General features: G+C 48.3%; 1 protein-coding gene across 2 annotated transcripts; it reads left to right on the forward strand.

Moving 5' to 3' along the window:
• The first annotated feature begins 14155 nt into the window (after positions 1-14155).
• On the forward strand, positions 14156-121682 carry KIRREL (kin of IRRE like (Drosophila)). 2 transcript variants are annotated; one of them, XM_011928480.1, is made up of 15 exons: positions 14156-14605; positions 97980-98129; positions 99866-100015; positions 106163-106320; positions 108304-108454; positions 109448-109553; positions 109699-109847; positions 110075-110202; positions 110928-111054; positions 111144-111244; positions 112786-112984; positions 114764-114871; positions 115047-115186; positions 115743-115820; positions 116069-121682. In XM_011928480.1, the coding sequence occupies exons 1-15, from the start codon at positions 14554-14556 to the stop codon at positions 116543-116545; spliced, it is 2274 nt and encodes a 757-aa protein (XP_011783870.1). In that variant the 5' UTR covers positions 14156-14553; the 3' UTR covers positions 116546-121682. The 2 variants fall into 2 exon arrangements, with proteins under 2 accessions (XP_011783870.1, XP_011783871.1); XM_011928481.1 differs by lacking the exons at positions 97980-98129; positions 99866-100015.
• Positions 121683-133029: the final 11347 nt, after the last annotated feature.

Here is a 133029-nt window from a genome sequence, read left to right on the forward strand (position 1 = left end):
TACTCGGGAGACTGAGGCAGGAGAATCGCTTGAACCTGGGAGGCAGAGGTAGCAGTGAGCGGAGATCGCCCTCCAGCCTGGGCGACAGTGAGACTCCGTCTCAAAAAACAAAAACAAAAACAAAACAAAACAAAAAAGTGCTGTGGACAGAAGTGAATCCAATTTTATGGGTCCTGAAGCTCACATTGGTTGGAGGCAGGGTCTCCCACAAAGGAAAAAAAGATAAAAGTATAAATGCAAAATTAGATACATACTTGAAAATTTATTTTTAAAATGAGAAGATGAATCATAACAAATTGCAAATTAAAGAGTTGGCAAATCAAAAATCATTTAAAATCCAGAAAAAATAACAGTAATTTATATTAATTAACTGCCTAGCACATTCATATAGTATTTTTTTACTTTTTCTGGCAGCATGCTCTTTGATTGATTCTTTATAATGATTTTGTCAGTTTTTTATAGAGAGAGCAGAAAGATAATTCAGTTTTCCTCCGGCATGGTTGATGAAAAAAATTTTTATTACTATTGATAGTATTTAAAAATATGTTTCAACTTTAAAATTTCGTGAGGCCGGGCGCCGTGGCTCGCACCTGTAATCTCAGCACTTTGGGAGGCCGAGGCAGGCAGTCATGAAGTTAGGAGTTCAAGTCCAGCCTGGCCATCATGGTGAAACCCCATCTCTATTAAAAATACAAAAAATTAGCCAGGCTTGGTGGCACACACCTGTAATCCCAGCTACTCGAGAGGCTGAGGCAGGAGAATCACTTGAACCCAGGAAGCAGAGGGTGCCGTGAGCCAAGATCACTCCACTGCACTCCAGCCTGGGTGGCAGAGCAAGACTCCATTTAGAGAAAAATAAATAAATAAATAAATAAAATTGCTCTTGGTAATACCATATATAGTTTTAGGATAGGCCAGAAATGGTGGTTCACACCTGTAACCCCAGAATTTTGGGAGGCTGAGGCAGGAGGATCACTTGAGCCCAGGAGTTTCAGGCTGCAGTGAACTGTGGTTGTGCTGCTGCACTCTATCCTGGATAGACTCCAGAGCAAGACTCTGTTTCTATTATGAAAAAAAGAAATTGGGGTTGTCAGATTTGAAAAAGAAAGCTATGCAAATTTTTTTCATAATAGAGCTGTAATATTTCAGGACAGTTCAGGCTTTCTTATGTAGTAACTAATCTTAAATACTTGTTATAAAGGATAATAGCCAGTTTGTCCTCAGTGGTCTATTATGAAGTTTATGAACTTTATTTTTATCAAATCACCAAGAAATTTAGAACTTTTTGCAATGTATTCCTATGAATTACTCTTCCTCATTAATTGAATTATTAAATAATCCAAGATCTTATTAGAAATCTATCTTTTCCTCTTACTGCAGTATCTCTTTGAGGATAATCTGAGTTTTATGTTACAATTCACTTCTTAATGTCAGAATAATTTCTATCTAACAATTTTATATAAAAATCAATGGGAAACACTTTTGTATGGTATGTTTATAATTGTATATCCCATCTTATTAAACATATTTCTGACAGGGAAAACTTCCATTTTGATAAAGCACCAGTCAGAACTCAACCCACTGTTTGCAATGTTACGTGTTTTGTGATCAGGAGAATTTTCCACGGACTGGCTTCTGGCTCCATACAGTTCAAATACTACTTCCAGGTTCAGGCGTTAGAGGACATGTTCTTGCCACCATGACCCTCAGGTTCTGAATCTATATATCATGATGATACCTGAAACTGTCAGCTCAATGGCTATAGGAATATTCCTAGAAGCCAATCCTATACCAGAAGTTAGCAACAACTAGACATGCAGGTGATCGTGGACCACATCACATACCCCTTTAATCAAACCGAAATGTAGGTTCTAAATTTCTTGGTGGTTTGATAAAAATAATGTTCATAAACTTCATGATAGACTGCTACATCTAAGACAAACTGGCTATTATCCTTTATAACAAGTATTTAAGATTAGTTACTACGTAAGAAAGCCTGAACTGTCCTGAAATCTTACAGCTCTATTATGAAAAAAATTTGCATAGCTTTCTTTTGCAGGCTGGGTGAAGTGGCTCAAGCCAGCATTTTGGGAGGCCGAGATGGGTGGATCACTTGAGGTCAGGAGTTCAAGACCAGCCTGGCAATCATGGTGAAACTCCATCTCTAGTAAAAAGATAAAAAGTAGCCAGGAATGGTGGCACATGCCTGTAATCCCAGCTACTTGGAGAATTGCTTGGAGAATCCCAGCTACAGGAGAATTGCTTGAACCCGGGAGGTGAAGGTTGTAGTGAGCCGAGATCGCGCCATTGCACTCCAAGAAAAACTTCAATGTATTTTCAACTCAATTTCCACTTAGGCAGACCCCCAAAACACCCATGGCTCCTTTACCACCTAATTTGAGGGGAGGTGGGGCAGAGAGAAAATTATAATGGAAAGAGACATCAGACTTAATGAATTGTAGTTACGATATCTTACGCTTGCATCTTCTATGCAGAACCACATGAACATACTGGCAGGGTGCCTCCCAGGGCCTTAGGAGGGCCCTGGACAAGTGAGCTTCATTACCTTTATGGTAAGTCTGCCTCCAGTTGTAGACTCCATAATTTCAGGGGCTATAGAAGGTCTCTCTAGTATTCCTCCAAAATGCCTCCTTATCAAGTATAAGGGGGTCTATAATTACACTGTCAGGAATGTATTCCCTTGGTTACAGCATAGTGCCAATGCTAGCTCTCTTTTAAAATATGCTTTGGGCCGGGTGCGGTGGCTCAAGCCTGTAATCCCAGCACTTTGGGAGGCCAAGATGGGCAGATCACGAGGTCAGGAGATCGAGACCATCCTGGCTAACACGGTGAAACCCCGTCTCTACTAAAAAATACAAAAAAAAAAAAAAAAAAAAACTAGCCGGGCGAAGTGGCAGGCGCCTGTAGTCCCAGCTACTCGGGAGGCTGAGGCAGGAGAATGGCATACACCCGGGAGGCGGAGCTTGCAGTGAGCTGAGATCTGGCCACTGCACTCCAGCCCGGGCAACAGAGCGAGACTCCGTCTCAAAAAAATAAAAAGAAAGAAAAAAATAAAATATGCTTTGGTAGGGGTATGAGAGGAGGCAGGATATGGAGTCCCTTACATTTTAGTATGAATGCATTCACCAGGGGAAGTTTAGAACTGTAGGAGAATTCTCATGGTTGTAGAATAAAGTATCAAGAAAGAGAGACAAAGGCAAACGTTCTTCGCTTCACATTTTGTGTGTGAAGTGGATGCGCTGTGTTCTACAGCCAAATTTGGGATTACAAGTGGCCTATGTGAGGAGATAGAGTGAAAGAGAACCCCTCTAGCATGCAGCATTATTTTTAGTCACTTTTCAATTATGAGCAATAATAGAAAATAATTATTAATAGTATTAATAGCAATTTCTCAACAAAATCACTTTGCTTGGTAAGTATTTTGGATTTTATTGAGTGCTTTAAGCCACATATTGGTGACTTAGTTCAGGCTGAATTGGAGAGACATAATTTTTCTAACTTCCTTTGACTTGCTTCCCCCGCTGCCCTTTGTCCCCCCTGCCCAACCTCAGCTTGTTAAGAGATCCTGACTCAGGGACCAGCCTAGCTGAACTCTCCCTACACCTACCCCATCCACCTTGGGAGATTTCCAGGCCACACTCTCCATGAGCTGAGCACTTGGTGATGTGTTTGTGAGAAGGAGAATCTCAGTCCACCTTGCTTCTCTCTCCATTTAGACTCTAAACAGAGGTAGTGGTAAAATCACCTGAGAAAATCCAGGAGCAGAGGAGTGGAGACTGAAGAGGAGAGCCCACGTTGAGGAGCGAGCGGCTGGCAGGTGAGTGTTTATCTCTCTCTGAGCTGACTCTGAGCTTTCTTTTCCCCATGTAAATGAAGCAAGGGAGGAGAAGGCCCCCAGAGTATAGACAGGGCCCAGGCTGCCTTTTTCATAGCAGCCATTCTCTGAAAAGCGTCTTCAAAAACTCCACTTTGATAACCCCAGTGCCTGAGCGAGTCACATCAGAACTCTCTGTGAAGAGGCAGGCTCTCAGCTGGCTGTGTGCAGTGTCTTTGAGAAGAGAATACAAACCCTGGGATATTGGATAGAAATTAGGCTGTCGAGCCGGGCGCGATGGCTCAAGCCTGTAATCCCAGCACTTTGGGAGGCCGAGACGGGCGGATCACGAGGTCAGGAGATCGAGACCATCCTGGCTAACACGGTGAAACCCCGTCTCTACTAAAAAATACAAAAAGCTAGCCGGGCGAGGTGGCGGGCGTCTGTAGTCCCAGCTACTCCGGAGGCTGAGGCAGGAGAATGGCGGGAACCCGGGAGGCGGAGCTTGCAGTGAGCTGAGATCCGGCCACTGCACTCCAGCCTGGGCGACAGAGCGAGACTCCGTCTCAAAAAAATAAAAATAAAAATAAAAAAATAATTAAAAAAAAGAAATTAGGCTGTCGAACACACAGCCCAAAGTCTCCAGGAATAGAAGAAACATGGTGGAGTTTGACAAACTGGGTGAGCATCCTGTGGTCACACTCGCATACTGTGTGCCTTTGGGCAAGCTGCTTAGCCTCTCTCTGCCACAATTCCCCTATACGGAAGTGGGAATGATAATTTCTATCTCGTCGTTATGAAGATTGAAAATAGTGCTCATAGCGTGTTCAGCATAGTGCCAGACATGCTGGAGATGCTCAAGGAGGACTGGGTTGGCAGGAGGGACAGATATTTGGTTGAAAAAATGTGCCCTGAGCTTCCTCCACATAAGAGGTACTGAGCAAACCCTCAGGGAGGAACTAAGATGTGTGGGGGAAGGTTTTCAAAGTTTGAGGAGGAAGCAAGCTATGTAAATACATGACTATAATAGTGAACAGGGGGCCCCCGGGAGTGGAGAGTCAGTGGCTTTGGAAAGAGAGAGCTAAAAGGCATGTCCTCATATCAGGCAGCTCAGGGAAAATGTGTCTGGGTTGGGCCTTGAAGGAGCAGTTTTGACCGGAGATTATGGTAGAAAAATACATCATGTAAAGGGGAAAGCATGAGCAAAGAAGTAAGGGGGTAAAAACCTGAAGACTTTAGAGAAGAACTAATAGGTTGGAGATTAGGATCCCTGTGACATACGTGAAGAAAGCTGGAAGGTAACAAAGCTGTCCAGGAAGCTAGAAGGTAAGTTAAGGCCAGAGAGTTTGTGTGCCTTGAATGTGCAGCTTAAATGTTCAGAATTCTCCAAAAAGCAAAGAGCCATTGCATGTTGTTGAGTACATATTTTGGAGAGACGGCTCCACTTTTCAGAGTAGCCAAGTACCCCCAGAGCAGGTGCCTGGTCCAGCCATCCTGTTTCATCAGAAGAACAAGGAATGTGGCCACCACTGAACAGGGAAATGAGGGAGGGCAGGCAGGCAGGGAGAAGTACTAGTGAGTTACACCGTTATAAATACACTTTAGGGCCGTGTGACTTGGCCATAAATCGCCGCACTGTGCTCAGGTGATGTCACCCAACGCTCAGCTGTATTTATAGCTTTGTTCACTGTTCCCTGGGATTTTTTTTCTTGGCACATTCGAGGTAATAAGTGTCTCCCACACACACACTCATCCTGAACAACAGAAGATAAACTTTTATGCCACTTCTGCTTGTCTTCTCCCAGCTCCTTGGAAGGATGATTTCCTGGACTTATCAAGTGCCTGCTTAGTTGAGAATATTCTCCTGCAGTTCAATTGCTAGCCCCCAGGCTTTGTACTCTGAAATGGAGCTCAGCCTCCTCTCTACTCCAGGAAATCCTTTGTGGAACTCAGAATCAGAAATATCTCCCTTTTTGCCAGGCACTCTGGTAACAACTGTGAACAACAACAGTACAGGCTCTACTTGCACAGGGCTTATGATCTAGCATGGGAAACAGACACTGAATACTTAGCTAGAAGGGAGATGAATGTTACTAGCGGAAATAGAAGGTTCTTGAAGGCAATAGCAAGGTGATCTAGCTGTCTGGAGGAATTAGAGAGGCTTCTATGGAGAAGCGGCATTTAGTGTGAGATCTGAGGGATGAGTAGGACTTAGCTTAGGGGGCGAGGTTGGGGTAGAGCCCTGGGAAGAAAAGAACATTGCAGGTAAGGGAACCCTATGTGCCAAGACCCCAAACAATGAGAGAAATATGACCAGTCCCTAAAACTTAGTGAAGCCTGGTAGAGTTGGAGTATAAAGGATAAGAAGGGGAGTGGAGAGCAGTGGGGTTGGGAGGGAAGGCAAACGTACTCCAGGCAGGCTCTAGGAACCAAGGGGAAGTTGCTGTATCTGATCCTAAGGGCAATGAGAGCCCTGGTGAGTTTTAAAGAGGGGAGTAATGTGGTCAAATTTGAGCTTGAGAAAAATTATTAGGCTTGGACTCATGCAGAAAGGCCTTGCTGGTGTTGAGGCAAGAGATAATACACATGGAGCAGGGTGGTGGCAATGAAGATGGACGCAAATAGGCCACTACCTGGGAAAGCCAATCCACAGGACTTGGAGACTGTTTGAATGTGAATGGGGATGGAGAGAGTATGTACTCACAGATGTCTGGTCTGAACAATAGGATGGAGGTTGGTGTCATTCTCGAAAGAGGACTGCTGAAGGAGTAGCCAGGGTTTGTTGTTGTTCTGTTTTGTTTTTTACTTGGGGGAAAACATTTTCCTCTGAATTTGCTTTCCTCTGGATCTATTCCCAAATCCTAGACTAGGGCTTTGCATGAGGAGGACCTATGGATGCGGGAAGCATTGAGGCTCACGGCTAAGGGCTAGTAGAAAAGGGGAAAGTGCCAATACCTGGAAGAGAGGACTTGGTACCAGGTCCTGTTTGCTGGCTGTGTCTTGGGGGCTGGAATAGAAGCACTGGAGAGATATTAAACCAACATTCTCCATCTGTCCTTTTAGGAAATGCCATTTGAGCCAGAAGCCAGACCCTGCCTGGCTGGTACCATGAGGCCTGTTCCCTGGCACAGAAGCCGGAAAGCCAGTGGAAGTAGAGAGGAGTTCCACTGTCCTGGAGCTTGGCTGTCGCAGGTAGGAAGGCACCAAGTCAGGTGAAAGGAGTGGGAGTCAGAAAATTGCTCCCCAACTCTGGACCTGGGGAAGAATCTTGGCTCTGGTTCCTTGAGAGGAAATGAGTCAAAAGTTTCCAGAAGTAGTTCTCAAACACAGAGAATTTACAGAATGCCCTAGGGGCCCTGATGGAACCCACTAAAAGGCATCCCCAGGGAATATCTCATAACTCAGTATTAGAGACAAATAATATTACAGTACCATGGGGGCATCAGAGTTAGCAGGAAACTGAGCCCAGAGAGGGGAGCCATCTAATCTAAAGCCACACTCAGACTCTGACTAAAGATCCTGAATCTCCATTTCTAGGAAACTTTTCTTGATGCCTGCAAGCTGAGTTGAGTGACTCCTGTTTTGCACTAAAAAACACAGGCATTTTTCTATCTGCACTTCCCAACTCTGTTGTAATTATCTGTCTGTCTTTCCCACTAGATGACCAGGTTTTGGACAACAAGGGGGTGCGCTTCATTCTTCTTTATATCCCAAGTGCTTCTCCCAGTCCCTGGCATAGAGTGAGCTTTTCATACATGTTTGTGGGATGAATAGATGAATGAATGGGTGAACGGACTAATTACTTAATTAATCTCAACCAAAACCCTTAGCAAACCCCTACCAGGGGGTTATACGGTTTGGAGTGACATTGTTAAGAGTTGTGCTTTAAGTTAACAGGCTCTCTTATAGTTAGGGTTAAGTAAGCTTAGCCCTTGTATTTCCACTCATATGAACCTTATTTAATTTCACTCTTCAACTGCCATGATGTTCAGTGTCCTTAATAGAACTTCAGGCCATAATCCTAGCTGCAAACTCAATCTCATTTCTAGCTTGGATGAAAACATAAAACATAACCCTCTAAACCAGTTGTGATACTAAATGGATCCAACGAGTGGGTGGTTTTAGATCTTCAAGGAAGTAGTGAGGAATGTTAAAGGCCAAGAAACTCTGGGCTTGGGGACAGAATCCAAGAAAACTAAAACCAAGAGCCAAAGGAAGATGAGAGACTTCTCCCTTTTCCTCAGTATCCCTTGCTTCCTGCTCACTCGATTCTCTGATTTCCAGACTCTTACAGAAGACTAGAGTCACATAATGGTCAGAGCCATTTAGGCATCAGGAGTGTCTTTGCTGATAAAAGCATTTGGAATGAGACTGGGGTACAGGGGTGGGAAAGATGGAGTTAGTGAGAAACATAGGTGAATCCTGGCCTGAGTGGCCTGGGTTCTAGTCCCAGGTCTACTGTGCCTTCCCTTGCAACCTTTGACAGACCATTTTGCCACCTCTAAGGGGAATGGACTTCATGCTGTCTCCAGTTGTGCAGCTTCCCATTTGAGTTATTAATTCATTATTACTGTCTCCGTTTTTTCCAAAAAGTCTATTTCCCATGCCCTCCCCCCCCGACACAGACCCACTCCCCATCTCAAGGCCTCTGCCTGAATTGCTGAACGCTAACACTCTTCTCCTTTTTTTCTGAACAGGTCTCCTCAACCAGGCTACTCAATGGAAGCAGAGATCTTCCAATCCCCGTGACTCAGGCAATGAGATATTCATTAAACCTAATAAGAGATAACTGGTTCATTTAGTACAAATTGCCTTCCCCCCAACACTTCCCCTGCCATACTGGAGCTGGCATATGAAGCAATGGAAAGGGAAGGGCTAAAAATGGGTGGTGTGGAATGGATCCCAGTCATTCGCAGGCAATGCTGATACACGGTAAATATATACATTGGGAGCCTATCTTTGCCAAGGTCATTCTTTCTAAGTCCCTGCCTCTGAGCAGCTTCAACCCATCTAAAACATTTCTCCCTGAATATTTTGGATACTTCTCAGTAGACAGACCTTTATGGTGGCTAGCATCTGGTCTTTCTCGTTCAATAGCAGCACTGCTTCCTAAGTGTCCTCTGACACCCATGCCCCATCCATGGAGCCTGACCTCCTTCGTGCACCACCTTGCCCTTCTGTAGGAGGCCTAAGATGGCCACTTAACCTCGCTGCTGTCCCCAGTGCCTAGTCTCTGTTGCGCGTCTTACTGGCATCATCATATCTTTTTTTTTTTTTTTTGAGACGGAGTCTTGCTCTGTCGCCAGGGCTGGAGTGCAATGGCCCCAGATCTCAGCTCACTGCAAGCTCCGCCTCCCGGGTTTATGCCATTCTCCTGGCTCAGCCTCCCGAGTAGCTGGGACTACAGGCGCCCGCCACCTCGCCCGGCTAGTTTTTTTGTATTTTTAGTAGAGACGGGGTTTCACCGTGTTAGCCAGGATGGTCTCGATCTCCTGACCTCATGATCCGCCCGTCTTGGCCTCCCAAAGTGCTGGGATTACAGGCTTGAGCCACCGCGCCCGGCCGGCATCCTCATATCTTAATGTATCAGGGATCTGGGCCTCCTTGGAGTATCTTCTTTGCTCTGCACAGATGTCAGAGAGGGTGAACAACTATCATTTCAACCGCTGAGATCCCTGTTCCTTGGCAAGATACCAAGCATAGGCGGCAAAACTGAGATGAGGAAACGCCAGTCCCCAGGCCCAGAATTCTTCTTCACTTTTGTTACAGGACCAGATATTCTTTACAGAGAGGCCAGGCTCAGGGCCCCCTGGCCGCTAAGGAGAGGTTTGGGGTACTTTGACTGATGCTGTCTTTCCTCTTGCCCCACTCTCCCCTCACAGTGACTTTTTCCACTGCCTTATGGCAGTCCCTTACCCCTGCCCTTTTTCTTGTACATCTCAAAAGCTGGGCATCTTAAGGAAAAGGAACACAAGAGAAATAAACTGGTATGGCAGCAGGAAATCTCAAGGCTGAATATCTGGAAGGATTTACGCAGTTACCTGGGCTGTGAGATACAAAAGTGGAGAAGGGATGAAGAGCCCCCTTTGCTGGGAGGACTTTTGAAGAAGGGGTACATCTCTCACTGTCACTTCTCTGGGCTATAGTCTGCAGCAGGGGAAGAGACAAGGTGACCTCTGGTGATCCCTTACCATTGGGACTTGAGGTTTCCTTTAGGGTCAGGATTATTTTCCAAGCTGAGAATAAGGATCTCACCCTTTCTCTCCTCTGTCTCTGGTAAGCAGCAGGGACACAATACTCCACCTCTCTAGGGGGAAAAAGGACAATTTATAGAATTGTTTTGCTGTTCTTAGCCCTCATTGAGACAAAGAATACATTTCTGTCTCTCAAGGTGGCTTCTCCTGCTGATGGTCATAAATTGCCTTCCTGCTCACTCCCTGACCTCTTGATCTTTGTGCTTTTGTGCTAAAAAATTATTAATATTTCTCTTAACTCCATATATAACCTTTGGCTGTTTCTCTCTTTTTTTCCAGGTGAAGTAGCATCCTTAGGGATTACTTCCTCCGCCTCCTCGCCTGCCTGCTTCTGTCGGGGGCAGGGCTCTGTGCATGAGGATGAAGACAAATCCACAGGAGGAAGATTCAAAAGATCTCTGTTTGGGAAAGCTCCAAAACCGAAAAATAATCACAGCTAGCATTTACTGAGCATATGCTGTATGCCTAGTATTGTTCTAAGGGCTGTATGGATATGAACTCAATCCTCACAACTACCTCATAACATAAGTACTATTATTATCCCTGTTTTCATATCGAAGAAACAAGAGCTAGAGAGGTTAGCCACATAAAATGTCTAAGGTCACAAAGAAAGGAAGGGGAAGAACCTAGATTTGAATCCCTGTCTGGTTTCAAGGCCCATGTGCTTTGCTGTCGACTACTCTGCCAGGTACCTCTCTGATAGGGAAAGGCTTACGCAGTTTTTGCTCTGCCCTCAGGGAGCTCCAGAATGGTGTGACATGCATATTCGTTGCCCCACAAGAATCCCCAAGTTTGATAGGGGAGGCAGATATCCTGTCCTAGGAAGATATGTCCAGTCTGATGGAAAAGACACAAGCTTTATCTTTGGATCATCTGACTGATACTAGGGACTCACTCCCAGCATGTCTACAGTTTGATGAGTTATGTTATTAGATTCTAAGAGACTCAGTTAATTTGACTAGACCAAATTGTGAGCATTAGTGTTAAAGAGATGAAGATGGAGCAAAGTTGGGGCAGCTTAACTGGGGTTGCCCCAGGAGGGGAGGGTGATACAAGATTGACAATAAGCAGAAGAAATGCTAGTGGAGATAAGAGGGCAGGACACTTGGGTGGTGTGCAGGCTTGCTGAAGACAATGTCTGGAAAGCAGGCGTTTGCTTAGTTTAGCAGCTCTCTACTTTGGCTGTCTACTAGAATCACCTGGGGCTATGTCTAAAAATACTGATACTTGAACTTCACCCCAGAACAATTAATCTTTAGGGATGAAGGAATGGCACTGGTGTTTTTAAAAAGCCCTCAGGGCAGGGCACGGTGGCTCATGCCTGTAACCCCAGCACTTTGGGAGGCCGAGGCGGGTGGATCACTTGAGGTCAGGAGTTCGAGACCAGCCTGGCCAAGATGGCAAAATGCTGTCTCTACTAAAAATGCAAAAACTAGCCAGGCATGGTGGCACACACCTGTAATCTCAGCTACTTGGGAGGCTGAGGCAGGAGAATCTCTTGAACCCGGGAGGCGGAGGTTACAGTGAGCTGAGATCATGCCATGGCACTCCAGCTCAGGTGACAGATCTAAACACCAACTCAAAAAGTTAAAAAATACTAATAATAAAATTAAAGGCCTTCAGGAGATGCTATGCACAACTGGTGTTGAGGACCACTAGCTGTGGATGAGGTCTATGGGGTCTTAAGCTCTGAGATCTGGGATGCTGGATGACTTATGTGGAAGAGGTTCTAGAGATGTGAGTTTGCTATGGACTGAGCTGGTGAGGATTTGGAATTAAAGGAAAGGGGGAGAGAAAAGGGAAGCTAAAGGACCAGAGGAGACAGGCCAGATTGTTGTTTTGGCTCTAAGTGAGCTAGATAAACTTGGCTCCTCTGTTTCTAGGGTTTCGAGGTAAAATAAAAGGTCCACAAAAATCCAAAAGCTCTGATAACTCAGTCCCTTCTCATAAAAAGAATAGCTATCAAGACAGATATCAGACGTGGAGATTAGGCAGGAAGCACTGAGCTAAGAATATTCCCTTCCCTCAATTAAAGACTTTTTTTTTTTTTAAATTAGTGCTCTCCTAGGCCAAGTGTGGTGGCTCACACCTGTAATTCCAGTACTTTGGGAGGCCAAGGCAGGTGAATCACTTGAGGTCAGCAGTTCAAGACCAGCCTGGTCAGTTCAAGACCAGCAGTTCAAGTCATTCTCGCCTTCCCCTCCATGCACTATTATGTAGAGTGGAAAGGAGAAAAGGCTGTCTCACTAACATGTCCAGAGCTCCCTACCTCAGGGTCTTTGCTTTTGCTGCTACCATCTGCCTGCTGCATTCTTCCCTCAGACGCCTGAGCAGCTGAACCCTCAGTTCCTTCAGGTCTGTGCCCAAATGTGGCTTTAGCAGAACAGCTTTCTTTGACTACCTGTAAGAACAGTAATTCCTCCTCTCTCCCTCTCCCTAATCTTTTATCCTGCTTTATTTGTCTCCCATAGCATTTACCATAACCTAGTGTATTTCATATTTTTTCTACTGCCTCTCACTTTCCTCTAGAATGGAACATTAATGAAGGACTTTGTTCTTTTTTTTTTTTCATTATTGTCTTCCCAAAGCCTAGAATGGTGACTGGAAAATATCAGTCTGGAACTGAAGAAATATCTGTGGAATGTATGATTAATGAATGAACAAATGAAAAGCCCTATGTGTCTGTGTGTTGGTATCTATCTGTGTACGTTTGGGATTGCAGTCCTATTTCTCTGGTCAAGGTATGGCTCTATTCTTAAACTGTGTTTGCCTGTGTTTTGGAACATATGAAGAATTCTCTAGGTCTGTGCATATGGGGCTTCTGCATATGAACTTGGGTTTTTCCTGCCTTTCTCTGTCCTCTGGTTTTGTGTAGATGTGATGTTAGGATCTGCGGAGGAAAGAGGAGCTGTGGCTGCTACACATCAACAGAGGGCACCAGAGAGCCATGCACCTACTGTCAGGGTCAGAAATTAAGAAATCTTGGCAGGGAGTGCTAGAGACCCAGGAGATCTGGGATCTGAGAGGAAAGAAGTGGAGACCTCTTTGGACCAACACATTGTCATAAAATTGTGCAATTCCTGCAACTTCTCTGTTCATTCCCAGGGTCCAGACCTCTAGGCGCCCCCAGCCACCCTGTGAGCAGAAGTATCTGGTCACGGATGAGAGGAGGAGCTGGTTGCCAAACTGGGCCCTTAAGAAAGTGGAGATCCCTCCTGAATGCTCTCACGATTCTCAGGAATTCCCTCCCTTCCTAGTTCCTCCATGTCCCTACCCCCAAAAGATCTCAAACTCCAGAGTGCTTAGAGATCCTCTGGTGGCTGTCTTCTCCTCTGGCTTGCATTCAGTGAGGTGAGACCAACCCTTGGCCCTTCAAAGCCATCCAGTTGGCTACCTTCTCCTTCGGGATGGGTGGAAGGCTAAGATGAACAAAGGAAGGAGTCAACTGTGCCTCTTCCAGGCCGTTAAGTCCTCCAACGCCTAGCCATGCTCGACCTTGACCAGGTGAAGCCAAGGCAGGTCAAAGAGGCAGCTCCCATTCACCAACTCGGGCTTTTGTAGGTGGGGAGAGGCATGCATGCCCCTCCCCACTCCAAGCATTCACTAGTCAATTGAGAATTCTTAATTTGGGGAATCTAGGGGTTAGGCTTTGGGTGTGGAATTTAAAAAGAAAGGTCTTTATGTTTATTTAACTCCCTGCCCCCCACCCCACTCCTAGATACACACACGGAAACACACACACACTCTCTCTCCTCCCCCCCCTCCCCCGCCCCACATCACATCCTCTGAGCTAAAGGCTGATGTCCCTCAGCCCATGTTCCTCCTCCACTGCTTAGTTCCATAGCCTGCGACCAAGATTGAGTCTATAAATGGGAGGGGGTGGTGTGGCCAGGGGTCCTGTTGTGTCTGCCCCAGAACCCACGACGGTCACGTTTTTCACCCCCTTTTGCCTTTGCCCTCAATTCCTTTCTCTCTTTGCTCTCCTTCCATCTCAGTTCCAGCGAAGGGTGTGCATGTGTGCCCGCGCGTTGGGGGTGGGGGGGCAGGGGGAGGGCTCGTGGAGGGAGGTGCCGTCGGAGGGAGAGTAGACGTCAGGCGGAGGGAGGGAGGGAGGGAGGCGGGCAGGGAGGCAGGGAGGGAGAGAGGGAAGGAAGAGAAGGGGAGAGAATGGGGGAGCAAAGACCGAAAGAGACCCAGAGAGATAAAGCTTGAGAGGAGAAATAATTAAAGGGGGAGGGCGACCAGGACGAGAAAAAGGACGGCGAGGAAAGAGAGATAAAGAGAATCGGAGGGCAGGGAAGTGAGTTTGTGCGCGTGAGTGTGCGCGCGCGCGTGTGTGTGCAGGGGCGGGCGCGGGCGGGCGGGGGGCGGGCTCCAGGGCTCCCCTCCTCCCCAGCCCGCTCCTCTGGCTCGCTCGCCAACTCCGGGCCCCAGCCGCGGGCGGGCGCACGGCGGGCGGACAGCATGCTGAGCCTCCTCGTCTGGATCCTCACTCTCTCCGATACTTTCTCCCAAGGTAAGGGCCCCCAGCCCGCGCCCGGACGCTCGGCTTCCCCCCGGGGCCAGGGCACTGCTCTCCCGCTAGGGGAGTGCTGGGGTGCCTGGCGGCCCGCGGCCAGTCCCTGGGTCCGGACGCCACGAGGCGGGGTCTCTGTCCGGGCTCAGAGCCCTGGGGGAGGGGGCGCGGAGTAACGGGGTCTGGGGAGAATGAGTTTGCCGTTGATTTGCCCAACTTGTTTTCTCTGGCTGCGCGGGAGAACCGAGCATTGGGGCCGCGAGGGCTGGAGGTCTCAGTGAAACGGGGAACCGAACGCTTTCCCTCGCAGCCCTACAGTCCCTCGTCCTCTGAGGCCGGGGTTCCGGACGCTTGAGTCCAGGCTAAGGGGAAGGCTGGAATTTCGAATTTCGGGCTAGGGGGTGAGCAAAAAGCTGAGTCCCACCTCCCGAAGATTCCCCCTACTCCAGCCCAGCCCCTCGGGGGTCTGAGTCTGAACCACGACTCCAGACTGCCTGGGGCTGCCCCCTCTAGAGGAAGGGAGGGGTGTCTCGGCGCCTCCAGTGGGGATTTGGAACCCCTGCCCGCGGAGGCTCTGGGTGGACAGTGGAGTTCCAAATACAGCTTCAGCCCCGCTTGATACAGTGGGGGGAACTCACGGGGGCGGGGGCGGAGGCGGTGGGGGGAGGGGGCTGACACTCTACTTGGGCTCAGGAAAGTGTTGCTGTCTGGGGCTTATTTGGAACTGGCAGGGGAGAGGCTGGGAGATGAGGGAGGTGGTTGAGAGAGATGAGGATGTCAGTGTATCCTGGGCAGGGCTGGGGTTGGGGGAGGGAAGAGGACTGAGGGAACCAAGGGTCCCGACCGCAGCAGGAACTGGGGTCTGTGGGAGTTGGTTCTTGCCTCCCAGATCTGACTCTAAGGAAGACTGAATCCTGTTGAACTCCTTCCCTCCCCAAAAATGGAGCTGACACACAGAAATTGACACACAAACACGGTAAAACATTCACAGACACTGAGACAGACTACTCACCTAGTGAGACAGAGACATCCCCACAAACATCCTCCACACTGAGACAGACACATATACACAAAGACACTGAGACATCTGAGGAAGATAGATTCCTCCCCCAGATCGGCACACATTCACGCATTCATCCTCCTGAATGTTACAAGTATACACAGTACATGTATGCAGGCGTTTACAAGGACAGGACACACGCTCGCACAGAAACCAACCCTCTAGCAAACAAAGAAACTTGAACAGACATTCATATGGGCAGACACCTATGGAGATGTACGGACTGCAGATGGAGGATGTGGTTTCTTTTAGGGGGTGTCTGGGAATGGATCTGGGTAGAACAGCCTCAGGCATTATTGCCTTGCTCTGTGTTCCCTTCCTGCATTTATAGGTGGGGTGCTATGCTGGACCTTTCCTCTCCTTGCCAGGTCTCTTCCCAGCTCTGAAGGCAAAGCCTGGCTGAGTTGGTGGGGGCAGGTCTTGATTCATCTCTCCCCACAGGGCACCCATGCCCGCCCCCTAGCACACACTATGATATAGGAAGGGCCACACATCTGTGGTGTGAGCCAAGAGTGGGAGGTGGTGCTAAGGGAAAGGAGGAGGCCTGGCCCTGGGGTTGGCAGGCCAGGCCAGCCACTTGGCAGAAAGTTGGGAAGATGACTTAAGTTGACTTTGTTCAGCCAGGCTGTTGGTGTCGGGGAGGAAGGGGGTGGGCCATGGTGGTGGTGGAGGGGGGTCATGTTGGTGGTGGAGGGGGCCCCTGGGTCAGTATTGGTCTATGTTGGGGGCAAGCTTATGTCTGCCCCTTTCTTACAGCCCTTACATGTCAGCAACGTCGATACAAATGAGTGTTAAGGAACAAAAGCAGCAGTTAGCAAACAGGAGAGACATGTGGATTGAATTGGGGACAGAAAGAAGTGTGTGGTGTGTGCCTTTCTCTCTTTGGAAAGAAGCGAGTGGCTAGGGAATGCTGAGCTCCCACTTCTCAGCTCCAGCAGGGGTGAAAGAAGTACCTGGTGAAAGTATCTGGGGTAGGGGGAGAGGATACCAGAGAAAAGAAAGAGAGAGACTAGACAGGAGGAGAGGGGAAATCACTAGTGAGTGTTGGGGGAAGCTTGGCAAGGGACTGGGGAGGAGGCAGAGAGGGAAGGAGAAGGGGTCTGGGGAGACTGGGACACACGTTGGGGTGGAGTGCTTGGCAGGACCCCCTTTCCTTAGCCTCCATCCTCAGAAAGGAGTTCTAGGTCAGGGACTGGGGCAGTGAGAGAAGAAACGAAGGGGGGCACTACAAGAGGGAGGAGGGATGATGGTGGGGAAATGGGGGTGGGGGAGTAGGTGTCAGCAGGAAGCCATAGAATTGAGGGGAGCAGAGAGGAGAGGGGAAGGGGAGATACAGCCTAGGCTGAGAAATAAAAATCGCATTTTAAAGAATTTCAATGGGCTTCATCAATCTTCATTTTTCACTAAATAATTTTCTGTATCTTATCTAAATGAAAACCATTATCCTTCCCCCCGTTTCCATCATGCGCCGGCTCCACAGACTGATTGCGCCGAAAATTGAAATATTTATTCATTTTCTGGGAGATTTTCTCGCTCCCTAGTCTCGGGGAGGAGAAATTGAAAAAGAAAGATTATAGCTAATCAGAGCAATGTGGGATGACAGGCCGGCTCGGGGCGGGAGCTGCCTCCAGAGGGGGGATGGATGTGGGGGCAGGAGAAAAATAAGCCCATCCAGCCCCCAGAGCTCCCCCTGGAACTCCTGCCACAGCTTTTGAGGGGAGTAAAGGGTAAAAGGAAGAGGCCCGAGGGCCTCCTAAATTCCCAGGATTCAACTCCCTGAGTACAGCTGAATCCTGGCAGAGAACAGCAGGTCTGGAGAGTAGCTGGACTCTCCCCTCCCGGTGCTACACATAGACACATATACACACTTCAGATGTTCCATTTCTGCCCAGAGCAGGGCACTGAGGTTGGGGAAGAGTCAGGGGAGACATGGCAGAAACCAGGACACTGGATTCCTCTCCTTGACCTTGACTGGACTCCACTTTCTGCCATCTACTTACTTAGACCCAAAGGGAGGGTGTGAACCAAGTACTCAGTGCCTCAGCCCTGGGCCCCAGAGCACCTGCTCAGGAGGAGGAGGAGGCAGCGGCACCCAGGCCTTCTTGCCTCCGCTCCTTCCCACAGCTGAGTGGTTGGTTGTTCTGGCTCTGCCTTTGGTGCTCCAGTGAGATGGGAGGAGGAAGCCCCACCTCTGCCCCCCTTACTCCTCTAGGACCTCTTTACATCCTTGCAGGGACTAAGTCTTAATTTCTTTTATCCTATAGTTTCTGGCACAGTGCTAAGCATGTGGTAAGTGCCCCTTAAATATCTGATCAATTGATTGATTTGATGAGCATGCTGCAGTGCTGGAAAGAGGCAGCATTCAATGGCGATTAAATCACAGACTCGCATCCAGCTCCCACCTCCACCATTTGGTAGTCGTAAGCTTGAACAAGTCATGTACCTTCTCTGTGCCTCAGCATGCTCTTCCAGAAGTGAGGATAGAAGTAATACCTCATAGGGTTGTGGTGGCACTTGAATATGGTAATCCATGTAAAGTACATGGAACTGTGTCTGGCACAGTGAGAAGTGCTCAGTAAATGCTTGCTATCTTGACTTTGAGGTGAGACATAGATAGATAGGCAACTGAATTGTCTGCGCTTCCTTTTCTTCTCCCTATGATTCTTTGTGTTGTGTTTGTGTGTGTGTGTGTGTTTTCTAGCCCCAGCTGCCCAGATTCTTGGTCCTGGGCTTCAGTAAGCACTTTCTTTGTATCTCTCATGGGAAGAACTGTGTTGTGGCAGACCCAGAAGGGGAAACTGAGCCCTTCCTTGGAGACCTCAGAAAAGATCTGGGGAAGGGATTTGAGGAGAGAGAGCAAAAGTGGAGGAGGATAGCATTTGAGTGAGAAGGAACCAGAGCTCTTGTGTGAAATGAGGAGGGACACTAGCCCCGAGGTGGCAGCATTTCAGAGTCTGGAAACAATATGGATCATTTATTGAACCCTGTGTTAACTACTTCTTATGCATTATCTAATTTAATCTATTCTACGGCCCACTGAGATTGGCTTTGTAAATTATCCCCATTTCACACATAAGAAACTGAGATTTGTTTATTTTTTTTTTAGATAGGGTCTTGCTCTGCCGCCCAGGCTAGGGTGCAGTGGTGTGATTATGGCTCACTGCAACCTCTTCCTAGGCTCAAGCTGTCCTCCTACCTCAGCCTCCTAAGTAGCTAGGACCATACACACCTGGCTAATATTTTTTTTTCTTTTGGAGAGATGGGTCTTGCTAGGTTGCACAAGCTAGTCTGAAACTCCAGGGCTCAAGCGCTCCTTCCACCTCGACCTCCCAAAGTGCTGGGATTATAGGTGTGAGCCACTGTACCTGGCCAAGAAACTGAGGTTTAGATACATTAAGTATATTATTGGTAGTTGTAGGAACCAGCTGATGCCATAGCCTGCACCCTTCTCCTTTGCCAGATTCTATATGCCAGCAGAGACTGATGCTGGGCTGGGACAGGGATTTTCCTGGTCTATAGCAGAATGAGAACTAGGAAGAAAAGGGAGTGAGTTTTTCATAAAGGTAAACTCATTCAAATTTGAAAAAACAATCCTTTATTCTGAGATTCTGCCCTACGTTTTTTGGTGTTAAATTGTTTTTCTTTGATGATATGATAAATCTAGTAAATGACTTTTTTCAAGGGCTTGGCGAATAAAAAGGTTTTGTTTCTAATATTAAACACAGCCTTACAGGTCCATGAACTACAAATTTGGAAATTACTCTTGTTCCATGCAAGGCTGACTCCTGGAGAGGCCCAGAGCCATACAGAGGCAAGAGAAGCACTGAGAAGGGGTCTAGGGGATAATCCTGAGACCAGGATCTCCCCAAGTGTCAGCTTCCAAATTTGGTCCTGGTAGGCTGCTAGGATTGGAGGCTAGGGTCTTAGATGGCTTGTTCTAACCCCCCTGGGGAGGTTGTCAACCCTCCTTCTTAGCCTGTGCCCTGGGGAACTGCCTGGCCTAGGGTGGTGAAAAGCGATTGTAGGAGGTCAACTCCATACCAAAGCATCAAAATTACCTTTTATTGAATTCCTACAGTGTGCTTTTCAGGTTAATGTTACTCCCATTTTACAGTTAAAGAAACCACAGTTGAGAGTTTAAGTAACTTGCTTAAGGGCATACCCGAGGTGTTAGATCCCAGATTCAACCCCTCTTTTGTCTCCCTACTAAGGGCCATGGGTGCCCAGAAGAGCCACACCCTGCCTCTCTTAGTGTTAAGGCAGCTGCGGAAGGACAGGAGGGAAGCCTAGGCCTTTTTTCCTCTCCTAGTGCCTCACTCAGCTCAGCCCCCTTCCCTAGTTCTTGGCCCAGAAATTCCAAGGCCACATCTATCTCCCTGCCTTGCTTTGATGATCATTTGTGAAGCAAAACTTAGATGTCGGGATACATGTTTCAATCAGTGGGGCTGGGACCAGTAAATAATGCCCCTTGTCAGAAGGAGGTTTGCAAAGCCTCAATCCTTTTCCTCCTGCCTTCAGAGTCTTTTATCTTTGTACCTGTGTATGGTGCTTGCCAATTTTAGCAACATTTTACATGTACCATTTGATAGAGAGATACAATCTCCTATGATGTAGGCAGGGTAGTTGTTTCTCCATTTAATAGATGAGAAAGCAGAGACCTAGAGAAGTTAAAGAAATTGCAAAGGGGTGGCAGTTGGTGTGGAGGGAAGAGATGGGGACAAATTCCTTAATCTCCCCAATTTCTGAGAGATGTTTCCATCTGAGGCTAGAGACATTTCTCTTCATATGTCCCGAGATGAGAAAGCTGTGCCCCTTCCCAACCTACCAGTTCCTGTCTGGTTTCTTCCCAGGGCCTCTGGATCAGTTTACTTGGCAATCTCCTGGAGCGTGCTTTGACCTGGAAAAGGATGGGGGTGTGGGGGTGGGTTGTCAGCAGTAGAGGAGAAAGAGGCTGTCATGTCCTTGATCCTCAAATGTGAAACCAGGGAGCAGGAAGAGGCAATTTCAGAAATCAGGAAAAATAACTGGGCTCTGTCAGAGTGGGGAAGAAAGCTGTTCACTTTTGTGAAGGGCAATTTTGTATTTTGCATATATTAGTAACTAATTTAATACTGACAATAATTGTTGAAGTTAGGTGTTATCCCCATTTTACAGATGAACAAACAGGGATCCAAAGAAGTTAAGCAGATTGTCCAAGATGATCCAGCTAGTAAGTGACACAGCCAGAACTAGAACCCAAGCAGGGAAGTTGGGGTGGGGGCTGATGATAACTCCTAGAAGGAAGACGGCACATCTACCTATTCTGCATTACTGCTGCATGCAAGGTGTGGATGCAGTCTCACTGCATGCGTATGCATATATATTCACACATGTCTTCATAGTGCAGCTATATATGCAACCACTTCTTATCCCCATCCCCGTACACATCTGGACAGATATCTCTCATCTGTACCCCAGCCCTTTCAGTCACCAGGGCACTAGTGTGCAACAGTAGTACATTTTTGTGAGTCATTTTTCGTCTAGCCATAGCAGCCCTCCTGTGTCTTTAAAGGCATTACTTTTTGCCTTGCCTTGCATGCTCTGCATCCTCTCTGATAGATGCACAAACTGTGAGATTATGAAAGTTGAGAAAGAAGCTTGGAGTTCCTCATTCTGTAACACTGGTCCCTCTCCATTTTGTAGCTCCAGCTCTTATATCTTCCCACGTCTGACTGTCAGACAATGCGAACCTGATTAAGTTCTTGGAGCATCCAGGATAAAAGCTGCTCTAGCTCCCAGACACCACTGAAGATGACACTTTTCTCTCTTCTTTCTATCCCACTTACTCTCCCTCTGTCAGCTGACTCCATGCTCCCAGCTTGTCCTTCCCTCCATGTTTAATTTATTCAGCCACTTTTATTAACCTCTGTTGTCTCCAGGGATTGCAGTCCTCATCCCTCTCTGCCCTCCTTGAGCCCATTTAGCAAAATAGGGATCGTATTGAAAAAATGAGCCTTGCAGCCTGCCAACCTTCTCAAGATTAAGGGTCTTAAATTCAGGAGTAGAAATCTCCAGAACTCTCTAGCAAATTCCATTAGTTTCTCAGGAGAGAGTGCTGCCGCTTTATTCCTTTTGTGGTCTGGCTCTGGAAGGTGATGAGAGACTCACCCAAAATGCTGTGGGTCTTGGGTTTTGAGGCAGGGAAGGGATAACAGGAACCCGAGTGTCTGGAGGTATACACTGTGCCCAGCAGGTTTATCCCAGGAGGCTGTCCCCTCCTAGGCCCACTTCGAAATCAACTAGGCCGTTGGATGCCTTTTATCTCTGCTCCTTCTTTCCTTCTGAGGCAGTCTGAGGAATATATCCTAACTGAAGGATGTGTGGAAAGAGGAAGGACTTTTGTTCCTTCATTCGGCGGAAGAGAATTGTGTGCTTACTGTGTGCCAGGTTCCAGTGTTGCAAAGTGAATAATGTACTAGATCTCTGCCCTTGAAGGTCTCACTTTGTGATTTCAGTGCAAATTACCTAATCTCAGTAGGCCTCAGTTTTCTCTTTCTCCAAGTGGGGAGAACTATTATTTTTTCAATCATAAGCTGTACATTATTATATGCAAAACATACTGGTAGACATTATGTGGACCAAAAAATACGACAGCAGGTGGTCCTTCCCTTTTAAGAAACTAAGATACACATACATAAAGACTGCTGGTGGTGCAAGGTGTGGAGTCATTGGTGCCATGATAGCAGTGTGCAGGTCAGATCTGGAGAGTCCAGAGAAGGGAGTTTGCTGTGGACTGAAGTGAGCAGGAAGGGCTCCATGGAGGAAGTGGGGCCCAAGGATGGACAGGACACGCATGTGGCAGGAAGAGAGAGAGCCTTACCAGATCGGCCAGATTTCCTGAACCAAGATGTTGTTGCTAGGATGTGTGGGGGACACTAAGGCTGTTTGGACTGAGGATGTGGGTTGGCTTGGGAGAAGTAGATGAGATGATCCAGAACGGTAGAATGGGGACAGACTGGAGGAGGCCTGGAAAAGCCAGGCTAAAGCCTTCTTAGAAAGAATGCCCTGTAAGAACTAGAGAGCCATGGATTTCTGTTTTTTAAGCAGACAAAGGGTGTGTTAAAAACAGGTATAATCCCCATCTCATTTCTCACCAAAGTCTCCCCTCCTCTTAAACACTTCCTCTACTGGAGATGCTATAGAAGCTATAGAAATTTGTAACCCCTCCAATTAAAAACATGAAAAAAAACAGATAACCAAGGTTTGGCCAGGCAGAAGTGAGCAGAAAACCTTAGAAAAACACCACTTCTGCCTTGGGAAGTCTCAGATCTGTGACTTGAGCTAGAGAGACTTTGGAAGGATGAGGAAATCTTTTTCTCTGAGAATCCTTCAGTATAAGATAAAGATGCCTGGAGGCAGAGTTCGATGGCAATAAACGCGAGGAAACCTCTGCAGTCTAACTCTGAGGCCAGGCTCTTTGTTACCTGTCCCCGCCAAGCTTGGGCCATATCTACACTGCCCAGAGTCAAGGGGACCCATCTGGTTCCATCAGAGGGCCCATCCTGGTTTAGTCCCTTCAGGGTCAATTCTGGGCCATTTCCACTGGTCTGTGGCCTTAGATACATGTGCATTTAGGAGCTGAGCCTAAAGATTCTTAAAACCTCTGCTAGGAAGTGAGCTCTGGTTTTTCAAATGGAGTCCTTTGAAGAGGGTCCCACCAGGGGGGTGAGCCCATGTGTTCAACTTACAAGCATTGTTTTTTTAAATGGCTGTGCTGGGCCTAGGCCTGGGAATGAAAAGGTAGGTAAGATTTAGTCCCTGTTCTTGAGGCACTCTCAGTATGGTGTGGGAGATGGATGTATAAACACATATTGACAATTTTATAAGATAAAGGTTGTGAGAGAGGTATGTGAAAAATGCTGAAGCCTAACTGTCCAGTGAGGGGGAGCGGAGCAGGGAGGGAGCAGGGGCGGGGAGGGGCCACAGATGTGAGGCTCAGGGGCTGCGGGGCCTCTGGAATGCGGTGCCAGGAGATATCCAGGCTCTGGACAATCCTCGATTGTACCCTCTGCTCCTTGTACCCCCTGCTCCGGATGGAAGGAGCCGAGGAATCCGAAGGAGTGAACCCTGGTCCCTCCCAAGGATTATGATTTCCAGGAACAAAGGCAGTTTATATAAAGCACACTTCCCCCAAATCGAATCTCCCAACCTCTTGTGTCCAGTTCCGTACTCTCCACCCCCCACTCCCACCCAATAGAGCTGATTTCTAAATTAACTTTGTCCTTGTAATCAGCTTAGCTGAGTTTTTTTTATTATTACTATTTTTCCTCCTCCTTCCTGAATTCTCCCAGGAACAGCCCGGGGCCCTGCTCGCTCCATTACCCAGCATTGTCAAGCCATGAGGTGCTTTTAACTGCTTCTTCCCATTCGATTCGCTTAACTGGGAGGTTATTAAAAGGAAAGGAGCAGAGATGGGCAGGCAGGGCAGAGGAAGAGAGAACACAGTAGAGAGAGAAGGCATTTCAAAGGAGCAGAAACCCAAGGCTAGGCAGGCTGGCAGAATGAAGCCTCTGAGAGAAGCTGAGGTTTTCATCTTGACTCCCGAGTCATCCAGAAGGACATTTCATCGAGACATTGGGACTCCTGGGTTTTAATCCAAAACCTTGAGGAACTGACTTGCTCCTCTTTGTCTCAGTCCTCCCCACTACTTCCCACTCTCCCTGGAAATCTACCAACTTGACACTGTGGGATGGGACAGGGGACTCCCAGAGGTCCCACACTCCCCTTGATGCCTGACCCTCCCACACACACACTCGTGGCTGGCTGTGCTGCCAGCGCCAGAACCCTCCAGCACTCACCCCCAGGGCAGCTACTTTGTGGTTGATGTTGGATCTCAGACTGACATGCCTATCACACAGCACACATCTGGGAAGTCTCCCTTCACCAGGCAGTGGGCGAAGTGAGAATGCAAGCTCATTTTAATGTCAGTTTGAGCCAAATATAATTAGAAAGGAAAATCTCTGACTTTGCAAAAAAAAAAAAAAAAAATCGAATGCATTTCAAAGCCAAGTTGAAATGACTTCTGGATTATCTGCACCGCTGCTGCTCTCCATTTATGCAGAAAATCGAGAGGGGAGCCTGTAAAACCTGTGCCTAAGGGATTTAGTTTGTGCACATTGCCTTTGGTTTCATGCCAGGGTCATGTTTTAAGACTGGCCTCTTTCAACACAACCTGGTTCCTGGAATTGGGAAGCACCTAGAGTGACCTCCTCACCAGGGGGCCTGTGGCAGAGTCAACCTATTTCCCAGAGGGGCTGCTCCTGTGTGATCATGACCAAGTCACTTACTTGGAGCCTCAGTTTTCTCATCTATAAAATGCAAATGATTACATTTGTCTTCTAGGGTTGTTGTGAGGATTGGATGAGAGAATCTATATTAAGGAACAGTACCTGGAATACAATAGGTACTCAATAAATTATAGTTGTTACTAATATTGTACAGCCCTTGCTTTTTACAGTTCGGTCCAAGGCAGATCTTGAGAAAACAGACAATAGAAATGAGAGATGAACAAAGAATAGGCCAAATACAGATCAGACTGTTAACTGGGCCAAGGAGGGTGACCAGTGATGTAGGTAATTCCTGAGCTCTGTTCTCTAGGGTTCAGTGCAGTGGGAACTTTGGGAGGCAGCACAGCGTAATGGAAAGCACTCTGGTTTAGAATTAGGTCTGTGTCTTAGATCTGGAAACTGAATGCCCTTTTGCCCTTTGCGAGTCTCAGTTTCCTTAACTGTAAAACAGAGTGATAGCACCCACTTTCCTCTTTTGTAAGCCCTGGAAAAGCACTCTCAGGACAGTGTACAGTAAGCTTAACCATCATTTTAAACCCTGTCTTTCAGCCAGGCACGGTGGCTCACACGTGTAATCCCAGCACTTTCGGAGGTCGAGACAGGCGGATCACTTTACGTCAGGTGTTTGAGACCAGCCTTGCCAACATGGTGAAACCCCGTCTCTATTAAGAACACAAGGCCGGGCGCAGTGGCTCAAGCTTGTAATCCCAGCACTTTGGGAGGCCGAGACGGGTGGATCACGAGGTCAGGAGATCGAGACCATCCTGACTAACACGGTGAAACCCCGTCTCTACTAAAAAAATACAAAAATCTAGCCGGGCGAGGTGGCGGGCGCCTGTAGTCCCAGCTACTCGGGAGGCTGAGGGCGGAGCTTGCAGTGAGCTGAGATCTGGCCACTGCACTCCAGTCCGGGTGACAGAGCGAGACTCCGCCTCAAAAAAAAAAAAAGAACACAAAAATTAGCCAGGCTACTTTTTGAGCCTGTAGTCCCAGCTACTCTGGAGGCTGAGGTGGGAGGATCACTTGAACCCAGGAGGCAGAGGTTGCAGTGAGTGGAGATGGCGTCACTGCACTCCAGCCTGGGCCACAGAGCAAGACTCTGTCTCAAAAATAAATAAATTAAATTTTTAAAAAACCCTTCCTTTCCAGGTTTCAACCCAGGATGTTAGAACAGTGATTCTCAAACTTTAACATGCTTACAAAACATCTGGGGATGTTGTTAAAATGCAGATTCTGACTCACAAAGTCTGGGGTCAGATGGAAGTTCTGTATTTGCACCAAGCTCTCGGGTGATGCTGATGCTGCTTGTCCTAGGACCACACCTTGAGGTGTTAGGGGATGCTTTCCATAGAGAAATAGATCTTCAATGTTCTAATGAGAAACACAAGAAAATAGAATTCATTTAACTGAATTCACTTTTCAGCCCGCTTAGTTGTATAACAGCCCTGATGGATCATTGATTCGGCAGCATTGATATGTTTGTTTTCAGGAAGCAGCTGGTGGGACAAGAGAGTGCACAGAGCTTGCCAGCACGCCCATCCTTAGCCCCAAGATTGACCTATCCAAGCTCCTCCCTGCCACCTCACAAGCTCCATGCCATCCCACCCCACCCTGCCAAGTCTTCACTCAGGCTGCCAGCTGCGGAGTTGAAAAGCAACCTGATAGTGTGCTGGTGGAAACTCATCCATACTGGAGCCAGTCATTTCCACTTTTTTTTTAAAGGAAAAAAATCCTCATAATTCATCTCTCAATGGGAGATGTGGGCGAAGGCATTTGGACAGAGCTTCTGGTCTGGGTCTTGACCCTGTGGGCTTTGGCTTAAAAACTGGGTCATGAGCAAGTTGTGTGATTTGGGAAGGAAGGTAGGTCATAGACTTAATTGGGCGCATAATTTCGGGGAGCAGTGGGGAACTGTCTCTGGGCAGGTCAGCATCTCACACTCATGTAGACCTCATAATTGTTCAACCCACATGATGAGCAAACTCACTCTCTCCTGTGTGCAGAACCCCAGGCTGTAGAGGGAGATCCACAGGCCAGAGGAGAGAGACTGCCTGCCTTCAGGGTTCCCCTGGTTCTGTGAGAGAAGCCTGGTCCTTATACATAGTGAATCCTGTCCACAGGGGGAAACAGGAACTCCCATTAATTTTTCTTCACCTTCTCCTCTCCCCCAGAAAATCAGCACACATTTAGCTATCTGCAAGTGTGAATGAGAACACAGGCAAAGTACGGATGGGGGTGAGATCAATAGATTGGGCTTCTTGGAACGCAGAACCTGCGGTGAGAAATGAAAGTGGAGTGATGATTCCTTAAGAACCTCAAAATGGACTCTCAAAATGCCTCTCTTTAGGTAGGACTAATTTGAACCAACCTAGAGACATCAATGCTTGTCCTTTTTCTGAAGAGAAAGGAATTTCATTAGTACTCTCTGCTCACTCCCTTTCATTTCAAATACTCCCCGGCAAGCAGGAAGTTCTTCTTTGTGTCTAATCTGAACCTTTCCTGCTCCTGCATGGAAATTGTCTAATTAGGTATTGTAACTGAATACATCTCCAGTCTTCTGTATGTTTGGGTAAATAACATTTTCCCCAACAGGTTGATTTTCTCATACTTCAAGGCAAAGCTCCTTATAATAGAGAAGCAAGCCCAGAGAAGTCATAGGCGAGACTGCCTCCTGGGCCCCACGTGAGCCCAAGAAGTTTAGCTCGTTAGGGGTCAGATTTGCTTTCCAGTAAACCACCAAAGCTGTCCTCCCACAGTATCCCCAGCCAGGGCCAGGAGAACGGTGTTCACAAGAACCTGGCTTAGTCACCGTGCCCTTACCTGTCTAATGTCCCCTTCTCAGCCGCTCAGAGCAGCTGGGGGCTAGATGACTCTGGTGTCCTTCCCATCATTTCTAGCCCATGACCTGAGGGCCCCTCCTCCTCTCTCCATGGGAGCCAGGCTGAGAGCAGTGCTGGCATCTGCTGCTGAAACCAGCATGTAGGAAAGTGGGCATGGGGGTGATGACAGAGGTAGGCCTGCCCCACAGCCAGGGCCAGTTTTAGCTTCGGAGCAGGAATGTTTTCCTCTTGGAATCACTCAGAGGTGTCCTTAGCCCTGCCTTGCCAGCGTGGATCTCAAGAGAAAGCAGTGTAAGCAGAGAGAAGAGGGGATGGGGTCTGTGGGATGGGGTGCCTGCCTTTGGGGATCTCCTAGTCTGATAAAGGAGTGTGGGCGTTTTCCTGGGATACTGGACCATATAAGTGCAAACTCAACTGTAAAGTTGAACTTGAGGCAGGAGACTTGGTTTCTGTCACCAGCTAGCTAATTATAATGGGGGAACATGGGTTCCCATCTTCCCCAGTGTATAAACACCTATAAAGATCATTTAAATAAGGGAAGATTTTGGATCCTGTTGTGCATCTGCACAGAAGAGGATAGAAATGACACTGGAGCTGGGTCATCAGTGAGGGAAGTTGCCCCAGAAGAGGTGGAGGGAAGGGAACCAGGGCCCAGGTGGAAGGAGGACACCTGGTGGAGCCCATGAGAGAAGTGAAGACTATTGTTATAGGCGGGCTCCTAGAAAGGGGTGGGGGTGGGGCCAGAAGGAGGTCCCCAGCGAGGGCTATGTGGGCTGGAGGGTCTGGAGACTGAGAGCTGCGGTATGGCTTTGTCAAATGTGGTCCCTGCTGCATTCACGCTGGCCAGGTGACATGCTTTCCACACGCACAGACAGAGCCCCCCTCGCAACCCCTGGCACCTCAGGAGAGGACTGGGGTGGAATGTAAGTCCTCTGAAGAAGAAGAGCTCATGTGTCTGGAGGGAGAGTGCAGCATGGGCAGCCTGTCCTGGAGTTAAACTAGGCTCCAGCTTGGAGCCTGCCTGTGAGCAGCCTGGGTTTGCTTGAGGGTAGTGCACCCTTCACGGGTAGAAGGCTAGGACAGCCATGGCCCGGAGTCCTGGAAGTGCAGCTGGCCCTGCGGCTGGCGATCCACCAGCAGCCTCCGTGCCCTGGCTTCTCTCTGCCCCCCAGCCAGATGCTCCCCGCTCCTGCTGTCCTTCCCTGTCTGTTGGTCTGTCACTCGGCAGGAGTGAAGTGCGCCCTGCTCCTGAAGCATTTGGAGCTTGATAATTTGTGGATTATAGCTAACTCTCGATAAAGATTCCCCTAATTGCTTGGCTCACCTCAGGTTCTATCATCAAAGCAAAGCCGGGAGGCCCCCCTCTCGCCCTCCTTTTCTTTTTATTATCTCTTAATTAATCATTCTGGCTTTCACACTTAGCAGATAATTACAGTCTCCTGGGCACGCAGCTCATTTTCATAACCTCCTGCTCCAAGCCGGCAGCTAGGGGGGTGGGGAGGAAGAGGGAGAGAAGGGGAGAGTGGGAAGAGACATGCTGGAGGAATGGGGGGGCCAGTGAGAAGAAAGGGACACTTGGTATGGTGAGGCAGCATGGGAAACAGGACCCCTGGGCTGCCCAGCAGGCTCCAGGGAGCTCTGCCAGAAGGCAGGAGGCTGTGCCCCCTGGGGAGGCCTCACCTGGTCCACAATGCTGGCTGCTGGCACAAGCTTTATCCCCTGAGCTCCCCCGACCTGCCCTAGGGGTACAGTAGGAGGTGTGTATAGGTTGGTGGCCAGAAAGCTTAGTGAAGAGCAGGAGATGGTCCCCAGTGAAATTCAGTCAACTGTGTGCTGGGAAGTCGAGAATCGTTGTGATGGGGAAAGGAAGGGCAGGGCCACCATCACAACAGGACCCGGACCCTGGCCTGGGAACTTTTCTGTTTTGGGGGAGCAGGACACCTATCCTGAGGCCTGAGCCTGTGGAAATGACCAGGGAATGATCACTCAGTAGTATGGTCAGACGAAGAGGGAAAGGGCTCACCTTTACTCAGCACCATGTGGGAGCTGCGCCAAGTGCTTCCCAGTGTGCTCATCATGCCCGATGTAGAGACGAAGAAAACCGTGGCTCAGGGAGAGCCAGTCATCTGTTTGAGTCACAGCAAATTAAATCCAGGTCTGTCTGGTTAGTTGTAAAGGTCATGTTCATACCACCCAATGGCCCTGTCTCCATGGGGTCATAGCACAGGACAGGATGTAATGGAAAAAGGGAGGGAGGGGACACCATTCCTGCTGGGCCCTCCCCTCTGGACCCAGTAGACAGTCAGTTCTGCTGTCACCTCGGGGCTTTCCCTGGGCTTTCATCCCAGAGATAAACAGAAAGGACACATGTCCAGATGATGAATCGAGAGGCCCACGAGACAGAAACCTTTGCCCGTGAGTTGGACATCGAGTTGGAGCGGGGGACCCTAATCTCTAGTGTGTCTCGTGTCTATCCCTCATTCCTGTTCCTCAGCAGTTCTTTGTGGCCTGAGCTTCTTCAGGTCCCCGAGAAGCGAATGGGGGACATGGAAAAGTCCTTCTTTCCCTGGACATATTGAATTTTCTTTCATGACCCTCGTCCAGTGTGCCTGGTTTTTAGAATTAAATGAGTTGGATCCTACTTCTTTGCCATTAACTAGCAGTGAGACCCTGGAATATAAACTTCGAGTCTTAATTTCTTCATCGGTAAATGGGAATCTTGAAAAGACTGGGGACAGTATATGCAAAACAGAGCCTCTGACCCATGATAGGTGCTTCACAAATGGTGGCTGTTGTTACTGCTGCCATTATTATTACCACCATACATGAAAGCACCTTGCTTAGTAGAGAGCACATAAAGCAAGTTAGTTTCTTAAAAAGTTGGTGAGGGAGGAGGGTCCTTTTGTTCTACTTCCTTGAAAAAGGAGAGAGGGCACACAATATCTGCCTTGTGCTGCTTTAGGGGTGTGCTATTGAGAAAAGTCATGACAGACTATGCTGGTATAATTCTTCTTTCCACAAATAAATTGCCTGTTCAAGCTGGGGCTGCCTCTGGCTGAAAGCTCACTGGCACCCAGCTCCAAGCAAGGTTGATCTTGCCTCTGCCGCCTGCCAGACCTCAGATTGCCCATCTCAAGCCTGTGTGCCAAAGGGTTAAACATATGGAGTTAAACATAAAAGGGTTAAACATATCACATGGCTTGCAACTTCTGACTCAGCTTCTGGTTTCCTGGGCATTACAATGGGAACATCTATATTCAGGAGGCATTAAGGAAAGAGCACTGGATTGCAGGTCTAGATGTGGATTTTAGCCCCAGGTGTGCCTCTACTAGAGAGACCTGACTCAGTGACCTGGGCCTGTTTTCTTATCATAAAATGAGAAGGTTAATTTCCAAGATTCTTTCTGGCTGCACAGTTTTCCAACTCTTTGCCATCCAGTGGGAGTTCATGAAAAGGACTGGCTCTTCCCAAGTGAGGCCCTGGATCTCTCTGATTTGGTTTGTGAGCCAAGGCCAGAGGTACTGATTTCAGAGGGCCAGAGCAGGGATATCCCAGGAGCAGCATTTGCTCAGGAACCAGGGTGGAAGCAAACATTTCATGCATCTTCAGATCTAGTCTGAACTTGGGGTTAGGAGAGCAGCAGTCCCCACCACAAACACACACACGCCACACACAGCCCTGAGAATGTCACACACACACACACACCCCACACAGCCCTGAGAATGTCACACACACACACACACCACAACCCTGAGAATGTTACACACACACACACACACACACACCCCACACACAGCCCTGAGAATGTCGCACACACACACACACACACACACATACCACAGCCCTGAGAATGTCACACACACACAGCCCTGATAATGTCACACACACACACACACACACACACAGAGTCCTGAGAATGTCCCAGCCTGCCCTGGAAGGTGGGGACCTGGACCAAGGGTGTGGGTGCTTGTGTATGCATGTCGATAAGAGTTTCTCCCTGAAGAAACATGCTCTGGCTTTGCCCTGAACTTTAGCTTTGGTCTATGAAAAGGTTTTGCAGAATCTTGTGGGAACATAAACATTCGGCAGATTTCTTTCCCTGAAAGCTATTTCTTCTCTTTTTGTGGGAACTTTTGCCAGCAAGATCAAGGGCCCTCCACCCTTCCCTCCTCCCTCCCTTTTGCCTGAGACACCCAACCAACCCCCTTTCTCCTCCTCTCCAAAATGAAAACAAAGTTAACTGGTCTGTACTGGGAATCATTTCAGAGCAAACTGGGCCAGAAGAAAGGAGTAAAGCAAACAGATAGCTCTCCCAAGAGGAGAAATTATAAGAAGGGAAGGGAGGAGAGAGAGAGAGAATATAAGCCAATGGCATCAGTGGTGAAAAGTGAATTCCAGACATTTAAAATTCTTTTGGTTTTAATCATCTCAGAGGCTGACCAGAGCTGAGCTGGGGGGAAGGGAAAAAATGAAAACCAGGGCCCTCTACTCGGAGCGGGCTGGAATCTCAGACTGCCTGCAAGGACCCACAGTCTTCCTATGCAAGCTGCTCCCTCTTCTCAGCCCAGGCCCTCATGACCTCCCATGTCTGACCTCAGAAGGTTTACCTCCTCCAGAGAGCCCATCCTGACTAACCCTCTCTTTTTATCTCACTTTACACTCGGTTTTCAAGCACTGACCTTTCAGTTTTCCAACCGGATTGCAAGTTCCCCAAGGCACTGGATTATGTTTTGTTAAAAGCAAAACTAACAGATGACAAACCAAAGCCTCTCTCGTAATTATGCCTTGCTCCCCTGCGTGAGGGTTGGACCCTCTGAGAAGCCCCAAGACCTCTTCCTTATCTGTAAAATGGGCTGAAGAGCTGAGCCCAGCCTTGAAGAGACTCCAGAAGGAACCCAGAGCTGGGAGGAGCCTGGCGGCTGGTGCCTCCTCTGTGCTGTGCTCTATTGGCCACTTCAGGCTGCCCTGTGGGAGGGATTGGAGGCATTTCGCTGAGGCGTAGGGGAAGTAGAGGGTCTTATTGTCCCCTTTCTCAGGGGTAGGGCGGGTTGGCAGTGGGTGAAGCTCCTGGACACAGGTGGCTGGGAGATGGGATGAGGGATTCCAGGCTCTTTCCTTCCCTGGGCCACGTTGGGTTTTGAGGTGAAGGAGGGAACCAGGAAACCTTGCCAGCTGTGCAGGGGTGATCAGTGGGAGTTCCCGAGGGCAGCAGCGGGGAAAGGAGCCTGGAGAAGAAGCAGGAGGCCAGGCAGTGGCCACAAGGACATAGCCACACACAGAAACCTCCTTTCCCTGGACTGGGTCCCCTCTGTGCTCAGCATCTTTCTTCCTTCTGAGCTCCCTGCCCCAGCTCTTCCCCCTCAATGTTGAGCTCTCAGTTTCTTTGTCCATCTGGAGGCAGCTCTCTTCATTCTCATGACTAGCAGCTGTTTCTCCCACTTTCCCCCTCCCACTTTCCCTCAAACTTTGATTCCTGGGCCTTTGGACTTCGGTCTGGTTTTTATAGTGTATCTCCCACCTCCTGCTTCCCTTCCCCAATAAGATTTAAAAATGTAGAGCTTGAGGGTAGATTAGAGTTGACCTTAGAATGGGAGTCAGGTGACCTGGATTTTAATCTCAACTCGTCTTCTTGGACTGCTTTCTCTTGGGCAAGACATGTGCTTTTTTTGGGCCTCAGTTTATTCAGTAGTAAAATGAGGAGCTCCGTAAATGATGCCTGAGGCCTCAAAAGTGCTTTTCAGCTTCTGGAAAGAAAGAGCAAGATCTGGAGTTCAGACTGCTCCGATTCAAGGACCTGTCATCTCCTACTCATGTGACCTTGTGTAAGTCACTTCATCTCTTTGTAGGAGAACAGTGGCATCTGCTTCATGGAGTGATGATAAAGACTGCATTAAATAACCTGCATAGAATGTGTGGCTTGGTACCCGAGACGCTGTAATCCAGTGGTATAAGTTAGCTCTTACTATTTTAATCCTGACCTTTTTCTGGTGTGGTGTAATAAAGAGTCCTGGATTTGTAATCAGGGACCTGAATTCACATTCCATCTTCCTTTCCAATTTTCTGTGTGACCTTGTGCAAGTCTGTTTCCTTAACACTTTATAACATGAAATTCATAAGTCCTGTTTTGCCCCTCACTGGAAGTTGTGGATATAAGCTAATGTAAAGTCTATAGGGGAAAGGGCCTTCTTTGCCTCAGCCTCCCATTACCCTCCTAGTGCATGGGCACTCAGGAAATGTGAGATCAAGGATAATTAGTGTAAAATACCAATCTGTGAACAAAGAAACTGAGGCCCAGAATGGGGAAATGCCTTGCTTAAGCTGGACACAGCTAACCCTTTGTTGTGGGGGCTGTCCTGTACATTGGAGGATGTTAAGCTGCATTCCTAGCCTCTACCTACTGGAAGCCACTAGCACTCCAGTCTCCAGGTGTGACAATTTAAAATGTCTTCAGACATTCCCAGATGTCACCTGGGAAGTCAGATTGCCCCAAGTGAGAACCATTGAGCTAACCAGAGGAAAAGCTAGAACTGGAAATGAAGTCTTTTGACTCCCCTTCCATAGCTTTTTCTGAAATGCCAAACTGTTGTCCATTTCTCCCTTTATCTCATACCCCATACAGTTAAGAGAGAGAGGTTTATGTTGTTGAGGATGAAGTATTGTATTTTGTCCTCTAGCCCATTTCAGAGGTGATTAATTTCCACATAAGCTACCACTGACCTGTCTGTCCAGGGTTGGGGCTAAGGAAGGAGAGGCAGGTGGCAAAGAGAGTCACCTGGGCAGTCCACTAAGCAGAGCAGACGGAGGACCTGACTTCCCCTAGAAGCATCTCATGTTTGTGTTGAGGATTGCTGCACGATCTACCACATCTCCACCCTAAGCAGATAAAAGCAGACTCCTTGTTATGCCAGACAGAACTGTTTTGGGTTTCAGGTGCCTACAGCTCCCTGTTTCTTCTCACCTTGCATAGCCCCCCATGCCCCACAGTAGCTCTGAGAGGACCTAGGGCATCTTAGAGTACAGTTTGAAAATTACAGACTTATTCAACCCTTGAGTGTTACAAACGAAAACCAAGACTCAGAGGGTAAGTGACTCGCTGCCCCACAGTGGTGACCAGAGCCACAAGTTCCACCTTAGTCCCCTGCCCTTGCTCTGCAACCAACACACACTCCTCCCGCCAACTAGAAAACTGCCACTTCATCTAGGCTGTCTCCACAGACCTCCCTGCCTCCCCTACCATTCCCCACTGCACAGATCAAAAAGTACTTTCTGAGGTGGGGTTGGGGATGGTGACTTAAGGAGCTTACTGACCATTAATTGCTGGAGGAAGGTGGTGGTCCCTGGAGGATTTTAGGTGACACTGCTCCTGGGACTGTCAGTAGATCCCCCACCTTCCCCAGAGATGCCCTTGTTTTTCAACCTCTGCCCCCATCCCTCCTAAGGGGCCTATTCTTGCTGTCATGGCAACCAGGGGATTAAGACCAGCTTGGAAGCCCAAAGATATGGGAGAGGGCTTAGTAAGAAGGCAGGTGGAAGGAGGAAATGAGAGAACGAGGTGATGATAAAAAAAAAAAAAAACAAAAAAAACAGAGCTAAGTGGGGGAAGTGGAGGGCAATGAGGAAGGTAGAGGGAAGCGGTAGATGAGAGAGACCTCACTAGAGTAAGAGAGAAAAAGGAGGGAGGAGGGGGAGGGAAGAGAGAGAGAGAGAGAGAGAGAGAGAGAGAAACCTCAACTTTTATTTAAAATCAGAGAGCAGTTGTAAGCCTGGAGTTGTTGCCATGGCAACAGCAAAGAAAGAAGATAGAGAGCTTGTGAAGCCGTGAAAACCCAATAGGGGTAAATGTTTAAAGCCAGGAACAAAAACCATTCAGATTAATTAAGTAACCGGCCGCAGGTTCCATACTCCTGCCCATTGTCCGGGACTCGGCCTGAGATCCTAGCCTCCTTCCCATCTTGCCTTCTTCTCCCACCCTTCCCCTCACTCATAAGCATTTCAAACAGCAGCCAGGGAACACCCGACGACCCTCCCTGTAATCTTCTTTCCTTTAGCGAGGGACTGACCTTCTTACTCCGGTCCCAGCTCCTCAGACCGACACTGGGCGAGCTTTCTCTCCTTCACTATTAAGAGAAATATAGTCTTTATGGGGGGTGGAGGGGGAAGGAGGTTTTAGTCAGATAAATGGAAGAACTTCTTGACGCTGAGTTACTAAATGGATAACTCAGACGTGGACTTTTCTTTCCTTCCTTGGATGTGACAGGCAAGGCCCACCTCTGTGTTAACTGCAGCCCTCCAGGTCTCTGAATTGCTGGAATTCTTGGGGTCCTCCTCAGAAGGGGAGGTGCGTTCTCCTCCCGGTGCTTTACGGGGGCTATTTAACTGTGTTTAATGCTACCACTAATTCCTGTTTGAATGCTTCTTAGGATTTTTCCAGCAGGCTTAATCTTCCCAAGCCTCAGGATGGCCACAAGCTAAGCTGATATTTTAGGGGTTAGGTGTACTCTGAAGAAATTTTTTTTTTAGTACCAAAGTACTCTTTTCTTTTTTAAATGAGTTTCGTAAAGTCACCTTACTCCTACCCCAGACATCACAACAGCTGGCTGGCCCTTCACCCCATCTCCTTAGGGAAATAATCTTTTGAGTCCTGCCATACCTTCAGTGTCTCCTAAGAAACTGTGAATATCAGAGAGACCTGTGATGTCCTTTTCTTCCTCTCATCTCTGATGCAGTTCTGAACTGGGGGCCAAAAGAGCTAAGTAGGAAGAGTCCTGTTTTGCACCTGCAGCACTCCCACACTCCTGCCCTCTGTTATCACCTACCTCCAGTCCCTTCCTGCAGATACTCTCAATTTTATCCTCAGACTAAGCCAGACCATTGGAGAGTTGAGAACCAAGATGGAGTGGTTTTGGCCCCTTGAAGAATTGCTTTCACTGAACTGAGCATTTGGTGCTGTGCCACCAGCCCTCACTGAAGAATGCTTTAAGGAACAGTCCTGTGAGACTCCTTGTTGCATTTATGGTAGGAATGTTGTCCAGGACATGGTTCAACACATCACAGTGTCCTTTTATGAGGATCCGTGGGAGAAAGTTCCAGAGCTACTTTACCTAAGCCTCTGGTTCGTTTTTATTTTATGGCTACTGTAAATTGTATCATGAATTTTGAACTTCTCCTCTTTGCACTGACTGCTAGGAAGCTCAGGGCTAAACCTTGTAGTTCATCTCTGATGAGGCATTTAGGATCTTATGGCATACATTTAGTATATTAGTTTTACTCCAGCCTCAATTTATTTCTCCTGTTTTTAGTCTCTTTCCCTGCTTCCCTAATCACCACCATCCCCATCCGAGTGTTAGTTTCTTCTCTTATTTTTAATATCATTGACCGAATCTACGTACACTGCTTCAGATTTTCTATGAAACAAGTAAACTAATTGAGTTAAGATCTATAAAACATAGAGCATAGTGCCTGACAAATGTTAAGAAAGCAGGCTGGGCACGGTGGCTCCCGCCTGTAATCCCAGCACTTTGGAAGGCTGAGGCAGGTGGATCACAAGGTCGGAGTTTGAGACCAGCCTGGCCAACATGTTGAAACCCCATCTCTACTAAAAACACAAAAATTAGCCAGGCGTGGTGGTGTGTGCATGTAGTCCCAGCTGCTCGGGAGGCCGGGGCAGAAGAATTGCTTGAACCCAGGGCACGGAGGTTGCAGTGAGCCGAAATTGCGCCACTGCGCTCCAGCCTGGGCGACAGAGCTAGACTCCATCTCAGAAAAAAAAAAAAAAAAAAAAAGAAAGAAAGAAAGATAGAAAAAAGAATAAGAGAAAAGAAAGCAAAGAAAATGTCAACTACTATTTTAAGTAAACAAATAATACAAATTGTTTCTAATCTTTATTTTAGAGATGTTGTAAATATGAACCAGAGACCACAGAAAGCTAGCCAGATCAAAGGCGGCCAGTTAAAGGCAGTGAATGTAGTTAACTCCCAGTTGACCCAGTAGAAGGAAGAAACACCCAGCCACTGATTTTTTTTTAATCTTTTCTTTTTAATTTTGGGATGCATCATGGTGATAATAATGATGATAAATAATCAGATTTTCCTTGCTTATTAGAGTTGACTTGGTCTGCTATTTAAATGAGTTTCTAATTCCCTGCTCACATCAGACTGACAACCGAAACCTTCTGGGTGGCAAAGGGAATCAGCCTGCCTGGGATTAAGATTTTTCTATGGATAATCTCCAAAGTGAGGAACCTACGTGTGAGTAATTGAGAGCTGACAGCATTTCGTTGGATCAGTTTTGCCTAGTCAGACAGGGAGAGAACTAAGCCTTGGAAAGACAATAGGGTAAGACAAGAGGAGGTTGACAGAGTGTGACTTCTATCTATTTCTCAGCCTTGCTTGCACAGCCTACCCTAGCTCAGGTGAGGCTGGCCCTGCATTTTTTGTCTCTTATTTGCTCATTTCCAACCAACCTTTCATTTGGTCCAAGGGTAAAAAGAAAACGAAAAAAATTGCCATGACATCTCAGTTTTGTTCAACCCCACGTTCATGGTGCATTTACTGTATGTTAGGCACTGTTAGGTGCTCTGGATGTGTCAAGTCCCTGCAAGCTCCCTTTCCTGCGGAGGGCAGGTTCCGTTGGAGACACTGCTCAGTGCACACACAGCCCAGGAAATGGGCATCTCCCTGGGCAAGTGCTCCTCATTTTCCTCCTTTCCTGCTTCCTCCTGCATTTCTCAAGGGCCCTCTTCCTCTCACTCTTCTTTGTCATTCCCTCAAGGTCTTTCCAGCTCTTCTTTGTTTTCTCTCCTACCCTCTTTGCCTCTCCCTCCTTTTTAAGATCCTTCTTTTCCTTTTACATTTTCAAGGCCTCTTTTTTTTTTTTTTTTCCTATTACAATAAATTTTTTGCCAAGTGCTGTGGCCCACGCCTTTAATCCCAGCACTTTGGGAAGCTGAGGAGGGCGGATCACCTGAGGACAGGAGTTCAAGACCAGTCTGGCCAATATGGGTGAAACCCTGTCTCTATTAAAAATAACACAAATTAGTGAGGCATGGTGGTGGCGCCTGTAATCCCAGCTACTTGGGAGGCTGAGGCAGGAGAATCGCTTGAACCCGGGAGGAGGAGGTTCCAGTGAGCCGAGACTGCGCTGCTGCACTCCAGACTGGGTGACAGAGTGAGACTCCATCTCAAAAAAACAAAAATAATAAAAAATAAATTCCTGAGAAAGAAAATAGTTTCTTTTTCTAATATATTTTTCTGTTTTTTTTTTAAACCTCTTTCCTAATTACTTACAAGGAAAAAAAAGAAGGCAGCCCTCCTTCTCTTAGTTCTTTTGCTTAGAAGACAAAAGATCCTTCAGAATTAGAGAGGAAGAGGGGAAAAGAAAAAAAAAAGATTCCAGTTAAAAATCTTAAAAATCTTCATCAGGGTCAAAAACCTGACAGAAAAGCTTTGTTTGAAGGGAATGTGAAAGGGGAGGAGGAGGGAACTGGCAACCAGCAACTCTCAACCTCAAAAGGCAAATATCTTGAGAGTTGAAGGAAATCTGGAGATAGTGAACACTCCCATTGAAGTAGTGGAATAGCTTTGATTTCCTTTTTAGCCAGAGAGTCTTGTCCTTTTGAGGCTGGTGGAATATGCTGAGAGGAAGAATTGGGGGGGGTGGGAAGCATGGGGAAGCAGGAAACTGCCATTTTAATTTCACCCTGGGTCAGAATGGTCAGGAGTTAGGATGACTGCAAAGAAGCTGTAGGCCTGAAGCCTCAGGCCTTGGTGTGCTGGCATCTCGGGTCCCAGCCTAATATTTCCCAGAAAGGGAACCAAGCAGAGAGTAGGCAGAGTCAGGGTGCAGGGGAAGGGCCATGGGAACTGATGTAGAGAGCTGGTGATGGTGAAGCTGGTGAAGCCCCGGGAGAGACCTGTGGGAAGGTAGGAGGCAGCTGGCAGCATGGCCATGGAGCCAGGAGACATCAGAGTGTGAGATGGTGCCAACCTGGGAATGCAGTGTGGCGTGTAGGGAAGCAAGGTTCTAACTGGTCAGCCGCTCTAGGACTTTGAACAGAAAAGACTCAGAGATGTCCCTTGATTGGAGGAAGGGTGAAAGCAAAAAGTAGCATGGAGCGTTATTGAAAGGGGGTCAAGAATGGGACTGCTAGAATGAGGAAGCAAACTTAAAGCTGGACACCCAGACAAGGAGGAGCCCTGGAAAAAAAGGGGAAGGGGAAAGAGGAGGCCTCCTTCCCTGGAGGCCATCTGATGAGGGTCGATGGGCCAGTTTGAGAACCATTTGTGGCAAGCGTTTAAATCCCAAGCTGCTTTTTGCCCCAGCACCTGGTATCCAGCCATCGATTGATGTGCTATGAGAGAAGATGAACCAATTTTATTATTAGCCTGAACAAAACATAATTAGGAGGAGAAATTTGCTTCTGCTGTTGTGGTTGCTGCAGCAAAGAAGTTACATAAGGTTCATTTGGATGACCTGGGAACACCTTCCCTACTTCCCTATTCCTGTTCCCGTTTCTCTGGTTTGAACCAAGTAAATAGAGGCCCAGAGCCTCCACTCTGCCTTCTAGAAGTTCCCAAGACAGACATGCGCTCAAGGAGCAGATCCAAGACCCTCAGCCTATAGCAGACACAGAACAAGGGCAAAAATCGAATAAGTCAATGTATTGTCATGATGAACATGTGGATAAAGAGGAGAAAAGGGAGAACGGACAAGAGAGAGGAGCAGACTGGAGGAGAAGGAATAAAGAGCTGAGGCATAGCTCGACTCCTGTGATGTTAGAGGAAGGGAAGATGGAAAAAAAAGGCACTGAATTATTCTCAGACAATTTCAGAAGGATGAGATGGATTCTGAAAGGAATTAACTCTGTTATGTCCTGTACTAGTATCATTACTACACTCTAAGATGGGCAAATGAAAGGATTTGGAGCATTTTGGCAGACACTCTTTGAGTGATTGACAGGGGGAGGTAGGAGGGCATGACTGTTGGGGTGACTATATGGGGGTCACATTTGGGCTGAATGTTAAGGCCACAGACACATCCCAGGCTGAGCTCCACGCCGGACCCCCTAGACTGAGGCTTTCACTCAGGGCACTTAACTTGGGTGGAGGGAGGCAGGAGTGGAAACTCCAGGCCTAATTGCTAGGTCTCTCTCAGCTCTTCCAGGGAGCACGGGGCAGGAAATTCCTCAAATTCCAGGCTTGTAGGATCATTGCTGAGCTTAACCGCAGAGCAAGAGAAAGAGGCAGGAGAGGCAGAGAACTGCCTTTTCTCCATCTTTTTTTCCCTTGCAATTTTAAAGCTGCAGCAAATCAGAAGGGTTTGGAGGGGCTGATGGCTACGAGAGAGGCCCCAAACATAACACCCCCCACCCTGGTAAAGAAAGTCCCAGGTCTGGGAATCCCAGAGAAATTAGCCCTGAATTGAGTAAGTTTGAAGTCGAAAATAGACTGCTGTGGCCCGGGATAAGCTTTTTTCCCAGGGTGAATTTTTTTTAGTTCTTCAGAATAGCCAGTGGAAAGGAACTTGGTTTAGGAGAACCTGAGCAAGAACTGTCTTGCTGAAATAAATGATGGCTGTGCAGGGAGCACATTGGAAGGGGTCTTAGGGTGGACAGGATTTCCTTTTGCTCTAAGGGTGAAACCAGTCAGGTCTCCCTTTCTGAGCTCTCCTCCCAGGGCACCTGGTCAGTATATCCCAGTCATCACCTCTGGGAAGATGATGTTCCCTGGGCAGCCTGTACATTTTCTCACCTCCATACCTAGCTAACACTGCCGCATCAGTCCCAACAACCCCACTTCCTGTCCTTTACTCTCTGAGGTCTGGATTTGCCTTCAAGATACACCTCCCAGGAGCTTGCAGTGAGCTGAGATCAAGCCACTGCACTCCAGCCTGGGCGACAGAGCGAGACTCCGTCTCAAAAAAAAGATGCACCTCCCATGCCACTTTCTTATGGTAGTCTTCTCAACTCCCCAAAGAATGTACTATTCTTTTTGGGGGGCTTCCAAAGCAAATTGCTTTGAAATTCCAGAAGATCATACATTCTGTTTTAATCATAATGGGTTGTTAAGCTCCTGCACTAGACCATAATGCTACTTGTGGATAGGGACTATGACTTGTTTATATCTGTAACATTCATCTCTTGCCTCTTCCCCAGCATAGAACAGAATGACAGAATGACTGCCACACAGTAAATCAAAAAAAAGCTGTTGAGTGAATATCCAAGTTATTTGAATGTGGATTATCCACTTGGTAGATCCCTATAATTAATGTTGAACTCAAAGTCTAGTTTCTCTTCCAGCTCAGCTCCTGGTACTATCACTTAATATGTGCTCAGAGAATGCAAACAGTTTTTAAATATTATCTTCAGTACGACATAATTAGGAGCTGCTAAAAATTCATTATTATCATGCTTTGCAAAGCCAAAAAGAAATGACTTTTGTATTACCCACTCCACTGCCCTTCCTCAATGGTGTGGATAACTGAGACATAAACATTTTCATCATAATTGATGATGGGACCACCTTAAAGGGCAGTTGGATTTATTGGGTGCCAGGAGGAAGAAGCAGTGGCCCACATCCTCTGTAATTCTTTCTTCTCCAGTTGCTAAGCTCCTTGGATTTGCACAGAGCACTTAGAGTTGATGGTCCCACCCTCAGCAGCAACCTAAAAATGGCCAATGTGGGCTGGCATCGAGGAAGTAGCTCCACCAAAACCTCAAAAATTCACAGTAAAAAGTGCCATATCCTAGGGCTCTTAAATTTTTTTCTTGGTGGAATTATAAAATCCTTTTGGTTGTTCTTCAGACCTATTTGTCCCTCTTTTGTTAACAGGATTATTTTCTGGTAACCCGGAGAGATTCTGTCAATGCACTACATTGCAGTTTCTCCACCAAAAACGCAGAACTCAGCTGGCTGCGTGATGCCAAAATGACTCCCTGCTTTGGCTAATTCAGTTAGCTTGTGAAAGTATCATGGTATTATGGAAGGAGCCCTGTTCGAGGCGTTACCCTCAGCTTAGTTTCATTCCCAATTCTGCTACTAATGAGCTGTGTGACTCTGAACAGGTTGCTTAACCTCTCTGAGCTTTGGTAATCATAATCCCTAACATGTAGAAGTTGGGCTAGGTAAAAGCCGAGGCTCTTTTTTAGCTATAACTCTTTGTGTAGATCTGTAATTGAGGTTAAGAAGAAATGTGCATATACATGACTTCTGACTGAATACTATTTACTTTCTATAACAGGTTACAGGATATATATAAAATCATTTTCAGCCTCCCTCCCTTTCCTGGGGAAGACTGAATAGACCCTAGAGGTTCTGTGGGTGTGGCAGCTGTGGTGGGCTTTACAAAAGGGGTTTTTTTGGTCCCTTCTGTTCACTTGTAAGGTTTCAAAGAAAATTGTGCCTATACTTATCAGGATATATGTAAGCAACTGCAGAGAAATGTCATGCAACCTGAGGTGTTAAGTACTGAAGGGACAGGAAATAATACTGGGTGTGGTTATGGATAGCACTAGTTTGGCCAGGCTTCCTTAAAGAGGTAAATCTGGAGCAGGGCTCAGCAGGAGGAGACATGGCATGGATTGCAAGGGGAGAAAGAAATCCACTCCAGGTGTGTGGGTGGGTGCGGTTAGGGTGGGGCTCGGTGGGTAGTTATTAAATCCTTATGCACCTGGATTTTTAGTAGGCAGCTATTTTGGGTTCTGGAGAAGTGGGTCAACATAATGAAGTTTGAGAGGCTGCATTCTGATTTCTGGGCACATAAAAGTGGGGAAGGCATGAAGCAAGGAGGATACTGAAGGGCCATTGTCATCCAAATGAGACCAGTGGTATGTAAAGGATAAGATCATTATAAACATCCCGAGAAAGAGAGTCTCAGAATTATTTCTACTTGAGCATTTAACTTGTGCTAAACACCTGCTATGTTATGGGATGTCTGTTCTGGAAAGGACCTTAGCGGTGATCTGTTCTATGAATTATGAAACTGAAGATCAGAGAAGGGATGCAAACTGCCCAGTGCCACCCAGAGGATTCTGACAAAGGCAGGTCTAGAAGCCCTGATTCCTGACTCCCACTCTACTGTTCTTTCTGCTACAGCTAAAAAACACCCATATTCTTTGACTTCACTTTCCCCATTGAATTTACATCTAGTGCCAAAAGGGCACCACTGGGTACATCCAGGACCCCTACTATAGATGTGCTTCCCACTATGGTTAAAAGTTAGGACTTGTCCTAGATCCTTTGCCAGCTGCCAAAATCCAGGCCCTGAGATTTAAACTCCCCAAACAGCCTCCAGAACAGATTGCATCATAACTTAATCGGAAGGGCGGGAGAGAGGGTCCAAGTGTTCAGGCAAGCACCGCTCTGCCAGCTCCTCTCCACATCCGCATCTGTGGGCCTTCTGCTAAAGTGCCAGGGCCCTAACCTGCTTCCAGCCTCTTCCTCCCGCACACCCGCACACTCTTACCTGTGTATACTCAGTGTGGGTGCAAATGAAGAGCGATCTGTGGTTAGGTCCAGGAGCAACCAGAGTGACCACCCTGGATGATGTGAGGGTCCACGGGTGTCTTCTGAAGTTCCTTTTGGAGCTGTATGTGGCCCCTGTTCTCCACGGGTTTTGCCTGCAGCCATGAAGCAGGCCAAACAAATGCAAAGGTCATGGCCTGGAAGGTTATGCCTTTTTCTTCAGGCCTTGGAAAGTGTAAAAAGTGCAAGTTGTGTCCCTAGGCATCATTCCAGGCCCCATTTTCCTTTGGGAGTGGTGGGGAGTGGCAGGAGAGAGCTGGCCCCCAGTGGACTGGGCCATGCCTTATCATTCTTATCTACAAAAAACCTCCCTCACCCTCTTATTGATGGTGAGGGCTCTGTAGTTTTAGACAGTCAATAGTATGTTTTCATTTCAGTTAGTTTCAATTCAGCAAGCATTTATTGAGTGCCAGGCACGGTTCAGTCTGAGGAAACAGAGATGAATACAATATGCTTACTTGCCTTCCAGTTAAGTAAATTTTCACTTAAGAACAATAATATCAGTCTCAAATATAGCAAAGAGACAGACTACAAGGGAAAGTATTTTGGAGTAGAGAATAAGAGGCATAATTACAGGAATCCCCACACCAGACAGGACCATCAATTCTCCATTCTCTGTTTACAAGGCAACTGGGTACCATGGAAAGAGCCCAAGCAGGGGGATCAGGAGACTTGTGTGTCTTCTACCAGCCTTGCCATTAACATCCTAGGTGCACTGGGCAAATCATTTTACTGCTCTAACATTCAGTGTCCTAACTCTAAATTGAGACAGGATTAAATAATTTCTTAGATCTCTTCCAGCTTTAAGATGGAGTCAATCCAGGACAGCTTCCTGAAAGAAATACAATTTCAGGAACTGTTTGGAACATGGAAAGAAAACATTAAGTTAGTGTGCTGTGAAAGGTGTCCTGTTGTCAAACATCTTGGGGAAATGGATATAGGAATGTGCGGTAGTGGGAAGGGATGGAAGATACACAGGGTTTGTTTGTTGGTTTGTTTGTTTTCTTTTGATGAAATCTCACTCTGTCACCCAGGCTGGAGTGCAGTGGCATGATCTCAGCTAACCACAATCTCTGCCTCCCGGGTTCAAGTGATTCTCCTGCCTCAGCCTCCCGAGTAGCTGGGATTACAGGTGCATGCCACTGTACCCGGCTAATTTTTTGTGTTTTGGGAAGACACGGGATTTCACCATGTTGGCCAGGCTAGTCTTGAACTCCTGACCTCAGGTAATCCACCTGCCTGGGCCTCCCAAAGTGCTAGGATTACAGGCATGAGCCACTGCGCCCGGCCTGGTGTTTGTTTGCTTGTTGGTTTTTGAGACAGAGTCTTGTTCTCTCAGGCTGGAGTGCAGTGGTGCGATCTCTGCTCACTGCAACCTCTACCTCCTGGCTATTTTCCTGCCTCGGCCTCCCTGGTAGCTGGGACTATAGGTGTGCACCACCACACCTGGCTAATTTTTGTACTTTTAGTAGAGACGGGGTTTTACCATGTTGGCCAGGCTGGTCTCGAACACCTGACTTCAGATGATCCACCCACCTCAGCCTCCCAAAGTGCTGGGATTACAGGTGTGAGCCACTGCACGCAGCTGAGACACAGGGTTTTGAACAGGTATTGTGAACAGGTAGTGTAGGAAGTGGTAGACCCAGAGGATGAGGGTGGGAAGGCCCTTGGATCCAACTGTAGAAGGTCATACCTGAAAACATAATGGTTTATAGAGGAGAACTTGAAAGAAATCTGGCAAAGGGGATCCTGGTGTTTTCCCTGTGTCCCTTCCCCCACCCAGTTCCCCAGGGTCCACCCTGACCTCAGAATTGAAAGCAGCTCAGCACCAGTGGCATTTTTAGAAGGAGGGGAGGGGTGCGGCAAAACCAAATTAAGTAACTCCTCAGAGGTCGGCACTTCTTGCCCTAAGCTGAGGAAACCAGATCAAAAAAAAGAAATCCTCCCTTCCGATTTCCTCAGCCACCACTGTGGGCAGCCCAGGTGTGGCTGGTAGACACCCTGTCCCTGAGGGACCCATGGACACTCAAAGGCTGTCCCTTTGTAGCCGTCTCCTCTGTGTGGAGAAAGCATCTTCAGTTTTCTTCTGACCCTGCAAACTGACCTGTCACCGGGTCTCACATTCTGGACTAACGCGTGGATTGAATGCAGGGGAGTGCTTTGGATGAGAAAAGTCACATGTGTCCTCCCCAAGTTCCCCCCATTCTCTCTTCCCGCCGGGAAAGTGAAAGAATGCACGCACAGATTTCTTTCAGGGTGGCTGGCGGAGACACCAACTAGAGCAACGACAGGCCCTGGTAGGCCCAGGAATGAAGAGGAATGGAGTAAGAAAAGGGGAAAGAGAAAACTCAGGGAAATGACAGAGAAAGGGGAGCTGGGAATAAACAGAGAGAGGCCAGAGTTGAAGCGAAAGGGCAGGAGAACCGAGGAACTGAAGACTCTGAGGAGGGACAAAGGCTAAGGGTGCCCCAGGGAGAAGGACTGCTGGAGACAGGATCTGAGACAGGAAACAAAGGAGAGAGATGGGGGTGGAGGATCGCTGAAAAGTGGTCTAGAGAGGAAGGAGGAAGGAAAAGTCCAGAAGGAAAAACAGCCAGAGAAAGAAGAGAGAAAGGAGAGAGGATAAACAGAGCAAGACGAGGCCAGGCGGGAAGAGACGCAGCCAAGAGCAGAGGAGAAGCAGAGGCCAGAGGGTGACAAGATGGGAGAGGGAATGGAAGCGAAGGAGATGGAGAGGAGAGGGCAAGCAGAAGAGGCAGAACCCGGGGAGGGAGCCGCAGAAGAGGCACGCATGGCTGGTTTAATGAGCCACTCTTCTTTCCCACTCCCCAGGAGAGGCGGCTGCTAATTATGCCTTCATCCTCCCAGGCAGGAAGAGGTCAGGAGGCCTGAAGAAATGCCCTCCCCCAGCAGAAGGGCTGGGGGAGGTGGGGTGGAGAGAGGATGGGCTGGGGCAGGGGCAAGTAGGAGTGCTGAGCTGGCAGGACAGCAGATGGGGCCCTGCCCTGGTTCCTGTGGGCCTCTCTCCCTGCCAGCACTGGTGGGGTGGTGGGAGGGGGCACACCTATTTAACTTGGCACTCTGGCACTGCCTTCCTCTTGGCTAAGTCATAAGAAGGCCAAAGGCTGAGTGGGAAGCACAGAAGGAGCTGCAGGCTGGGGTTTCTACTCCCCAGCACCTCCATGAGGCCTTTTTCTTTGCCCCATATTTCTGTCTGGTACTGATGCTTTGCCCTCTGAATCTCAGAGGCACAGAAAGCACACCAGGGGTAGGTGAAACTCCAGCCTCTGGCCGATCTGGCTTTTTCCCTCTTCCTGTCCTGCCAGGTAATGTGTAGAAGCTAGGTCTAGTATATCTTCACTGTAGACTTGCTTATCTGGGCTCACTGACTGCACATCCTCTAGGCCTCTTGGAGGACACAGCACTGTTAACCTAATGAGAACATGCAGGAGATGGGGACGGCATACTTAGAGAAATGCGAGGGAATGGGACGCCATGTCGAAAGGTGCAAACAACATGGTTTTGAAGGGAGACATACTTGGTTATCATCCCAGCTATGTCACTTACTAGGTCTTGGGCAAATGTCCAAGCATCAGTTGCTTTATTAACTAACCAAGTGCCAGATACCCTTATAAGTGATATTACTTTGTGTGATCTTTCAATGATCCTACGAGGTAGATATTTTATCATCCCCATTTTACAGAACAGGAATTGGAGTCACAGAGAAGTAACTTGTCCAGTCTCACAGCTAAGATGTGACAGAGCAGCTGGGATTGGAGTCGGACAGTCTGGCCTGGAGACTGTGCTCCTAATCTCCATACTCCAAAGCTGAATGAAAAAAAGCAAACTGTTTTCACAGTTTGGACCCCCCCGACCCCCAACAGTACTCAACACAGAAGACTTCTGTGACCACATGTGTGGGGTTTTCCCCATACTTCCAGCAAGCAATCAGTCTTCCAGCAAGCAAGCAATACTCTAGCAGACTTGGGCTGGGTGTTCTTCAATTCAACTCTGACACTGTCTACCTGGAAGTAGCATCAGATCTCCCAGGTTGAGGGCTCAGTCCCACAAGACTGTCCTCCACTTCCAAGGTCAGTCGCAAGCCCCACATTGTTTTACCTGTGTTTCTGACTGGCTGGCTATAAACTGGGGCTCCCAAGACCCCATCCTGAGGTTTTATTCCTTTTCTCTAGTGGCTCACAGAGGTCGGAAACACGTTTACTGGTTTTTTATAAAAGGATAGTAGAAAGGATATCGATAAAGAGATGCACGGGGCAAGGCACGTAGGAAGGAATGTGGAACTTCCATGCCTTCTCTGGGCGTGCTACCCTCCAGGAACCTCCCGGTGTTCAGCTACCTGGAAGATCTCAGAATCCTGTCCTTTTGGGGTTTTTGAAGGCTTCATTACATAGGCATGATTAATTAAACCATTGGTCATTGGTGATCAACTTAACCTTCAGCCCCTCTTCCCTCCCTAGAGGTTAGGGTATGGAGCTGAAGGTCCCAACCCACTACTCCTGCCTTGGTTTGTCTGGTGACCACCTCTCATACTGAAGCTACCAAGGGGCTGCCTGCCACCAGTCAATTCATTAGCATGCAGAAAGACACTTATCACTTGGGAGATTCCAAGGACTTTAGGAGTGTATGCCAAGAGCCAAGACCAAATATGTATTTCACAATATCACAAAAGCCTTTCTCAGAAATGAGGATAATACACAGGTATGTGGGGAAAATTAGATCAGCTGAAAGCACTTGGCGCATAGTAGGTCCTCAATATGTTTGTGTTGTCTCAGAGCAAAGCAGTAGATGTTAAATTGCCTTGTGAGTAGCATAGTCAGGAAGCTCCCAGCAACAACAAATTACTTCTTATTAGGGTGCTTGGAGAAGGACTGACCTTCAGGAAGAATTAATAGGATTTCAGTCTTAGGGATAGTGCAGGGGCAGCCCCAGGGAAGGAATGATAATCTGGAGGCCACTTCAGAAAAGACCCACACCCCTCCCTCCCCATTATACTTCCCTGCAGGTTTTAATAATGCTGTTGCTCATCACCCCCTACACAACTCCTCCACTGCCCCACTCTACCATGTCCTGAGGTAGGGCCTGCTCATTCCTGCCCCTAGGCTTGGAACATGCCACTGTCTCTGCCAGAATGCCCTGTCTCTCTCCACAACTAACCTTGACCTTCACCTCTTGCCAAAGCAGCTGCAGCGGTCTGCAGGAACTGTGACTTTATTAGCCTTGTCTGCCTGCCCAGGAGCTGTTGGACACCAGGGTCCCCAAGGTGTACCTTTGCATGATAATTTGCACTAGCTGGTCTGTCACTTGAATAAACCCTCCCTAATGTTGTGGAGTGTGTAGCTGTGTGATGTGTCCCATCCAGAATGGCTAGAGAAGGGTTAATGCAACTTAAATGAAGTTTAGTGAGAATTTGGGTTGCTTCTTTCCTCTTAAGTTGTTCCCCAAACTGGATGTAAATTCTGCTTTTAATTGTAGCAACTAGCTTTTGCAAGGATCTCTGGAGTATTCATTCCATTTGCGATGATGTACCAGGCCTTATGCAAGGCATAGGGGCCATAGTTTCCACTGAGGCTGGAAAGCCCAAGAGGCGTTTTCCTTGGATGCTTCCACATCTTAGGGGTTTGCTCAGTTGTTATTTTTTCATGTATTTTTTTCTACTTTTTCAACCTACGTAACTGAAAACTACATAGCACTTTTCAGTTTACTAGGGATTTCACGGTCTCTTTATTTAATTTTCACTACAGTCCTGTGAAGTAAGTATTATTATGTCCATTTCATAGGTGCACAAGCTAAACTGAGAACCAGATAAAGTCAGAATGCAGAACTTGACCTTCTCCAGGTATTAGTGTACATTCCACTGCACAACACTGTCTGGTGAAAATTACCCTACCTAGAGGGCTTATATCCCTTTAAGTTGAAATACATGACCTTTATCTTTGTGGTCATCTGTTCAAACCTTTATTAAACACATAATTGTGTCTGGCTCAGTATGGATGTAGTATAAAGAGATACATATGGTCCAGCCCCTGCCCTCTGGGGCCTGCAGTCTAAGTCAGAGGCATTGACATGGAAAAAGCTGTACAGGGCATGTACAGCAGAATGAAAACAATAACCTATCATGAATCAACAGCAAAGTATTTACAAGACTGTGCAAGGCATGGGTAAGCGCATTTCAGGCATAGACAGAAGGAATAACTCTTGCCAGGGTGCCTGGGCAGATCTCCACAGTGCCAGACCACAGAGTCCATCTTCAATAGCTGCCCTAATTCTTTCTCCCTGCTGCTGTAACAAAAGTCTATGTGTGTCATGCATGTGCACATATGCACATATGTATAGTGCACATAAAATATGCATAATTTTAAAATATTATTCTTCAGACTGCCAGTGCACAATTGGGTTGATTAAAAGGTGAATAGTTATGGGAGTCTTATATTTAGATAATGATGGGGAAACTTTTAGCCCTCCTGTAGCAGTATAGTGAAATGTATTCTCCTCCAATGTACATCAAGTTTATCTCTTAACACTGAGCTTTTATGAGATGGAATGAGCATCTGTAATATAGGAGAGAGAGAGAGAGAAGCAAATAGCAACTCTGAAATCAGAGAGATATGAACTTTAATCCTAGACCTGCTAATGTTCAGTCACAACTGTGACATTGCACAATTTATCTGAGCTTGCTGAGCCTCAGTTGCCTCACATGCAATTGGGAAAATTATCTCTACTTTGCAGGGCTGTTCAGAGAATTAAGTGAGATTGTGTAAGTAAAGCACTCTATAACCTGATGGCTTAATGTATTTTTGTTAAATTTTTAATTTTATACTTTTAGTAGGTAATGTACAGAGTACAAAGTATAAAATCTACAAAAAAAAAAGAATAGTGAAAATAACTGTCTCCCGTCATTAGCTTCTAGCTACCATTTCTCTTAACCTTAAGTATTTTGGTCCTTACAAAATCCCTGTGTATAAAGCAGGTCAGGGTTTTTGATTTTTATTTCTCGGGTATGGAAATTGATGCCCAGGGAGATTAAATGGTTACCTAAAGTTACCCATGAAAGTGGGTTACACATGAAAGTGGTGGGGCTGGAACCCATGTCTTCTTGTTAGTACCCCAGCTTGTTGTATTTCATGTTTCACACTAGAAGATGTGGTCGGAGAATGACTCCAGCTGCTGAATCTTGTGACTTTGGGACCATAGACTCTTTCGAGAATCTTATGAAAGTTATGGATCCTTTCTTTCTCACCCTCACATACACATGCCACTCAGACTTGCATATATTTTAGATGGTTTCTCAATCACTAGAAGTTCAAAAGTGTAAACCTTCCCAATACCTTTATATCGTCACCAGGGTTTTAGCTCTATGGGACCTCTCTGGAGAGCAGTGGAGTGTGCTCAGTGACCTGCAAACCAAACCTGCTCCCCAGGGAGCCCAAGGTTCTGAAGTCAGAAGATCTGGGTTCTGCTCCAGGCCATGACATATCTTAGCTTTGTGACCTTGAGTGAGTCCTTCAATTTCTCTGAGCTTCATTTTCTGTGTCTGTTAAATGGGGTTGATATTCTGTGTCTCCAGGAACTGTGAACTAACATTTATAAAGTCATTTTGCAAACTGTGAAATTACAAATAAATCCAAGATATTATTTCTCCCTGCTAGGCCTGGAGCAGGTGAGAAAACCGGAAAGAAGTAGTTTCATATACCTGGAATTTCATCCAGTAGCTGGAGAACTTGTCCTACATGGTAGAGGCTGTCCAGCCATGCACCCCCTCTCTGGATTTGGTACCCAGAGTCAAGATCCCCAGGACTAGGTGTGAGTGCTGACTCATGTTGCATTGAACATCCCGTCATCAAATCCCAGCTCCATCTGCTCATCCTGGTCCAAAGTGAGCAATAATCCCATTGTTAAGACATGTCTCATTAAGACGTCTCTAAGATGGAGCCAACAAACAGCCCAGTAGCATCGAGGCTGCTGCCTGGGTAAGAGTCCCCTCCTCTCCCCTGTTCATTAATGATTATGGGAGGTTTTATTCCCCCCAACAAAAGTGTTAATTAGACATCGTTTGGAACAGGGATATTACACAAATGAATTAAACTCAAACCAATCAACAAGCCAGCTGTGTGCTTCAGGTCCCCTGAACGAGAAGGGAATTGAAGGCTGTAATCGGAAACAAACGGTAAGATGTCTTCCCTAATATCAAATAATAAGTAGGAAGGCTGCCTTCACTTCTAGTACTTCTCTGTAATTATTCCTTTCTTTCTCCCCTCCACTACACACACACACACACGTGGACACACGCACTACCATGAGACTTGGAGAGTTAGGAGTCCATTCTTGTGACTGAAACTGAAACTGGCTGGGACTGCCCAGTGGTACTTCTCAGCTGCCCTCTAGGCTCAGAGGCCAAATGGGATGGAAGGAGTCAGAAGAGCCCAATTCCAGTCCCTCTCTGTCACTCACCACCTTCCTCATCAGAGAATAGTGTGTGTAATGCTCAGGAGTTCACAGGGATGCAGTAGGTACTCAATACTTACCTGTTTAGTCCAAATGGCTGGGCGACTTCTGGAAGCATTCCGCATCCTGGCAGCAAATTCCTGAGGCTGATTGTCCCTTGTGGGGAGAGTGGGAAGAGCTGGAGGGAAAAGAGTTTTAGTCCTTGTATTTTGAGGGATCCTAGTTGCTTGGAGGGATAGATTAAAGAAGATTGAAAAGTCTTCTAAAAATGGACAGAAGAAGCCAGTGCAGTGGCTTATACCTGCAGTCCCAGCACTTTGGGAGGCAGAGACAGGAGGACCACTTGAGCCCCAAAATTTGAGACTAGCCTGGGCAGTGTGGTTAGAAACCATTTCTACAAAAAAGAAAAAAAGATTAGCCTGGTGTGGTGGTGCACACCCTTGGCCCCAGCTACTTGGGAGACTAAGTGGAAGGATTGCTTGAGCCTAGGTGACTGAGGCTGCGGCTACGATCACACAACTGCACTCCAGTCTGGGCAACAGAGCCAGATCCTGTAAATGAGAAAAAGAAAAGAAAAGAAAAGAAAAGAAAAAAAAAGAAAAAGGAAAAAAAAGCATGCAAATGAGAACAAGATAAGGCAAAATTAAGTATTAAGAACTTAATGTATGATGGGAACTGGGGACTGGCGTCTGTAAGGGAAACTAGAGCAGAGTTGAGAAGTCAGGGGCAGGGATTCTCATGGCTTCCTTAGGGCTGGGAGATGCTGGAGAGGATGAGGAGGAACTGGGCCTGTCTGGCTGAATCAGGAAGTTCAGGCTTGGGAGCAGGGAGATGAGGTTGGGGTAATGAGAGGCGGGCTGTGCGTGGACTCCCTGAAGGTGGGGCTGACTTTCCCCTATCATCTCAAACTGGGGAACATAGTAGCTGCTTGAATGCATGTATGAAGTTGGCTTGTATGCAAATGGGCTGGAAGGGAACTTGTCTTTGGAATTAGTAGGAGCCAGAAGGCAGTTGAAGGCAGAATTTTAAAATGATTTTTCTTGGGAACAGGATGCAGAGGGTGGAAGTGTGGAAAAGGAAGTCCGTTGAAAGGCCTCCCTGCAGATCTGAGAAGAGATGATCTCTGGATATCCCTCTCTTTAACTCCAGGTGTGTCCCAGTTGTAAGAACCGCCCCCCACCTCCTACCTTTCACTGCTTGTCCCCAGGCTCCTTATAAATTATCCCAGCCTGTGATGGGGAATCCCCACTTTTTCTTTTTCTTTTTGAGACGGAGTCTTGTTCTGTTGCCCAGAATGGATTGCAATGGCACAATCTTAGCTCACTGCAGCCTCCGCCTCCCAGGTTCAAGCAATTCTCCCATCTCAGCCTCCCAAGTAGCTGAGACCACAGGCATGTGCCACCACAACCGGCTAATTTTTGTATTTTTAGTAGAGACGGGGTTTCACCATGTTGACCAGGCTGGTCTCAAACTCCTGACCTCAAGTGATCTGCCTGCTAACTTAGCCTCCCAAAGTGCTGGGATTACAGGCATGAGCCACTGCACCCAGCCGAGATCCTCACTTTCTTCTTTTTGAGATGTAGTTTCGCTGTTGTCACCCAGGGTGGAGTGCAATGGGGCGATCTCCCTGCAACCTCTGCCTTCCAGGTTCAAGCGATTCTCCTGCCTCAGCCTCCCCAGTAGCTGGAATCACAGGCGCCCATCATCACGTCCAGCTAATTTTGGTATTTTTAGTAAAGACGGGGTTTCGCTATGTTGACCAGGCTGGTCTCAGACTCCTGACCTCAGGTGATCCACTCGCCTTGGCCTCCCAAAGCTCTGGGATTTCAGGCGTGAGCCATTGTGCCCGGCCCCGAAAGGAAACATCAGGGCTTTCCATGAGTGGCTGCCTTCCCTTTTGAGGAGCACCTTGAAGTTCTGGGCTGGATGGTGACTTTTGGCATTAATGCTCCACAGGGCCTTCTCTTCCTTGCTTTGCAGCTCATTTTATTGCTCCTTATGCCCCAATCAGGTTGTTTGATCCTTGTCTCAAAGCCTACTGCTGCAGAGTCCTCTTTCTTGTTTGGTCCTTGACTACATATCATGGAGCTAACATTTCAAAGATAGAAAATGATGTTTTCGGCCGGGCACGGTGACTCACATCTGTAGTCCCAGCACTTTGGGAGGCCAAGGCAGGTGAATTACCTGAGATAAGGAGTTCAAGACCAGCCTGGCCAACGTGCTGAAACTCCATCTGCACTAAAAATACAAAAATTAGCCAGGCATGGTGGTGCGTGCCTGTAATCCCAGCTACTAGGGAGGCTGAGGCAGGAGAATTGCTTGAACCTGAGAGGCAGAGGTTACAGTGAACGGAGATCGTGCTACTGCACTCCAGCCTGGGCGACAAAGTGAGACTCCATCGGGAAGGAAAAAAAAAAAAGAAAATGAAATTTTTCTTTATCCTTCTCCTTTTTGATTTTAGATGCCTCAGTTTCCCATAGATTCCCCTTTCCCAATTTTCACTCCATTTTATATCCAAGTACTTGGCATTCTTTATATCCCTGAAACCCAAGCTTCAATAGGATTCTGAGCATGACCAAAATTGAAGGGTGTTGTTTTCTAGTCTCTGTTATCCAGTTACCTGGACCTTTTACTTTGTAATGTGACTTCGTGAAAGTGTGTATTAGGAGTCAGATGTGGGTTCAAGTTCAGAATCTCCTCTCGCCAGCTGTGAGACCTTAGGAAAGACATGAAACTCAGATTCAGCTTCCCAGGGCTGAGTTTTTTGTGGTTGAAGAAGTTAAATGAATATAAAAGTGATTTTTGAATTGTAAGCTGTTCATAGAACATCAGGGATTATTATTTCTTGCTAATTCCATCTTAGTGCAGTTACTTAGGCAATAGGGGTTGAGGGACGGGAGACCCTGGTGATCCACAACTTCGGTAGCTAGGTTAGATAATGTGGGGCCATCTAGTTATTATTGAAAAATCACACATTTATTTCTCATGCTACCAGATATAAATGTGTATTTTTTTTCATTAAAGAAATTGAGGCCAGGCGCGGTGGCTCAAGCCTGTAATCCCAGCACTTTGGGAGGCCGAGACGGGCGGATCACGAGGTCAGGAGATCGAGACCATCCTGGCTAACATGGTGAGACCCCGTCTCTACTAAAAAATACAAAAATCTAGCCGGGCGAGGTGGCGGGCGCCTGTAGTCCCAGCTACTCCGGAGGCTGAGGCAGGAGAATGGCATGAACTCGGGAGGCGGAGCTTGCAGTGAGCTGAGATCCGGCCACTGCACTCCAGCCTGGGCGACAGAGCGAGACTCCGTCTCAAAAAAAAAAAAAAAAAAAAAAAAGAAATTGAGGCAAGCTAGAAAAAAAAACATTTAAATTATCTCTATATTTTCTGTCTAACAAACATCTATACTGAACTGGTCGTGTGTGTGTTTGTGTGTGTGTGTGTGTATTTATTTTTGCCATTGTTCTGTTTTTCTTACCTCCTTTTCTTCCACCTCTTTGGTATGTATTTTATCTTGGAATCTGGGAATTGAAACAGGAACTGGTAGGAGCCATTCCCTTCGCCCCTGGCTAGGTAGCTATTCAGGCTCCCTCTCTGCCTCTTTTAAGAGATCAATTACTTACCATCCGTCAGTTTCTTTTATTTTTTGGAAGGAAACCTGTTTAGAACAGCCCCCTTGGGACTAGGGCCCCAGGCAGTGAGTGTAGTAGAGAAGTAAGGTCCAGATGCTGTATGCTGATGGAAAGTTGCAACTGCACTCATGGAGTCCGACAGCAAGGACTGCAGAGTTTTTCCCCATCGCAGGCATCTTTCCTCCATCAGCAGAGGGTCCAGGGTATCAGGATAATGACAAGACCCTGCCCTGAACAGTAAAATGGTAGATACAAAGAAAGGAGAGCAATCAAGGGGGAGACAATTCATGTATAATGAGAACCTACTCTGCACAAGACACTGCTAGATATTCTACTTACTGTTGACCTATTTAATTTAATTCTCATGGAGTCCTGTTAAATAAGACTCACCCTATGTTCTGGATGAGGTGTTAAGGCTCAGAGAAGTGAAGGTGGAGCTGGGATTCAAACCCAGGCCTATCTGACCCCAAATCCTAGTATTTTTTTTTTTTTTTTTTTTTTTAACCAGCCCATGATCTGTCGGGGCTTCAGAGAATCACTCTGGTGGAGACAGACCATGCCCCTGCTACGTGAGGACCATGTGGTTAATAACAGTGACTGGATGTTTGGGTGATTTTAGCCACAGTCTATGTCCTAGAGCAGTAGTGTCAATAATTTGGGAGGAACATACCTTTGCCCCTTAGAAAGGCATTTTACCACTCCAAAGCCCTAGAAACCTACAGAGTCCTACAGAACTACACAGAGCCCGGGGAACTGGTATTTCCGGGGGTGGATTTATGCATTGACAGAGTTTACTGTCATCCCTAAATTCTCAACAAATGCAGAGAGCCAGAGTGTGGACAGATACTTTCCTAAAGCAACAGTCAAAACCCAGGGATACTGGGGTTAACTAAAAGTGTTGTGGTTTGTTTATGTTTTGATATAGAAGGGACCTTGGGCCAATGCATATAGACTATGGTGCAAATGGCGCCCCCTGGAGCACAGAATTAGAATACAGAATTTCCATTTATTTATTCATTTATTCATTTCTTTATTACTTTTCCAGACTTATTTTCTGGTTGTAACTTATTCAGATAAATATTGCAGTGAACTTGTAGCACCAAGTGGACAGATCAGCTGGAGGCGCTGGGCAGTGATAGACAGTTTAGGTGGCTTAGGGAGCTAAACTAATGTGGAGAATATGAAGCTTTTTTGCAGACTGGGTAATAAGGGAACATGCATGATGCTTAGGTAACAGAAGGCAGTCCACTATGTAACCTGTATTTACAAATGGGAAAAGGACATGGAGAATGAGAGCAATTCGAGAGGGCTGCTAGACCTTTCCAGGTTTTGGCAGGACCTTCAAGGAGAGCGGCAAGGTTCATGGAGGAGGATGGCGTAAGTTCTCTCGAAGCAGTCACAACCAGGGAAAGAGAGGTAACTTGATGAAGGAGATAAACATCCATAGACCGCGATGCTTGGTGCAGCGTCAGTCAGCTCACTGGGACTGATATCCTCGTCTACAGTGAAAGGCTTGGGCTGGATTATACCTGAGGCCTCCTGATGCTTATGGTTTTCATATTTTCTGGCCTGAAGTGGGGGATAGAGAGGGCAGTTTGGGGTGGACAGCAAGCTGTCTGGAGAAAAAAGACTGGGAGAGTAGACGAATGACGGTCGTCAGACAGAAGTGAGGACAGCCGATGATTGGGCTGTGGGCTTCAATCAGCCGGAGGAGCCTTGGCAGGCAGGTCTGGAGTGAGCCACTAGGAGTCTTGGACTTCGATAGAGCCTGAGATGGGACAGTCTCAGCTGGGCCCTTCAGGGCCTCCTGTGTCTCCTTTGGTTCTCGTATGGTAAAGAAATCTCAGAGGCTGCTGTGGGCCCATGGGTGCCATGCAGCAGCGAGTCCAGATTTGGAGTCCTGGACACCTGGGTTCTAGTCCCACTGCTTCGACATCTAGCACTAGACCTTGGCCTAGTTGCTTCATCCCTCTGGGCTTGTTGAAAGGCATCAATCGGCCCGGCGCCGTGGCTCACGTCTGTAATTCCAACACTTTGGGAGGTCGAGGCTGGTGGATCACAAGGTCAGGAGTTTGAGACCAGCCTGGCCAATATGGTGAAATCCTGTCTGTACTAAAAATACAAAAATTAGCTAGACGTGGTGGCGCGCACCTGTAGTCCCAGCTGCTCGGGAGGCTGAGGCAGGAGAATCGCTTGAACCTGGGAGGCAGAGGTTGCAGTGAGCTGAGATTGCACCACTACACTCTAGTCTGGAGACAGAGCAAGACTCTGACCAAAAAAAAAAGGGGTCAATCACACCTACTTCTCAGGAGTCATGAGCATTAAGTGAATCGATGTCTGTAAAATGGTTAGCAGCATGCCTGGCTTATATACGTGTTCAATAAATGACCATTATTTTAATTATTATTACCTATCAAGTCCCATCTCTCCTTCCAAACCCTGTTTCTAGTTCCCTCCTCCAGGAAGCATCCTCTGATTAAGCTCACAGGACTCCAGTTGCGCCTACACACTGCACCCAGGCTCTTGCAGCTTCACTTTGGGGTTCCCAGGTAGCAGTTGGCTTGTTGTCCTGAGAGTCCTAGGAACATGGTCTTTAGGGTGGGGACCTGTCTCCTTTCCTCCCCAGATTCCTCATGGCCCATTGCAGATTTCGGCCCACAGGGCACTGGGCCGAGCCCAGGGTGCCTGGCTGATGGACTTCCTGCGACTCATACCTATTTCCTCAACAGGAAACACCCCCAGGCCCAGTGTCAGCTAGACTTGGGGCAGGACCAGCCTGCCAGCGGCTCAATGGCTCTAGCTAAGTTAGGGTCTGGCTCTGTGCCCACGAACCTTCCTGGGAAGCTCATCTCAGGCCTGCCACCCATCTGCCTGGCTGATGAGGGAAGAAAGCCAGCTATTTCTTCCTGCTGGAGGAATAGAGGTCTGTGTGGTGACTCCATCCATTCTCCTCATGTGTGAGCTGAGTCCTGTGCATTCATCTGTTTAGTTCTCAATTCAGCAAATGTTTATTGAGTCTTCCACTCTGTGACCCCGACTGCTCTGGTCCCTGGGGACCTGGTAGGGGTCACTGTAACGAGGCATTGCCCTTATAGCTGCAGGGGGTCAGTCAGTGGTGGTGGGAGGGGACAGAGGACAATAGCAAGTAAACAAGAACATATGGACTGTGAATGAGTGTTGTGATGTTAAAGATGAAACAGAGTGGCATGAAAAAAACTGATGTCTTCCAGTCCTTTTACAGCTGGCTCTTCTTTTTTTTTTTCTTTTTTGTGGAGGCAGGATCCCTTTATGTTGTCTGGGCTGGTCTTAAGCTCCTGGCCTTAAGCGATTCTTACTTTGGCCCCCACAAAACACTGAGATTACAGACGTGATCCACTGTGCCCAGCCATTGTCTCTTCCTCTTTTAAGGAATGCTTCCTGGTGTGTGGTAGGAGTGATTATTCTTAGCCCTGGGGGATCTCACAAACTGACGACCGAACACAAATAGGGTTCCAAAGGGTCTGAGGAGACGTGAAAAATTCTGTGTCATGTCAAAGAAACAGTAGACTTGCCCACTAGGGGCTTTGTTTTGTTCATGGCTGTAACTTCAGAATCCAGAGTAGTGGTACGTAGTAGGTCTTCAATAAACATTGATTGGCTCCAGAGGGCTAAGTGAGGATGAATGGATGTAAATGTTACAGAAAGGCAGAGTTCCACAGACTATAAAGAACAGCTTTTTAATAGCCGTAGCTGTCAGCAGATAGCAAGGGCTGCTTCATGAGACAGTAAGGCCCGCAGCCCGGGAGGGTTCAGGAAGAGTCAGGCTGACCACATGCTGGGCACGCTGGACCGGAGACTTCTGATTGAGAGGAAGGTTGGACAAGGTGACCGCCATTGTCCCTTCCAACACTAAGGCTCTGCCATTTCAGCACCACTCCTTCGCAGGCCCAGCCTGCTTATGATTTTGCATCATAAATGCCTGGACTTTGCTGACAATGCCTATGTCTTGCTTGCCATAGAATTGTCCACGAAGAGGAGCCCTGACTGCTCAGCAGTAAAAGGGAAAATCACTTGGAAATATACTTCCCTTTACTGGCCCTGTAGCTCTGTCCTCATTTTATTTTTCTGTATCAAATTGCCAACAATAAAATTGCTGGATGCAAGGCATGTGCTGTTTGCTTCCTTTATGGCCCCTCGTTCCCACCAGTTGGCCAGTGGAGAAAACAATTAGTGGTACTGGCTCGAGTCTCAAGCTGGAGGACATGAAAGCAGCAAAGGCTGAGCGGGATGTGAGAGCTGGGCAAGCTGGGGTGACCAGAGCCGGGATATGCGCCTGCACTCACATTACCATATGTCTAGAACCTGCCACCCCACACTTACTCATCAAGCCAGCTTTTTCCCCAATCATGCCAATTGTTCTTGAACCTACTGTCCTGCAGCAATGTCTTTGCCTGAGCGCAGTTCTTTCCTTTTCCAGCCCACTCCTTCATGTCTCCTATCGTGCCTGTGATGTAAATACAGTCTGGTCATGTACTGATTGTCTATTTCTAGGCCTTTTTTGCAAATGGCCTAGATGTTGCTACCTGTGTTGGTGTACTGGTCTCAGAGGGAGGTCCCAGAAGGCAGAGAGCATGTCTGTCTTGTTCTTTATAGGGAGCTGCTCTTGTCACCTCTGGGCGTTGTTGTTATGTTTTTCAGTTTGTTTTGATGTGTTTGATTTTTTGTTTTTTGGCAACCATGCCATCTCCTTGTGGGCTGTCGATCTGCTCATAATGCAGAGCTCCGAGGAGAGGAGACGGTTGATGCACAAGGGGTTCTCCAGCGGACAGCATGAGACTGGGCCTCCCATGTGTATTTTTCCTCTGGACAAATTGCTGCCTTCCTTCATTATTACTCGTGTCTAGGGAAATAACATAATCCTCAGTTTGTTCATTCATTCATTCATTCACTCACTCATGCATTCACTCACTTGTTTGTTAAATTAACCACAGTTATTGAGACCCTCAGACCATTCCTGGGCTTGACCTCCAGGATGTAGATATAAGTAAGAACCAGCCTCTGACCACACATCTAACAGGGGAAACAGACATGTGGGCTGAGAAATGCCATAAAGCATAGCAAGCAAGTCCCGTAATAGAGGTCAGAGACATAGAGAAGAAAAAACTAGGACTTTAGAGTCAGACAGACCAGGGTTGAAATTCCGACCCCAGCTTTTACTGGTTTTATACCTACTCCAGCAAATGTTTGATGGAATGATAACATCTATCTTCCAAGATTGTTGTGAGGGAGAATTAAATTAGATAATACATAGTCAGCATTCTATAAATATGGATTCTTCCTCTCCATTGTCTAGGAGAATATAAAAGGAGTTACTCACTTTGCCTAGGCAAGTTAGGAGGGCTTCACAGTGGAGGTGGTTTTTGAGCTTGATTTTATAACACAGAAAGCACTTTTCTAGGTGAAAATGGAGGGGGAAAACATTTCAGAAAATGGGCAAAGGCATTTCCTTAATACCAACCCTAGTAATGAAAAGGCTGGTCTATTCAGAGGAGGAGGGCTGGAGCATGTGCTAAGGTGGTGGTTGGTGGGGGGCTGAAGATAAGGTGGAAAGGAAGTTGGGAACCTGGTGATGAAGGGCCTTGGGTGTCCAGCTAAGGATTTTGAATTTTATTATCAACAACAAGGACATAATGGAGGTTTGTAAGCAATAAGCGATGTGAATCAATCTTGTGTTTTAGGATAACTCTGGGGGGTGGGGGGGCTGGGCGAGTGTGGAAGTAAGAATGGAACGGAGGAGAGAGAGCAGGTAGATGTGCATCCAGGAGAGACTACAAACAGTCAAGCAACAAATGTTTATTGAGCAGCTGTTATGTGCCAGGCACTCCACTGAGCATTTGGAATACAAAGATGAATTGAATAGGATCCCTGGGGTAAACAGATAAACAGGGAACACAATAAACCGTGGTAAGAGTTGTGCTAGAGGGAAGAACAGGTCCTGTAGAGGCCTTGGGGAGGGGCAGCTAATAAAGGATGCTGTGGACAGGCCACTCATTTATCTGCATAGGTGTGCATAAATCACACAACTCCCGTGTGCCACTCACAGACAACTTCGTAAGGTGGTCCTGGTCTTGAAATTATCCAGGAGAGAAAAAAATGCAGGTTTGAACCAAGGGAGAGGCAATTCGGGAGGGGAAGCATTTAATTCAAAAAGTGTTCTGGAGTTGGAATGGATAATCAGTTTGAGATAAGGATTAAAGGAGAGGAAGGGATCCAGGCTTGTAACAGGCCCTCTGAAGCTGCTGGGGCTTGAGAGTCTAAGGGGAAAGGAAAACCAGCAGAGCAGCTAATGGGAATGACCAGAAACCTGAGGGAGCCCGCCCTCTGAGCCTCCTTCTCCTTATCTGAGAACCTAACCCAGAGGGAAAGACTTCTCTCCAGGACCCTCCCTTGGGCTTTCCCACCTCTCTCTTCAGATTCCTATCTCAGGCCTCTCCCAGAAGAACCAGGTTCAACTCTCAGTTCCCTTACCTACTGTGCATGATGGTGAACAAGTCTCCCCTTTGGTTTGTGTGGTGGGAGAATGGGGGTGCTTTGTACTCTAAAATCCTAGGCTGATGCTAGGACATTAACTGTCATCATTGCAGGCAGCAGGTTGGCTTGGGTGGAGTGGAAGGGCATGGATTTGGTGAGCTAGAGATGGCGAGGAGGGTTAGGCAGTTGGTCTGGTTCAGAGATTCTTTCTGGGGAAGGAGGTGAGAGGAACAAAGTGGACCTCAGAAGTTCAAGGACCTTCACAGGAACTCAGAGAACTTGTTACATTGCCGGAGCACTTCCAGAGCTCTCGATGTCAGAGGAGGATTGGAGGGAGGAACAAGAGAGGAAGAGAGCTCCTCCGACACCAGAATGGAGGTGGAGGCAGGCCCAGGGCCGTGAGTAGCTTTGTGGTGTGGATCTTCTCCAGGGTGTGTGTGTGCGTGTGTGTGTGTTTGACTCAGACCTGGTAACTAAATAAGGTTTCCAGGTGAATGTGCAGGTAAGGGGCGCCCAGCCTAGATGCTCAGGGCACCAGTTGAGAGTGCCCTCCTATTGCTTCCGTTTTCTTTTTTCTTTTCTTTTCTTTTTTTTTTTTTGAGACAGAGGTTCGCTCGGTCGCCCAGGCTGGAGTGCAGTGGCACATTCTCGGCTCACTGCAAGCTCCCCCTCTGGGGTTCACGCCATTCTCCTGCCTCAGCCTCCTGAGTAGCTGGGACTACAGGCGCCCGCCACCACGCCCGGCTAATTTTTTGTATTTTTTAGTAGAGATGGGGTTTCACTGTGTTAGCCAGGATGGTCTCGATCTCCTGACCTTGTGAGCCACCCGCCTCGGCCTCCCAAAGTGCTGGGATTACAGGCGTGAGCCGCCGCGCCCGACCCCCTGCTTCGGTTTTCATTGGGAGACAGCTAAGATATTTGGAAGAATCTTTAACATGAGCCCAGAAGCATTTGCTTCTTTGGTTACGCTATTACCTCATTCTTTGTTACCTGAGCCTCAGTTTCCACGTGCGTAGTATGGGACCAGTGCCTCCCTTGCAGAGCTATTATGAGATGAGGTGAGATTATGGAAGCAGAACTCCACACTGCTGTAACACTAGCTAGTGTTTATTGAGGCCAAGCACTGGTCTGTGTACTTTGCAGATGCATATTGCCTCATTAAAACCTTCACAACAACCTGAGGTAGGTACGACTATTCCCCAGTTTTGTAGATGAGAAAATGGATGCAGACTGGCTGTGCCCTGGCCTGTGCTCTTAACCACCTGCTGCACCCTCTGTGATGGTGTTATCTATGCCTTATAAATTAGCTTTGCCGGCCGGGTGCGGTGGCTCACACCTGTAATCCCAGCACTTTGAGAGGCCGAGGCGGGAGGATCATGAGGTCAGGAGATCAAGACCATCCTGGCTAACACGGTGAAACCCCATCTCTACTTAAAAAAAAAAATACAAAAAAATTAGCCGGGTGTGGTGGTGGGTGCCTGTAGTCCCAGCTACTCAGGAGGCTAAGACAGGAGAACTTGGGAGGTGGAGCTTGCAGTGAGCCGAGATCACGCCACTGCAATCCAGCCTGGGCAACAGAGTGAGACTCCATCTCAAAAAATAAAAAATAAAAAAAAATTAGCTTTGCCCTTCATCATGAGGGTGGGGACACTCCAACATCTACTGCGAGGAAGCAGTGATGGAGAGAGGGAGAAGTTGCTTTTTGAGTGGACCGTGAGATCCACACTGGGAGAGGCTACAGATGGGAAAAGAGAGTGGATGGAAAGCTCCTGAAAACTGAAAACGGTGACATAGGCATTGGATATTGTTGTTCCAGCCAGCACCTCATTCCCCCTTTATGGAAAGAGTGGAGCAAGAATGCTGACTCCAGGCCACCCCTCCTCCATTCCTGCTCAGATGTGCTCAACCCTCTCTTGGCCCGGCTGCACGCCTCCCTTCCCCCAACCTGTGGCCTCCACCCCAGGCGGGATCAGATATGGTCTTTGTCTTTCTGCCTGGCTGCTCCCTTTCAGGGGATAAAAGCCTCTGTGTCTGGGAACACTGATAGTTAGGGGAGCTTGAGGGACAGCTTTGGGAAGTCAGACAGGACTCCCTAAATAAACGCCTTTCCTCTCCACCCAGCGGCTGTATCTCCCCATTACCTTCCCCTAGGCTGGATACCCCATTACCATGAGTTCTAGGGGCTGTGGAGAAAGCCTCTGCTTTCTTGGGCCCCTACTTAGGGGGAAAGAGGAAAACAGGAAAAAATGTGCCTGCCTGGAGAGGCACTGGGGGTGGGGGTGCGGCGGTGGTGGGCTGTGCCATGGCAGTGAGCCGTGAACAGCAGCATCACGGTGAGGCCCCCTCCCCACTCTCTCCATGTGCTCCCACCAAGACCAGCCATGGCCTCAGCAGTGCCAAGAGGAGGTGGGGGCTCCTGACAGCCCATGCCGGTTGAAAGGTAGCGGTTTCCATGAGGACGTCAGGCAGTCCCTGCCAGGGGAAAACAGGTACTAACTATTGTCTTGCTTAAGGTAAGCTGAGAATCATAGTGTGGAGGACAAAAAGGCCAATGCAATTTTATGTCATTTTATAATCATCATTATTACTAATAGCTACTGTTCACATGACATTTACTATGGCTAAGCACTTTACATACTTTAAGTTCATCTAATCTTTACAGTCATATTTTACAGATGAAGAAACTGAGGCTCAGAGGGTTACTTCACTTATCCATGGCAACATTACAATAGTAATACCACAGTAAGCCAATACCACAGTGAGATCAGGGTTATGCCCTTTGACGCCAAAAAGGACCCCATATTTAATCCTATTTTTCCAGCTTCACCCTGCAAATTACTAGCTTTGTGACATTAGGCAAATTACTTAATTTCTCTTAGCCTCCACATTTCCATCTGTAAAATGGGGTTAACAATAGGTATCTTAATGGTGGGTGTTGAGGATTCAGTGAGGCAATCCACATAAAAGAGCAAGCTCGGTGTTTTGGACACTCACTCATTCATTTAGATGTGAACTGCATGCCAGCCGCCTGCCAGGGACTGTGCTGCATGCTAGATATGCAAAAGTGAGCAGCTGGACATGGCCCCTGCCTTTGTGAAAACAAGCAGTCTCTGCAAGGCATGGTGGGTGCCAGATATAAGAAGCATTACATAAAAGGCAGCCGTAAAAAATGGCAGAAGGAAGTGAGCACCCTTCTGTCTGCCTCCAAAGCCAAGTCGGGCTTAATGCAAAATCCTGCATCTGGGAGGGGACAGTCATCTGTACTGACTGGGAGGTCCATGCCCAGAGAGAGCTTCCATCTTCTCTGGATACTCACTTTAATGAGACGTGGACAAACTGGACTTCCTTAATGGAGGACAGTGGTAAAACTTCCAGAAATTATAACAGATTCATTTATTTATTCAATATTGTTAAAGTATTAGGCATTTTTTGTTTGTTCGCTTGTTTGTTTGTTTTGAGACCGTCTTGCTCTGTCACCCAGGCTGGAGTGCAGTGGCACGAACTCGGCTTACGGCAACCTTTGCCTCCCGGGTTCAAGCGATTCTCATGCCTCAGCCTCCTGAGTCAATGGAATTACAGGCATGCACCACCATGCCCTGTTAATTTTTGCATTTTTAGTTGAGATGGGGTTTAGCCATGTTGGCCAGGCTGGTCTTGAATTCCTGGCCTCAAGTGATCCGCCCATCCCAAAGTGCCAGGCACTTTTTCTAAGTGCTGAGTATACAACAATGAACAAAATGAAAAAAGAAAATCTCTACCCTCATGGACCTTATATGGCTTCTGTCAGAGAGAGGGAGAAGAAGCTAATTAATCGGTAAGATATCAGTTAGTTGGGTATTGATAAAATGAAAAATAATTAAGGGAAGGGGAATCTGAAGTCTGGTGGGGCAGTGGTCCAGTTTTAAGTAGTGCAGTTAGTAAAGAACTTACTCAGAAGGTGATAACAAGAAAAGAGGTGAAGGAGTTCAGGGAGTAGGCACATTAAGGGGAAGAAGCATTCCAGGCAGAGGGAACAGCAGAGGCAGAGGTCCTGAGGGGCAAATACACCTGGTGTGTTTGAGGAAAAGTCAGTGTGGATGGAGGGAAGTGAGCAGGGAACTGGTGATAGAAGTGAGGAGTGTGCCTACACATGTGCACAAATCATGAGGGGCTACAACACTGCCATATGACGCTAATGGGAACGCCCAGAATCCACAGGTTAGGTAAGGGCACAGTCCCCGACAAGATTGCCCTCGTTTCAGATGTCAGCTTCAAATTTGGGAGTCCCCAGGCCACCTGCACTTCTGACCAACTGGCTATAAATTCAGTGGTTCCCACACCCCCTTTGGGATCAATAATTTGACAGAATGACTCTCAGAACTCAGGAAAGTGCTGTACTGTTACAGTGTTTATTATACAGGATATAAATCTGGACGAACCAAATGAAGAGACACACTGGACCAGGTGTGAGAGGGTCCCAAGCATGGAGCTTCCGTGCCCTCTCCCTTTGGAGTCAAGATGTTTCACCCACTCTGCACATCAATGTGTGCACCAACCAGGAGGTTCCATGACTCTAGGTGTCCAGAGTTTCTATTGCAGTTTTATTATTGAATCATTTGGCCATGTGATTGAATTCAGTCTCCAACCTCCCTCTCCTCTCTGGAAGCTGGTGTCATGTGGCTCAATGCCCTAACCTTCTAGTCACGTGGTTGATCTTTCCAGCATCCTCAGCCCTAATCTGGAGTCACCTCATTAGTATAAACCCAAGTGTGCAATGAATAACAAAGACATTCTTATCACTTGGGACGTTCCACAAGTTTAGAACCTCTGTCCTGGGAATCTGGACCAAGGCCAGAAAAATTCTTCCTTATTGGACCAGAGCCTTGAAGGGATCATAGGACTGAGGCTTTTACTTTGAATGAAATCAGAAGTCATTGGTAGATTTTGCGCACAGGAGTGACATGGTATAATTCATGTTTTCACAGAATTGCTTTGGGTACCGTGTCAAGAGTAGATTGTATGAGGAAAGGGCAGGAGCGGGAAGACCCGTTAAGCAGCTACTGCAGTAATCCAGGCACAAGATGATGGCTTGGGCAGTGTTGGCACACCTAAAGGCCACAAAGAGTGGTCCATTTCTGGGATTATTTGGAAATTAGAACCAGCAGGACTTCCTTATGGATTGGACAAATGGTGAGAGCGAAAGATGAGTCAAGGATGACACTGAGGCTTTGTCTTACGGACCTGGAGGAATGAAGCTGGCTTTGACTGAGAAGACCAAGTTTGGGGGTGGAAGATCAGGAGCTCAGTTTTGGACACATTAACTATGAGAGGCCAATGAGACAGCCAAGTGGGGGTGTCCAGTAAGCAGTCTGAGCGATGCCACTGCAGCTGGAGGGAAAGGTCTGAGCTGGGATAGAACATCAAGTTAGAGATGATGTTTAAAGCTGTGCAACTGGTTGACTTCAACAAGGGAGTGAACTGAGAGGGAGGAGAGGGCCAGTCAGGACCCTTCAACAAGAAGAGGAGGAGGAACTATCAAAGGAGGTTGTGGAGCAGGCAAGAGAGGAGGAGGAAAACCAAAAGACTGTGGGGTCCTGCAAGACCAGGTGGGGAAGGTCTTTGAGGAGGGAGGGATCATCCATAACAAGTGCTGCTGATCCATTAAGCAAGATAAGGATGAAGATGAGGGCCAGTGTTGGATTTAGCAACTTGTAGGTCATTGGTAACTCAGCACTAAAAGTTCTGGTGTGAGTTCATGAGTGAATGAGAGGAGAAGAATTGTGTGTACTACTGTGCTTCAGTACTTTTGCTCTAAAGGAGAACAGAGTGTGGAGGGGGTTGCTGGGCACAGGGTCAACAGAGGGGTTTTAAGAGAGGAGAGAATGCAGCCCCTTTGTATGCAGATGCTTGTGGCAACAGCAGGTTAAGAAACTAGGGATGTTTGGTCATGAGATGAGGAGACTCCAGGGACATGTCATAACTCTCCTCATGTGTTTAAAGGAGTGTCATATGGAAGAGAATTAGATTCATTTTATGTGACTCCAGAGAGAAGAACTAGGACCAATGGCTACAAGCTACAGAGAGGATGATTGTAGCACAGCCTAAGTAAGAATTTTGTGCATCCATGTATTTCCTCATTCGAGAAGTCAGTATTGCTGCATGTCTGCATGTCTGACACTCACCTAGGCACCAGGGGTCGTCATGATGAGGATTCAGCCCTTTCTAGCTAATGGAAGAGAGCAACATAGACAAACAATGGTTGTGCCATGTGGAAAGTGCTGACAAGGCCCCTGTGTCTGTCTGGGGTGGGGAATGGGGGTTCAGAGGAAGGTCAGGCTGGGTGGAGAAGTCATCATTACTGGCTGAGGATATTCCACCTTCTGATAACCGAGAACCTATTTGGCCTAAACAAATGAGGCTTAAAAAGGCACTTGAACCTCAGTTATCAGGTACATTTTCTGGATGGCTAGGCCATGTAGATACAGCCTTCATAAAAATGATGTCCGATAGATGGCCGGTGCTTTATCATTTACAGAGAATTTCTGATCCTTCCAACAGCCTGCCAGGATCATTCTGTTTTCCCTGTTTTATATTGGGTTAACCGAGGCTCAGAGCAGTGAGCCTTGCCTAAGGTCACATCATTATTATAAAGATGGAGCTGGGGCCAGAATCTGGTTCATGAGTCCTTGGTCCAATGAGCACATCCTCCTAGAGCTGTGAAATGCTGACTATAATTTACCATCTCCCTCCTCTGACCCATGCACAAAAGTACATTGGTGCCAGGATTTGGATCTCAGCTGAAACATTTCCTAACCTCATACCCCTTTCCCTGATTTCTTGGAGCTTTCCCTAGTCTGGTTTCTGCAAAAGAATCTGCTCTGATGAAGCCACTTTCCTGTCCTCTCCCTGGAGCTTTCTCCCCTGCTCTCTCTCTCTGGTTCCAACTCTTCTCTTTTGCTTGATCTTACATCACATTCTCTTACTTTAAGAAGATCTCTGGACTTCATCGTGGTCTAAAATTGTGAGATTCCTCATACTTCCTAGGCCAGCAGTCCTTGGGTTCCTCTGATGTTGGTGAGACCTATTGCGTCCAAATATTAGGGGAGTTAGATATGTAAACACTGTAAATAAGAAGGATGGAAGGAAGGAGGATAGGGCAAGAATAATAGTGATTATTAAAACTTACGTCAGCACTTTTGGAGGCCGAGGCAGGCGGATCACGAGGTCAGGAGATCAAGACCATCCTGGCTAACACGGTGAAACCCCGTCTCTACTAAAAAATACAAAAAATTAGCCAGGCTGGTGGCAGGCGCCTGTAGTCCCAGCTACTCGGGAGGCTAAGGCAGGAGAATGGTGTGAACCCGGGAGGTGGAGCTTGCAGTGAGCTGAGATCACACCAGTGCACTCCAGCCTGGGCGACAGAGCAGGACTCAGTCTCAAAAAACAAAACAAAACAAAACAAAACAAAAACTTATGTCAGGCTTACTACCTATGAAGAATTATTTATGTTATCTCCACTTTACATTTGAGGAAACTGAGGCACAGAGAGCTAAAGCAGGTTGCTCCAGGTTGAGTAGCAGAGCTGGTTACCGAGTGGCCATGCTTAGCTGCTGTGCTCCACTGCTTCCCTTAAGAAGGAAAGGAGGAGAGAAACAAGACTAGGAAAGGCTTTTTTTCGGCCTGATTGTTTTGAGCCAGCAGTGTGCTGAAGCTATGGGGGAAGAAATAGATCTAGTCCTTGCCCACAGTGAACTCACAGCTACAGAATTACAGAACATCAAAGTTGGAAGAGACCATGGAGATGTCATCCAAATTGGGACACAGGGAGGTGAAGTGAAACACCTACGAAGGAAAAGGGAACACATACTTTTGCACACATACAAAAATAGCATAAAACATACAAGTCAGTGGTTCAAGGCAGGCCATTAACAACTGAAGTTGAGCACCTGTTACAGTAAATACATGTCTGGGTGCTGCAGCAGGAGTGAAGTAAAGTCTTTGCCCTCCAGCTGAGGGGAAATTGCAAGAGTAGGAAATAGGATGACATTGACCGAGAGAGTGTAAAGTATTTAAAGGGTTTGAAAAATAACGAGCAGTCCAATTTGGTAGGAGTTGAGCTCACTTTTGAGAGAGAATTGAAAGGTAAGGTGGAGATGCTAAGGGAGGTAGTACAAACTGAGCTCAGAGATTCCTGAGAAGCAGTCAGGTGGGGCTTATCAGGAAAAGCTTTCTGGAAGAGGAAGCATTTGGATTGCACTAAAGAAGAAAAACTTGCATTTGCAAATGTGGAGATTGAACGAATAAGGTATTTGTAGAAGATGGTGTGGGAAGCAGAAAAGGAGCTTTTGAATTCAGTTCAATTCTGCAAATGTAAGTTGAGTGTCTACTAAGAGCCAGACATCCTTGATCAGTATAAAAATGAATTTTAAAAGTAGTGCCTATCTTCAAGGAGCTTATAGTTCAGAGCTTCACAGAGTTAGAGGATGCACAAGGACTATGGGAATTCATGCAGGGCCCTTGGCTTAGGGACTGTGGGTTTAAGGGAGGTTCTGGGGCCCTAAGCTGGAACTGTGTCTTGAAGGATGGAGAGGAGTGAGCCAAGTGACGGGAGCACGGGAGCATCCTGAGGGGGAGCACTGAGAGGATGGTTTGGCATGTGCACACCCTTCTGATAGTCTGGGATTTCCAGAAGGTAAAGTGCACGTTGGAGAGAGCAAAAGAGGATGCTAAACAGGTAAACAGCAGCTAGATTGACCAGGGTCTAACCAAATTTGAACTTCATCTGAAGTCAATGGAGAGCCATTGAAGAATTTTTCACAGGGCAATGTTATCATTAGATTTGTGTTTCAGAAAGATCATTCTGGCAACTTTGTTGGAAGTGGACTTAAAGGAAGCAGGCTGGTGACAGAGGAACCAATTAGGAGGTTATTGCAATAGTTCAGGGGAGTGAGGATAAAGACCAGAAACAAAGCGGTAGGGTGGAGAGGAAGGGATAGAATCCAGACCTATTTAGTAGGGATATTCAGTGGTGTCTGCTATGAGGTAAAAGAAGAAAGTCTGGGATGAGTACCAGGTTTAAGTGAGGGTAGGGAGGTAGCAGCGTTGGTGAGCAGAAAGACTCACAAAAATGCAGCTGAAAAGACCCATATCACAGCAGCCATGGCCCCTCAGTGAGTTGGGGAAGGTCATCAGAGCCAGAGTCCACAAGTTTTGTGGACTGAGCTGGTCTTCGAGTGATGGTGAGCAATTCCTGGAAATCCCTGGGTGAGGACCAAGGACTTGGCAGTTTTTCAGGTTTAAAATAAAAAATCAGTGTCTGGAAGTGGAGACTGCAGGAGAGAGGGGTGTGTGTGTGCACACGCATGTGAGATGCGGTTGGAGATTATCTACAACATTGGTGAGGAATTTCCGGGTTCCAGGGACTACTGCACTTCTGAAGTCCCAGGCAGCAGTACCGCCTCACCCCGATAGCCTCCGAGTGAACATAGACTCGGTCCAATTCTCCCCATCCCAGAGTTCTGCAAGGGGCCAAGGAAATTTCCTTGACTCCTTGATTTAATCCAGTCCTCTAATTTCACAGATGAAATACCTGAGGCCCAGAGAGGTGAAGTCAGTTCCCTGAGGTCACACAACTGGTCAACAGTAAAGCCAGAATCGTAACTCTGGTCTCTCTGGACTTCTACTCAGGTGCTATTTTCACTCCGCCCTTTCCTCCTCAGTTCCCATTCACGATAAACATCCCTGGAACACTGAACATTGGAAATTTCCTTGACTCCTTACAGAACTGTGGGATGGGGGGAATTAGATTCTGCCCATTAAAGCCAGAAGCCAGTTGTTTAAGGGACCACTGAGCACTGCAGTATAGTGTGTGTTCAGTGTTCCAGGGACCTGAACTGTGAATGGGAACTGGGGAGGAAAGTGGGGAGTGGAGATGACACCTGATTAGAAGTCCAGAGAGACCACACAATTATCCTTCTGGCTTTACTATTGACCAGCTGTGTGACCTCAGGAGATTCACTTCATCTCTCTGGGCCTCAGGTATTTCAGCTGTGAAATAAGAGGACTGGATTAAATAACCTCATGTAGGTTTCTTCCAGGTCTAAAATTCCATTATTCTGAAGAATGCAGTCAGATATTTGCCCTAAGATTAGTCTGATCCTTCCCTGGTCTCACTATTTACCCTTTACCAAAATCCTACTTTTTCTGGATTCTTGAAAACTTAAGAGCAAGAAGTTCTTCCTCATGTCTACCTTCCGTTTCTCCTGCTTCAGCATAAACCTTACTGGGGAGAAAAGACATCTGTCCACTGTTGCTCAGAACGAAGGTCTCCTCCTCATACTTCAGTGCTGGCTCCATTGAATCGACTATTCTGATGGTGGACGTGGTGCATGGAGGCCGAGAAGCAATGGGCAGCCCAGTGTAGTTGCAAGGTTTTCTCACACTCAGTCCGTACTCGGTGCCTTCCCCTGTCCCCTTGCCTTTGTGCCTGTGCTTATGCTGTTCCCTGGAAGATCTTCCTTTCCTTCCTGTGGTCTTTCCTGAAGCAAGGGGAGATACAAGAACCCTGACTCACAGATCCTACTTCTAGTTCTATTATCTATAATGACAGATGATCAGTTATTATTATTAGGGGTTCATGGTCACACAATGAATACCTATAGATGACAGAAGTGGCATTATTGAAATAATAACAGTGGCTAATATTTTAAAATATTTGCTACATATATATTTCATTTAGTCAACACTACCAATAACCAGCATGTAGCCACATCAACATCAACACTAGAGTAACCATCACTGTATTTAACTTCTTGTTTCCTACTTTTTGTAGAGACATAGTGAATGGATACCTAATCTATTCTCCCTTCCACTCTCTTCCTTCTTCCAACTTAATTCTCCTCTCTTGCTTACTCTTTTCCGGGGAAAAATACAAGAATAATTTTTCTAAAATCTTCTCTTCAGTGGGTACCCATCATCTACAAGATGAAGTTCATACTCCTTGGAATGACCTTAGATGGCCACCAGGCCACTTGCCATTGACTTTTGCCTCCCCATCACCACACCCTTTTCTCCAGGATTCTTGAACATGCCTTCACCTTCTCTCTGGTTACACAAACTGAAAATGACCCCCCTTCCTCTCAGCTTCCACATTCTAATCATTAAATCCTGTTGATTCTACCCCTTCATTTATTTCATAACTATTCCATTTCTCTTTATCCACTGTCTTAGTTTTATATCCTTATAATTTTTCTCCAGGAGCAGTACAGCAGCTCCCTGCTGTGCCTACCCTCCCTCTAACTACTGGCAGAGTGTTCTGCCTAATCACTTCTCTTAACTACTCTGATAAAATCCAAACTCCTGATCCAGCATATAAAACTCTACATGATCTGGCCCCAACCTACCTCCGTCGCCCCATCTCTCTTCTCTCTCTTCTCTTGAACTCTAGCTAATCAGAGCCACTTGCATATGCAGCAGTCCACAAACGTCCATGGCCCCTGAGCCCTTGCTAACATTTATCTCCTGCCTGGAGGAACTGCCCCGCTCCCAGCCAACTCACCCAACATTCCCCTTATCTGCTTGGTTAACACCTATTATACTTCAAATCTTAGTCTAAGTAATATGTTCTCTATGAAGCCTACCTGACCACCAAGCTTCCTTACTTTTATCATTGTACCTTGTATTAGTCCATTTTGTGTTGCTATAAAGGAATACCGGAGGCTGGATAATTTATAAAGAAAAGAGATTTATGCAGGGCGCAGTGGCTCACGCCTGTAATCTCAGCACTTTGGGAGGCCGAGGCGGGCGGATCACGATGTCAGGAGATCAAGACCGTCCTGGTTAACACAGTGAAACCCCGTTTCTACTAAAAATACAGAAAAAAATAAAAAAATTAGCCGGGTGTGATGGTGGGCCCCTGTAGTCCCAGCAACTTTGGAGGCTGAGGCAGGAAAATGGCATGAACCCGAGAGGCGGAGCTTGCAGTGAGCCAAGATGGCGCCACTGCACTCCAGCCTGGGCGACAGAGCTAGACTCCCTTTCAAAAAACAAGAGAGAGAGATTTATTTGGCTCACCGTTCTGCAGGCACCGGTATCCACTCAGCTTCTGGTGAGGCCTCAGGAAGCTTTTACTCATGGCAGAAGGCAGAGTGGGGAGCTGGTGTGTCACATGACGAGCGAGGGAGCAAGAGAGAGAGGAGGAGGTGCCAGTTCCTTTCAACAACCAGCTCATGTGTGAACTAACAGAGAGAGAACTCGCTCATTACTCTGGGGAGAGCACCAAATCATTCATGGAGATGGAGATCTGCCCCCATTACCCAAACACCTCCCACTGGGCCCTCCTCCAGCAATGAGGATCACATTTCCACATGAGATTTGGAGGGGACAAACTTCCAAACCATATCACACCTATAACTGCATGTTGTGCTTATGTGTGTAAGTCTGTACTCACCTGTACGTTCCTTGAGAGCAGGAGGTGTGTGGGATTCTACTTCCTGTCTCCATCCCCCAGCACAGCCCCTGACACACAGTAGGGTAAAGGTGCATTAAATATTGAGTGGATAAATGAATGGATGACATTCAGGATCTGGCACAATCTGGTCAGAGTCTAGCTGTCCTTTCTTATCTTCCACAAACAATAAAAATGCAGCATCTTAAGGTTGCCATGCACAAGTAGCTTGCAAGTGTATTTAAGGGGATTATCACTTTTAATCCTTACAACCCTGGCCTTCCACAAATACCCAGTGACTCAGCCACACCAGACTCTTCCCCCAGACACACCACAGGCTTCTCTGCCCATGTCTTTTCTGTTCTTTGTGCCCAGAATCCCTTTACTCCCACATTTCCTGGTTTGAGGCTTAATTTTGCCGTTTACACAGACCCTTCTCAGATTCACCCTCTCCTCTTTTCCCATTGCTGGAATTGATCATTTTTCTCCTAAACACCACAGCTGATGGTTGACCTGAGCCTCATATTTAGCTGAAGCTATTTAATATAAATTCCTCAAGGACATAGCTATTCCTTATTAATCCCCCTTATTCTATGGCACTCAGCATAAACTCTGGCACAGAGCAGGTCCCCAGTGCTTGTTTGCTAGTTAGAATAGAATGGAATCAAACTGAATCGATTGTTTAGGTTTCAGAGTACTTCCAGTTTTTGCTGGAACCACAGGACAGAAGAAATCAAGAAAGTGGTGGGGATGGGCCAGGCGCAGTGGCTCACACCTGTAATCCCAGTACTTTGGGAGGCCGAGGCGGGTGGATCACGAGGTCAGGAGTTCGAGACCAGCCTGACCAACTTGGTGAAACCCCATATCTACTAAAAATAGAAAAATTAGCCAGGTGTGGTGGTACATGCCTGTAATCCTAGCTACTCAGGAGGCTGAGGCAAGAGAATCGCTTGAAGCTGGGAGGTGGAAGTTGCAGTGAGCCGAGATCGTACCACCGTACTCCAGCCTGAGTGACAGAGCAAGACTCCATCTCAAAAAAAAAATAAAAAAGAAAATGGTGGGGATGGGTTGAGACGGAGGGTGGTGAGGGCAGGACCAAAGGGGAGGCTGCTTAACCGTGAGGGGATCTCTTTCGTAGAAGTTATATAAACAAAATTTCTTGCCAACAAGTTGCCTGTGAATATTTATGGAAGCATCATCATTACTATTATTTAATTTTTTATTATTCCAAACAGCGTGCTGAGCTTTGAGTAAAGTGCTGATGGCCAACCTATGCCTGTGCCAGGAACTTGTCGGGACATTTTCTCAAAATGGTTCTCCAAGCCCTCTCCCTGTCCTCAAAGAACTCACACCATCTTGAGATTTGGAAGGCATCTTCCATGTCTTCTGTCCAACCATTCACTTTACAGATGGGGAACAGGGCCTACAGCTGTGTGCCTCACCCATGGACTCCCTGGCAGTAAGCGGCAGAGCTGGAGTTCAGATCCATTTCTGATTACCAGCTGATATATTTTCTGTTGCTCTCTCTAGCAAAACCTGCCTCTACCAAATTGTCATTAGAATCCCTCATATTCTGTCTTCCTCAGTTCTGTTCAATTCAACAAATATTTATTTTATCGAGTACCTACTCCAGCAGAGAGACCTGTGCTGGGGGATATTGAAACAATAGAGCAACAGGGAAGATGGAAGTTCTTGATCTTGACAAATTTACTACCTACACTGTGGGTGGAGGTGGGAGGTGACTGGGGGGTGCGTTTTTATTGAGCATGGCACCAAGCATCTTCAGACTCATTGCTTTGGCCTTTCTTGCTTCTCCCTTTTTTGGGCCATCCACCATCAATCACCATTTTACTATGGATGAAACTGGGACTCAGAGAGGCTGCACTGGCACCTGATTGACACTAAGCACCTGCACTTGTGACTCTGCTGCCTGCCTTCCCCTGTGAATGAATGAGAACAAAGAAGCCTGGGGTTGCCTAGCCTATTCTTGGCCCACCTAAAGAAGGTGGGAGCACAGAAAGAGATTGAACCAAGGAAGGGGAGGCGGCCTCTCCAGAGTTCCTAGAGCCTGACTTTCCCTGTCATCACTAACAGCTGTTTGCATCTTGCCAGCTCCACTCTCTTTGGTCCCTCTGGCCCCCTCCACTCCCTTCTGGAAGAAACACAGGTTAAATCCTTTACTTTTGCAGCTGTCACTGAGCAGGGGGTTTAAGAGAGATAAGCTGGCAGGTCTGGGGGACCTGAATATGGGATATCTTTGTTAAGAAACAGGAGAATTATGTATCAGTAGCCTCAGTTTCCCCAACCTCATGGGCAAGAGCGGCAGCCCCCTTCCTGTGCCCTGGCCATCCAAGTGCCATCTCTGGAATGCCAACACATCATTAATTTGTGTGCCTTGCAAATGCTTTATTGGCATCTCGTGGCATTGAAAGTCGTGTAATTATGAGCAGAATTTATATGTCGCCAGGGCTGCCTGGGCGCCCTCCCTGCATCTCGTTCCAGGCACTGCAAATATTGAAGGCTGGCTTAGAAAAGAATCAAACCTACCCGCCTTGATATCTATGCACCCTGTAGATGAGGTTTTAATTGAAAATCGGTTCATCTGTTTCTCCATGCCTAATTACAAGGTGCTTGCACTGCCAATGGAGCATAAGGACAGGAGCCCAGCACCCTCCAGGAAGGCCTGGGGTTGGGGTCCCACATGGGGACAGCAGTGACTTTGGCAGTTTTACCTCTTCCACATCTACCACCTGAGGCCTTCTGGTTTCTTACCCATGAGCAGGCACTGGTGTTTGCAGGGAGGACTCTCCCTCAACCCCTTCCCCCACCCCTCTGGCTGGTGCTTCTGCAGTGAGGACAGGATGCAGCTCACTGCCTGCTTCCTCCCTTCTGCTCTGCCAGGGATATACTCCTCGCCCCCCTCATCCTGCCCACTCCTTTCCTCACCCAAATGGGCAAAACCAGTCCCTGTTTGTCAACACCATTCCCTTTCACACCTCTGGGCCTGCCTGGAGGCCACTTGCTCCCTTCCAGGGCGCTCCTTCCCCATCCTGCTTTGTACCCTCCTCTCCCGAGAAGCCCTTGCAGTGATGATGACAGATCTTCTGCCCTTGTGTCTGTCTCCCAAGGACTTGCCTTTCCCATCAGGCTGGAGCATCCACCACCATCTGCATTTCCTCCTCACAGGGCAGGACAAGGTTCTGCACCTGGGGAGTGATCAACAGGGGTCTAGGTGTGAGGGAGCAGGCCAAAGAGCCCCCGAAGGCTGATGCTCATGACCAGGAGAGGCAGGGGTCAGGTTGGCTGTCTTGCCTGGTTGGGGCTCTAGGAAGAAGAGGAGCACCCAGCACCTGCCCTAGGTGTGTACCTATGGCCTTCGCCCTCAGCCACCCCTCCCTTGGCCCTGGTCACATGTCACTGCTGTCACATTTGGCTCCAACAATAATTCCCCTGTTGGAGAGCAGGAGGAAGAATTCATTTTCCAGCTCCAGCCGGGCGGCTGTGAAATATGATTTCTAAAGTGTTAATAATGCATCACGTTTAGATAGCACTTTACATCTTCCAGAGCAGCTGGCTGGGCGGGGGTGCTGGCAGCCTGGGTGTGGAGCTGTGGGGCTGACTCTTGGGTTTCATTTCTGAACTTCTCATGTGGAACTTGTGCCTACACCTTGGTGCCTTAGTTTCTCCTTCTAAAACAGGGAAGGAATCATTCAGTCTTGGTCTTCTGCCAGGATATGGAGGTGCCATATCCCGGCATCTTTGCCACTCCCATCTCCTTCTTCCAAACCTTCATTTATCCTTTTTTCATCTTCTCCTAGAAGGACCCCAGCATTCCTTCCTTCATTAATTCATCAAACCCTAATTAAGTGCCTGTTGTGTGCCAGGACCTGAGGTGCAGAGATGTTACTGCTTTTGGGGACTCTCGGGAGTAGATAGGATAGAGGTGTGAGTCCCCTGTCCCCAGCACTGTGGCCTAACGTGAAGAGAGCTGAGGTTTGACACCTCCACTCAGCTTTATTTGGGGTTTGGGGACAAGTGGGATGGTCTCTGCAGGATGCCAGAGCTTCCAGGAAATCCCAGCCAGCTCGCTCTGTTATCCCAGAAAGGAACCCCTGCCTTGTCTTTGGTGGTCTGCTCAGAGCCACTAACCCTTTAGGGCCCTTGACTTCCTAAGACCTGGAATCTTTCTCAGTCCTCTCTCCTGTGCCTTCACTTGTGTGCAAGATACGTACTCCTGTCTTTTAATTTGTCTCCAGGGCTTTTCACAGACATAGAATATTCCTCCCTATTCATGCCACTGAGCTCTTTCCCACCATCACCTAAAGGCTTGGAAACTATTTCTCCATTAGTCAGTTCATATCCATAGCCACTGCTTCCAGGAAGGCCACCTAGGATGATCTGAGGAAAAGAGAAGATGTGTAATAGTTTTTTGGGGTCACCCCAGTTTTCCCCATTGCTCTCACTCAAAAGACAGTTGCCCTTGAAATGCCAGAGTACCCAGGTACTCCGCTCTTTGCAGCAATCAGTTCCCTGAAAAGTACATGGAGATTCTGTTTTTGTTGGTAAAATCATATTAATTTCCAAAAGACTTGGATTTCTAGTTTCTAGCAGTCCTGGTTCTGCCACCAACTGTCTGCAGTGTCTTTGGACCTCATTGTCCTTATCTGAAAAACGAGGCCATTGAAAAGGTAGTCACTAGGGGCTTTCTCTAACCTTCTTTGATGACACTGCTACTGCAAACAAATCCTTGGTGAATTATTAGGTAAAGAGAGAAGCCCTTTGATAAGCATGTAATTGCCTTCCAGTTGATTGATTTCACAGGGTGAGTTGGGGGCTTGTGATTTTCCGGAGGGGCAGCTTGGCTGTGCTCAGTAATGTCCTCATAGATTGCTTGTGTCTTCAGCTGAGTCTGTGGCCTGCAGGTCTGGCAAGAGTGGAAGCTCCCAGAGGGCCAAGCCTTGGGTTCTGTAATTCTGTTTGCACTTTGTCCTGCACCACCAGCTGGATGCTGAGTCAAAGCTTTGAGGCGCCTGGGATGAGGAAGACACTTCCTCCCTGCCCTCAGCCCCTCTGACTCTTCTCACTTCCTAGGAAGACAATTCCTCACCAAGTTTTCCCAACGGGTTGCACCACCACTGCTGTTCAACTGACACCATAGCTGACGAGTTATTAAAAATCCTTCATTATTATTCCGTGCTGTCTCTCTCCCTCCTCCCTCCCTGCCCTGCCCCAGGCTTCCAAGGCCCATGGCTGTCACTGAGAAATGCCCGGAGGCCCCTAGCCAAGAGCCGAGGCAAGCTTTTCCACCTCCTCCCTCAAAGTGGCCCCCATGGATGTTGGCAGCCAGCCAGAAGCAATGGGTCTCATCCAGGGTTAGGGATTCTGACACCTAGGTTTCTGATCCTGCTTTCTGCAGGTCTCGAGGAGCTAGTGCACGTACTTTGAGGCTCAAAGGTCTTTATATCAAGAAATAGTTGGAAGCCAGAGAGGGATTTTCAGTCCCTCAGGGATCTTGGTTAGGGAGACATCTCTTAGATATGCACATTGCAGACGACATCTGGGACCCGATGCTTCATCCCCTGGGGAGAGAGTGACAGACCAGCTCCATCATCCCATTCCTGAGCTGGGGGTCCAAACCCAGCTCATCCATCACCCGTCCTGATAATCAGATTTGGCTGCGGCAAGAACAGAACATAATACTCAGCTCCTCTCCCAGACGCTGCAGCCGACATGTCCTGAGAGATGTGGAGGGACATCTCTTTGCTCTTTGCAGATGCAGAGAGGGAGTAGCAGGGCCCAGGGGAGAGATCCCTGCTCCTGAGTTGTGGGGCAGATAGGAAATGTCTCCAGAGCAATTCCACACCCTTCACAGCACCCTTCCCACTGCATGTTTCCCATGGGCACCCGATGGAGCACTCCTGCACCCTGTGTCTGGGCAAGGGATCCCAGGGGCAGGGCTGTGGATGGGAAGATGTTTTGGTTCTGCCTTCCAAACTGGAGTCTTTTCACTTACTCCCTGTCAGATTTCTCTCTGCAAGAACGTGCCTCTTCAGATCTAACTCATTCTTATTGTTGTCTAAAGCATCAAGTCCCTTTTTCCGGAGCCTCACAGCCTTGGCCCAGCCCTCAAACCCATGTTCAGCCCCAGCTTCTAGCACCCAGCCCCTGGGACAAGAATAGGACTGTAGGGGAGAACGCTCTGGGTGTCTGGGTTAGAGACAAGGGTAAGTGTCCACAATTAGCTTGAGAATTCAGGGGCCAACATGTCCACCTTGACTTGGCCTCCAGGTTGAGTTGACACTTTTGTTTGTCTCTACCTTTGTTTGCCTAGATGAATTCTAACTGAGGACCCCCATCTATCCAGAGGTGGGGGCAGAAGAAAACTGGGATTAGAGTTAGGCCAAATGAGGTTGGGGTTAGGAACGTGGCCTTTAGGATTAGGGTAGGGAATACTCAGCTGGGGTGTGAGACTTACTAGTGCTCAGTGTAAGCGTCGGGGTAGGCAGGGGTGGGGGCTCAGGCTTGAAGCAGTGATCACTGTTAAGGACAGAGGTAAAGTTTGGCTTATTATGTTCTCATTTATTCAATAAGCACCTATTGATCACTTATGCTGTAACTGGCTCTGAGGGGACTTGAGATGATGTGCCTCTTTAAGAGCTCATGTTCCAGTTAGGATTTGGGGTTAGAGTGATTGCTAGGATTAGGTTTGGATTGGAATTCGTGTTGAGGTGGAGGTTGGGTTTGGGGTTACTGTTTGGGGTTAGGGTTGAAGTGGGAATACGTTTCGATTATATGTACACATACAGGTTGGTGTGAGGTTTCTGTGTAAGTTCCTTCCTCCAAGTCTGTGCTCCTTAATTCTCTCCTCCCACTGCTTACCCAAGCTTGTCTGTGCTGTCTAAGGCTTCCTGGACTTACTGGAATCCGTTTAATGACAGCGACCATCTGCCACCCCTCCTAGTGATCAGCCCCTTCCCCTTTCCTCCCTGCTCCTCCTTAGCCTTTCCCAGCAGGGAGTCTGCATCCTGCATTCCTGGGCAGAGTTCTGATGACGTCTGTCCTGTTTCACAGCTCACATTCTGGGGGTCTCTGACCTTTGCCCCTCCTTCTCAATCTCTCTGTCTGTAGCCACCAGGATGAGCCATTTGCACCCATTCCCACCCTCCTTCCCTTCTACCATTGCCAGCACAGCTTAAGGCCCTCACACTTCTATCTTTCATGCATGGGACCCTTCTGTCTTTAGCTGAGTTCTGCTTATTACTCTGTCTCTCTTCCTTTGATCCCTTTCCCATGTCTTTCCAGAAGTCCCCTGGTCTCTTACTTCAATCTGCCTGTTCTCCCTCCACTGCACCTTTCTGCTGCGCCTTCCTTCTCCGTTAACTCCCTTCTGAAGACTCCCAACCCATCCCTCCAACAGCCTCTGCTTACTTCTTGGGCGGGAGAAATTTCTTTTCATCTCCCCTCATCAGTCACATGGGGCAGATCCCTCAGAATTCCTGCTCTTCCTGGCAGCGCAGCCAGGAGCAAGTGATTTTGTAGGAAGAGTCCACTTCCATGGGATACAAGGTATTGAGGAATGCTGGAGTGGGGACTTGAAGCAGGGAAGTGTCTCTTCTGCTCTCATCTTATTCCAGGGTGAAATAGCGTGGCTCCAGTGCTATCTCCTAGCCCAGAGTTTAGGGCGAGTTTAAGGGGTGACTGGATTAAATACCCACATTTCAGGAGTGGTTTGGGAAGGAAGTTCCAAAACTACCGAAGCAGAGGTTAAACTGCTCCTGTCCCCACCTTCCATTTCAGAGAATTCTGCCCGTAAACCCACTGAGGGATGGGTTTTCGGAGGCTTCCCTGTGCCCTGCTCCGTCCTCTACCTCTTCCTTGTTCTTGGAGCCCTCCTGTGCCCCCCTGAGAACCTAACCCCCCATCCATCTATCCATCAGAGAGAGGGCTGTGAGCTTGATTGATTCTGATATCAGGAAGCAAAGGCTGCTCGTTAGAATGCATGGCACCCTGTCCCTCTTGCTGGGAGATAATCGAGGAGGAATATTGCCTCGTCCAGGAAACGAGGTGCTAAATTTGTTGTGAGATAGGTGTCACAAGCAATCAAAACGAGCCTTTCTGCATCCAGCCCTGGACAACTAAATGAGAAATCATTAGGTTATTGCAGAGACCAGGGACAACAGAGGCAGAGGGATGAGAGATCCCCTCCCTATTCTTTGGGGGTGGGCAACACGGGGAGATCAAAAAGGGAAAGGAAGAATCAGAGATGGAGTGAAAGAGTGTGAGGGAAGAGGCAGGCTGCTTTCTCAAGGTTTTTCTTCACCTGGATGCGGAGTATCCTCTTTGCCACAACTGCATCCAGCTCCTCTCTAGGCAGTTTTGTGTGAAGCTTTAGTGGGCACCTTCATCAGTCACATGCTTCTGGCCCCGCCTCTGGCATCTAGGGTGGTTCTGAGGCTGAGATGTACTGACACAGAACAGAGAGACAAGTGAGCAGAGTTGGGTGCCCCCAGATCAGCAGAATTTGGGGTGAGTAGAAAAGCGGAGACAGGCTCACATGGGAGGCTGATGAGGGCACAGTTCAGGGTGGCTGGTTTTGGTAGGATGGGAAAGGAAACTGAATACTCCTTTACAGCCCCTCTGGGAAGACTGCCTGGAGGACAGGGATTTGAAGGTTGCATCGCAGGCTGTGGATGGATGTAGGTCTGCTAGGAGATGGTGGAGTGGCTGGCATGTGGACAAGTAGGTTGCTCTCTCTGCTAAATATTTGCCTCCTTCATGGAAATGAGGGCACAGAGCTGCCCTGGTGTTCACATGCTTTGGGATCCCAAGAACAGTCATTAGTGTGCATGCCCTAAAGAGAAAGTCTGTCTGTGTGCCCACACCACAGGCTTGCAACTGGTCACTAAAATCATGCCCCCATCAATACCCTGTAAATTTCTGAGAGTGGTAAGATGAGTGGTTTTGGCTCCCTTGGTCTCCTCTGTTCTTGGGGCGTTTGTTTTCTGCCTGACAAGGAAACTGAGCCAGGGAGAGGGGGGGAGGAACAAGAGTTCCAGCGTCATCAACCCTGACGTTCTACCTCTGGATGCTCCCTCCTCTATGCAAGCCTCTGCCTATTGAATGCTGCCATATTGAGACCTGCTCCTACAGCTCTTAATTATGGAGCCTCCACTCCAGGCTTCCTCAGCTCCCTGTGCAAATTAACATTCTGTGCCCCTGCACGTGTAGAATGAACCGAGTTAGATGGATCGATTCAGCAGCCGGTTGGAACTGCTTTTACTTTACGCAGAATTGATCCAGATGACCCCAACCTGGGGATACTAGCAGCGCCTTTGCAGGAAATATTTTTAATGGAGATTAATTGGAAAACTCTAGCATGTCCTGCTTATGTGCAGAAAGTGCCTCGTTCTCCCTTTTGGTGGCTGTATACTGACACTAGTATGTCGATGTGTGGTAACACGTGCACGCTTACCTAGACAGGTGAATGCAAACAAGGACACATGTGTCCCCCGTTGCATGCAGATACAAAACACACTCACATCACCATAGGCAGCCTCTTCCTTTTCTGATTCTTCTCAAGCCTGTCCCCAAACCTTATCAGCTGACACACATGGCCCTGTGCAGCTTAGATGTGCCACAGCTTCCACTTTCATCTTTCTGAATCTGGACCTCTTTCTTTGTCTATGTCCATTCTCTCCATAGCCCAGAAGTTTCTGGAGTTCAGAGCCAGAGAAATGTCCAGAAAGAGAAGGTGTTAGGTTTTTAAAGATGCCTGATTTATGTGCAATTTCTTTATGTGCCTGAAACCCAGCCACTTCCAACTGCTCACTAGACTTTTATGTTTCTGTATCTTGGCTCATGCTGTTCCCTTTGTTTGAAATACTTTTCCCCCAGTTCTCTGGCTGTTGAAATATTTCTTGTCTTCAAGGCTCAATGCCATTCTTGCCGATAAATGTGCGTTTATTGAACACCTACTCTGTGCCAAGCAAGACCACCCATGTCCAACTCACGAGGCTATAGTAAGGACCCAGAGCTATAAAAGGCTAACATGAGTCTCAGCCCAAGGGAAGACCAGTTTGGAAGTCAGATATGAAAAAAAAAATGCAACGTATTTGTTCATTCAACAAACATCAATTAAGACATTCATTCAACAAGCATCTATTAAGGCTGTAAGCTCCTGAGTGGAATAAGACCCCCATGTCCATGTCCTCAGGAGTATTCAGATGCACTGGTTCCAGATCATTGCCCCCCACCAAGTCGGCCCTGATTTCATCTCATCAGCATGGGCTACTACTGCATGACACTGGTAGAGTCTCTCAGCACTTAATTATTTGTTAACTAATTTGTCTCCCCTGATAGAATGTGAGAGCAGGCAACTTCCCATTTTCCAGCTTGCGCATCCCATCAAGCACACTGTTTGGCTTCCAGGAAAGCTGTGCTCAATATACCAGCCAGGCTGAACTGTTTCTAGGATCCTAAAAGGCCTCGCTTTCCCAACTTCACACTGCTGTCTATGCCCTCTGCCTTCCCAGGACAGTTTTTTCTCCCTTCTCACTCTGCTTACCAGGAAAACTCCTACTCATCCCTCAGAGCTTGTCATAGACATCACTTCCTACAGGATTTCTTCCTGCACTCTCAGGTACTTTCTTGCATGTTGCCCCATCATGGCCATTGTTGCACTGTATGGACTTGGAGCTTGAGTATGTCTACTGGACTTGAAGCTGGATGATGGCAGGACTAGGTCTGTCGTGTTTACCTTGGTATTCCAGGGTCCAGGACAGTGCACAGTATGTGAGGCATTCAATAAGTATTTATTACATGAATAAATGTATATTGAATTGAGTTTATTTTCCCTGGAGGATGGTGGTTTATACATTCATCCTTAATTCAGATAAACAAACAATAAGCATTTACTGAGCACCTATGGTGTGCGTGGATGATGCATGACTAAGATTACATTTATTGCCTCAAGAAGTTTGCCATCTATTCATCTGGAAAAGGAGCCAGAATAAAATAAGGTATAGCTGCAGACTAAACTCCAGGTCTAAATCCATATGATTATGTTCAAGTCCCATTACCATGCCTTTGGCATCATGGTTAACCGCCATGGGAAAAAGGTTTTACTTATTCCTTTGACTTCCATCCTAGACTGTTTTTTGACCTGTTATTTTCCCTTCAGATGGCCCTGTTTAAAGAATTCCTTCCTTTAAACTTCGAGTCCACCCTAATTGACCTGTTACAAATTAATGGATGGGTGTAAGTCTCAAGTAAGAAGAAAATATATGGTGTGTAAATAGAATGCTAAAGCACCAGAGTTGGAAGGAATCCTAAATATTACCTAGAACCCTCTGGAGCATTGCTGTCAGGTGGCCATCCAGCCTTATCTTGAATACCTCTAGTGATGGAAAGCCTCTGCTATGTGCTATCAGACAATTATTATGTAAATAACAATATCTGTTCCTTGGGATCTACAACTGTTAATGTGTATCCTAGGGCTTGTATGGAAGGTGCAGTGATGGGGTCTGGGGACACACCTGTGTTACGGGCATGTCTAGTGTCTGCCAAGCCAGCCTTTCTTAGAGGCACTAGTGGAGAGCCAGGGAGGTGGATGTCTAGAGCATTCATCGGAGCCCCACACCTTCCCATATTAGTTGCTCACCTGGCTCGTAGACTCAGATGGTCCAACTGGAAATGCTAGAGAAATCTACAAGTCATCTGTGGCAATGGGTTCTAGCCTCTGGAAGGAGAATAATGTCTAACACCTAAACCTGTTGGTCTTTTTTTTTTTTTTTTTTTAAATTTTGAGGCAGGAAAGAGGGGCAAGAGTTGGGGGATGGGAGGTGAGGGGGCATAGAAGTGTAATAAAGCTTGTTAAAATTAGAAAGAGAGAGATGTCCTTCAGAGCGCTTGCCCGGTATCAGAAGATCTGGATTGACTTCCAGTTCTTTTGGTTTCAGGGTCAAGGAGAGAATGTCCTCCTTACTGTTGCCCAACCCTTTGTGGATTTCTGAGTCAAGGCTGTTTATTCAGGAGACTGTTCCTAAAAGTGCCAGAAGACCTCTAGAGAGGGTCTGGGACCAGCCTGCATTTCTTCCTGGGCTTCCAGTCTGTTGCGGGGACCCAGGCACCATTCTGACTCTTCTCAGATTGTGCTTAGAAGCTCTGTTGGTAACAGTGGTAACTAAGAATGTTGAAGCAAGCAGTGGGAGGTTTTCAGAGCAGAACTTACACTTTCCTTAATTATGGAGCCTGTAGGGAGGTGTCGTACCCAGAGGGGTTGGATTTTACATAAAAGAAGGGAATGGGGTTAGACCTCAGGAAAAATTTTGTGCCTGCCCAGGAGAAGGCAAGATGGCAGGAGATGAAGGAGTAACTGATTGACCTCTCTTCTAAGAGGGTGAGGTTAGAGAGCCCCTTGAGGACGCCTGTGCGAGGGAGGTGAGCTGTGAGCCAGCCTTGGTTTGTGAGGAGACACAAAGGCCCTGTCCTCTGTTGCCTTCTGCGTTACCTCATATATAGCCCACCTCATTCTCTTCTCTCCCTCCTTGGCTAATCCTTTCAAAGCTCCCTTCCATTTCCCAAAGACTTTACTCCTTTTCTTTGACCTGGAATCTGAAGACCTTCAGATGAGGCCAGAGGGTGGGAATCGCAACCCGGATTTCTGCCTGTGGGACCCCACTGCCTCTGCCACCTGTACTCTTTCCCCTCAGCCTTCTCCAGTTTCTTCTCTCTTGCTCTTCTGTCCTTCTTACCTTCATTCTCATTTTCCTCTCCCAGATGGTCTCCTTTTTTTTTCTTGATTCTCACTTCTCATTTTTAATCAAATTTCCCAACTTTCTCTTCTCCAACTCCTCTCTCCTCACCTTTTTTTTTCTTCTTTCAGTGAAGGAGGGTTTCCAGGAAGAGCCTCTTCTTGCCTCACCATCAGGGCAGGAAGAGTAGGCTTTGGGGTGTGCCCTGCCTCTAGAGAGGAGCCCTCTGTCATTGTGAGGCTAGTGCCAAAGCCACCAGGAATTTGGAGACATGCCCACCCCACGTACCTCCCTCCCTCACTGACCCTCAGCTCCTTCAAAATAAAGAATGTTGGAGTGGTGACCATCGAGGCCTTTCCCATCCACCTCCAGTCATCATTCTAATTCAGTTCTCTTCTCTTCCCCTTGCTTGTCTCTCTGTCCTGTCCTCTGTTTCTTTCATACCGTAGTGTCCTCTTAGCACCTATCTTCCTCGCCTGACCTTAAAACCATCTTTAACAGCCTCTTGCTTACTTTTCCCACAACTAGCTTTCTCTTTTATTTCCTTTGCTCTCTATTTCTGCCTATGACTCTTTCTTCTCATCCTTTTTCTCTTCCCAGTCTGCCTTTGCACATTGAGGCATCTCCTTCAATGTCCTGTGTCTCGGTTTCCTTCCCTCCCACTGTGTGGACCCTGGGGATTGGTGGAAATCCAAGTCTTGGACCCTGCCTCCATATGCTCCTGTAGGTCGGGGAGGCAGGTGCAGGGCCTGCATGGGGAGGACAGAGGCTCCCCCTCCCTTTCTGCTTTCCCACCCCAGCTTCTGATGCCTTTCTCCATCTCTTGCAGCCTTCCCTGGCCCTGGCCTAGTTTCTGCTCTCTTGCCTCCTTCCCGCTCTGGATTTTGCTCTCATTCCTCTTAGCCTCCTGTCTGAACTAAGTCCCTGCCTGCCACCTGTCTCCTGTCTCCCCCACCTCCATTTCCTTGCCCACTAAAGCCAGATTGAAATTCAGGTTTTCACAGAACTATCCACCAGCCCTGCCACCCCCTTTCTGCTCCCACCTGTCAGTCGTACCTGCTATAGCCAACACATTTAGGCTCCCCATGCCATTGTCCATCCCATAAAACACTCTCAGGAGCCCCTGCCAGGACACATTTGCATAGAGCTGCCCTACTAGGTCTGGCCCAGGTGCCCTGAGCTGGAGGTTCAAATAGGGCAGGTGGGAGTGTTTCGAGCCACCACTGCCAGCCTTTTCCATGTAGAGCTCAAAGTCCTGTGAGTGGGTGTGGGCTAGCAGGTCGCTTCAGGGACCCCAGCCTGCCTGACCTCTATCCTCTATGCACCACCATGAGCCTATTGGAAGGGATGTGAGAAAATCTGATGGGAGCTTCTAATGAGAAAAGAAAGGATGGCCTCTCTTTTCCTATGCTGGATACCTCATCTGGGACCTCAGCCTCTGTCTTAGTGACACAAACCCACAGACCTCCCTCCACAGACCTGCAGGATGAGGGAGGAAACGCCCCAGGGAATGCCAAGATGGGCCTAGGTACACTAGTTCCTCCCAGCAGTCGGTGCTGAGTCCTTAAGTGTCCTCAAGGTTTGACTGAGGCCCCAGGACAGCAGGAGGCCAGGGTGCAATCCGAGGACATTACAAATGGGAAGGCTCTTGGGGGCCAAGTGAATCTTCTCCTCCCTTTTACAGGCTAAGCAGTCTGAGACTCAAATAAGTGAAGTGACCTCTCCAAGTCAAACAGCAAGTTGGTGGCAGAGCCAGGACCAGACAAGCCCACATCTCCTAACTTCTGGCTTAGAGTACTTTTGTCCCTTCCTGGCAGGGCTGTGCTGAGCTGATCCCCCTTGCATTTTTCAGGACTCTGTTCCTGCCTCTTGGGGTGACTACTCTAAGGGCCCAGAACAGTAAACTTTCTTGCCCTGTCACTATGAGCACCCGCCAGCCCCTCCAGCCAGCCGCTGCAGCTGGCCTCTGTGGTCTGCTCAGATGCAAGGAAACCAGGCCAGACCATGGCCACTTGTAAAATCCCATCTGGTCCCTGGAAAGATTCCCCAATGGCTGTCCCTACCATACCCCCAGCCTTAGAGATGGACATCAGGGAGGCGGTGGCCAAGCTGCTTTGGGTGAGGGGAGAGAGATTGATTCTTCTGCCCATGGCTTCGGCTTCCTGGGACGAGAAAGGACCAGCAGTGGGAAGATGGTAAAGGTGGATCCAGTCTGGGTATTTGAGGCTCCTACTGTTCAGTGTCTTTTTCACTGCAAACTGTGAAATGAAGCCAGAGCGCTTTGGTGGCAGAGAGAGGAGGTGATAATAGTCCTTAAATGTTTGGAAACTTGTCTTTGGGGAATGCTGTTTGTCATTTCCCTGTCTTCGTCTGATGCCCATATCACCTGACATCTACGCATAGTCATTCCTCTGAGATTATCCACTGAGAGCAAGGCAATGGAGTTTTCTGACCTCTGATGCCTCATCTGTCAAAGGAGGGGGTTAAGAGTCTCTAAAGTCATCACATCAAAATTTGACATTTTAGGATTCCGGGCTGGGCTGTGTATAAGGCAAAATCAACAGACCCAGACCCCTCATCCGCAGTAGCTGGGCAGGCACAGAGCTTTACTATGGGGAGCCTCTCCTGCCTCCGTGACCCTTGCCAGGTTTCTTTCTCTGGGCCTGTCCTCACCCTGCCCAGGCCCAGCCCAGCACTCCCCTCCCTTCCTCTCTCCTTCTTGCCTTCTCTCCTCCTCTATCAGAAGTGTCAATCTGTCCTTTCTTCTCTCCTTCCCCTTTCAGCGGCCCAGTCTAGAGAATTGAAATCCTCTTTTTTATGAGGGAACCCAATGTGAGGGGACCTCTCTGGCTGTTGTATTTTTCATAGAGCGAGAAGGGAATGACTGGGGTGGGGGGGGGGAAGAGTCCTGTGGGGGTGAAGAGAGCCAAGATGTGAGAGCAGAGAGGGAGGGAGAGTGGAGTGTGGAGAGATTTAGTTCCATCTGAAAGCTGTCGGTGCGAATCAAAGGCTTCCCTTTGAACCAGCAGCACGATCTGGAGTGGAGAGCATGGGGACTGCTCTGGCCCAGGGGGTTCATTACTGCTCGTTTGATAAATCCGGGGAGACAGGGCCTGTCCTCCACCACCCCCCTCTTCTGCCTCCTGGTCCCCTGGCATCTCATGTGCTTGGCCCCATTCCCTCTCTGGTTCCGGGCTGGCCTGGCAGCCCAGGCTCTGGGAACATGACCATCAGGGCACGTGTGCAAAGACACGGAAGCAGACGGGCATCCATGGGTGCAGAGACAAGTACTTGAATGTGGGAGGGGTGTGTGTACTCATGTGCTTGCTGATAAATGCGTGTGCTTGTGTGTTATGGTACATGTGTCCCTATAAGAAGTGTATGGTGTGTGTGTGTGCGTGTGTGCATGCGTGTGTGTGTGTGAATCTAAGCATTTCCAGCCTCTCTAGGATAGATTTAGAGGTCAATTCCTAGTTCTTCATCACAAATGGGATTCGACCTCATTGTCCTCTCAGGTCTTTACAGAAGCAGGAAGTGTGTTCACACACAGAGACTGGCCTGGCTCTGGACCCCAGTGCTGTGATGAGGATGGAGCAGGGAGCTGGGGAACAGGGATAGTTGCCCCAGGAAGATCAGTGTTAAGAGGCAGAGCGCTCCAGGTGAGGGGACGGTATTAAGGGGAGGTGGAGAGGCCCCTGGGGACTGGTTTTGCACAGTGACCTGAATCTGACCTGGGAGGTTCCAAGAGAAGACAACAGTGGCCAGGCTGCTGAGATGGCATTCCAAGGAAGCCAGTGGTCTGGCTGCTTGCTGTGTTCTCCGTCCGATACTTACAAGCTGTGTGACTAGATGGAAGTTTCTTAATGTCCCTGAGCCTTAGCTTTTTTTATTAAGGATAGTAATTGTGCCTACCTCATTGGGTTTTTGTGTATAAAAGTGGTAGTGGATCAGTGAGCTGCACAGAACAGTCATTGGCCCTTTACAAGCAGGGGCTACTTCTGCTGGTAGCCACTGGTGGCCTAAAGGTTGGTGCTTTATGAATCACCAAAATCTCTCTGGATGCTATTGAGAGTCATTCCAGCCTTGGCTACCGCTCTTCCCTTTGTGTAGGAACATCTAGACCAAGCCTTCTATGTTGGTGGCAGCATGTGGGACAAGTCCTGCGTGGCTATAGAGTGCTGGCCGGCCCAGACCTGAAGAGTGCAGCCTCCCAGGAGGTAAACAGGGTTAAGATGGGAGTCTAAGCTGTAGGGCAGGAAGCAGAAGTGGTATATGGGCAGAACCTAGGGTCACTGATAGTTCTCTTTCGGGTAGAGGTCTTGAATCTCGTCCATTCAGGAGAGACATCCTGGATATCCCTGTAACAGAAAATACCTGAGTTCACATCCCATCTCTGCCACTTAGCAGCTGTACCTTAAGCACCCTGAGCCTTATTTCCCTTTTCTATAAAACGGAGATAATAATAGTGGATTTTTACGCAGAAACAGTGACTATAAGGCGTCTGCCTCAGTGCCTGGCACACAGTTGGCCTCTTATAATTGGGAGTGTTTATTATTAAGGAACATTGCTGGGGTTGAAGGGTCAAGGAAGGTAAGTCAAAGCATCTCTGTTATCCAGGGGCTCCCAGGAGTGTGGGGGAGACAGAAACACACACATATGAGTAACTTTTAATCCAAGGCAGGCTGTGATAAAGTGTTATAACCAGAGGCCCCAACAATGCAGCAGGAGAATAGGGAGGGAATGATTCCCAGTCTGAGGCTAGAGGAGCTTTGCCCTATAGGGTGCGGGTGGTGGGGGTTGTGGGCTAACCTGAAAGGACAGATGTCTGAGAGAGAGGCAGAGAGGAAGCTGGTGGACGACTGGGGTTCTCTCTTCTCTCACCTCTCCTCGTCTGGGGAAGAAGCACAGAACTGCCACGCCAAATTCCCTATTGCTCTCCTAATTTCTCCCCAGTGTCCCTCTGTGCTCCTCTCACCCCTCAAGGCTCTGATCTCCTCCACCTAATTAGGCTATCCACCTGCCTGCAAACCCTGGCTGGGCCTCCTTGTGATTTCCTATCCTGGTGAGAAAAATGGAGTGTCCAACCCTGGGGCAGGAGATGGGGTGCTGCCAGGGCCCCCATCTCCCCTCCCCCCTCTGTCTTTCTCCTGGTTTCCGTCTCCCTGTCTTCCTTCCCCCTTGCTTTGCCTTGGGTCTCTATTACTCCATGGGTGTCTTTGTCTCACTGGCTCCTCCTGGTGCTTTTTTCTCTGGATTTCTGTCGGCCTGCGTCTTTTCCACCCTGGGCTCCTTCCCACTGAGCTCACCTCTTCCCTTCTCACTCTAGTCTCCTTTCCCTCCACGCTCTCCCTCTGCCTCTGTGTGGGTGTCTGTCTTTGTCTCTGTTTCTTAGCGTTGTCTGCGCCTCTGTCAGCCTTCTGGGTACGTGTGGGTGCGTGTGAGTATGTGTGAGTGTGCGTGCCCTGGCACACCAGTGTGCTGCTCAGTTTTTCTCTGGCTGTCTTCACAATGACTGCTTAAGAGCTCACCACAGCTGTGATGGTGTCTGAAGGCAGGGAGGGAGCAAGATCAAAGCAGGTGGGAATACACTTAAAACATACGCGCGGAATCTCACTGGCTGGCCCCAGACTGGAGCTGCCAGGATTTGACCCAGCAATGGTCTGTTTTCACTTTATGTCGGTGGTCAGGACCTTCCTGGTTCCCCTCCCACCAGGCCCCCCGAGGCCACCTCCTCACCCCACATAGAGCAGTTTCCTTGTGTTTCTGTTTGGCACTGGTTTTATTTCCTGGAAGGGGGCGCAGGCATAGGAACGGGATTGAAATGTCACCCCCAGTCTAGGGCAGGCTCTGCTCTGTGGCATGGATGATGGACGGCCAGGCAACCAGAACCTGAGAGGCAGGTGTGCACACGGATGTGTGCCTGGGCTACTTGCTAGGCCACTTGTCTTGGGTTCTTGGTGGCTTCTTGACACTCAAGGGCAAACCAACACCTCATCCCCCTTTTACATTGTAATGCTACTGGGTCCCCTCTCCCCTTCCTGCTAACTGAGCAGCCATGCCCTGTCTGAGGCCTGCACCTCACTGCTCACTTTCTAGGCTTCCTCTGCTCTCCCACATCCCCTCGCCACCACCACATGTCAGGACCGTCCAGAGCCTGTTTCCCTTGCGCTTCCCTTCTCTGCTCCATGTTCTCTTTTTCAGGGAGTTTCCCAGGACTGACTCCAAGCTCCACCCAGCATTGTTCCTCCTCTTGCTGGGAGGAGGGTGCTGTCCCCTTCACTAGCCGGGCCTGTCTCTGCCTCTGTGGAAGTCTGTGCGCCTCCCCTGGGGTCAGGGGCGTGCTCTGCCTCCTTTCCTGGATGGTGGTTTCACAGGCAGGACCGTGGACTCGAATTTGCTCACTCTCACTCTGTCAGTCAACAGACATATTTGGAACACCTGTAGTGCACCTGGCAGCAGGCCCTGCACCTGGTGATGGGCTTGACTATGAGTGACATGGTCCAGACTCCTGGAGCCGCCCCTGGGGCCCAGCAGGAACGGGGAGGCCAGTGCAGTATGGGCCCTACTGCAGCAGAAGTGAGACGTGAGTAGGAAGGCCTTGAGGGTCTACATGAAAGTCACGGGAGACTTCCCAGAGGAGGTGACTGTTTCAATCCCGAGGGAGCAGGGGAGCAATGTCCTCCCCAGGGAAAGGCCTGTGCAAGGGCTTGAAGAGGTGACAAAGGCCTAATGTGTACAGATCAGAGAGAACAGCACTTGGTGAGGGCAGACTTGGGCCATTCCCGTAATCATAAGCCAGGTCGGCATAACCCAGGGGCATCTGAACTCTATTTGGGATTCTTGTGTTGGCTGCAGGGGCTATGTTGGGACCAGAAAACATTGCCTGTGGCTTTAGTAGGCTCAGGATCTAGGCCACCTTTCCATCAAATTAAATTCCCGAGATGTCTTTACTTCCCCCTCTTTCTGGACTCTCTGCAGGGTTATTACTTCCATCCCCCTGTGTCTGGACTGAATTGCTTTAGTCAGACCTAAACCAAGAGGAATCTTCAAAACTCCCAGAAAGTCAGATAACTTCTTTGTCATGTTCCTGTTCCGGTTTCGAGTTGTCCCTCTAACTGTCTAACTGCTCAGGAGAAATAATGATCATAGCTGCCATTTAGTGCGTATAGGCAAGGGACTATACCGAGCATAATATACACCTCATCTCATTTGACTTTGACAGCAATCCAGAAATAGACATTAACATTCCCCAGTTTACCAGGGAGGAAAGTGAAGCTTAGCAAGTAACTTGGCCAAGGTCACTGGGTGAGGAAGCCACATAGGCAATATGTAAACCATAGTCTGTCTCCTAAACCTATACTCTTAGTATTTGGGCACAGAGGGATTTGGTGCTCCTCGTCCAGGCTTGTCATTGTACAGGTGAGCAAATGGGGGCCCAGATGAGGAATTGACACGCCCAAGGTCACACCACTCCTCACCTCCACAAGACACCAGTCTCCTGATTCTTACTTCAAGTGCTTCCCATCTCCATCTTGCCGCAGGGTCAGCTTCCTCTTCATTCCAGGTGGACAAGGAGCCAGCTGCTCACTGTCCCTGAGAGACTTCAGTGAGAGACCAGGGTGTCCAGGCTCTATGCAGGAAAGCTATGCATATAAATTCCACCTCTGAGCCAGGGCTCACCAGCAACCCCACTCTTAAGCCCTTGACTTGGGCTCCGGGGGCCATGGGAAGGAGAAATGTGAGTGTGGAGAGTTTGCAGCATGTAGCTGCACTAGAGAAATGCGCAAGGATATGAATAAATTTGAATAATAATGAGGGCAATGCTTGAATTAATAATGTTGGCTGCTCACCTGACCCACCCCTCCCCCAGGATCTCAGCACCTGCCACCCTGATCTCTCGAAAGGGATTATCCTTTAGAAAACATGAATGAGAGATCAGGTCAGCAGACTTGAGGAGCCGCTCATGGAGTATGGGAGACCCTGTTTCTAACATCCTGGCCCCTGCAGACCCAAAGAGCTAAATTTGCACACTTAATCAAGAGTAAAGGGTCTGTCTCATGCTAGATCACATTCTGGTTATCAGTCCACTCTAGGCCCCGGCCACCTCTTTTTCAGAGCCCTTTGTGTGCAACAACCAATGGTGATGGATGTAGGATGTTCAGGGAGATTCAGATGGAGGAGAGAGCTTGGCCCTCTGCCTTAGAAGATATGTTCCCATTCTGCTGGAACAGATAGGGCAAATGCCCTCACTTACCAGCTGCCCTCTATCCTGTGACAAACAAAATCCTGGGCATAACCCCTGATCATTTGAGACAGGAAACCCTGTACATAGTGATGACAGCAGCTGAGTGATGCGACTGGTTACATTTGCCCAAGAGGCCAAGGAATGGGGCTAGAAGGGCTTCCTGGAAGAGGGACATGTACAGCAGGTTTGGGAAGAAAAGGAGAAATGGGACTGGTGAAGAAAAAGGAAGGGAGGAGACGAGACTAGGATCCCACTTCTGTGGGGGCTTAGAGGGAGATCTTGGAGTGGGGAGGGTGAGTTAAGTTTGCTTACACACAGGAAGGATGATGGGTCAGAGAAATTTTAGAAAGCTGTGTTAGGAAAAGGTCAGATTTGGGGATTGTGGCCTCTGTGCAGATTCATGAGCTGTGGAGGGAAAGAAGAAGGAGGAGGCTGTGACTTTTGGGGAGAGCTGACTTCAGTTACCTGGTGTGACAGGTTGGGAGCATGGCAAGGAAGTCCCAGAACTCTCCTTTGCTGTCCTCCAGTCACTCCCTTGTCCCCCTTCTTTTTTCCCCACAACCTGGCAAAGGAAGCTGAGCCCCATAGCTCACATAGCTCTGCAAGGAGCCTAGGCCTGCCCCGCCACTGGGGCCGACCAGTGCTGGTTGGAACCGGTGGGTGGGAGTGGTGGGGGAGAAAAAACCCGCAATGCAATTCCCTGCTCCATTTAGGCTCCACAATTAAAGGCAATTACTCTGCAGTTCTCTAATCAAATGCTCCCGGCCGAGCTGCCAGCCGGGCAGCCATGTGTAGCTCCCACAGCCGGAGGGAGAGTGGAACAAAGTCACGTGGCTGCTCAGCTCCCACGGTGAGGGAGGCAGGGTGTGTGCAGGTGTGTTCATGTGTACACACTCAGGGCCCCCTGCACTTGGGAGCAAAGGATGAACACACGGAGCAGGGCACATGTGCCAAGAAGTGGGTTCAGAGCTACTTTGTTTTGGATACACTTTCCACCCAGGAAGCTTCCATACGCACATGTGGACATGCCGGCTTCGTAGTATCTACCCTGGTGTTTTCATGGAGGAATTGGACCTGGCATAGTTGCACATGTGTGTTGGTTCACATTGGCTCCCATCAGCTCACATGTCACATGTCTAAACAGGAGTCATTAACGTGGGGGTGGGCTGGTGCAGTGGGTAGTAGAGGAACGGCCAGGACCTGGATGCAGGGGCTCAGGTTCTAATCCCAGCTCTGTCATTAACTTGCCCTTGAGTAAGTTACTCTCCTCCCTGGAACTCAGGGTCCTTCTCTGTAAAATGAGAGGGTTGGACTAGGCCCATTTCTAAGGCCTTTATGTAACAGTGCACCGTTTTCTGTGTGATTGCTGAGCACTTCCGCTCCTGAACTCCATTCCCATGGGCCTTAAAGGGAGGAAGGAATAAAAGATGAGGACTTGGCATCTTAGAACAAAGGGGTTGAGGCTGAAGGGGGGCAGGGACCAGAGAGTCCCCATCCCCAACTGGAGGCTCTCTCCTTCCCTCCTCCTGCATGGGGAGCGGGACCTCTTAGAGGAGCCCCTCTCCTTACTCATCTTACCTAGTGCCAGCTTTGGCTTTACAGGGACCCAGACCCGCTTCAGCCAGGAGCCGGCTGACCAGACGGTGGTGGCTGGACAGCGGGCCGTGCTCCCGTGTGTGCTGCTCAACTACTCTGGAATTGTGCAATGGACCAAGGACGGACTGGCCCTGGGCATGGGCCAGGGCCTCAAAGGTGAGTGGCTGGCTACCCAACGTCCAAACTATCCCATCTTCTCCGCCATTCCCCACTTTCAGCATAGACTCCTGGACTCACCATCTCTTAGTTCCCTCACCACCCTTCTCTGTGCCACAGCCTCCCCTCTGTCTCTGCTACTGAGCTCCATCTCTATAGCTTTCCCACCCTGCAGCTCTGCCTTTCCTGCCACTGAGGACTGACTTGAGGAAGGCAGTACAAAGCCTGAGAGGTCAAGGGAAACCAAGAGACCTTTACATAAGATAGCTTCAACCAGACACAGATCCGTGAGGGGCGCTGCAGGCAGACAGTCATCTAGCAGGAGGTGCTGGGAGACTCCAGAGTCTGCAGCAAGGGTAGGAGAGGGCACAGGCAACTTCTGTGTCCCGCAAGTGCCTCATGCCAGCCTGGCTCTGCTCCAGCCTCTCTCCTCCCCGCTGCCCAGGCGATGTCTGCTCAGAGGCCAAAAACTCATTTTAATATCAGCCTGAGCATTCATTTATTTATTCATTCAACAAGCCTTTATTAAGAACTGGCTATGTAGCTGGTGCTGAAGCAAACATAATGAGTCAGTCAAACACAATAAAACCAACCTCCTATATTCTGAAGCAAGTAAAGAGACCCTTGGAAAGGCTGCCTGGCAGAGTGGACACCTGGGTTCTAGTCCTGCCTCCACCACCTGCCAGCTGGGTGACCTCAGGAAAGCCACTTCACCTCTCTGGACCTTCATTTACTGATGTGTGAAACAGGCATGGTGGTTGCAGGCCCGTCTGCCTTAGAAGTGCATTTGTGAGTTTTGAGCCAAATGGGAGAAGAGATTTGTAAAAACACGTTTTAGCTTTAAAGAACTGTAATGAAGTAAGTATGGGCGTGGGGGATGGGCTGTATATTTTTATTCTTATTGTTGTTGAGGGAGTTGAGATTATTTGCTGTGAGTTCTATGTGTTAGTACAGGTAGGGGAAATTTGTCTGTGTAGAGCAATCCATATAAGGGAAAGAGATGGGTCTGGTAGATCTATCGATGATAGAAAGAGAAAGAAACTGGGAGAGAGAGTTAGATCAATAGATATGGAGTGAGAAGAATCGATAGCCTCTGGACAGAGGGAGATCATGGGAAGGAGCTGATGGTGGGAACGTGAGGGGTGGGCTGGGAAGCAAGAAGCCGGTGAGGGAGCCTGGAGGAAGGAGAGCAAGGCCCACTGCCTCAGCCACTGCTTCTGCAGGAAACCAGGACTCTTATTTAGGGGCTTCTCCAGGGAGCCGGCGGGCCCCTGCCTCATCCTTCTTCCCTGGGTCTGCCTTGGGCTTCCCTCTGCCTTATGAGTCCGGCAGAGGTGCTCCAGTCAGCTCATGTCTGTGCCGCGATGCCCTATATTTCCTGGCGCCCACACACTCGCTCTCCCTCTCTCCCCCTCTCCTTTGCTCCCTGCTGTGTGCCTTTTTCTCTCCTCTTTCTCTCCTATTATTACGAGAGGCATTTGTCAGCAAACAGCCTTGGAGATTTCATCTGCTCCTGCTGGTCTCCCTGCTTCAGCTGCCCTCCTGTCCGCTCCTCCAGCTCTATGGCTCCCAGCCTCGCCATGGGGTGTCGTGGCATCAGGTGTCTGTGTCTGGTGCCTCACCTTCTCACCTGCCAGTGGTGTCCCAGGAGAGGGCAGAGGGAGGAATACTGGTGTGGGATGGCTGAGGATGTGTCCTTGTTTCAAGGTTGGGCCTCATTCTTTCTGTTTCTGCAGCCTGGCCACGGTACCGGGTCGTGGGCTCCGCAGACGCTGGGCAGTACAACCTGGAGATCACAGATGCTGAGCTCTCTGACGACGCCTCTTACGAGTGCCAGGCCACGGAGGCCGCCCTGCGCTCCCGGCGGGCCAAACTCACCGTGCTCAGTAAGGACCCCAATGCCCTTCAGTACTTCAAGGCCCCATCTCTCTGTATCCTGGCAGTCTCTCCCACTCTCCAATTCCCTCTTTAATTTCCCAGCTTCTCCCTCTCTGTTACTGGCCTCATCCCTGCCCTAATGCTCAAGTCCAGGTAGAAGAAAGTAAACCAGGCATGCGGGAGATGTGGGGTGCTGGCGGGGCGTGGACTGTGTGAGGCCAGCATCCTCTCTGCTCCAGCCAGTGCCTCGGCCACTCAGGGACAGGGCTTTCTGCCTTTTAGAAACAAGGCTGTGGAGACCAGGAACAGGGAAGTATGGAGTGATGGAGACCCGGGCCCTCCTCTCCCAGCTGTCCTGGCTGGCAGGCTTGTTGGTGATGAGGCGACTGCCTTCTGCTTTCCTCTCAGCTGCCTTGGAGACCCCAAAGGGCCCCTGTGCCTCTCCTCCACCTCACTCCAGCCTCACACAGCCCTTCTTCCCTTCTGCCGCCTCCTTTCCTCCCTCAGTGCTCACCCTTTCTCTCAGATTCACCTGGAGGCCTCCTCCAGGAACAGGGGATTAGGACTGGAAGGAATGGGCCTTGAGGCTGAGATCTGGGGTGGGGGGTCAGAGGGCTGGGGTCCTGCTGTCTCTGGATGGCTGCTGGCTTTGGAAGCCCTGCAGCTCTTGGAAGTCCTGTGCCAGCCACCCACTGGGGGACCAAGCAGATGTCCCTCTATGGTAACCCCCGAGGCCATTTGCATAATGAAGGGACTCTCTCCTGCAGCAGTGCCACAGAACCGGAATGAGGCCAGCTCCAGCACACCCCTTCCCCCGCTGCCCACTCAGCCCCCAGCCTCACTCTTGCAATACCTCTGAATCCGCCAGTCTTCCTGTTCTCTCCAGCCCTGTTGTCTCACTGGGCCTCTGCCTCTGTTGTGCTTTCTGTCTTGGGCTTGGACTGTCCGTCTGTGACTCTCTTTCTTCCCTATTTACATTGACTCTGTCCCTTTTTTTCTGCCTCCATTTGATATGTTTTGCCTCTCTTCCTTTCCTTCCCTGTAACTTGAAATCACTGAATTTGCGGGGAGCCCCCAAGAGGGATGGGAGAAAGGAGAGAGGAGCTGAGGTGAGGGAGCTCGGGCACAAGGAAGGTTTTCTGTTGTTTGTTTGTTTGGTTGGTTGGTTGATTGGTTTTTTTGAGACAGAGTCTCTGTCGCCCAGGCTGGAGTGCAGTGGCGTGATCTCGGCTCACTGCAATCTCCACCTCCCGGGTTCAAGCGATTCTTGTGCCTAAGCCTCCTGAGTGGCTGAGATTACAGGTGCCCGCCACCATGCCTGGCTAATTTTTTTTTTTTTTTTTTAGTAGAGACGGTGTTTCACCATGTTGGCCAGGCTGGTCTCGAAATCCTTACCTCAGGTGATCCATTCATCTTGGCCTCCCAAAGTTCTGGGATTACAGGCGTGAGCCACTGCACCCAGCCTGTTGTTTTTTTGTTTTTTTGTTTTGTTTTGTTTTGTTTTTGTTTGTTTGTTTTTGCAAGGAGGGAGGTGAGAACATGAGAAGTCCTCAGAGCGTAGTGGGGAGAGAGTCTTAGACTGCTGGTGGTTAGGAGACCTGGGCACCTTGGCCATTTTGGCATCATGATCCTAAAGAGGTGACAACCTCTGGGCATGAGTTTTCTCATCAGTAACATGGCATAATGACACCAGCCTTTTCTTAGCAACTGCTGCTTTGCTGCATGGGGACTTGTAAGCTGTGAAGGTCTGGGTGAATGTGAGGTGTCAGAATAAGTGAGGACTGGAGGGACCCAACAGCCAATTTCATTGGATGTAAAGGCCCTGAAGGACCAGGATTCAAGGCTGTGGGATGATTTGCTTTTCCTCTCTAGGACTAAAATGGGAAGAATTAGCAAGGAGCAGGAATGAGGTTAGACAGCAAAAATTAGAGGGTGAGCATGAATGCCAAGATATCATCTTTCATCCCTCCCTGAAGCGTGTCAGCCCCATGCTCAACAAGCATTTCAAGGAACCATGAGACTTTTAGGAAACCTTCTTCCTTCTTTTTTCCTCCCTAACTGCCTCTATCGTAGGCCCTGGAAGGTGCTACTGCTGCCGTGGAGAACTCCCATCCTAATGAGTGGACCTTGATACTCTTCTCTCTCCTACCTTATCACAGAGAGAGAGAGATGAAGAAAGGCCAACTAAGCTACTAAGTGTTGCTGTAACAGTGTCTTATAATGGTACCCAGTAACTTGGTTCAATCCAGGAAGAACCTGGAAAAGGAGAATATCAATGGGAACCCTAGACGGAAGAGTGCCTTGTTTAAAAGCTTGCAGGCCAATGAGGGAGAGCTACATAGCAGGGGAGCTGACTGACTTGTTTCTAGGGCATGGTGGGTCCTTGCTGGCCTGCCTGGGTGACTTGGATGGATGAAGGATGGGGGGGCCCCCAGGAGTAACTTTAACCTGAAAGGGAGACAGGGACGGATAGTCCAGCTGCTCTTCTCCCCTCACTCTCTCCTCTCCTTGTCTTTTTCTTAAATTCTCAAACACCCTGCCACCTGCAGCACACGGAGGCAATAAGAAGGCATGACACTTCCTGCATCCCTTCCTGCGTACCTGCTTACCTACAGCCTTTGCTCACGGCAGCTGGGGGACCCAGAGACTAGGCAGGGCAGAAATGAGGAGTGGGCTGTGCCCAGTGCCTGGTACCAGCCTCCCTGCATGACATCAGCCTCATAGACTTCCCTCCTCCCCAGCCATTCCCCTCAGTGACCCCCCAGCTCCCCAGGCCAGCCTTCTTCACAGAATGGCCTCTGTCATTCTTCCTTAGGGTAGGACTTTGAATGGATGCCTCCCACTCCCCCACAGATGCAGACTTAACATAGATACACAGACCTCCAAAACCATGGTGATGAGCGTGGCTTCTGGGTCCGGCAAGCCTGGTCCACATCCCAGCTCTGCCCTCTAACTCACTCTCCTGTCTCTGAGCACATTTGTTTATCCTCTTCGAGCCTCCGTCCCTTATCTGTAAATTGGAGTTAATGATATTTACCATGAAAGGAATAAAGAAATATACTTTGTTGTAAGGATTAGATGAAGTCACACACAGGAGGCACTTTGGCTGACACAAGGTGAACGTTCACTGAATGGCAGAAATTGTCGATCCCACCACCATTTATGGTTGGCTTCACCTTCTTGATTTTCCTTTGCCTCCACAATAACAACTCGTGGGAGTAGGTGTCCATGTTATTTTTGAAGTTTTATAAACAAGGAAACTGAAGCATTGTTTTGACCACAGACTCAGGGGCATATGAGTATGGGGAGGCACATGAGCATATTGATATACAGATTTAAGTCACAAACCATAAAACACACGCACACATGGATGCGTGCCCTCTAACAGCTGGCTCAGCAGGCACCTTAACAGCTTTACTGTTGTTTGCCCCAGATATGAGGGGCAGGGATGAGCTCATGGAAGATAGGCAAAGAGTTCGGAAAATTCCAGAGAAAGGTGGACTGCTGGCAGAGGTGGCAGATGGGTACTCTTTGCGTGAACAAAGGGGCAGGGAGCATTACCAGGGCAGAGGAAACTGATGCCTTCCCAGTGGAGGGGCTTCACACGCCTGGGCACACACCTGGGCATGGCGTCTCCTCTGGGCTCTGCCCATGCAGGATCTTCCTCCCGGGTGTGGCAGCAACATGTGACCTTAAAGGGGCCTGAGCAGACCAGGAGGCCCTGAGCAGCAGCTCTTTATTTGTTTCTCTCCAACTTTCTCTACTTTTAAAGCTGCTCCCCGTCCCCATCCTCAAACCTGTCCTCATCTGGCATTGGAACCAGATATACCACAGAACAAGGAGGAAGAGCCAGGGATTCAGAAGATAATTAGCCAGGCAGGAGTTGGAGCCACTGCTACTCTCGTCCAGGCAGTAAGGCTAATACATTCCATACCTCACACATGCCCTGCGCATCGTAGTCTATGTACAGTATCTCATCTGATCTTCATGAGGTTCTAGTGAGTAGGCATTGTTATGTCTTGGTTTCTTCTCTGATGAAGAAACTGAGACTCAGGGACTTTAGGAACTCATCTGAGATCACAGGGCAGGTGAACAAAGGTACCAGGATTTGAAACCAGGCAGTCTGAATCTAAGTTTTATTCTTTTTCCACTATACCACTAGGCAAGCATGAATTGAACAGAATGCTAAGACAGGTTTCCAGTAGTTTCTACTGAATGCTAAGACAGGTTTCCAGTAGTTTCTACTGGAAACCCCAGCGTAGAGACCTTCATTGTGTAAATTCTAGAACAGCCCTGCCCACCACCAGGCACCGTGGGTCTCCCGGGGTCTCCTCTCGAGTGTTCCCTCTGGACCCTCCTCTGAGTCTTTCTTGTCTTTCTCACAAGAAGCAAACAAAATCTTTTATCGGTGGGGCACGCTGGCTCATGCTTTTAATCCCAGCACTTTGGGAGGCTGAGGTAGGAGGATTGCTTGAGCCCAGGAATTTCAGACCAGCCTCAGCAACATAGTGAAACCTCGTCTCTACAAAAAATAGAAATTAGCCAGGCATGATGGTGTGTACCTGTAGTTTCTGATACTTGGGAAACTGAGGTGGGAGGATTGCTTGAGCCCAGGAGTTTCTTTCTCATTTATGGTTGATGAACACTGGGTGGACCAGAAAAATTATAATCAAAATCCTTCTGCCTTTATTTCATCAGCATCCATTCATTAATTCAGCAAATATCCCTGAGCACCTGTGATCACCCAAGCACTGGGCTGGACATTGAAGCGCTGATAGTATATCAGAAGCAGATGCTACCCTCAGGGAACTTACAGTGTGGTTTGTCTTAGAAGCCTACGGAGATAGGGCAGGGAGAGCCCCCCTTGTTTGCTAGCATCAGACATCGGTCAATTTAATTCTTTAAACATTTAGCAAGAGCCTACTTTGGTCACATTCTAGGCACTGGTGGCCATATAAACATTAGTGAGACAGGGTTGCTGTTTTCCCAGGGGATAACAGTTTTGGTTGGGGCAGGGTTAGATAACTGTTATAAGTAAACAAAATCCAAGGCAAATGGCACTAAGAGCTCTGAGTGACTGGTGGGGGCCACCATGGTGGGGGTGGGCTACGCATGGACAGCCTTGTGCATCAACTGGGATTTGAACAGGATGGGAAGCACTTCAGAAGAAGCTGTGGGACAAGGGCATGCCATATGGAAAGCACTGCATTGCAGGTCTTGGCTTGAGGACCCTGAACAGGAGGCTGAAATGCTTGGAACTGATGCCCTAGGCAGTTGTAGCCATTGAAGGTGCTTGAGCAGGGAAGTGGCACATAGTTAGCTGTGCTATAGGGAAAAACCACCTGCTAGCAGTGTGACATGGAGGTGACTGTAATAGGACAGCCCATCTGGCTGCTCCAGGGTAGAGGAGCAGACAGGAGGGAGGATGCAAGAAGTCCTATGGAGGTAGCCGCCTTTCCAAGCCGGACTCTGAAGGGTATGAGCTGTACTCAGAGCCTGGGATAGCCCAGCCCTTCCCTAAGTTTGAGGCTTCCATCTGTAGTGTGTAGCTCTGAGCAACTGTAGGGGTATGGAGCCAGGCACAGTGGCTCACACCTGTAATCCCAGCACTTTGGGAGGCTGAGGCAGGCGGATCACTTGAGAGGTCAGGAGTTTGAGACCAGTCTGGCCAACATGGTGAAACCCCTACTCTCTACTAAAAATACAAAAATTAGCCGGGAGCAATGGTGGGCGCCTATAATCCCGGCCACTTGGGAGGCTGGGGCAGGAGAATCGTTTGAACCCAGGAGGCGGAGGTTGCAGTGAGCCGAGATGGCACCACTGCACTCCAGCCTGGGCGACAGAGCGAGACTCCATCTCAAAATCAAACAAACGACGACAACAACAACAAAACCAGTAGGGGCATGGAGTACCAGAAAATATTATAGGCCAGCAAAGAAAAACAGACAAGGACTGGGAAAGACGTGTGAGCTGAGGACCTAGGTGAATCCACCACAAAAGCAATGGAGACAGTGGTTGGAGGTAGGGGGTAAGGTGGTACTGCCTACCTAGAGGCGCACGTGCAGGTGGAAGGATGCTTCCAGAGGCAGGAGTTTTGGTCATCAGGGAAGTGTTAGCCACACCCTGCACTGACTTTGCTCTGCTTTCTCCCACAGTCCCCCCAGAGGACACCAGGATTGACGGAGGCCCTGTGATTCTACTGCAGGCAGGCACCCCCCACAACCTCACATGCCGGGCCTTCAATGCGAAGCCTGCTGCCACCATCATCTGGTTCCGGGACGGGACGCAGCAGGAGGGCGCTGTGGCCAGCACGGTGAGCTCCGGCCAGCTCCCTCAGCTCCTCCTGGGCCTAGCCCAGCTCACCTCTCCTTTCCCACAGGGGTTTGACCACAGACTCAGGAGCACACAGACGTGAGAGGGGCTTAGAGGTCATCTGGTTCAGCCCTCTCATTCTACAGTTGGGAAAACTGAAACCCAGAGAAGAGAAATGAATTCCCAGGTTTACTGTGTCATTCAGTAGCTGAGCAGAGATTAATAGTAATAGTAAGTTGCCATGGATTAAACACCTACTGAGTGCCAGACACTGTGCATGCTAAATACTTTATGGACAGTCTCTCTTAATCTTCATAGGAGTCCCATAAAGGAGGCATTATTTCCAACTCACAAAGGAGGAAACTGGTGCTCAGAGAGGTTGAGTGACTTGTCCAAGGTCACACAGCTGGCGCAGAGCTGGGGTTTGTACCTGGGTCTGACTGTGCTTTCTCTCCACTGATCACTTCTACCTCTTTCCTTCAGCACCTGTTTGTCAGATTATTCCAGTCATCACAACAAAGGGGCTGGGGAAGCAGGGATCCTTGTATACATTTTATAGATGAGGAAGCCATGAAAGATATCAAGTGACTTGCCCAGGATTACATAGCACAGTGGACAGTACAGCTGGAATTCAAATCCAGATTTCCTGTTTGGGGTTACCCTGCCAGCTGTGGGTGAACATACGTGTATCCAGCCCTTTGCTGGTGCTGCAGGAGCAATTCTCAGTGTGGGGAGGGGGATGTTCCCATGCTCCTCAGTGTGCAATCCCAGGGATACCTGGCTTCTGGCTTTAGTTCCGCCCTCAACACACTGTGTGACCTTGGAAAATTCACTTCACTTTTTTTTGGCCTTAGTTTCTCATTTGACAAATGATAATTCGGCCTCAGTGATACTTAACCTTTTCACAACCAAAAACTGTTATTTTTCTTCATCAGGGCTACATTTTGGCAACCAAACAAGTTGGTTTGTTAATATCCATTTGTCATCCACCCCCATTTTTCATATTCATTAAAGACAATGGAGCTTCAAAGCAGCACGAGGGAGCCAATGTTACTGCACTGGCCCTGAACTGTGCCTGTCCAGCAAAGCTGCATGCATGGTGGTCAAACCACGGGGCCTTACTTTGATTAATAATATGACTTCCCTCAGGCAGTTTGCAGTATAGAAAACAGCTCAAGGGTTCCTGTGACCATATTTAGGGACCCCTGGCTGTCACTGAGCAAGTGTAAGACTTCGAGCCTGTGAGTCCCTTCCCTGCCCTCAAGGAGTTTACAGTTTAGCAGAAGAAACCCAACCTTGAAATACTCACACATGGTGCCTACAAGCAACACTGGATGTGCCTAGAGCTGTGAGCAGGACACACTGACTATAAGGGCATACATTCAGGCTGGGAGAGATTTCTGAGGGCTGGGCTGGCTGCAGAAGGCTTTCCAGAAGAGATGGGATTTGTGCTGGACTCTAATGTAAACTGTGGCCTTAATAATAATATGTTAGTTTTGGTCAGTCAGTTGTAACAGACTTATCACTCTAATGCAAGGTGTTAGGAATGGGGGAAACTGTAAGGTCAGGGAGGAGGGTATGAAACTCCCTGTACTTTTTGCTCAATTTTTCTGTAAACTTAAAACTGCTCCAAAAGATAGTCTGTGATGTGGGCATGGTGGCACACACTCCTGTAGTCGCTGCTACTCAGAAGGCTCTGGCAGGAGGATTGCTTGAGTCCAGGCTTTAGAGGCCAGCCTGGGCAACACAGCAAGACCCTAAAAATATATAATTTTAATTAAAAGATAATTAATAGTCTATTGATTAAACACACACACACACACAGACACACACACACACAGGGAAGAGGTTGTGGGAGTGAAGGGGGTTGAGCTTTAAATTAAAGTATCCCTCCAGCTCAAGCCCATCTCTGAGTGAGGTCGCTTTAAGAGAAGAGGAGGGGGCTTTTAGCTTGACCATATCTCCCACCCTTGTCATGTTCCAGGAATTGCTGAAGGATGGGAAGAGGGAGACCACTGTGAGCCAACTGCTCATTAACCCCACAGACCTGGACATTGGGCGTGTCTTCACCTGCCGAAGCATGAATGAGGCTATCCCTAGTGGCAAGGAGACTTCCATTGAGCTGGACGTGCACCGTGAGTGGGCTGAGGGGAGCAGTCTGGAGCAGTGGGGTAGGAGGGGAATGTAGGCAGCCTTTTGAGAAGCACAAACCAAGAGTCCCCCTACGGTCCCCAGGACAAACACTCGCCTTTGTCACATCTTTCATTCCCTGGATTGAACTGTGGGGACTAAGGACTGGTAGAGCATTGGCTGTGGAGTCAGGCATTCCCCAGGTCTAAACCAGCCTGTTATTAGTCAATGATTTATACTCTCTGGGCCTCAGTTTCCAATTCTGTATACTGTATATCGCAAAAGATAAAATACTGGCCTACAGTCCCTTATTCAAACTAAAAGTGATATGGTGGCGAAGCCTCAACCAAGGCTCTTCATAGTCTTTTATTTAATTTAGTCTTAAGTTTCACTGCGTATGTATTCATATGTGACTATGGGATGTAGCCCAGACGCTGCTGGGGATCTTACACAGTAAACGCTCTATGCACAGCATTGCCTTTCTAAATTTGAAAAATTCTGAATTCTGAAATGCATCTAGTCCTAAGGATTTCAAATAAGGGATTGTGGACCTGGACCTGCTTCCTGGGGTTGTGAGCATTAAATGAGATATAGCAGAAGAGCATCTAGCATGGAGTATTCTTAGCTGGTAGGTGTGTAATAAATTGTCTCTGCCCAGGGAGTCATGGGGGTGTGGGCAGCAACTGGGAATGCCCACACCCCATCCCTTTTAGTGAGCCAAGCAAGCTCACACTGACGCCTAGTGGCCACAGTGGGTCATTAGTCCATTGCGTTATTTGTCCCTTTGGTGCCTTCATTGGTGGTCACCCTAGCAGGCCCCCTAGAGGCTCCATGTGGAAAAGGTGAGGAAGACAGCGTGTTAATTGGAGCTGATACACTGCAACCTCAAATTCCCAGATCCCCCCTGAGAGTGGTCAGGTCTGAGTGTATGTGTTAGGGAGGGAAAAAGAAACTCAAGGGACAGAAAAGACCCTGACTGCCTGTGCTCTACTTTGCAGACCCTCCGACAGTGACCCTGTCTGTTGAGCCACAGACGGTGCAGGAGGGTGAGCGTGTTGTCTTTACCTGCCAGGCCACAGCCAACCCCGAGATCCTGGGCTACAGGTGAGGGGGTCAGAGGCTGGGAGCACTCCGGTGAGTGATACAGAAGAGGTTGGGGTCGGAGGCTGTACTGGGGAGGCCAAGCGTCATGGATGTAGTTGAGAGGGTCTGAGGCCTGATCCCACCTCTGTGTTGCCTCCTCCCCCAGGTGGGCCAAAGGGGGTTTCTTGATTGAAGACGCCCACGAGAGTCGCTATGAGACAAATGTGGATTATTCCTTTTTCACGGAGCCTGTGTCTTGTGAGGTTCACAACAAAGTGGGGAGCACCAATGTCAGCACTTTAGTAAATGTCCACTGTGAGTAGCTGGGAGGGCAGGGACGGGGACAGAGAGCGGGAGGGCAGGGACGGGGACAGAGAGCGGGAGGGCAGGGACAGGGACAGAGAGCAGGGCCCCAGAGGGTCTGGGGCAGAGTCAGGGACGGCTCCATGAATGGGGAGGTAGCAGGGCAGGAGGAAGAAGATTGATTGGAGTTAACCCCATGAGCTTGAGACCCTAACGAGTGGCTTCTTTCTCCCTCACAGTCGCCCCCCGTATTGTAGTCGACCCCAAACCCACAACTACAGACATTGGCTCTGATGTGACCCTCACCTGTGTCTGGGTTGGAAATCCCCCCCTCACTCTCACCTGGACCAAAAAGGACTCAAACATGGTAAGACTCTTACTGCCTATTCTGAATGCTGGGAGGAAGGGGTGTGGCCACAGATGGGAGTAGATGGGGGGCTGCAGCATCATCTTTGAACCTGGGCTATTTCTGGGGTCTTGGGATTTGGAGGAGGTGCTTACAGTTATCCCCACCTCTTCTCACAGGACAGCTGCCCAGTTCAGAAGCACTGGGGGGACAAACTCAGCTATGCATGGGAAGCAGGGTGGGATGGGAGGAAGGGAGAGGGCCTGGGATGGGTCTGCTGCAGTGGCAAAGGTCTGGTAAATAATGCTGCACAGGGAGGTGGGGAAGCTGAGGCGATTCGCTAGAGAAGGCTGGAGTCTATAGCTCTGCAGAGACGCCCATTAGACCATTTGGGCCAGAACTGCAGGAAGAGGAATCTCAAGAGTAAAATGTCCTACCTCATTTGGCAATGAAAACACGACAGATCATCAGAAGAGGCTGCATCCTCCTAAAATGATTGCAGCCTTCACCTGCCCTCTCTGGCCTCCACCCCATCCCTGCCCACTCTTGCAAAGATAGGGTATTTACGTGCCAACCTGTGTAGAGTCAGAGCATGGACCAAAATGGACTCGGGAATCCCATTTCCCTTCTGGGAATTCACTTGTGGCCCTTCCTGCTTTCTTTCCAATGCCTCCGATGTGGGGCCCTCATGGACCTAGGGGCCGAGGCCTCCTGGCTCCCCACCCGAGGCTGCTCTCTCTGCCCAGGTCCTGAGTAACAGCAACCAGCTGCTGCTGAAGTCGGTGACTCAGGCAGACGCTGGCACCTACACCTGCCGGGCCATTGTGCCTCGAATCGGAGTGGCTGAGCGGGAGGTGCCGCTCTATGTGAACGGTGAGTGAGTGGCCTGAGAGGCAGCCGGGCCTGGGTGGGCTGGCACTGCGGTTTTTAACTGGTGCTGACGTGTGTCTTCTTGCTTGCAGGGCCCCCCATCATCTCCAGTGAGGCGGTGCAGTACGCTGTGAGGGGTGACGGTGGCAAGGTGGAGTGTTTCATTGGGAGCACACCACCCCCAGACCGCATAGTGAGTGGTGGACCTGCCTGCGGACAGCCAGCCCTCCCTGCTTCTTTGCCCAGGCCCAGTCTCCTCTCACCTCTGCTGGTTTTGCTCCTTCAACTTCCCTGTCCCATTTCCATTCTCGAATCTTCTGCTTTCTGTCCCTCTGTCCCTTTACCTGCTCAAATCCCACCTCCTCCCTTACTTGTTATGTGTCCCTGAGCAGATCGCTTAATGTTTTGAACCTCAGTTTATTCATCTATAAAACAGGGCCAGTAAATCCTACCTAATAGAGTTGCTGTGAGAAGTCATGGCAGCAACAGGTATGAGACGCCTAGGCCAGCACTCAATTCATGTTAGTTCCCCGCTCTCTCCCCTGGGCTAATGCTTCCCCTCTTTTCTCCCTCATCTGCCCTGTCATTGACCTCCTGCTCTTTTCCTTGTTCCCTCCCCTTCCCTGTCTCCTCCTCCTCTGGCTCCTGCCCTCTCCCTCCCTTCCCATCAGTTCTCCTGCCTGCCTGGCCCACTCTTCTCTCCCTCCTCTTGCCTTCCTCCTACCAGCCCCTTTGCCTTGCCACTCTCCTCCCTCCTTTCTCCTCTCCGCCACACCATGAGCCATTAATTCCTTCCGTGACCATTAACTGTCAAACCCCTCATCACATTTAATGACCATTTGGCTAACTCCAGGGCTGCCCAGGGACACTTCATTACCACGGCTGCCCGGGCAGCAGGCGGCTGGGCTCCCGGGGGGCTTTCCTTGCAGATCTAGGAGGATTGATCCCTGGAAAGGAGCCAGTTCTCGGCTGCTCCCCTCCCCTTAGGCTCCACTCTGAGGAAGGGGCCATGCAGGGGAATGGCCCAGCTGAGAGGTCAGGGATGGAACGGTCCAGGGATACCCCGTTGTGGGTTCTGCCTATTATAAGTCTACGGATCAGTCTCAGAGCCAGCCAGGCAGGTTGTGTGGGTTGGTTAAAGTTACGCCTAAAGATTGAGTTACGCTTAGTTAGAATCACAGACTATCAGAGCTGAAAGAAATCTTGAGCATTGTCTGGCCCTAGCCTGGTTCTGTCATTGTATAGATGAAGAAAATGAGGCCTAGAGAGGGACTGGGAGGCCACACAGGGGCTTGATGGGCAGAGGAGCCCAGCGTTCTTGAGGACCAATGCAGAACTTTTTCTACAACATCTGGGGTTCCCAGTGTCGGTTCATTGGATCAGCTGCATCCACATCACATGTGATCATTATGAAAATAGAGATTCTCCTCCTCCCTGGAGATTCCTATGTAGGACATAAGTCCCAAAAATCTACATTTGAAAGAATCTCCCTAGGTAAATCTGATGTCAGCCATGCTTGGGAGCCACTGCTCCTCCTTGAGTGGAGAGTCAGTGCTGAGGGTGTGAGGCAGCAGGTGTGACTTAGGCTTGTTACAGGGAGGTGTTAGGCTGGGCTCGTGGGGCACACATGGCACATAGGGGTGAGGGTGCCTTGAGGGTGGATCAGGGGACACGTGGGCATGGGCTTCTGCCACCTGCCCCTTTCTTACCTCCTTCCTGCCCTTTCCACTGCAGGCATGGGCATGGAAGGAGAACTTCTTGGAGGTGGGGACCCTGGAACGCTATACAGTGGAGAGGACCAACTCAGGCAGTGGGGTGCTATCCACGCTCACCATCAACAATGTCATGGAGGCCGACTTTCAGACTCACTACAACTGCACCGCCTGGAACAGCTTCGGGCCAGGCACAGCCATCATCCAGCTGGAAGAGCGAGGTGACTGGCAGTGCTGCCTGCCAGCTGGGGTGCAGGGCAGCCTGAGGATTCTGCTCCCTCTTTTCTCCAAGGGCAGGGCTCAGCTGCTCCCCTTCCCTTGGGCTCTGCTCTGAGGGAGGTGACACACAGAGGGATGTCCCGGCTGAGAGATCAGGAGTGAAGGGGTTTGGGGCTACTCCTGTCTGATTCCTGCCTATTATAAGAGTCTGTGCATCAGGGAAAGAACTCTCTTGGGCCTTGCCACCAGAACCTGTCCTCCATATGCTCAACTGGGGAAATTCCCTCACTTTGTTAAAGTGTATTGAGCATTTGCTGTGTGCCAGGCTCTGCCCCAGGGTCTGCAGGAAGAGCTGTGAACAAGACACAATCCCTGACCTCAAGAAACTTTCAGTGTAGTGGAGGGACTTACAGAGTGGTAGCAAATTAATATTCAGATGGAGAAGAATCATATGAACTGCAAAAGGGAATAATGCTGCCCATCTCATTGGGCTGCTGTGAGGATTAAATGAGAGAATATTTACAAAATGCCTGGCATATAATAGGTGTTCAGTAAGTATGGGTTCCCCTACCTCTTCAAGAATTGTCACTCTGATATAGCAGAAAAGTGCTCTCTCCTTTAAGGCACTTCTCACATGTCACATGATAAAAGAGGTATTCCTTTGACTTTTGGAAGCTACCAAGTCCAAGGAGGAAAAGCACTTTTTTGTTGTTGTTTTATTTTTTGAGAACTAACCATTTGACATAGGAGATGGGGAACCGCGTGGAAATGACAGCATCCCATCACTTCTGTCCTTTTTTTTTTTTGAGACGGAGTCTCACTCTGTCACCCAGACTGGAGTACAGTGGTGCAATCTTGGCTTACTGCAACCCGTGCCTCCCAGGTTCAAATGAGTCTCCTACCTCAGCCTCCCGCGTAGCTGGGACTACAGGTGTGTGCCACCATGCCCCCGGCTAATTTTTTGTATTTTTAGTGGAGACGGGGTTTTACTGTGTTGGCCAAGATGGTCTCGATCTCCTGATCTCATGATCTACCCACCTCAGCCTCCCAAAGTGCTGGGATTACAGGTGTGAGCCACTGCACCCGGCCCATCACTTCAGTCTTAACTGAGGATGCCAGCAAGGGGGTTGGGGGTAGGGAAGAATGGAGTAAATACAGTAATGTGGAGCTCCACAGGGAAGGGTCTCAGAGAGGAAAAGCTATAAACAGGATCTGGATTCAGCTAGAGCTGCTAGGAAGAGAGAGAAGACTGGAAGCAGGATTCCTGAGCTCCTCCTCAGCTCTGGGAAGCAGAGGAAACCAAGGAAAACTGTTGGAGCCCTGGGTAGATAGGTGCACATGGGGCAGTCACAGTGGTATTATGGATGGCACGGTGATGAAAGATGTCAGAATACGGGTGGCAGATTGGAGAGTCTGGAGACAGCTGACCTCAAACAAGAGCGAGGGGCCAAGCATCATAGTCAGGTGGGCTGAAGGACAGAGATCAACAGACAGCCAAGGTCAGGGGCAAACTCCTGCACCAGCTGCAGGCATGAGACATGACCATGATCTCCATTCTGGTGGAGCTGGATCACAGACCAAAATCCAACCACAGTGCAGACCTTCCTCTCTGATCCAACCTTGACTTAAACTGAATGCTGTTCCCAGGCTTAGTCAAAACTTAGCCCTGTACACAAGCCAAGGTTGCCTCTGTAGCTGTGGCCTAGCCTTCAGCCAGCACTGAGCTTAGCTCCCAGTATAACTCCAGCCTCATGCCTCCACCTTTCCTTCCCCATCGAAAGAGGTGTTACCTGTGGGCATCATAGCTGGGGCCACCATCGGCGCGAGCATCCTGCTCATCTTCTTCTTCATCGCCTTGGTATTCTTCCTCTACCGGCGCCGCAAAGGCAGTGAGTATGGGCCCTGTGCAGCCCACAGCCTTCCCCTGGCCCTTCCAGGGCTGTGACAGGGAGTGTTGGGATGGATGGGGGGTTGGCCGTTGAGCTCCAGCCCAGAGGGAGCCTGAAGCAGCTGCTGCAGGGGCCAGCAGGAAGCACTTGGTCCAAGCTGCCTCTCCCATCCCAGGTCGCAAGGACGTTACCCTGAGGAAGCTGGATATCAAGGTGGAGACAGTGAACCGAGAGCCACTTACAATGCACTCTGACCGGGAGGATGACACTGCCAGCGTCTCCACAGCGACCCGGGTCATGAAGGCCATCTACTCGGTGAGGGTCCTGCTCCTCGCTGGCCTCCTGCCTTCTCCACCCTCTGAGGAACAGCTCCATCCCAGATCTCTAATAACCGTGGTCATTCTCTCCTTCCTCAATCGGCCTTCCCTGGTCCTGCCACACACACTCTCCCACACTCACACACATACTCTCTCTCTCACACACACCCCAGGCTAGTTTCCTCCAGCAGAGGATAGGCAGCTGGGGTTCTCCAAAGACTTCCTTTGCCCCACAGAGTGTGAAAGTTGGAAGCCCCCAGAGGCTTTCTGGTCCATCTGCCTCATTGCTGAGGTGAGGAAACAGCCCTGGAGGGGGCAGTGACATATACAAGGTCCCATTACATGTTAGCAACCAAACTAGTGCTCGAACCGAGGTCTCTGGCCTCTTCCCACCACATCCTAGAGCCTCTGCGTAGAGAACCCAGAACTCAAGTCTGCCCTTGACCTCAGACCCCTCCTGTGAGCAGGTGGCCTCTGAGTGTGGGGAGGGGTTGGTGAGAGTCGAAAAGAGCAGGGCTTCCGTCTGCTGACGCCCCACTCCTGCTGCTCCACAGTCGTTTAAGGATGATGTGGATCTGAAGCAGGACCTGCGCTGCGACACTATTGACACCCGGGAGGAGTATGAGATGAAGGTGGGAAAGGGGGAAGGGGCCAGGGCACGAGGGCTGGTGGACCAGTGGGTTTCCGAGGGCCTGTAGCAGGGAGGTGAGGACAGACTTGGGGAGGAGTGGTTGGGAGGGATTTTGAAGGAGCAGAGGAGGTGGAATGCTAGATAGGGACATAGGGAGAGCCAGAGGAGGAAGCCCAGAAGGCCATGGTGAGACTTGATCCCCAACCAAGAGGGAACACTGCCTCCATCCTCTTCTCTCATTGCCCCCAGGACCCCACCAATGGCTACTACAACGTGCGTGCCCATGACGACCGCCCGTCTTCCAGGGCAGTGCTCTATGCTGACTACCGTGCCCCTGGCCCTGCCCGCTTCGACGGCCGCCCCTCATCCCGTCTCTCCCACTCCAGCGGCTATGCCCAGCTCAGCACCTATAGCCGGGCCCCTGCCTCTGACTATGGCCCTGAGCCCACACCCCCTGGCCCTGCTGCCCCAGCTGGCACCGACACAACCAGTCAGCTGTCCTACGAGAACTATGAGAAGTTCAACTCCCATCCCTTCCCTGGGGCAGCTGGGTACCCCACCTACCGACTGGGCTACCCCCAGGCCCCACCCTCTGGCCTGGAGCGGACCCCATATGAGGCGTATGACCCCATTGGCAAGTACGCTACAGCCACTCGATTCTCCTACACCTCCCAGCACTCGGACTACGGCCAGCGATTCCAGCAGCGCATGCAGACTCACGTGTAGGGGCCAGAGCCTGGCTGGGGCATCTCTGCGGGGCAGAGGAGAAGGCTTTCACAGCTGTTCCCTGATATTCAGGGGCATTGCTCATTGCTCCCTTCTCGGACCAGCCTTCTTCCTCCCACCGTGGCAGGTGGGGAGCAGGTCTCCCAGAAACACCCCGTCCCGAGGATGGTGCTCTTTGCATGCCCCAGCCTCCTGGGCCTGCCCTTCCCTCTTCTTCGGGAGGATGTGTCTCTTCTGACCTGCACTCTTGCCTGACCCTAGAATGGGGACAGGTAAAGTGAAGGTTGGGGAGAGCAGAGGGGGCACTTTTTAGCATTCCCTTTCTGTCCCGCCCCTCTGATCTCCCATAAGTGGAAATGGGGGTACCCAGGGGTGGGCAGGCTTTGGCCTAGGGACATGAAGTATGGGAGTGGGTGGCTGTGGCACAGACAGGTGGAAAACAGGATAGCCTGGCCAGTCCCTGTGTTGTTTGCATTCGTGCCCTGGGTGCATCTCTCCTTCCTCAGGGTACTGCAGAAGGGAGCTTGGATTTATGTTTGCTCTTGTCTACAGAACAGCCCTGGCACTGCATTCACATCCAGCCTTCATTCAGCTGGGATCAAAATACCAGTCACCTTGGCCCACTGTGGACAGCTGTCTGTCAGCATGCAGAGGGATCCAGGAATCCCCGGCAGCACTGCCCGCTTTCCTTCTCGTCTATGCTGGGCCAGCCAGATAAGTCAGGGTCTTGGTGGAGAAAGAAAGGCCAGGACCATGTCCTGATTGACCCAGAGACCGCTGTGTGCTGCGCAGCAGTTTCCAGAACCAACACTAGAGGGAGCCACACAGGCCTCCTCTCCCCAGTCTGCCCCACTTCCTGGCTTTAACCCTTGAGCTGGTTTGGGGAGTGGTGAGGTGGGGGTGGGGGTGCTGTACAATTTTTCAAAGAAAACAAAGAACAATGAAAACCTCATTTGGGAAGAAAAGATGTAGGGATTCCCCCACCCAAATACAAGTCCCATTGGAAAGGAAAGGTGGTACCTATTCTTCTCCATGGGGTTTCTAACACCCTCCATTATTCTTTCAGTCTCCAAGCACTTTGAATCCATTTTTAAACATTCAGGTTGCCAGACCTGTCACACAGTGGGCTCCGATAGGGTTAGGGAGGGGGCCTGGCTCTCCGGCTCTACTCTCCTACCCTAGGTCCCATCATTTGGTTGGAGACCACTTTCCAGGGCGTGTGGGAGACAGGTTTTGGTTTTTTAAGTGTCTTTTTTTTTTCTTGGACCAATCAGATTCCTTCTTCCACTTTCAGTGCCTTGAGTGTCAAGCTTTGGATGACCGACCCTACGTGGGCGGTTGTGCAGGGAGCGGGTACTTGTGAGCCTCGGACACACTGTTAAGTGTTACAGTGTTAGGAGAGAGATGGGTGGGGGGACCTGGAGAGGTAAGGGGCCTGGAAATGGCCCTGACAGAGAACTCGTGCTGACCGGGAGAAGGTGGCGCAGAAGGGCACCACAGGCATTCCACGGGCCATTCCTCCTCCTCCATGTGCACACGTACCCAACACACACATTCCATGTGACCGCTTCTCAGCCACCACCTTCTGACCAAAGAGAACAGGAGCTCCAAGGAGAACCTGTGCCCCTGCCCCAGCCACGCCTTCTTAAGAAGCAGTGTCTGGATTGGCTGTTTCCCACCTCCCCAACTACATGTGCAGCCCAGTGGGAGGCAGGGCCTCTGGTGCAGTTCCCAAAATGTTCCTCGCCCTTTCTCTGTGGTCACCATTCATAACTCATGTTCGCTTTAATGAGTTACATGCTTATCAGCCACAGGCCATTACCGCCCTTACAGATGGGTCTGGGGGCGACATTCCTGGCCACCCCATTGCTAGGAAGGACCAGATGATACCCAGGAAGCAAGTAGCTCTAGTTTTAACCTCGCAGGAAGCCTCTGCATCTTCATTTCAGCAGGGAAAACTCCTGTGGAGTGGGCCCTACCTGGGGCATTTACAGGCTTCCAGCTGTATTCCATCCCTGAAAGCTGATACCTTTCTATAGAGTCCTTTTATGAGAGCTCAGTGGGAAGGTCTGTCAAGAAATTCAGGTTCTTGTACAGACAAATTCATGCAAATTTCTATTATTTTCACAAAAACCAGAAGCCATGGGTAATCCAAAGACTTAAAGTCTAAAGATGGTGGCTTTTAAAACATGAACATTCCAAAAAAATAATTTTTGTTTTGGATTTGGCTAGATTCTCTTATTTGTCCCTTTTTGGCTTAGGTATCAATTTCATTCTACTGAAATGATGGAGAGAGGGCCTAAGGTTACTAGGTAATTGAGCTAATGGTGCAGGGAAAATGGTTGAGAAAGGAAGCCTAGTTTTCAGAAGCCTGACACAGAGCTAGTTCACTGTTCTCTACTCCTTAACACGTTAACCAAAGCCTCTTGGGTGTCAAGCAGGCACCCAGGAAGGCACAGGGAAGCATCAGCAACCAAGGTCGTCTCTGCCCTCTGTAACTGACATGTTGGTGCCGTCAGAATCTGAACTGGAACCTACCTGAAGGGCCCAGTGGAATAGCTTTTCTGGGGAGTGGAAGGCATCCTTGATCACAGAGCTTTGCTGTCGAATCCTGGAGTCCTGCAACATGGTGATGCCTCAGTAGTTGGTGATCTTGATCACCTTTGACGGCTTGTTTTAGTGGAAAGAGCACTAGGGACTAGAGGTCAGGAGACCCAGGATCCAGTCCTGAAGCTGCCAAGGTTAGATCTTGGCCTAACTTTCTGTTCATTGCCCCCAGTTTGTCTGGCCTGTAAAATGAAGGGGGAGAGTTGCACAAACCTAAAACTATTCTGGTTTTGTTATACTTACTGTGCTGCCAGTAGGGGTGGGACTGCCCATTGCTGGCAAGGAACTGGGAACAGTAGCAAGCATGGTGAGTGCTGGGGAGCTGGTCGGGGGGTTCTCTCCTGTTTGAAGAAGCAGCTTTCACCATGGGCTTCATTATCTTGTCAGAAGTGTTGTGAATTAGTTTCCACCAGGGACCCCTTTATCCCAAACAACAACACAAAATACACCCTAAGCCTCAGAGTAAAATTGATGTGGGGCTATCCTTTGGCTATTGGGTCATCTGTGCTGCTCCCCACTCATTTCTGATTGGTTTGCAAACGTGTCTTTTGCCAGGGCAGGGCATAGTATGCACACAGGCATACTATGTGCCTAGGTTTCAAGCACTGCTTCTGTAAGGGAAAATGGGAGTAGCCTTCCTCCACCCTGATCCTTAGGAACATTCCTCCGGCCCAGGGACAGCTTGCTCTTCTTACCAAGGTGAAGCCTGCAGTCCAAGGTGCCTGGAGCCAGAGGTCGGGGAGTATGCACAGCTGCCACCGCCTGAGAAGGAGCAACTTGCAGTGGGAGCCAGTGGAGGGAAAGGGGTACAACAATTTTGGAATACATTCTGGATCTTGAAAAGGATCTTGTGATTTTGGCTGAGCCATGGTCACTTCCCTCGTAAAGGGCCCATCCTATATCCTAAATTCTGGATCCCTCAAAGTTCAGCCACAGAATTTGCATGAAGCAAAAAGCCTAGGCAGTGAGAAAGGAAAGGGTCCAAGATGGGAGCAGTGCTGTGCTCTCATCACTGTCTTGCTTGGAGTGAAAATGTTCATGTGAGCACCCTGTCTTCAGGCAGTATGCTCTCCCCTTATCCCAGCAGGGCTACTTTCCTCTTCACTCTGAGGGGAGCTTTATCTGCTTTCAAAATGGAGCACATTGCACTGGAGTTTCGTGCCCTCTCGTTAACCTGTCAGGAGCCACAGTCCCAGGCTCCATAAAACGGAATCGATGTCTCGGTATACGTGACCCACGTTCATAGCAATGTTCGGCCATTTGGGTTTGAAGAAAGCCGCATGAAAGCCAAGACCCCGTTTGGAGCGAACTGCCTTGTTCTTTGCTGTGTGGAAGGTTCTGTCCCCACAGCTAAACTCCAGTTCCTCCCTAAGCATCCTGGCCTCAGAAATCCTGGCTTCCCCAAGTTAGTGCTGTCTGACCTGAGCCAGGCCACCGCTTGGTGCCTCTACAGGCCACTGTGCGTGTTGATAATCACCCAAAAGGATTAGTGAAGCTCCTGACCCTGGCAAGGCCATAATGAACACTGAAGTGCACAGGCCAAGGGATGTCATTGAAAGGCATTTATTTTTGTGAAGATGCTATAAAATTAGCATTTAAATATCCCATTCCCTTCTCTTGGCCTCCTCCTATCCCCCTGTGGTATTTCTCCTCCTCTCCTCAAGGCCAGGCTTTTTGTGAAAGGCATTGGCTCACCTTTGTCAGTGTGGTCCCGATGCTCACTTCTGGGCTACTGGAGAGGACTGAGAGATGTGTGATTTGGTAGGAAGGAGGTGTGTGGGGGGTTAGTGGGGAATCCCATTTTTTTGCATCACTGTGAGGGAGCTCCAGGCCCTGTCCCTGGAGAAATAATTGCTGCGCAGAAGTCACAGGCCATACTGGGCAGTTCTGGTACAAACCTGCCCTTAATAATAATAAAATAATAATAATAACTCCATTTGCATAGAACTGTCACTCTTTCCTGCCAGTCTGCTGTCCCTACCCTGGTTTTTTGCTGGCCCCAACCACCGGCCTTGTTGAGTACTGATGGGCCCTGAGCTCTTCTGTTTGCTTCTGGAGCTCTTCAGATGCTGCCCCCCTGAGAATACCCTAACTCTGGGGAGAGAGCAGCCAAAATCCCAATACAATGAAACTCCATACAATCTTGTTAGCAACAGTGACCCAGAAAATTTTGAGGTGTCCAATTTCACCAGAAGAGGCCCAGGTCTCCCTGTGGTCACATTTTCTACCCAGCCATTCTTGGGATTGCAACATCCATTTCTAGCTCCAGTTGAATTTTCTCCACCCAGACCCCAGAAATAAATGGACCCATGATGATAATTAAGAGAAGAGAAAAAAAGATATTATTTTTGTTAGGACAAACCATCGTAGGTTTTTAGCAATGTGTATCTGTGTGTCCCTCACACCTTTTCCTATTCTACTTTTTTCTTTTTTTTAAAATATTATGTACTATATTTTTAGTCTCAAACACACTATATATTATATATATTTAATTTTTTTATATATATAAATATAAATGTTTTAAAAAGTACCATGTTTTGTGTTGTTTAATGCATTAACGGCTAGTTACTTAAAAGGCCTGCCTGACTTTGGGTGATAGTTCTGGTTTGGGGAAAAAACAGGTTTGGACTGAAATTGCAGAAACAGTGTTTGTGCCACCTCCAGGCCATGGGGCAAAAATGTATTCTCTAGTTTGCCACTTGTGCAGAACCCTGAGGCCAATTATGGCAGTTCAGGGACAAACAGCTGGAGGCTCCTGCTATTGGAACACAGCATCCAAATGTTCTGTGCCAGATCACATTATGGGAATGGGAAAGAGGGAGACTTTTCAATCTGAGATCCAGATCCCAAAGGAATTGGGACAGGTGTGTAAGAATGGCTGGTTTTGTTTATTTAAAATGCTGTGGTTTGGGTAAAAAGCAAAGTTACGAGGTCTCCAACCTTTTGAACTTGTAGTGAAGCAGAATGAAAAAACAGATGGTGCAGGAGTGCACACACACACAGGCCATCCTGCTGAGAAATCCTAAATTCCCTGAGTTGAGTTCCCATGGGTTTCACTTTGCTCATTTCTCAGGAGTGTTTGCAGATACCTGAAATTGTTTTCAGATAATGCTTTTTCAGATAATGTTTTGTTTTATTTTGTTTTGGACTTTTATTTTGTTTTGTTGTAGAGACTGTGTTGCCCAGGCTGGTCTCGAACTCCTGAGTTCAAGTAATCCACCCACCTCGGCCTCTGGAGTCGCTGGGATTACAGGTGTGATCCACTGCGCTTGGCCCATATAATGTTTTTTAAAGCTATAAATCATTAGAGAAATAGGGTTTATTGTTTTCTTCATCCAGTTAACAACCAAGCAAACTCAAGACAGTTTACAGTAGCCTTTTTTGTACACAAGGGACACCCAACATAGAGAGGAAGACAGGATATAAGAGCTGAAGAAAATACTTTTGAAACAATGCAACCCATTTCTAAGAGGGCTAGAAGTCACAGCACAGGAGCTGCAGCTGAGGGAGGGTGCAAGGTGCTGTGGGGCCTGGGGTTTGGAGGCATGTAGCCAGGACCAAGAACCTATAGGTAGCCCAAGGTGAATCCAACCTGGATGGGAATGAGAGGCCAAGGTACAGTTATATTTGGAGGCTGCATTGAGGTAAGTTGCACTGGCATAGGTAAAAATGGCATTGATAGAATACAAAAGCAAATAGGAAACAGTAGGGAAAAAAGAAGAAACCAGGACAGGAAGCCAAGTTGTGCAAATGTGGAGGCACAGGTGAATACTATCAGGCCACGTGGTGCTGGGTGGGGTGCTTCCTATGTTATGTGTCCACCTGGGATACATTTATTTATCTCCACGTCCCCAGACCCCAGCACAGGGCCAGCAGGTTCTTTGGGACAAGTCTTTGTAGGGCACTACATAAGGCTCCAAGGGCCTAAACCAACTCTCAGCCACAAGAAAGGCCACAGGACCTCGTCTCTGCATATTAGGCCTCTTCCTGTGATGGGAGCCCCAGCCCCTCTAAGTCACCTCCAGCCTGAGGATAAGTAATAATGACACAGCCCCTTTATCATCTGGCTTTGCAAAGTTGTAAAAGCCACCCCCTCATTGTGAGGCTTTGGCGTCACAACAGCAGCTATTGGCCTAGGCATCAACACATTCCTGTGTGAGTTCGGATTTCTCCATGAGATGACCCCACATCTTTCACTTACTTCACAACCCTCCCCTACACTTACCCTACATTTCAACACAGTTAAATGGAATTATGCCTTGTTTGTGGTATGCCCCTGAACTTTCCTCCCTCTGTGCTTTTGTCCAAGCTCTTTTCTCTGCCTGGAGTTCCTTTGCTTTCCCATTTCTAAGTTTTATTTATCTTCAAGGCCCAGCCCAAAGGCCATCTCTTCCAGGAAGCCTTGCCTGACCCATTACTCACCTTCTCTTCCTCCCTGGAAGTCTCATGGGTTAGCTATTCTCTCACTGATCTCATCTCATTTATAGCCCTTCTGCTTTGATAACAGGATGTTGTGTGTGACACATTAGCACTTTTCTCCTAAAGGAAGGTCACTGAAAGGCAGAGAGCATGTATCATTTATTTTAGTATCCATCACCCAACAGCGTGCATGTAGTTTCTCAGCATGTGCTGGAGGAATGCAGGCATGGAGGGAAGGAAAGCGGGAGGGGAAGCAAACCCATAAACACAATACATAAAAGGAATTTAACCTAGAGGAGTTCATGCTTGATAAAGTAGTGTAGCATGGTGATTAAAAGCATGGACGTTCAAGTCAGTCTACCAAGCCGATAGACATGACCAGTACTTATTGATATTGAATTCTCTCTTTCTGAGTTCCCTGGCTGTTAGACAAGGCCAAGCTGACTATAAACAGAAGTGGCATGTCACTTCCAGACCAAGGCATTTAATTGCTTGTGTGAGATCCTGCAGCATTGTCTTCCTCTGCCCTAGCAACAGGAGCCCATTTTTTCCAAATGGTACGGCTTTGTCATAGTGGAATCTGTCTGGCTGGGTCCCTGAGCCCTTCAGCCAACCCATGGTGAATATGTAGTTTGAGGGAGAAATGAATTTTTATTAAGATATTGAAATTTTATGGTTATTTGTTACTGCAACACAGTATATCTTATCCTGATTAGTACAGACAGTGCTAAAACCCTGTCTTCACCGTTTCCTCCTTGGGTAAGTTACTTTACCTTTCTGCATCTCTCTTTTCTCCTCTGTGAAGTGGACTAGTAATAGTTACTATCCCACGGAAAATGCTTAGTGGGAAAATTCTTAGCCAGTGAATACCCAGTAAAGGTGAGCTTTGTTAGCCTAGAGAAAGGGGAGTAGTGGGCATCTGTCCCTTTCCCTCCTTTGCCTTTTCCTTAGAGACATCAGGAAAGATGTCTACATTTGCCCAAGGGGTATGGAAAGAACAAGGATTTTGGAATGAGAATATTTAGCTTAAAATCCCAGCAAAGCCTCCTGTAACTGCAGTGCATGGCAGGTCAGCACACCTTTTTGAGCTACCGTTTCTTTATGTTTAAAATGGTGCAAAAACTCAATGAGATGAGATACACAAAAGCCTCTTGTAAATTGCCAAATGCTATTCAAATGTGAGTTGATTACTTTGGTCTATTAACTCTCTGAAGCATCTTACCCCCCAACCCCACGCGCCCCACTCCCTAGCATCCCACGCCGCCACACACCTCGCTGCCACAAACACAACACGAATGCTGCTCTAGCAGTGACCTGATATTAGGAGAATGTGCCCATCCAGCTGGGCATGATAGAGCCCAACTTGCCAGCCCCCAGGGTTCTAAAACCAAAAGACCAGCTCTTTGTAAAGCAGGAACCTGGGGGAGGAGAAAGATCACTTCATTGGCACTCACTTTCCCATTTCCTTTACTCATTGTAATTAGCTACACAGAGGCAACCTCCCGGGGAGAGTAGAGCCATCCGTTCCCCAGATTGAACCAGGGAGCTTTGTCTTTTTGTTCCTCTCCACATAATACTGCTCTCTTGGTGGTCGCTATGCAAACACATCCTGCATTCATTTGCAAACTGGGGAATGTTTCATATTTTGAGGATCAGATTAATGTCAACCAAAAGAGACACTGGTTGGGACTTCTATTCGAACAGTATCATGTCAGCACTCCTAGCAAAGGGTCTGGCTCCCAGAATCAGGTGGTCACCTGAGGGATGACCAAAACCTTTTTTTTCTCAGAGCCTCTATGATTCCCTCACTAAAACAGATCCCTAACAGTGGGTAATCGGATCTCAAAAATTGAAGGCACCTCTGGGGTCATCTGGCCCTGTTATGGACCCAAAGCAGAAACCCCAATTCAGCTTCAGAGACAAATGGGCTCTGCATCAAGACCAACACGGGACCAGAAAGCAGGGTGACTCTTTATGGGGTCTGGACTTTGGGATCTGAATGTTTGATTCCCCTGAGCTTCTGCAGGCACCAACTCTGTGCCTTTGAGGAAACCATTTGCCTTCTCTGGGCCTCGGTTGTCTCGTCCATAAAAATCTTTCATTCGCCAGGTGCAGTGGCTTGCGCCTGTAATCCCAGCACTTTGGGAGGCCAAGGCGGGCGGATCACAAGGTCAGGAGATCGAGACCACCCTGGCTAACTCGGTGAAACCCCGTCTCTACTAAAAATACAAAAAATTAGCCGGGCGTGGTGGCGGGTGCCTATAGTCCCAGCTACTCAGGAGGCTGAGGCAGGAGAATGGTGTGAACCCGGGAGGCGGAGCTTGCAGTGAGCCAAGATCGCGCCCCTGCACTCCAGCCTGGGCGACAGAGCGAGACTCCATCTCAAAAAAAAAAAAAAAAAATCTTTCATTCATGCAAAAAATATTTATTGAACATTTTCCATGTGTCTGAAACTACACCAAAACTTGGGGACACAGGAGGAAACAAAACAACGTCCCTGCTTTCATGGAACTGTGCACCTAAAAGGAAGAAGCTGAGGCAAAATTAACACACATGGAAAGTTTATTTGGGTCAAGCTTGAGGATTGCAACCTGGGAGCATAAACTCAAAGTTGCCCTGAATATACACTCCAATTAGCAGCAGTTACAGGTGGATTTTTAAAGGCAAAAAAAAGCGGACAGGGAGTGGACTGCTACAAAGTTGTTTGTCAGGAATTCTTACTGGTTTACAGAAATAACGTTGGTTAGTGATTGGCTATACATTGTTAAACTATCGGAAGTGGGTTATAGTGTTCTGTATGGCATTATCAGGTTAATTTATAGCTCCTTGTGGCAAAAGTAAGCAGTTTCAAGAGATGAGTACATAGCTCAAAGGGAAGAGTGAGGCATGATTGTGATCTCTTTTAATGTCTCTCTGGGTCTGATAATTTAAAGGACTTGCATTCCTCAAATGAAGGTTCTTTTCTTTTCTCAGAACTTACACTGTAATGATGGGAGATAGACAATGAACAAACAAATGAATGTCAGAGAGGAGTAAAGAGAGACACAGGGCTGGGTAGAGTGGGACACTGGCAAGAGAGATGTGCTATTTTATGTTGGACGGTCAAAGAGTGTCCAGGATAAAAGGACAGGTAGGCTGGGCTTATATCTGGGGAAAGAATATACTAGTCTGAGGGAATAGCACCTGCAAAGACCTTAGGCAGAAATTAGTTAGAGAGTCAATGGTCAGCAAGGAATGTGGCTGGGGGAACAGTACGAGCAGAGGGCGGTGAGAAATCCGGAGAGGGGTGAGATGGAACAGATCCTGTGAGAACTGCAGGTCATTGAAAGGGCTTTGGAAATTACTGTGAGATGAGAGGACGTAGTAAATCGAGCCATATGAACTGTTTTTGTAGGTCAAAAATGGGTGAACAGCAGCAATTTTATATGGTTCAACCTAATGCATGTAAATGTACAGTACTGTTGATTTATTATTACCACCTTTAAAAAACAAGCCTTTCTCTTATGTTGGCAGGATTAATTGAAAAGCATTTCTTCCTCCTATTGAGGCTGAGCAGGTCTCTTTATTATTTTTACCCAATGGCTGTAGCTCTGCCTTCAGGACAGTGCTGTCTGGGTAGTCTGCCACCTTCCCCTCCCTCTCCATGCAGTTCTTTTGATATTGAAATGTAGTTGTCATGATGTCATGTCTCTTCTAAGAAGTTTCTTTTCTCAGTTAAATATTTCCGATTCTTAAAACCCGATCTCTTAGGATATGTTGTTTTTCATATTCTTCCCTTTGTGCTCACCCTTTCTTCTGGGTGAACTCTGAACACACATTAAGAAATTCAGCGCCTCCCACTTCAACCTACCAGTCTGAGGGACAGTTCCCCATCTCAGTCCACTAAGATCCTCTATGTTCCTTCACCTCCTAATCTTCAGTAAATACAGACACTGAATTCTGGCTTTTCCCCAGGAGGGAGTGGTGGCCCCTTTACCTCTCAAAGGTCCTGATACCCATCCCCTCCAATGAAGTAGGAGATGGTGCCAGATTCTCAGGCAGAAATCCCGGGAGATGAAATGAGAGGGGTTTCCAGGTCCAGCAGCTCAGCTATGGCCGTGCCAGGCACTACAACCTAGATTCTCCAGGGGTATCCCAAGATACTTAATGTGCTGTATGTAGTGGGTCCACTGTTAATTTTTTAACAACATGGTCAGCATCATAATGACCCAGATCCTTTCTGCTCTCAGAATCTAGATCTGTTTTCTCTTTGGTTTTTACATCAAAACATGAGTTCTAGTCTAAACTCCACTTATTAGCCATTTGACTTTGGACAAGTTACTGGAAATTTCTGGGTCTTAGCTTTCTTATCCATAAAATGAGAATAATGATACTACCCCACTAGCAGAAGGAGGAGCTAGCACAGTCAGGTACTGAGCATGTATCCCAAATCCTACCACTGCACAAGGCCTCCATTGCTATCCCCAAGTCCAGGGGTCCATCAGCTCTCCCTCAACTCCTGCAGTGGCTAAGTGGTCTCTGCTTCCAGTCTTTGTGCCCCAGGGGTCTGTTCTCCACAGCAGAGCATTGGTAGCAGTCCCCTACCTATTGTTAGTTTCATTATCAATACTAAAATTCATTCGATTTTGTCTTGGTCTGTTTGAACTGCTATAACAAAATACCAGAAGCTAGGTGTCTTATAACAATAGAAATTACTTCTCACAGTTCTGGAAGCTGCAAAGTCCAGTGTCTCGTGAGGGCCCATTTCCTTGTTCATAGATGGCACCTTCTTGCTGTGTTCCCATATGGTGGATGGGACATGGCAGCTCTATAGGGCCACTTTTTTTGTTGTTGTTTGACATGGAGTCTCGCTCTGTCACCAGGCTGGAGTGCAGTGGCACAATCTCAGCTCGCTGCAGCCTCTGCCTCCTGGGTTCAAGCAATTCTCCTGCCTCAGCCTCCCAAATAGCTGGGATTATAGGTGTGCACCACCATTCCCAGCTAATTTTTGTATTTTTAGTAGAGACAGGGTTTCACCATGTTGGCCAGGATGGTCTCAATCTCTTGACCTTGTGATCCACCCACCTTGGCCTCCCAAAGTGCTGAGATTACAGGCATGAGCCACCATGTATAGGGCCTCTTTTATAAGAGCACTAATCCTATTCATGAGGGCTCCAACCTCATGACCTATTCATCTCCCAAAAGGCCTCTCCTAATACCATCACCTTGGGGTTAGGATTTCAACGTAGACACTTTGGGGGGACACAAGCATTCAAGCCATAGAAGACTTTATCAACAATAAAATACAACCTTTTTGTATGACAACAACAGAGTAATCCTTTTAAAATGTAAATCACATCAAATCACTCCTTTGTTTCAGACTTCATGGTTTCCTATCCCACTTAGAATAAAATCCATACTTCTTTCATTTCCTACAAGCCCTACCTTAGCTGGCCCCTGCCCACCTTCTCTCCATTCTTACTTTGCCACCTGCCTTCCAGCTTCACTGACCTTGCTGTCTGTGACACTCCATCATGGGGTAAAATGCCAAACCCTCTTATGGAGATGCTCAGGTTGGGGGCTTGCAATAGGGAAAGAGTTAATATTTAATAAGTGAGCCAGGCACTTTCATATATGTGATTACATGCAATTTTCAGTATAATGGGCCTCTGAAGTTAGACCTTACAGGGAATTCCCCTGTCCTCCATCCCCAGTACCCAGTGAGCCAGCTAGAAGAAAAGCTCAGCAAATAAACCTAAGAGGCTTCCAGCCTCAGGGCCCCCGAAGCTCCAACTTTCTCCTCCTAATAACCTAAAGGGTTATGAACAGTCTCTTCACTTATTAAAACAATGTTTTTTGTAGACTCTCTCTTAGGTCTTGGCTACATGCCACAAAAAAAAAAAAAAAAAGAAAAGCCTGAAATCCCAGATCCTCCTTTTAAAAGGACAGGGTACATAAAGAAAAACAGACCTCATTGCTCAAGAATCAGTCTGTTTCTGATGGGAGGACACAGACCCTCACCTCTGGGCACAGGTTCCTCTTGCATTTAAAATCTTCAGAGAGGTAAAAGATCTTAAAGGCAAGTGTAGAACCACTGGGATTTTGGTAGATTGAGGAGAAAAAACAAAAACTAGTATTCAAGTTTAGGCCAATGGGCTGGTTAAGCATGTCTAATTCAGATATGTGGGGTCCATCAATAACACTGAAGCACTCTCAGGGTAGGGAAACACCTGCATGTCTTTTTATCTGTAAAAAAATTGGGGGTCTGAAATTTAAAGTAAAGGACTAGAATTGCATTTTTAAAAGGGAATTGGATCAATGATTTCTAATTTCTCTCTAAACACTAACATGTAGGATTCCATGATTCTGATCTCTTTTAGGGATGTCAAAGTGGTGGCAACTAAGCCACTTGAATTTTCAGAAAAGTACAGTTCCAAATGTTCTGCACCAATTTTCCCTTCAGAACTCAATTTCTGTATCTACAGTGTTGATGGCAAATCAGTGGCAAGAGCAAGGATCTAGGTCTTTTGGCTCTAAGGCTTTCCCTCCACAGCTTGCTTTCTTTGTAACACGGATTCATCTGTTCTCACACTACTCTAAAGAAATACCTGAGCCTGGGTCATTTATAAAGAAAAGAGATGTAACTGGCTCCCGGTTTTGCAGGCTAGCTTCTGCTCTGCTTCTGGGGAGGCCTCAGGAAACTTACAATCATAGCAGGAAGTGAAGGGGAAGCAGGCATGTGTTACATGGCTGGAACAGGAGGAAGCAAGAGAGGGGAAGGCGCCACACACTTTTAAACAACCAGATCTCGTGAGAACTCACTATCATGAGAACAGCCCCCAGGGGGAAATCCACCCACATGATCCAATCACCTCCCACCAGGTCACACTTCCAACACTGGGGATTACAATTCAACCTCAGATTTGGGCAGCTACACAGATCCAAACTATATCAGTTGGTACTGACTTTGTGCAATATCTCTGACTCTTTTTGAGCCTCCATAAATGTCTTTAAAAAGACAACAAGGCTCATTCTTGTTTCTTTCTTCTTTTGAGACATGGTCTTGCTCTGTCACCCAGGCTGGAGTGCTGTGGCATGATTGTGGCTCACTGCAGCCTCGGCCCCCTGGGCTCAGGTGATCCTCCCACTTTAGCCTCCTGAGTACCTGGGACTACAGGTACATGCCACCATGCCTGGCTTGGCTCATTCTTATTTAAACACTCAAATCAGGCATTATCTCCTCACAGAAGGTCTGCACCCCACCATGCCAAATTAAGTGTTCCTCCTTTGTCATCTCCTGGTGCCCCCTCCCTACGGTCTTATGTGCATTTGTCATTGTTTTTATACCCAGCACAGATTACTAAGTTATTGACAATTTAAAGAGGAATTGTAGTGCCAGCTGTCATCTACATCATGAAGTCATGCCCGTTTTTTAAAAAAAAAATATTGGCTTGGTGCAGTGGCTCACACCTGTAATCCCAACACTTTGGGAGGCCGAGGTGGGCAGATCACTTGTGGTCAGGTGTTTAAGACCAGCCTGGACAACATGGTGAAACCCTGTCTCTACTAAAAAACAAAAATCAGCCCAGCATAGTGGCGTGCCTGTAATGCCAGCTACTGGGAAGGCTGTGGCAGGAGAATTGCTTGAAACTGGGAGGCAAAGTTTGCAGTGGGCTGAAATGGTGTCACTGCACTCCAGCCTGGGTGACAGAGTGAGACTTCGTGTCCAAAAAAAAAAAAAAAAATTTCCTGTCTAAAAGAAAGAAGAAAATGCCCTACAGCTAAGGTCCAATCTCTCTCCTTCCCTCCACATCTAAGCTTTTGGAAAGCCATTGTCTTTATTTGCTCATTTCATTCTCTCCCTTCTCAACACAGTACAATCTGTCTTCTGCTCATCTCAACCTTCCCAGAGAGACATTGTTCCAGTGGTCAAATCCAGTAGTCACTTTTCAGTTATTTTCTTCTGTTATGGAATTTTTTAAACTTTTTTTTTTTTTGAGATGGAGTCTGGCTCTGTCACCCAGGCTGGAGTGCAGTGGTATAATCTCGGCTCACTGTAACCTTCACCTCCCAGGTTCAAGTGATTCTCCTGCCTCAGCCTCCTGAGTAGCTGGGATTACAGGTGCATGCCAACACACCCAGCTAATTTTTCTATTTTTAGTAGAGACAGGGTTTCACCATGTTGGCCAGGATGGTCTCGAACTCCTGACCTCGTGATTCACCCGCCTTGGCCTCCCAAAGTGCTGGGATTACAGGTGTGAGCCACTGTGCCCAGCTACACAAATTTTAAATCACAAATTTCATACAGATATAAAATGAACACATGTCAAAAACTACATTTGATCCATTAATTAATGAGGGCTCCAGTAACATATTTCAACTAACTTCAAAGGAAAATTCAAAGTACCACACTTATATAGGTCAACCAGGAATTTAGAAATGAATTTACAAATAGTCATAAAACTGGTTTATCCACAGGCCACTAACCAATTGCATTCGACTAGACACAACTAATTTGCATTTATTTGGGCAAAAATCATCTGCATTATTATCAGTTTCTCCAATTTACATAGTTGTAAAATAGCTCATAGACAATGTAAGGCAGAGATAACCCTGATGGGTAAATTAGACTGGACACTCAATAATCTTTTTTGATTCATTTTAAAATCTTTCCTGACAATTTTCCCTGACACTTCCTTGACCTATCTTCAGCATTTCACACTAATTACCATTCCTTGAAACTCCTCTTTTGCTCTGTGGTGTCACCTCAGATTCTCCCCTCACCTCTCTATCTATCCTTAGCAGAAGTGGACTCCTTTTCTTCTGTCTGTCTCTCTCTCTCTCTCTTTTTTTTTTTTTGAGATAGATTTTCACTCTTGTTTCCCAGGCTGGAGTGCAATGGCATGATCTCATCTCAGCTCACTGCAACCTCTGCTCCCAGGTTCAAGAGATTCTCCTGTCTCAGCCTCCTGAGTAGTTGGGATTACAGGCATGTGCCACCATGCCCAGCTAATTTTTGTATTTTTAGTAGAGATGGGATTTCACCATGTTGGTCACACTGGTCTTGAACTCCTAACCTCAGGTGATCCAACTGCCTCGGCCTCCCAAAGTGCTGAGATTACAGGTGTGAGCCACCGTGCCCAGCCAGTCTATCTCTTAAATATAAATATTTTCCAGTGTTTTCTCCTGGGCTCTCTCTCCTTGTACTCACACTTTTGAGGGTAATCTCATCTATTTTTTGTCTTCAAACCACCAAAATCATGCTGATAACTCTTAAACTTCTATCTCCAGCAAAGCTTCCTTCTGAGCTCAGAACCACATTTAATTTTTTTATATCCCTGCAGTACCTCAAAACAACATGTCTTACCTACAAAACACACTTTTTCTTCCCTGGGGTGGTAAGACCTTTTACCCAGGTCCTTTTTTTTTTTTTTTTTTTAGAGGCAGAGTCTTGTTCTGTCACTGAGGCTGGAGTGCAA

This window comes from Colobus angolensis, unplaced genomic scaffold (assembly GCF_000951035.1).
Source record: "Colobus angolensis palliatus isolate OR3802 unplaced genomic scaffold, Cang.pa_1.0 Scaffold77, whole genome shotgun sequence".
NCBI classification, from domain to species: Eukaryota; Metazoa; Chordata; class Mammalia; order Primates; family Cercopithecidae; genus Colobus; species Colobus angolensis.

Excerpts from the sequence above, each read along its gene's own strand:
- KIRREL (XM_011928480.1), top strand. The coding sequence starts at position 14,554 with ATGCTGAGCCTCCTCGTCTGGATCCTCACTCTCTCCGATACTTTCTCC. Across the intron at positions 14,606-97,979 it reads CTCCGATACTTTCTCCCAAG|GGACCCAGACCCGCTTCAGC; the intron begins GTAAGGGCCCCC and ends TTGGCTTTACAG. Across the intron at positions 106,321-108,303 it reads AGGGCGCTGTGGCCAGCACG|GAATTGCTGAAGGATGGGAA; the intron begins GTGAGCTCCGGC and ends GTCATGTTCCAG.